Source organism: Schistocerca serialis, chromosome 1 (assembly GCF_023864345.2).
Source record: "Schistocerca serialis cubense isolate TAMUIC-IGC-003099 chromosome 1, iqSchSeri2.2, whole genome shotgun sequence".
Lineage (NCBI taxonomy): Eukaryota > Metazoa > Arthropoda > Insecta > Orthoptera > Acrididae > Schistocerca > Schistocerca serialis.
This window is the reverse complement of record NC_064638.1, coordinates 1122884373-1123028551: the sequence shown is the minus strand read 5'-3', so window position 1 is coordinate 1123028551 and position 144179 is coordinate 1122884373. Positions and strand designations below refer to the sequence as shown.

The following is a 144179-nucleotide window of genomic DNA, read 5'->3' as shown; positions in this document are numbered from 1 at the left end:
GGACTGTTTACCCATTTTTGTCCAGAATTTTGTATCCCTATTGCAATTCTGTTTAGGTTTCACCTTCAGCAATCAACAACCACAGGAAACAGGGCTCTCTCAGGGATCAGTTCTTAGCATAATCCTCTTTTCCATCACAATCAGTGGTATTGTGACTGCAGTGGGACCCATGATCTCACCATCACTATATGTGGATGATGTTTGTTTCTCTATTACTGCTCTCCATCACTGCAAACCACAGAGTGCCAACTTCAGATGGTCATACATAAAGTGGCCCTGAATCATGGATATTAATTTTCTCCCACCAAAATTCATGTTGTGCTCTTTTGTTCATTAAGACTGCGCTTTGATGCCTAGAACTCTACTTCAGTAACCTGTTGCTTGAAGATGTTGAAACTTTCATATTTTTTTACCTTTTATTTGACAGCAAGTTAATGTGGTTACCACATGGTTGGCATTTCAAGGCAATGCATAAGATAGCTTAATACCAACAGATTTCTCAGCAGCACTTCGTGTGGCGCAGACTGTACAGTTATTCTGTGATTTTATAATGCTTTGATATCATCCCAACCAGATTACAGATATGTTGCCTGCAGTTCATCAGCACCATCAGTGCTGAACTTGTTAGACCCAGTCCACCGCAGTGATGTGTGGTTGACAACTGGAAACTTCTGTACAAGTCCTGTAAACAGCCTCCTGGTTGAAGCTGATGTCTTACTACTGAGGGTCACATGCCAGCGATTTTTGGTGAACTATGCAGTCACAGTCTGTCAGATGTTACTCAGCCATTTTACTCTACTCTGTTTCGTAACTGATAGTTCAGACTGTTTATAAATTGGCCAAAAATGGATGGACCAGTTGGGCTATGACTGAAAGTTCTGCAAGGGCGTCCAACTTCCGCCTCTTGTCCCTGTGCTCATAAAGTCCTCTCTCAGCATATTTCCCCTCCCATGTCATAAGTACCCAGTCCTATTATATAGAGGGACCTCTTTTGTTCTCAGACATCTGTTCTCCATGACTACCCAAATTTGGCATTCATCTACGCAGATTGATTGAAAGTCAATGGAGGAATTGGTTTTGATTTTGCACATGCAAGGGGGCCAAGAAGTATTTTCTGCTGAGTGTATGCAGTGTATACAGTGCAAGTTGGTTGCCATATCATGGGCTCTGCAGTACATTAAAACTCTACCAGAAAGGACTTTCTGTTTTGTTTTTTTTACTCTATGAGCTGCTTACAAGTCATATCTCAGTGCTCCCCAGAAGCCTTCTTTTACTAACATCCAACACCTATTAGTTGACCTCCACAGCTCTAGAATGACAGCAACATTCATCTGGACACTGAGCCACATGGGTATTGTGGAAAATGAACTCTCTGACAAATTAGCTACAGAAGCAACCACAGGAGACAAGCTTGATGTCAGAGTACTGAGCACCCACTTGCGATTGCAACTGCTACATCAAGTTTTGATAACCTGGAATGGCTGGCTACCAAAACCCTCAAAATGTTGAGAAATCAAGGGGACCACCAAGGCATAGTGTACTTCTCTTGAACCCTCTCTAGAAGACACCATCAAACTGCATCAAGAGGACTTCCATCAATGCAGCTGTGGTACTCACCTTATGATCGCTGGCTGATCTGAGATGAGCAATCTACCTGTCTACCTCACTGCCACAGATAGTAGTGGACAATAAGTTAACACCTACCAGAGTCCTATGTTTCATGAGCGACAGCGTATTTTATTAGAAAATTTAATGCACCTCCATGTTTGATGTCACAGGTGGTTGTGTGAGGAGTACCTATTACTGTGGTGTGTGCCCCTGAGTGGCCTCAGACTATGTTCTCCCTCTGCACTGTCATGTATTTCTACACTTTTATATGCATATTTAGTACTGTAATACACACACTCTGCATTTTCTCACCCCATTTTAATTGTACTGAGTATGATGACTCTTGCTGGTGTGTCCTTTAGTGACCAGCTACAATGTTAGCTCTCTTGATTTTATCTCAGTTTTAACTATCTAGCTAAAAGCTGATGTCATGTACATTTTCAACCAGGATAATGTGGTCACAGACCCTGGAGCTGACAATTCCCCATTTCTCATTTCATGTCGTTTTTTGCATTTTTCCTGTGGACTGAGACACTGATAACCAATAGTAATAATCATCATCACCTGTATGAACACATAAATATTCAGATGAGGTGTGAGAAGTGCGACCTTACATAGTCCATACAAAAGTATTACAGAGATATTTAGAAAAAATCTTTGGAAGAATGGTGACACTGTTCTCACAAGACCCTGTTGGATAAATTTATACGAGCAGTATTTAAAGAAGACTGCATTTTTTTGCCCTGCCAACAGCCATCTAGTGACAGTGATAGCAGGAAGTATATTTCCACTCTGCTGTGAGTCCTATCTTTGTGTAGAATTGTTGCACAGGTAATATGTGTTTGCTATGCAAAGGAATACAGTGTCCTGAGAGAAAGTGTTTCAAGTGAAATGGCACAATACAACTGTTCTATTTACCAAAAAGTATTTGTGTATGATTTTTATGTGCATACACTATTGGTGCATGTTGTAAGGAGATTATTTCAAAAGGCATTTCCTGATGTTCAAGTTTCCAACTGGAGGACAATTCATCAGTTGATAAATAAATTTCATCAAATAGGTAGTGTTATTGTCAGGAAACATAGACAACCACATACAGTACTCACAGAAGAAACTCTAGGTGACGTTAGGCGTGTTCTGGAAAGATCTCCTAGAAGATCAGTTTGACATCTTTCTCAGAAAATGAGAATTTCCTAGGTCTCTGTTCAAATGGCTATAAAGTTACTGAAGTTACAACCCTATAAAATAACTGTGGAGCAAGAACTTAAACCCTGTAAAAAGGTTGCAGTTTTGTGAATGGATTTTGAATAGGGTGCATGTCAGAGAAAGTGAGCCCCATCTAACTTTGTTTTTGGATGATTCAATCATGGCTACACCTAAGTGGATACATTAATCAACAAAATAACTGCTACTGGAGTTCTGAAAAGCCTAACATAATACATGAGACAGCTCTGCATGATCAAAAAATGCTAGCATTTGGTGTCTTCTGTGATTTGTCTAAAGTGTTTGACTGTGCTGATCACCAGATTCTCTTGCAAAAAGCAAAATTAGTAGGAATAAGTGGTGTTGCAGGCAATTGGCTTCAATCGTATCTCCAAGACAGAAAACAAAAAGTTGTCTTGAATACCTCAGATGGAGTATGTAATGTATCCTCACATTCTGAATGGAGTTCCATTACATGTGGAGTGCCTCCAGGCTCAATTCTTGGTCCACTATTATTCCTGATGTTTAATAATGACCTACCATCATGTACAAGCCTGCCATGTAAATTTACATTATTTGCTAATGATACCACATTTTTATGAGCAGTAGAACAGACAGTAATCTTGAGGAATCCATTAATCACATACTCTCAGATGTGGTTAATTGGTTCAAGGTGAATGATCTCTCATTAAATTCCAGTAAGACCAGCTTTATTCAGTTCTGTACAAAAACAGAAAAAGAGAGAGAGAGATAAGTGTGACATGTGGTAATCAACCAATAGAAAGAATGGAAACAACAAAATTTCTTGGAGTACACATTGACAAGAAAATGAACTGGTCTTCACATATTATAGATCACTGTAAAAGGCTTAATTTGCTATGTATGCTTTACAGGTTGTTACTACATGTGCTGAACCTAACACTGCAAAAGTGGCATACGATGGCTACTTTAACACACTCATTGAATATGGCAGTATTTTTTGGGGCAACCAGCCATTAGCAAGGAAAGTGTTCACTGCTCAGAAGTGAGCTGTAAGAGTTATATGTGCATTGCACCCAAGAGTCTTGTGTAGAAATAGCTTTTGAAAACATAAAATATGCACAACTACATGCCAATATATTTTTTCTCTCATGTGTTTTGTCTGGAAAAATATAGAGATATTGCAACCAAACAGTAATTATCATGAGCATAAGACAAGGAGGAAGAATGACTTACACAGTGAGCATAGAAATTTGAGCTTGGCACAAAAGGGTGTCCACTTCACTGGAATACAACTTTTCAATGCTCTTCCTCATGAATTAAAGACAGAGATTCATAACAAGAGTAAGTTTAAGAAAGCACTAAAAATATTTCTGCTAGAAAAAGCTTTTTACAGTCTAGATGAATTTTTAAATAAATAATTTGTAAAATTTTAATATTATATAATACCAGTTGAAATAATGTCACTAAGAATGCTATTTAACTTGAGCTCTGTATCTGTGTTTGCTCTGTATCTGTTTTTCAGTAGTGCTTTAATGATTTTAAAAATATGTATCATCTTTTCTCTGTATCGCTGCTCGAAGGTACATTTTTATATAATTATATACTCAAATGTCTGTATATGCTATAAGATTATCACATTGTATTTGTAAAAAACTGACTCGTTCCATGTCCTTGTGAACCCAACACAGTTGGACCTCTGGAACACAAAATAAAATAAAATCAAAACAAATCAAATCAAAAAGTAGGAGTGTGGTGATAGAATAATAGGAACTACTTTCTTCCAGGAAACAGTTAAGAGTGAGAGGCATGTGGAAAAGTGCTTTCATGACCTTTCAGAAAAATCCTGTGGTGGCACATACACCCAATGTCTCATTACCAGAAATTCATGGCATATTTCAAGATAAAGTTATCAATACTAACATTTGGGCTCCCCATTCCCCCAATTTAACCCCTGTGATTTTTTATATCCTGGGGGGGGGGGGATTAAAAGAGTAAGTGTCAAATCAAACCCACACACTTTAGATGAACTTAAAACTAACATTCATCAAGAAACTGCTGCCATATTTCAGAGGAACCTGCAGAGTGTAATGAGCAGTTTCCTAAGCAGCTGTCAGAAATGCTTGAACAACAAAGGAAGGCAGTTCCAGCCCCTCGTTACTTAATAAACATTACAAATGTTTATGTCACACATATTAGAAATAACTTTTGCGACAAACCATACTAAACTTACTGTAGACCTCCAGTCACCCATGCCATGGGCACAGTGGCCGGTAGGCCACACACTGCAAAAATGGTTATATTAACAATTGATCAATCCATATATCTTGCACAAAAGGACTTGAGAATAAGATTAGAGTGATAATCTTGGGTACTGAGACACATAGTAATTTTTCCCTCGCTCCATATTCAAATGAATAGGAAAAGAAATAGCTAACATTAGTATGAAGTATCTTCCACACCCTGCACTGTACGGTAACTAGCATCTTATGTGCAGGGTGGACAAAATAAAACTGGCCAGGAAAATAGTTCATTATCACATTGTATTTGTAAAAAACTGACTCATTCCATGTCCTTGTGAACCCAACACAGTCTTACATCTGTCCTGGGTGCAGATTACGTAAGTGGGGTTGCATATCATAAGGGGCATGAAATATTTTAGTGGACAGTTTCATTTTGCTCACCCTGTATTTAGATATAGAGGCATGTTCAAAGATCTTTGAACTTTCATAAACACTTCCCATGACTTTCACTCCTTAACAATGTCTTCAAGAATAAATATCATTTTCAGTGGGATTGTGATTTCCATAACCACAATACAATACAGAAAAATCATTTCCTTGTAGATGTTCCCTCCTTGCCTATAGTTCGTAGTGGAGTTTTGTATTCTAGAGGAAAATTTCAGTAATCTTGAATCTGAGAAACCCAACGAAGCCATAAGAAAACTAAAAATCATACCAAGTAGTCATTCCTCTTACGAACTTGTGATGAAGCAAGCTGGAATCTCCTTACTTCCTCTCTTGTTTTGCCATCTGCCTCCTTAAATTCATTTTATTTTCATTTTTTCCTAATTACCATTAACATGCATTAGTATAATCTGCATTTCCATAAAAGAGAAAGGTTGGCCCTCAGTCTTAAGGAATACAACACCAGGTCTAATTCTGTGCTTAGTTTTGTGTATGTAATTAATTTCCTAGTTTATTTTGACCATTCCTAGTTAATATATTTTGCTACCAGTACAGATCATTGTAGGGTGAAATCAGTACTTGTTTCATGACTTAGATTCTATTGCTGCCCCTTAAACAAACATCAATTGTGTACTAACTATAAACATTTGGATGAAGAACTACTAGGATTCTTAAAGTATTTATTTGTCTCTACTCAAAAACATATTAGCAAAGCCAGTCCTTAATTAATTCCAAACTAATTACCAGGTTTGTCAAAAGTATTATTTGTATAACTATGTCTGTTAATTTCATTATTGAAACAAATAATTCACCCCAACCTTTGTGGTAGAAGGAACTGTTAAAAAAAAAGGAATTTTTCAATATATTCAGTTAATTGAATGAGTTATGTTTTAATTATAATTTCTGCAATTTAAACATCAAATAATGTATAGTTTCATTGCCTATTATTGTGAGGATATATAAAGGACTGATTTTTGGTCCCGAGACAGTCAGTCCATGGCCGATTTTTAGTTGTGAAACAAGCATTGGTTAGATTAAAACAATGCATCAACTTAACAGTGGAATAACTGTAAATAAATAGGCCATGCATTAGAACAATTAATGACAATGTCTGTTTAATTTATTTGAAAAATAGTGTCACACGTACCATATTATTCTGCAAGAACTGTGAACTGTGTGATTACGTTTATACTGCTCATAGATGTTCAACAGAAAACTATTGTAGCAGTATGCTTATGTTCGCTGCAACGTATTAATGAGGCTTATCAACATTTACCTATAGTGAACTGACCATATAATTTTGTAATATTGGCAGGTTGTGAACAGTGAAAGTAAAGAACTGTGAAACACAATTGGGCAACTGTTGGCTACATCATTTGTAGTACTCAGTGTTAAACTTCCACCCCCCATTTTTCAGCCAGTATAACAATGCAGTATGTCAACACCGAGGACTATCAAGGACGAAATAAAGCAGGCAAATGTCAAAAACTGTTTGATTATCTAGAGTCAATGATTGAAGATTCTTGTTAACTACATGGGAAGCTGTTGTACTCACCCTAAACAGGCCTCTCTTCACATGATATATAAATAACATTTCATATAAATATAAATGTTTTCATTTGGATATAAAACTAGGAACAGGAGATAAAGATCCACTTTTAAATGTTTTTGGTAGCTTTTTTTTGGGAGTAGCAGCTGTTTTGTTAACTTCACACTTCTTTACTAAGCACTGGCCACTTATACCAGAATGGGTTTAATCATTAAATGTGCATTTGATAAGAAGGGTGTTTTTACAAAAGACATAACAATTTAATTCTATTTCTTTATCAGAATTATTAAGAATTAATACTGACAGTATTTATTTCAGAAATTTCTGTTACCTTGTCAAACGAGTGTTTCAGTAACCAATCAGTAATCTTAACTTTAAAATGCCATAGGCCAAGGGCTGAGCAGATATTGGAAATTTATTGAAAGATTTTAAATTTGTTACCTTGTGCGAGTTTCTAGTCTTTGCTGGTCAGTATATCAAAGTTCAGATTGTGTCTAGTGTTGTAATAGTTTATGTACTCCCTAGTGTCAGACTCGCTGTTGCTTTTGACATGAAATAATGTGTAGATGTACATTTTTACAACAGTCAGAGTCTTCAGCTTGTTCCTTAGGGCGTCACTTTGCTCTTTATTGTGGTCACTTTTCTTTACTTTTAAGAATTTCACTCATTTAAGAGGAATGTCCCTCTATCAATATGCTTTATTTATTTATTTCATTACGAGTTCCATTGATCCTGATAGCAATGGAATTGCAAGGATATGCAATGAGTCAGTATTTTTACAATGTTAACAATACTGCAGCACACAATATGGTTAATTCATGACAAAACTCTTTGTAACAACATGGCACACTAGAAGAAATAAAAACATATTATATACATCAGAATTAACACTTATGTATACACATTCAGATTAACAGTATCAAAGTATTTGAGCAACAATATAACATTACAGCAACAAATAGTTTGATTTATGCTTACATTGCATGGCTAACTTGGTTGTATAATAAAAACTTGCTCCTATGTACTAAAAAATTCACTAATTGAATAGAATGACTTTTGTATTAGGTATTCCTTCAGTTTGCTCTTGAACTTTCAGGAGCAAGACTTTTGATGACACTGGGTAGAGCTTGTAAATTTTGATGCCTGTTTAATTGACTCCTTTCTGTACAAGGATATAGTTTGACTGTTTTCTATAAAAGTTCTCTTTTGACTTTGTGATATTCATTATTGGTTTTGAAGAGAGAGTGTTTTTTATTAATGAAACATACAAGGGAGTATATGGATTGAGATACCACTGTAAATACCTATAGTTTCCTAAACAGATTCCTGTATGAGTGCCGCTCATGATATGTATAGCTCTCTTCTGATCAATAGAAACTTTTTTTGCCAAGGGCTGATTGCCCCAAAAGATGACTCTATAAGTCAAAAGTGCATGGAAATATCTGAAATAAGGAGCTCTTATGGCCTCCATAAGTGTGGTTGATGCAATTATGTCTACCGTATCTTCCTTCGCCGTCGGCGTTGTCATTGTTACCGTGAGACACCGTTATACCAAGAGGAAAGGCGCGTCGATCTTAGAGCATGAGATATGATGACCTTAAGCCATTGACAACACACAACGGTCACGGTAGCACCAGATTCCAGAATAGCTGCAGTAGTTAAGATCTACGAACCATCCCCTGTTGACCAGGTCCCCAAAACTTAACTCGTAACGAGATCCCTTCAAAGCAAATTGTCATAACGATCGTCTATAAAGGCTTCGTACAACGAGAATAAATGTTACGGTTTATGGAATAATAACAGATACGACCAAACTGTCTTGTCTCTTCTGCTTTATTTAACATAACTTCGTTCACAGTTTCATTTCGCATTCACCACTCATTCACCGAAACCCTTTGATGAACAGTTTTTGTTGCTTAACACCAACAGTCAGTGATAATGATACAGCTTTTCTCCTTTTTATAAATTGAAGCCCGCTCTCCGCGATATAATAAAAAAAACCGGTCTCAATACCGCGTGCCTCGTGAGACGCGAATAGACTTATCCTGGAATTGACCGCCCTGTAGGTGTACTCAATTTAATGACCACACTTCACTGTCGGCTATTTCGCGTAACTGAATGTCCATTTGTTAATCTATTATACACTGTAGCTACTTGTTTTCTTTTTTTTTCTTCTTTTCTTCTAAGAATAAACGGAAAAAAAAGACGCCGTATCATCGGCTTAGTCGATATAAAGCAAAACACCTTAATATGCCCAATTTTACCTCTTCTTATAGGATCGGCTACCTTACTCATTAATTTATTACATATTATTTCCAATAACGCTAAACAGGTATCGCCGTTATATTTAATTGTATTCAAAAGCATGTTACTACTATTATGACCGACCAAATCATAACAAATCGCGCGGCGTGCGTTTTTAACGATAACTTTACGCTATTCAAGTTCCGTTACAGCTGTCTTGACTCGTAATGTTACACGGCCCCCCAGACTGTGATGTCTTGAAGAGGGTTCCAGACAGAACAGGCTTATTTTTTTTTTTTTTTTTTTTTTTTTTTTTGTGTACTGTGACAGGAGAGGGTATTTGTTTCGGCGAATACACTCACTCTCAGATTCACTCAACAAGTCAGTACATACATTCTATAATATTTAAGTTGAGTTAATGGGCCTAGACAAAATGCCCTTAACTAAATTTCACATTTGTTTATAGGTTGTCTTAGAAACACTTCGCACTAATCACTTCATATTCACACCACATTTTTTTTCTTGGATGAAGCCCTCAGTTCTTCAACCGACTGTGCAAGGCAGGGATCACAGCCGGGTTCGACGATTGCCATCCCAGGCCAAAACCCTTATCAGGCCACTTGTTTAACCAGAGAGGATTTGGTCCTTTTCTTTTCCTCTTAATTCCACTTTTAAATCATCCATCCTCGCTGTTCGGTGAGAGGATAAATCGTATTTCAGCGTCGTCATTGTTGCTGATACCAAGAAGGTATCTCATGGAAATCGTCGGTACATTCTTTAATTTTCTTCGTAAGTTAGTATAAGTACGTATTTATCCATTGGTGCTTTTATTTTGTCCACTGAGTGTAGTCTTGGTATCATTCAGTGTTTCTTGAATCTATATTTTGCTCATTATCGATAATACTTCTTCAGGTCTATGTGAGGGAACAAGCCTTTAATTACATCAGTATCACAATCTGCCAGGAGGTAGCTCCCTTCATGAGGTATTTTCATTATTTTATATGGACCTGTATATAAATATTGCCATTTCTTATTCAGTCTTTTCCTGGTTGATGCTTTTGGGTGATTTCTCAATAAAATTTCTTCCCCTACATCATATGTGACTACTTTCTTCACATTTTTATCAAAACGGGGTTTTCTCAATTGTGCTTGATGCTTCAGGTTTTCGTAGACCTTCTTCACCATATCTTCTTTCTTGGTAATCTTTTGTTCTATTGCAGGTAATTTCTTCATCCATTCTGGCACAATACTTTCACCAAATACTATTTGGTTAGGTGAATAACCTGTCGATAAGTGTGGTAAGTCATTATACACTTTCTCAAATTCATAAATCCAATCGATCCATTTATAATGTTGTTTGGGTATGTACGTCCGTAAAAATCGGTTCAACTCTCGGAAGATTCTTTCAACCGGATTTCCACAAGGGTAAAATCTTGAGCTGTAAATGTGCTGGATTCCTTGTTCTTTCATAGTGTCTCTCCATACTTTGCTTGTATAATAAGCAGCGTTGTCTGTCAAGATCATTATAGGTTTGCCAAGCTCAGTTATATAGTTGTTGATAAATTTGCGTAACATGGGTCGAACGTGGAGATTTTTCAAAGGATATAATTTCACATATTTTGAAAAGAGATCATAGAAAGCCAATACATATTTGAACCGTCCACGTGTCATGGGACATGGCCCACAGACGTCACATGACACCAACATTAAAGGTTGTTGTGGGATGATAGGATGTAATTCTATCTTCCGACAATAGTTTATGGGTTTCGCCTTCTGACATATTTTGCACTTCTTAATAATATTTGTAGCTATACATCCCAAATTTGGATGATAGCAGTATTGTGCTATTTTGGCTGTACATTTAGCGGCACCAAAATGACCCCAATTCAAGTGAGTGTACCATACTAGTGATTCTAAATATTTATTTGGAACACAAACTTTCAAAACATCTTCTTCATCCTTCCTCCGATACAATATTCCGGATTTTAATTGATACTGTTCTTGAGAGTGACTTAGCGTTTTGCTTTCAACAGCATGCCTAATGGCTTTCCACAACTTATCATCTTCTTGCAGTTGTGGAAGACTTCGAGATAGCTGTGAAATCTGCCTCTCACAATATTGCCTTGATAAATTCATGACTTTAAAGTCAATAGTCCGTTCTTCACACTCGTCAGCATTCTTTCTTTTCGGTAATCTTGAAAGAGCATTGGCTATGATGTTGTCTTTCCCTCTGATGTATTTGAGCATAATATCATATTCTTGCAGTAGCAAGGCCCACCGGGTTAAACGTGAATGGAACATCCTTCCTGTTAAAATAAAAGATAAAGCTTTGTGGTCGCAGAATACAATGATCTTCTTTCCATACACAAAATAGCGAAACTTTCTAAGTGACCAGACCACGGCCAGTACTTCCAATTCAGTAGTACAATATGCACGTTCACAGCTAGAGAGTGTTCTGCTGGCAAACCCAATTATCTTGATGGTACTGATATCTTCTGGATTGTCCATCTGGAAAAGAGTGGCACCCAATCCTGTTTCAGAAGCATCCGCAGCAATATAAAAATCTTGATCAAGTCTTGGATGAAGTAACAGTGGAGCATTAGTCAAAGCATTGTGGATGTTATCAAAAGCTTGCGTGCATTCGGAATTCCACTCCCACATGACATTTTTTCTTAACAGCCGTAACAAACAGTCTTGGCTTCCTAACTGATTGGGTAAAAATCGTCGAAAAAATGAAACTAAGCCGATAAATGACTTTAATTCCGTTCTATTCTTTGGATAAGCACATCTGTTAATCACATCCATCTTTTTAGGATTTGGTTTTATCCCTTCAGGAGTGATTATATGTCCAAGAAATTTCAATTGGTTATGAGCAAACTTGGATTTGCTCAAATTTACAGTAACTCTGTATTCCAAAAATTTCGCAAAAACTCTTCTTAATAAGTCCAAATGTTCCTCCCAAGTTTTAGAAGCAATTAGCAAATCATCCACATGTAAAGTAACTTCATTCAAAAGGTCTCTGCCCAGTATGGTATCTAATGCCGATATGAAAACACCACCGCTTATTTTCAACCCAAATGGCATGACAGTAAACTGGTAACTTCGGCCCAGAAAAACGAATGCAGTATATTTTCTAGATTCTTTCGATATTCTAGTTTGCCAATATGAACTACGCATATCCAAAGAAGTTAAGAAGCGGGCACCATAAAACTTTTGTACTAACTCTTCTAGGTTCTCCGGTCGCGTTTGTACAGGTATAATGATCTTATTGATCTCTCTGGCATCCAACACCAATCTGATGTCACCATTGGGTTTAATTACCGCCACAAGAGGGTTACAATATTCAGAATCTGAGGGCTCAATAATACCCCATTCTAACATTTTATTGATTTCCTTTCTGACTACTTCTTTCTTTGTCCATGGGATAGAATAGGAAGTACGACAAAAGGGTTTATGTGCATACGTCTTTATATGGTATTCAAAGTCTTTTATTATACCCGGACGTTTACTAAAAATTGACTGATATGCTTCCAACAAGTAGTACAGTTCATCCCTTTGGATAACAGATAAATATTCTGATTCTAACACCTTTTCCTGCAATGACATTTTATCCATCATTTCTTCAGAACATTCAATAAGGCATATATCATACATATTTTCATCATCAATACTGACATATTTTACCATTAGATTCATACACAATTGATTTGGAATTACTCGGCTCTTTCTCAGGGTGGCTGTCAAAACATTACCATTGGAATTAAATATACATTCACCTTTCTCTAAATTAATGATTGCACCGGTCTCATATAAAAAATCCAAACCCCAGATACATGGTACTGTCATTTTAGGAACAACCAGGAATGTACTTTCTATTTGAGCCCCCTGTATTGTAACGTCAACACGTACCTGTTTCACAACTTTTTGCATTTTTGCGCTGAACGCGCCAGACACGGTCCTGTGATAGGAAAAGTGGGCATTTTTACCCCTCGGCTTATCTGTTTTAAACAGTCCAACGTCATGACACTAATAGTTGCTCCAGTATCAATTAATATTTCAACATCAACATTATTTATACTTGTTGGAATTATTGCCTGTAAAATTTGTCCGCATTTATTAGAAACTTCAGGTTTTTCTTCAATTAACTCATTCCTTATATCCTGATCATTATTGTACCTTAATACTCTCACTTCAAATTGATGCCTGCCTTCCTTCTCCCTTCCAGTCATCCTAGGAAGGCATTTGGTGACTGGTATTAGTTTAATCTATCTCGTTGAGTCATCAGTGGGGGTTCATGAACTTCCACAATCCGTACAGTATGATCCGAGATATAGTATTCACCCCGTCGCACATTGGATTCACCCCGTCGCACATTGGAGGCTCCTTCGTCCATTGGTATAACTCCTTGTGCTGGATGAGGACTCGAGGCATTTGTTTCATCCTGCCGATGAACATTATGCTTCGAATTATCTTCCCAAGGTCGAATGCAATTGGGTTCATCACTTGGGTACCTGTTACTCTTATTAATATCACTACTATGCACATTCGCGTCACCACATCGAGGTTTACCTCTAGTACAGTAAGTATCTCTTCTATATTTATTATAATCATTGTTTTTATTGCAACCATAGGATGAAGATTGTCCACGCTCCTGTGATGCGGGTTTGACCTGGTTTTCGGTATTATTATTATCATACGTTAAATTATTATTATAATTATTCGTATTACTATGAGTGTGAGTCGACATTTGATTACTACTCATTTGTCTTGCGTCTTCCATAATCATATCTATAGAGTCAATCACCGACAAGAATTGTTCTACGTCGTGGTCAGGAACATTTATTAACTTTTCACGTATATTCATGGGCAACCTTCCCTTCAAAATTCTGATCACTTCCTTGTGAGAAATTGGATCACTCCAATAACGTGTCTTATTTATGTACTTTTCAAAATATTGCCTTAAAGTACTCCTTTTACTGTTAAAATACTCAGGTTGGTAAACCTCTTTTCTTAATTTCTCTTGTTTACTCGACGACCAGTATTTAGTCAAAAAAAGTTGTTCAAACTCAGCGCAAGTATGGCAACTTTCACTTACTTCGGCGGCCCATAATGCGGCTTCTCCGGTAATTTTGGATACTATAAATTGAAGTCGGTCGTGTTCTGACCAGCTACGCGGAAATATTCTTTTGAAATTATTGATAAAGATTTTCGGATGCAGGTTGTTCTTTTCAGTGGAGAATGTTGGGAATTGTCTACTTTTAAAAATGCTGTTCTCCACCTTTAAAGAAGACAAATATCCTCGCTGACCAAAAGAATCATCATCTTTACCAACCGAATCATCAACTTCCCAATGCAATTTTTCACCACAATTGTACTTCGTATTATCACATGTTCGGTTGTTTTTCGACCTATTCTCCGAACGTTCGTCCTCTGTCAACAAATTTTGTGATGACTTTCGTTCTAACTCCGCCAATTTATGATTGGTTTCCTTTTGCCATTTAGGTAACCCATCAACTATTTTGTCTTTTATTTTCTGAAATTCGCTAGTGAAGAGCTTAATTAATTCATCATTTCTACTTAGGTGCTCATTGATATTTTCATTTGGCTGGGATCCAATAGTAGTCTTAACCTTGTCTACAATTTCATTTCCTTTTATTTCTATCCATTCAGATAGATCTTCGTCAAGTCTTTTAGTTTGATCTACTAAATACTTGTCAATCCCCTTACGAGCATCAGACTCAAACTCGACTATTTGTTTCGAAAGCTCTTCTATCTGTGCATTGAAACAGCTGCTTTCACACTTAACCATCCTATTGGACAGGCCATCATAACTCTTCGAAACTACCTCATATTTCTTTTCTACGTCATGAAGTTTTCCCATTAAATTATTATATTGCCTTTCTAAGGTGTTAGAAAACTCTACATCTAGTTCTCCAAATTTCGCATTTAATTGAGTCTCCCAGTCCGCCTTTAATTCTTTCTTAGTATTTTCCAGTTTATAATCAAAGGTGTTCAGTTTGCTTTCCAAAGAATCCATTTTAACTTCTAATGAACCAAATTTGGCCTCAAATTTTTCATTTAACTTTTGATTGTCCTCTTTTAATTGCTTATTATCTTTTTCTAGTGAACCAAGTCTTCCATTCATTACACCCATTTGAGTATTTATTGATACCAGCATATCAAACATTTTTTGATTAATATTTCCATTTTGAGGATCAACTTGCTGATCTACTTCCGAAACCTCAAGATCTTTATGTTCTCCCACGCTGCTTACCTTACTTATCATTGTATTTGAATCTCCTAATGGCTCTAAATCAATAACTGTATTATTATCTGTACATGTCTCCTGTCCCACATTGAGCTCATGGGATGCATCATCCCTTTCCTCTTCACTTTCCTCTCTCTCTCTACTCATTACTCTACTCAACTGCACATTATCATGTATTCTTTTCGTTCGTTTTGACATGATTATTCACTACCAAGACATACACTTATTTTCACTATGTATTTATATATATTTATCTACCGAAATCACAAGTCTCAGCTTCCTTTTTTGTTTTATAATTATACAGTTATTTTAATCATACCTGGTAGTATCGCTCACTTTTAGCGATTATTGAAGAATACCTCTTTCATTGGACAGACTCACTGGCTGCTACAATATTTTCCAACTCTAGGGTTCGTGAATCCGGATGACACTCGACTCGATGCAGCAATCCTCCTCGATCGAGCCGCACGTTGTGGCGCCACTTCTACCCTATCTTCCTTCGTCGTTGGCGTTGTCGTTGTTACCGTGAGACACCGTTATACCAAGAGGAAAGGCGCGTCGATCTTAGAGCATGAGATATGATGACCTTAAGCCATTGACAACACACAACGGTCACGGTAGCACCAGATTCCAGAATAGCTGCAGTAGTTAAGATCTACGAACCATCCCCTGTTGACCAGGTCCCCAAAACTTAACTCGTAACGAGATCCCTTCAAAGCAAATTGTCATAACGATCGTCTATAAAGGCTTCGTACAACGAGAATAAATGTTACGGTTTATGGAATAATAACAGATACGACCAAACTGTCTTGTCTCTTCTGCTTTATTTAACATAACTTCGTTCACAGTTTCATTTCACATTCACCACTCATTCACCGAAACCCTTTGATGAACAGTTTTTGTTGCTTAACACCAACAGTCAGTGATAATGATACAGCTTTTCTCCTTTTTATAAATTGAAGCCCGCTCTCCGCAATATAATAAAAAAAACCGGTCTCAATACCGCGTGCCTCGTGAGACGCGAATAGACTTATCCTGGAATTGACCGCCCTGTAGGTGTACTCAATTTAATGACCACACTTCACTGTCGGCTATTTCGCGTAACTGAATGTCCATTTGTTAATCTATTATACACTGTAGCTATTTAAAATTCGCCCCTATATTTTTCACAACGCACAATTAGCACTTCGTTACTTGTTTTCTTTTTTTTTCTTCTTTTCTTCTAAGAGTAAACGGAAAAAAAAGACGCCGTATCATCGGCTTAGTCGATATAAAGCAAAACACCTTAATATGCCCAATTTTACCTCTTCTTATAGGATCGGCTACCTTACTCATTAATTTATTACATATTATTTCCAATAACGCTAAACAGGTATCGCCGTTATATTTTAATTGTATTCAAAAGCATGTTACTACTATTATGACCGACCAAATCATAACAAATCGCGCGGCATGCGTTTTTAACGATAACTTTACGCTATTCAAGTTCCGTTACAGCTGTCTTGACTCGTAATGTTACATATGTGTAAGGCAAATGTTGCAGAATGTAGCCTTTTTTTCTAGGTCTAGAATATGGTTGGACCAATTTAGCTTGCAGTCTATGTACACACCCAGGAACTTAGCTGAGTCGACTTGCTTTATTTGTTGTCCATTACATTCTATATTTATATCCCCCTGTTCTTTATGTTTTTATTATTTATTTATTTATTTTTATTTGGTATGCATATTCCATGGATCCGTACATGCGAGTGATTCGCCTGGATGTGGAACATGTCAAAAAATTGTACAAATACAATTAATGCTACAGAATAATAATATAATACAATGATATAGTAACACTTTTTCTCATTTACGAGCTGTCATTTAACTAGTATAGCAATTCACACTATAACATTATAACTATAACATTAACACTTAGAGATTAAATATATCTATTATTAAGGGAGTGCATTACTTCTGGAAAAGAATTCATCTAAGGTGTACAGTGGATGGCCAAGCAGGTATTTTTTTAACGTACCTTTGAACAGTGTTTCATTTCCTGTTGTACATTTAATATAATTAGGCAATGCATTAAAAGTCTTTATAGCAGCATACTTTACTCCCTTCTGTACAAGTGATAATTTTTTTAGTTCAACATGTAGATCATCTTTACCTCTAGTATTGTAGTTATGGTATGAACAATTTGTTTCATACTGAGCATAGTCTTTATTAACTACAGTCATCAGAGAGTATATGTACTGACATTTTGTGGTCAGTATACCTGACTGCGTGAAAAATTTTCTACATGAGGTTAGTGGAGGAACCCCACACACGATTCTCACTGCCCTCTTCTGAGCAGTTAAGTTTGTTTTTGAGGCTGGTGAATTACCCCAGAAGATTAATGAGTGAAAGTATCCAAAGTAAGCTGATTTTAAAATGTTGATGTCCCCAAAATGAGTAATGATTCTTAGAGCAAAAGTTGCTGATGAAAGCCTTTTTAGAGTAAGGGACACATGCTGTTCCCAGTTGAGCCTACTGTCAATGTGAACCTGCAGGAATTTAGTGGAGTGCACCTGTTCTAGTTCCTGGTTGTCATGAGCAATTACTTTATTTTCTAGAGTTTTATTTTTTGTGTGGAACTGTATAAAATTAGTCTTTTAATATTAACTGAAAGAGAATTAATTGAAAACCAAGCCATAACTTCTCTGAGTATATCATTAACATCAGTCTCCAGATCAGCAGTAGACTTGCCATCTACTACAATGCTTGTATCACCAGCAAACATTGTGAATTTACAATTTTTACTAATGGACAGGGGTAAATCATTAACATATATTAAAAACAGCAAGGGTCCAAGGACAGGTTCCTGGGGAAATCCATGCTGAATTTTGTCCCATTCAGAATCCACTAGATTAGAAGATCCTTTGTTGCAACCATTTACGACCACCTTTTGTTTCCTGTCTTCAAGATATGATTTTAGCCAGTTACCTATAGGCCCTTTGATTCTGTAATGATAGGCCTTCTCCAAGAGTATCTTGTGGTTTACATAATCAAAGACCTTGGAAAGATCACAGAAGACACCAACTGGTGACTTCTTACTATTAATAGACTCCAAGACATCATTTGTGCGTGAATATATGGCACGCTCTGTGGAAATCCCTTTTTGAAAACCAAACTGTCTGTGGTTAATAATATTAAGTTTATCAAGATGTGCCACAGTCCTGTTATACACTGCCTTTTCAAGAACCTTTGAAAATGTTGTTAAGAGAGAGACAGGACGATAATTTTTGACATCTGTAGCATCGCCAGACTTGAAAAGGGGTCTCACAATGGCATATTTCATTCTCTCAGGAACAACTCCCTCATAAAGAGATGTCTCACAATGGCATATTTTATTCTCTCAGGAACAACTCCCTCATAAAGAGACGTCTCACAATGGCATATTTCATTCTCTCAGGAACAACTCTCTCAGAGAGACGTGTTCGAAATGTGAGCAAGTACTGCACTTACATCATTACTGCAGGCTTTCAACAGTTTACTAGAGATGCCATCTATACCTGAAGATCCTTTACTTTTCGATTAGTGAATTATTTTTTTATTTCATTAACAATTATGGGTGTCACATTTATATCATTAAAACACTGTGGAAGATTAAGTTTCAGAATATCTGCAGCTTCCCTTAGGTCACCACTGCAACCTATTTGAGAAGTGACAGTTAGGAAGTGGTTGTTAAATGTGTCTGCTATATGTTTACTATCAGTTATTTCCAAATAGTTAGGACAGCAGTTTTTACATTGTCAGATGGTGCAGTACCTGTTTCCCTCTTTATTACATTCAAATCGTTCTGATTTTATTATTTGAACAATTAATTTCAGATTGTATGCACATACTTTTAGATTTTTTAATGACTTTAGTTAAGATTTTACAGTATGTCCTATAATAGTTCATCTGGAGGGGATATTGGATTGTCTGAATATTATATACAGTTCTCTTCTCTGTACCATGTGAAACTGTACATAACGGTTTTTTTTTATATTTAGAGAGAGTCGATTACAGTTAAACCATTTCAGAATGTCATCAAATGCATTGTTCACATGTTTCCCAGTTGTTCCCTGTTGCCTTGTCAACTAGAAGAGAAGTATCATCAGTGAATAGGGTGAACTTGCTCACTGATGTCGTGCAGTGTGGGAGGTCATTTACAAATATAAGAAACAATAAGGGTTGCAGTACTGAGCCTTGAGGCACTCCAGTGTTGACTATGCCCCACTTGGATAAAGCTGGGATTCCACTACCATCAGTAACTACTACCTTTTGTTTCCTACCTGCAAGGTAGGATTTAATCTATGTTCCCATTATTCCACTTAAGCCATAGTAGTCTTCTTTATTTAGCAGAATTTCATGGTTGACACTGTTAGAGAGGTGTGTTAGGAAAAGAACAAGGATGCCATATGCCCTCTTCAGATAGTGTATGCATCTTCCAGTTTCTGCTGGGATAGCACTCTTTTGCAGACATGACTAATATGTTCCTACCAGTTAAATTTTGAATCACTTTCAAAGTCTAACAGTTTTATTGATTTACTTTGTATGTCTTTAGTTAATCCCAGAATTATTTCTTGCCTTTTATCACAATTATAGAAGAATTCATTTCAAGAAAACCTATTTGTTACTTGTTACAGTTGTCACTAATTCTTAGATGTTGTGGTGTGTATTAAGCAGTGTCATGTTACTTGCTTAATATACTACTGAATTTGATCCTACATGGAAAGGTAAATCATCAATTGAAACAACAAAATGAAATGTACCAAGGACTGAGCCCTGTGATGCACTAGCTGGAACATTTGTTTACTGAATAGAGCCTATTTTTAAATGAGATGAACTGATTCCTGCTACGGTACTTAAATAGGTCTTGATTATAGGCAAGGATGGGTTGTATATGCCATAAAATTCCAGCTTTGCAAGTAGGTTGTCAAAGGAACACAGTCAAGGACTTTATTAAGATCAAAAAGTGACAGATATGAGATACTTATTTTGCAAACACAGCTAACAACTTCAGCTACGAGCAGTAGTAGTATTTTTACTGTGTTTGAGAGGAGATTATTATTTAACTTGTTTTTTAGCTGAATTTAGCACAAGCAAGCAGTAAAATCAAATTGCAATACAGCACTAGTTATTAATACAGCTTTTGACAGCTGCTTCAGTTCACTCATTCAATACCCCTGAAGATTGTCAATGTAAGGAGTTCTATGGGACATAATGAAACAAATGAAAGGTCTCTCAGTATTGCATTCCAGGGGTGGAAAGTTGCTGCACTGCTCTCAAATGAGACTACAGTGAAAAATAAGCACACTTTTGATTTAAAAATGTAATCTTTCACTCCCACATCAAGAAATTTTCTATTTGCCCTTATAATTTGAGTGCATCAGCTCAGGTATATCATGTTCAAAAGTCTATCATAACTTCTCTGGAAACTCAAACACGAAGAAAGGTGTCTGATAAATTTAGAGATGTTCAGAGAAGAATGTGCATCAGCCTACTGTCTCTGTTATATACATTATATAAGTATTCTCATCACAAAATAAGGAAGATCAGGGCACATACAGATAGCAGTTTACCTCTGCCCATGTGCTATTTGAATAGGACAGGGAGAGATTAATACAGTTATAAAGTATTCCCCATCATACAGTGTACAGTGGCTTGTAGTGTATAAATGGAGATGGTCAATACTTATAAATATTGACAATAATATCAATACAATTAAATGTAATATGCTAGAAATGAGAATGTGGAAAGATCGTATTCTGACAGATTGAAACTGTGCCATTCAGTGTCCGCAACTCGTGGTCTTGCGGTAGCGTTCTTGCTTCTCACGCACAGGGTCCCGGGTTCGATTCCCGGTGGGGTCAGAGATTTTCTCTGCCTCGTGATGACTAGGTGTTGTGTGTTCTTCATCATTTCATCATCATTGACTCGCAAGTCGCCGAAGTGGCATCAACTAAAAAGGACTTGTAATATGGTGGCCGAACTTCCCCTCATGAGGCGTCCTGGCCAACAATGCCATACGATCATTTCATTTCATTTCATTGTCAAGTGCCCTGCTGACTGAGATGCCCAAGCATGCTTCATGACCTGCTCTCACTTCTCTACTTCTGCCGGTAACTCTCTCCTTTCTTCCAGGAATGCTGGTCCCACAAGGTATACAGGAGATATTATATGAAGTTTAGGAGATATGGGAGAGGTACTGGTGAAAGTGAAGATGTGAGGGCAGGTCAGGAGCCATACTTAGGTAGCTCAACTGGTAGAGCATTTTTCCGTGGAAGGCCAAGGTGCCAGGTTCGAGTAATGGTCTGGCGCACAGTGTTGCTCTGCTAGGAAGTTTTGAATCAGCATATACTATGCTGCAGAGTGAAAATTCATTCTGGAAATAATCTCCTAGGCTGTATGTGAACCATTTCTCTGCAATATCCTTTTTTCTTCTAGTGATAGTTATGGAAGGTAGCAAAGGAGAATTTTTTGTGACATTTGTATGGTAGGAGAGATGTCTAGTGGAAACAGAGCTGTGAGTATGAGTTTTGAATCATGCTTGGATATCTCGGGCAATAGAAAGACAAAAGTCCCAGGTTCGAGTCCTGGTCTGGCACAAAGTTTTATTCCACCAGAAAGTTTCAAATCAGTGCATACTCCTCTGAAGAGTGGAAATTCATCCAGATCCTATACTATTTTATCACATCAGATGTAATATAATTTCATTCAGTCACAACAGTCGAATAATTAATAGTTAATGTTATTGGCCACTTAATGGAATGACCATATTAACCTATTTGTCAGGCAGTCATATTCCAACTTTGGAGGAGACAGGATACAGAATTCTCGTGCACTCCATTCTTTGGTAATGTTCGTGTACATCATATTCTCACTGAGCTACATTTACAGTTGAGAAAGATAGGTTGAATCTGCTCCGGATCACCTATGTAACATTAATCCCATATGCATCATAGATCTAAAAATGTAATAATTCATTACTGTACCAAGAACTCTTCTAGTTGTCCTGATACTATTATAGTATAAGGTGACTGTAGCATATTCAAAAAGCACCTGATAGGCATTTACTCATTTTGAATTTTGTAATTTCTGTGATTGGGTACAATTGGTATTTCCACACTGAAATTTACCTTAAGATGGAAGGGACGTAATGTAAACTATACATATGAATGAACCTTTGTTATGTGTTTCTTAATTTTAACAGTGGATGTGATGTGTTTGTAGTGGGGAGATAAGGGGCAAGCTTTGCATTTTCCTAGGAAAATGTGGGAAACTGCCTAAAAATGACACTTTCTGGCTGATGTATTAAGGTCAATGGTTGTTAATCTGATGCACAAATTTGATCCAAGACAGCTTCATGTCATTGTCTTGCAAATTACCACACTACTCATTCAGCTATATGAGAACGTCTGAAGCAACTTTAGGAAATTGAGAAATGTGGTCTTTACAAACATCTATCAAAAATCAAACAAATATTCTGATTTTGTTACGTATTTTAAATTCTAGAAAGCTGAATACAAGAATTTCGTATTGGCTACTAAAAAGTTGCCAAATTGTATCTTCAGCCTTCAACACAGAACTAGGACAAAGGCAGTGTGGGCTACTGTTCAGTCCAAATTAGGATACCTTAAAAAGTTGAAGCCTGGTTCAGTCAAAATGAACTAAATCTAAATGTAACTAGAAGCCAGATGATCCAAATCACTAGGATGGAAATACATAAAAATAACTCGGAATGATCAGATCACAGAGGCAAACCATGTAAAGATCTTAGGCCTAAATCTATGCAAAAATTAAACTGGAAGATACACATGGACTACTTATCAAATAAATTAAATAGTTTAGCACTTGCAATGTATATTTTGTCAAGTGCCACAAAGCACACCAGAAAAATAACTTATCATTGTTACTTTCTGTCAGTTATTTGTTACAGTTTGTTATTTTTTATTTATTAATTTGTGTTCCATTGATCCAGTATATAAGAGAATTGCATGGTTATGCAACAAGTCATAATTATACATAATCTTCTGTGGTAAATCAACAAATGTCATGAGGCACCTAGTACTCTAAAGAAAATTAAATAGGAAACACCCCCCTCACCTCCTCCTCCCCACCCCCACCCCACCCCCCTCCAATGCGCACACACTTAAAAACTCTGTGCCCAGACACCAAGTAAATGGAGTTAAAAATTTCTAGATAGCTAAGAAACAGTTTTGTAAAGGTGTGTTACAAACAAAACCATTAAAGGATGATTCCAGTTTATTAGATAGATTGAGATCTGTACAGAACACTGCAAGAAAAGTACAGTTTATCTTAGAATAAGCAACAAAATCCAAATCTAGCTCATGCAATATCAGAGTTCAGACAATGACAACCTGAGTCTGACTTGTACACACATCAACAAAATGAGTAATGTGAGTTTCGAAACAGGTTGCCTTTGCTAATCCAGGTAAGAAGATTTGAGTATATCTATCACAGAGAGTATTTAGGGCAGAACAGGATTTTTCAGATTACAAGGTGTCTTTCATCAACCATAAAGCCAAAAGCATGGAAAAAGTCCATCCCGAAAACATTATCCACTATGGGGTCACCTACCACAAGAAAATTTACTGGGCAAGTAACTTGGTTGTAAGTGAGTAAAACATTGCTGGACTGCATTCTGATAAATCTACATTTCTGTAAATTTGTCAGTCACTTGGTTCACTTCCACAGGTTGGGGTGTATTTGCATCAGAACTACTACAACATACCTCTTCCAGCCAACCCTTCTTGCCACATCTGTGGCAGGTTATGTGACAATGAGGGTACACATTGCATGGTGAAGGAAGCGATATTTAAGTCAAGGCGTGACACTGCCACTCAAGTGATTGTCTGGGCTGTAAGTCGGATTACAGACCTACCAGAGATGGTGAGATGTCCTGCGCTACCGATGTCAGAGAACTGACTGTTGCAACATCTTCTTCCATCTAAAACAAAATCTAAGCTGCACTGCCAGTCTCATAGGCTTGAGATATTCCTATTACTTCCATTAGAGAAAGATCCAATTCCTGCAGCATTTGGTTTCTCATTGTAGGTTCAGTGTAAGAGTCACATAACATACCTCATTAGACTGTCTGTGCAGTTCTGCCCACACAAGTATTGAAACTGCAGTTCCTATTTAATCCATGCATGTTGGTGACCCAGTCTGCACAAGATTGATTGTGGCCCTTTCGCCTTTGACAGAATGCTAACAAGGCTGCAATAATGTTTCTTCATTGAAAAATTTTCTTGCAGTGAAGAAAATATTGTAGGGAACTCAAGTGCCACTGGATTTCTAAATGGTTCTTGTTACTGCATTAGATGATATGGTTCAAGACATCTCGACAATAACATGGCCTTTTGCATATGCACCCGCAGTAAGTATCCCACTCTTCACTTTGTTTGTTAAACAATCAGAAAGCCATAAACACAGGTGGCACAGAAGACACACCTGTTATACACGCTAATGCTTGCCTGTAATATTGATACTGTTAGCTAATGACAACTCTACACAATTTGTATTAGTAGTTATTGCAGACCTTACATAGTTGAAAAATCAAGACACTCTCACCTAATTACAAAAATGTTCAAAGGTTGATTAGCAAGTGTCACAGATTTAATCCTTATCGTCCTGTAAGTCAAAGTGAATTACATGGTCCACCCCAGCAGGCAGCTGGGACAGAAAATCTGTGTTTGTGTGCCGTTCAGAGGTGTGGTAGACAATATCATAGTCGAACATCACCAGGAAGAGCTCCCATTGCTGGAGGCGGCATGCCATCTGAGTGAGCACTGCAGCACCTGGATGAAACAGAGAAACCAAACGTTTGTGATCGGTCTGCAGCGTGAAATGATGACCATACACGAAATCAGAGAATTTCATCAGGGTGAAAACCAGTGCCAAAGCTTCCTTTTCAATTTCACTATATTTGGTTTGAGCGTTGGTCAATCTTCTGGATGTGAAAACCACTAGCCTCTCAACACCGTCGACCACTTGTGAAAGGACCGTTCCCAGGCCATACTCCAAGGCACTGGCAGCGACGATGAGGAGCAGGGAAAGATCGTAAGTGACCAGACAAGGAGTGTGGGAGAGAGCTGACTTGAGATGTGTGAAAGCCTGCTCACATGCTGTGTCGCAAACCCAACGCGCACCCTTGCACAATAAACCAGTCAATGTGGCAAAACCTCGGTGGCGTGGGGTATAAGATGCCGATAATAGTTGATTTCACCAAGGATGGATTGCAATTGCTTCACATTGGTGGGAGGAGGCAGGTTTTGAATCACCTTGACATACTCTTTAGAGGTGTGTAGGCTGCGGGCATCAATCGGGAACCCGAGATAACTGACCTCTTGCACAAAAAAGTCACACTTTTCTTTATGGCAATGAAGGTTAGCCTCGGAAAAAGCCTGAAACAGCTGATCCAGCTTGTCCTCGGGGTCCACCACAGATGAGCCACCGACGATGACATCGTCCAGATAATTGATTTCACCAAGGATGGATTGCAATTGCTTCACATTGGTGGGAGGAGGCAGGTTTTGAATCACCTTGACATACTCTTTAGAGGTGTGTAGGCTGCGGGCATCAATCGGGAACCCGAGATAACTGACCTCTTGCACAAAAAAGTCACACTTTTCTTTATGGCAATGAAGGTTAGCCTCGGAAAAAGCCTGAAACAGCCGATCCAGCTTGTCCTCGGGGTCCACCGCAGACGAGCCACTGACGATGACATCGTCCAGATAATTGGACACCCTGGGCACGTGGCTTGTGAGGCATTCCAAATAATGTTGAAAAATGGTGGGGACACTGGCAATGCCAAACGGGAGGCGGAAACTGGAAAAGGCCACACCGGGTATTGATGACTAGGATCTGCTGTGCTTCTTCATCCAACGGCAGCTGCAAATAAGCATCACGCAAATCAATTTTGGCGAAAATGGTCGAGCCCGCAAGACGTGTGAGTATGTCATCCACTGGAACAGGATAGGTATCGATGAAGGATTGAGAATTGACCGTGACCTTAAAATAGCCACAGATGCATAAAGCACCATTTGGCTTCTCGACTATCACCATAGACGTCACCCAGCAACTGTGCGTGATGGGAGAAAGGTTGCCTTCCTCCTGGAAGCGGCGAAGTTCTACCTGTATCCTGTCCTGCAGAGCAAAGGGGATGAGGCAGGCCTTAAAAAATATGAGGAACAGCAGAGGGAAGAAGCTGAACATGCGTGGTGCAACCCTTCACCATTGGTGTGGAGGATGAGAACAACGGCGCAATGAAGGTATCCGATGGGGGAATCGACACCACCTGTATCGCGTACTGCACTGATAAACCCAGATGACCAAAAATGTCCACACCCAGAAGATCAGGAGCGCCAGGCGGTGAAGGAATGACCTTTTAAAGAGATTTGTGGGGAAAATACGCCATCGACAGATATAGAGTGATTTCTGAAATTGCACAAGGTGTGAGTGTATGGGGATAAAGCCGGTGAGCCCTAATGTTGGTATGTGGCACCATCCACAATAGAAATGGATGATGCTGTGTCAATTTGGAAGACGAATATGCACCACCTCCGAGGTAATGAGAAAACGGGCACCCGACTGGGGAATGATGGAGAATAATTGGCTGTCAATGGAAGTGAAGCTTCCAGGTCCTGGGGTGACAATTCATGATGAGCCTGTGCATCCATAGGAAGTGTGGCATTGATGCAATGTTTCTGCAAAGCCTGACACACCACGGTGATATGGCCCGCTTGGCTGCAAGCCGTGCATCTTGCTCGCTGGTGGGGGTGCTCTGACCATTGGTGAGTCCGGAAACAGACCAGACAGGATGGAAGCTGGGTGAAAGACTTCCTGTCACAGAGAGGGCCAATGGATCAACTAGGCAACTAGCGAACCACAAAAACAGCTGCGTCAAGACGTGGTGGTTGTAGTCAGTGAGACTGTTGAACATGCAAAAATGATTGGCAGACAGTTGTCGAGGGACGGGTCCTGCAGCTTCAAAATATCGACCTGAAGACCATCGTTGGGTGCGTGAAACACCACCATATTGTGAATCAACAAAGAGGCGTAAGACTGCTTGCTGGCAACGTTGGTGCACTGAATTTACAGTTGCAGGAGAGTCCCTGGAGCATCGTAATCCACTCCCGATAAGTCTGACCTGGAGACTTTCGACAAGAAAAGAAAGTCTGACAAGTGGAGGTGATGTGTACTGGTGCATCAAAGTACTCAAAAAGGCAGACCTTAATGTGAGTAAGTGAGAGATCTCGAGGGGACAGCTCAGGGTTCAACTGTTGAATTAAATGATGCACCTGTGGACCGACTGTTGCTAAAAAAAATAAAAGCCCAACTTCAATTTTCATCGCAGATTCCATGTGCCAGTAAATGTTGTTCCAACTGTTCAACATAATTTGACCATGGCTTGACAGACCTATCGAAAGCTGGAAACATTGGTGGAGATACGTGCAATGTGTTCAATTTACCTGCGATGGAATTGACCCTATGGGCTACTTCTTGCAACGCTGGCGAGTGAGAGCAAATTTCTGAATGTGTGAGCATTGCCTGAATCTGCTGTAGAGTTTCCACCAAGGACTGAAGAAGCTCCTCTGAGGAGGCCATTCCATTTGATAATGAAAGTTTTATCCTTGTCACAAATACCTGTAGTGTCATGCAGTCGGCAGGAAAGAACTTATAGTCAATTTGATCACACTTTATTACAATTAAAGAAAAGACACCTTCTTGGCATACACTAAATTTTAAATGCAGAACAAACAGAAAAAAAACCACAACTCTGTGGTAGCAAAACAGGTAAGGAAACAAGACAATGAAAGGAATGTAGGACGTGGATGGAAACTGTCAGGATGCGCTGTATTAAAACACGGCCATGATCTTCAAGTGTTTTTTTGTTTTCAGCTACAGTGCTGCATGCCGCTCTGTCTACGTCACAGGATCCTGCGATGCTGAGGATGCCACTTCACTGTCTGCAAAACAGCTTGGCGTGGAAAGGCTACCATGGCGATCTGTGCATACTGCAGCGTGCCGGCCCTGTACAGCCGCAAAGTTTTGATGATGTCAGGATGTGCCAGCAGCCGACTCAGCAGCCTTCATCCCCGTTGCCTCAGTGCCGCTTGCTGGGAGCTGCATGGTGGCCCGCTGCAAGTTTCTTCACCACCATGGTTAAGATCGTGGCAACAGCAATCTCCTGCGATCCGACAGCCAAATCTGCGGCCCTCGCCTCAGGATGCCTCTGACGTATGTTGGTAACCAAAAAGACTGCCCATGGTAGTGAGTGGTCGAGTGGCCCGCCACTGGCTCAGAGGGTCGAACAAGTGACCCGCTGTGGACTGGAATGTCGGCGCCCCATCTGCTGCTGCGTGTAGCTGGTGGTGTAACACACGCTGCCGTCCAGGAGAGCTGCCACACTTGAATTCCCCTCGTTAGAAAACTGGCACCTATTTACACGTGGCTGTGCACCTCTGTTTTGCTAACGCGCCACTCCGAGTCATGTACTCATAACACATAGGTTGTGCCAGTGGGCCCCTTCTGTCTGTAACTTCCGCCATGCAAACTGCTGTGTTTACTCTTTTCAGCAGTTCTACGGCCCTGTGGCCTACATTCTACTTCTTAACCACTGGCCAGCATATCTTACTGTCAACAGGCCTGCACCTAGCTGTAGCTTGTGCACTCAGAAATATTGCACCGAATTGAACTTTCCTATCTTAAATGGTGGTGCCACTACAGAAGAGAATACTGACCAAAACTACTTTACCAAATACAACATGCTACTGCAAGACTATGGCAAGTGAATACAAGGCTAGGGCTGGCGTAAGTACTGCGCAGAGCTGTTCCTAGAAGCTGGTAAACACTGCTGGTCTGACAGTCTAGGCATGGTTATAAAGTCAGGTCGGTGGAGTGCTACATTAGTCATATGAGTTTCAATTGGTGGAACACTGTCTCATGTTGTCTGGCGAAGTAGTTCCGTTTTTATTCGGAAAGTCTGTTATTATTTCTGTCTGCTGGCGATGTTTCACTCCACACTTCTGAAAAGGGTCGGCAACCCATCTTGCAAGTCAGTTCTGCGGGCCCTCTGACAACAAGGGGACACTATGACAATACCCAATAGCAGAGTCCATAATGGAGGGAACCTCTATAATATACAGTCTCTGTAAAGAAACTTCTAAGGAAACGAAGATTACTGCGTAATAGGTGTAAAACAAACTGTAAGGCTATTGACAGAAAGACACTGAGTGAAATGTATTTGGCGGTCAAGAGAGCAATGCGAGAAACTTTCAGTGACTAACATAGCAGAATGTTGTCAAATGATCTTTTACAGAACCCAAAGAAATTCTGGTCATATGTGAAGGCTGTTAGTGGCACAAAAGTTAGTGTCCAATCCCTAGTGAATGAGACTGGAATTGAAACTGAAGGTAGCAAAGCAAAAGCTGAAATCCGTAACTCCATTGTCAGATAGTCCTTTAAAAAGAAAAACCACAAAAATTTGCCCAAATTTAGTCCTCATACCACCGAAAAGATGAAGGAAATAAGTATTAGTTTCAGTGGTATTGAGAAAAAAACTGAAATCATTAAAATTGAACAAAGCTCCAGGACTCGATGGAATCTCTGTCATATTCTACACTGAATTTGTGGCTGAATTAGCCTCTCTTCTGACTATAATTTATTGTAGACCCCTTGAGCAGAAAACAATGCCCAGTTCTTGGAAGAAAGCACAGCTCGCACCCGTCTACAAGAAGGGGGGAAGAATTAATCTACACAACTATTGTCCAATATCCTTGACACTGATTTGTTGTAGAATCTTAGAACGTAGTCTGAACTCAATCATAATTAGGTATCTTGAACAAAGTGACCTCAATACCAACCAGCATGCATTAAGAAAACATCAATCACATGAAACCCAACTTACTCTTTTTTCACATGAAATACGAAAGCTTTTGATCAAGGCAAGCAGGTAGATGTAGTACTTCCTGATTTTCAAAAAGCATTTGACTCAGCACTACAGCTATGCTTATTGTCAAAAGTTCGATCGTATGAAACCCAACTTACTCTTTTTTCACATGAAACACGAAAGCTTTTGATCAAGGCAAGCAGGTAGATGTAGTACTTCTTGATTTTCAAAAAGCATTTGACTCAGCATTACAGCTATGCTTATTGTCAAAAGTTCGATCGTATGGGGGTATCAAATGAAATTTGTGACTGGATTGAGGACTTTTTTGGAGGGAGAGCACAGCATGTTATCTTTGATGGAAGTAAATGTCAGATGAAGAAGTAACTTCAGGTGTACCCAGGGAGGTGCGTTGGGACCCTTGCTGTTCATGTTGTATATTAACGACCATGGAGACAACATTAATAGTAAAATCAGGCTTTTTGCAATGATGCAGTTATCTAAAATGAAGTACTGTCTGAGAGAAGCTGCATAAATATTCAGTCAGATAAGATTTTGAAGATGTGCAAAGATCAGCAACTTGCTTTAAATGTCCAGAAATGTAAAATTTTGCACTTCACAAAACCAAAATGTAGTATCCTATGATATAATGTCAATGAGTCACTGCTGGAATTGGCCAGCTCACACAAATATCTGGGTGTAACACTTTGCATGGATTTGAAATGGAATGATCACATAGGCTCCATTGTGGGGTTAAGCGGTGGTAGACTTCAGTTTATTGGTAGGATACTGGGGAACTGCAATTAGCCTACCAAGGAGATTGCTTAAAAATCACTCTTACGACCTATCCTGGAATATTGCTCCACTGTGTGAGACCTGTACTAGATAGGACTAACAGGGGATATTGAACATATACCGAGAAGGGCAGCATGAATGGTCACAGGTTTGTTTAACCCACGGGAACTGAGCTGGAAGACTCTTGAAGATGGACCCAAACTTTCCCAAGTAAGTCTGTTAACAAAGTTTCAAGAACCAATTTTAATGATGATTCTAGGAATATACTACAATCCCCTACATATCACTCACATATGGATCATGAGGATAAGATCAGAATAATCACTGCATGCACAGAGGCATTCAAACAATCATTCTCCCTGTGTTCTATATGTGAATGGAATAGGAATAAATCCTAATAACTGGTACAATGGGGTGTATCCTCTGCCATGCAGCTCACGGTGGTTTGCAGATTATAGGTTTACATATAGATAATTTCTACTGCTGTATCTTCCCTGTACTTGCAAATTCTGCTTTCCCACCACCATTGCGCCATCTTTGCCATTTCGCCTATCCTTTGCCCACTGTCTATCAGCCACTCTGTTCCTTTCTTCCCTTACCCTAATTACTTTTTCACATTTTTATGTGTTCTATACATTATCATATTTATTGTGTAATGTTTTTTAAACTTTCAATTGCTTCAACATTTCAGACTGAGCTGCTATGCATACTGATTCCGGCTCATTCATTCATGATGTAATGAAGGACAGCCATGAAGAATGTGGAGCAAGTCAACTTATACATTAACAGGCAGAAGCAGCCTGTGTACTCCACTACATTTTACTGGCTAACAACCCTAACTAGTGTTAATCCACTCACATTGTTTATTGTGGGAATTACTGCTAGATTACTTTCCCTAAGTGTTGTAACTAATGATACTATGTAGCCACAGGTCTTCCACTTAAACTAGGCAACTGCTGTTTCTATCTACTATTTCACACAAAGCATTTATGTAATCTCAGTGACTTCAGAGGATTCTATTAGTTGTCTCATTTCTGTAATAGTTAAAACTTGTTTATTATGAGCAGTAATGTTAACCAAAATTTGCATCTCTATGTCCAAATATTCTGATAAAGTATAGAAGTATGTCAGATAACCTCACTTTATTTTTGAATATTTAGGTATTCCAATTTTGTGCCTAATTACTGCCAGCAAACTTTTTCTCCAGAATACAAAACACCCTTCTGAACTCTAGACAGGGATGAAATGTCTCTATGGAAATCAGTACTATGGCTGTGTATTTATAAATTTGTCATAACCTCATAGATATACTCTTACTGCTGTTGCTGCTCCGTCCATTACCAAACTGATGATTCCTAATGCCTGTGGATATTTTCTATCAATTGGTCCCTTCTTTTAGTCAAGTTGCACCACATTTTTTCCCAAGTTTGTTTCAGTACCTCCTTGTTAGCTATTCAGTCTATCCATCTAATCTTTAACGTTCTTCTTTAGCATCACATTTCAGAATCTTTTATTCTTTCAAGTATGAGCTGTTTACCACTCACATTTCACTTCCATATGAGGCTACACACCAGACAAATACCTACAGAAAAGACTTGATAACACTTATATTTATATTCAATGTTAGCAAATTTCTTTTATTTGGAAATGATTTTATTTATTTATTCTCAGCTGCCATTTATATCCTCTCTACTTTGACCTTCATTGGTTATTTTGCTGACCAAATAACAAAAGTTGTCTATTAGTTTTGGTGTTTCACTTCTTAATTTAATTCTTTCAGCACTACCTAATTTAATGTGAACAAATTTTGTTATCCTTATTTTACTTTTGTTGACGTTAATTTTATCCTCGTTTCAAGTCACTATCCATTTTGTTCTATTGCTCTTCCAAATTCTTTGTTGTCTCTAACAGAATTATGATGCTGACAGCCAAGTTTTAATTTCTTCCTGCTAAACTTTAATTCCATTTCCAATTTTCCCCTTGGTTTCCTTTAGTGTTTGTTCAAAGTACACACTGAATGGCATTGTGTGTAGGCTACAGCTCTGTCTCACTATTGCTTTCTTACCATGTCCTTTGAGTCATAGTTGCAGTCTGGTTTCTGTATAAATTGCAGATAATGTTCCATTCCCTATATTTTATTCCTCCTACCTTCAAAATTTAAAAGAGTGTATTTCAGTCAATGCAGTTATAAGAGCCAAGGGACATGAAAGAGGAGCAGAGGTTGAGAAGTGAGTGTGACAGGGTTGTAGCATATCTCAAGTGTTGTTCAACCTGTACATTGAGCAAGCAGTAAAGGAAATCAAAAAAAAATTCAGGGTAGAAATTAAAGTTCAGAGAGAAGAAATAAAAACTTTGAGGTTTGCCAATGACATTATAATTCTGTCAGAGACAGGAAGGGACCAGGAAGAGCAGCTGAACAGAATGGACAGTGTCTTGAAAGGAGGATATATGATGAACATCAACTAAAGCAAAACAATGATAATGGAATGTAGTCGAATTAAATCAGGTCATGCTGAGGGAATTAGATTAGGGAACAAGACATCAAAAGTAGTAGACGAGTTTTGCTATTCGGGTAGCAAAATAACTGATGATGGCTGAAATAGACTGCGACTGGCAACGGCAAGGAAAGTGTTTCTGAAAAAGAGAAATTTGTTAGCATCTAATATAAATTTAAGTGTTAGGAAGTCTTTTCTGAAGATATTTGTGTGGAGTGTAGCCAGGCATGGAAGTGGAACATGCATGACAAAAATTTTAGACAAGAAGAAAATAGGAGCTTCTGAATTGTGGTGCTACAGAAGAATGCTGAAGATCTGGAAATTAGATAATTAGATGGGTAGATTGCATAACTAGTTGGGGTGGGGGGAAGGGGAGGGGGAGATACTGAATGGAAATGAGGAGACAAGAAACTTGTGACTCAGCTTGACTAAAAGAAGGGATCAATTGATAGGACACATTCTGAGACATCAAAGGACCACCAGTTTAGTAGTGGTGGGTCAAAACCATAGAGAGAGACACCAAGAGGTGAGTACAGTAAGCAGATTCAGAAGGATGTAGGTTGCAATAGTTACTCAGAGATGAAGAAGCTTGTACAGAATAGAGCAGAATGGATCAAATCAGTCTATGAAAACCACAACACCACCACTCTAGTCAATATTGTTAAAAGCCTTCTTATACAATTAACCATATATACCATTAGGGAGTACAGTGATGAGCCAAAACTTTATGACCAATTGATTCCACAGATTTTCCCAGTATCTTATATATTTATGCTCTTCACGGGTATGCTGCCAGATATGATCGTCTTCACTGCATGATATTTTGGCGATCCATCTGGCTGCCATCTTCAGGTGTGATTGCTGAGTACATAACCATGCCAAACTGGATGAACATCAGAAATGGCAGCTCCTTTATACCCTGGGTCCAGGCCACTGTGCCTGTGCGAGAAGCTGAAGAGCTGCCCTCAGCAAAGCGAAGAATTGCAGTGCTGCCGGCAGTAGAAACTGGTGAAAGTGATAAGTCACAAATTAAGATGTAGTGGGTCAAAAACCAGACCATTGTTGAAACTTCCTGGCAGATTAAAACTGTGTGCCGGACCGAGACTTGAACTCGGGAACTTTGCCTTTCGCAGGCAAATGCTCTACCAACTGAGCTACCCAAGCATGACTCACTCCCTGTCCTCACGGCTTTACTTCTGCCAGTACCTCGTCTCCTACCTTCTGCAAGGTTTGCAGGAGAGCTTCTGTCAAGTTTGGAAGGTAGGAGATGAGGTACTGGCAGAAGTAAAGCTGTGAGGATGGGGCGTGAGTTGTGGTTGGGTAGCTCAGTTGGTAGAGCACTTGCCCGCGAAAGGCAAAGTTCCCGAGTTTGAGTCTCGGTCCAGCACACAGTTTTAATCTGCCAGGAAGTTTCATACCAGCGCACACTCCACTGCAGAGTGAAAATCTCATTCTGCAGACCATTGTTGTTTCATATCAGATAAAATAGGGTTCCATGTATTGCTTTATCTCTATTAATAATGTCATCAGATAATCGTATTTTGATGGATTCCTTGAGAACACAATCCCAGTGATGAGAAGCCAGAGCAATAATTTGTGTCTCTTTAAATGACAAAATGCCCTTCATTGAGACAATGTTCAGCAATGGCAGAGTTTCCAGGCTGAAGCAAATGTATGTGACGCTGATGTTCCACACATCGGTCATGAACAGTGCGAATAGTCTGTCCAATGCCTTTCCACAATGACAGGGAATTTTATAAACTCCAGGCTTTCTCAATCCCAAATCATCTTTAACAGATCCAAACTGGGTACTAGTCTTGGACAAAGGCAAAAGCACACTTTTAACAGAATATTTCCTGAGAATTCTAGAAATTTTTGACGAAATACTTCCAGCGAAGGGTAGAAAAGCAACTGATTTACTAGTATCCGGCATTGGTTCACTTGATGGTCCAAATTGAAAAGCATGAGTAATTTGATGATCAGTGTATCTGTTGAACTTGAAGACAGCCTCAAGATGATCCAGTTCCTGTGTCAAAGTTTTGGGATTAGAAATGGCATAAGCTCTCTTAACCAATGTACGTAGAACTCACATGCGCTGGTGTAGTGGATGACAGCTTGTAGAATGAATATAGTGGTCCGTTGGTGTGGGTTTATAGTATATGCTATGTCCCCAGAACAACCAAAAAAGGTAATTTGACATTTTTTTTCAATTTCCATTGAAAATTTGATGTGTGGGTGAAGACAGTTAAAATTATCTAAAAACCGGTTAAGAGCTTCCATTCCATGTGGCCAAATAATGAAAATATCATTCACATATCTCCAAAAATATGTAGGTTGAAGAGAAGAAGTCCTGAGTGTGATATCTTCAAAATCTTCCATAAAAAGATTGGTGACAATAGGAGAAAGTGGACTCCCCATAGCCACACCATCAATTTGTTCAAAAAATACGCCATTATATAAAAAATATGTCGATGTCAACATATGGCAACACAGCTCTGCAGATTTATCATCCAAAAGTTGACCAATTAACAACAAGGACTCTTCCAAAGGTACCTGGGTGAAAGAGAAACGGCATCAAAACTAACTATTAGCTAAATTATACGTAGGAGCGCCCACATTACTAACGATAGGACAAAGAGGAGTTCCAGGTTTACACACCCTCGGTAAACCATAAAACCTGGGTGGTACTGCCGCCCCTGGATGAAGTTTATTGATGGTGTGCTTTGGCAGGGAGCTCCTCTTAATAATCAAATGGGCTTCCACTTTATCCGGTCTGTAGGATCGCTCTGAAGTTTATGGTGAGCAGAATCATCCAATAAACAGGCCATTTTAGCCAAATAAACTTCACGAGACAAAAGAACAGTAGCCCTACCTATATCAGCAGGAAGAACTAAAAGATCCTTATCTTACTTCAATGACCGAATGGCCTTCCTTTCACTGGAAGAAATGTTACTCTGTGGTGGCAGTGCACGACGAAGATGATAAGAAATTTCCTGTCTAATTTCCTCTGCCAAATCTTCAGGAAAGCAAGCAATGGCCTGTTCAACAGCACTAATGGAACCAATGGTAGGCAGGTTCATTAGTGTAGGAATAAAGTTCATACCATTTTCCAAAACTGACCAAGTAGCAACATCCAATTTCTTGTCGGTTAAATTAATAATAGTCTGACGATGAGTAATGTCATTAGATGTGGATGGTTGTTGGCGAAATTGAAGAAATTTGAAAGATTGTTTCTTAAAAGTATTCTTCTAAGTGGAATCCGAATATGCCCAGGATGCAGAAGACAGACAAGAAGAAAGTTCTAAATGCAAGAAATACAATTCTTTAGATATCAAATCCAATTGTTGATGTGTGAAACAAATTCTCTCCCATACTAATGCCAAACTAACATGTTTCTTGATCCTTTTCGAATTTTAGTATCAATAAAGTGAGAAAATTTAGCAAATTTGAGAACATAACCTTCATCATGGCAGCTCAATAAAAATACAAGTGAACTCAGCAACTTCCCTTTCTTCTTCAGTGAAATTTATCAAACCTCTTAACAAGAATTAGTAGAGGTTTCTGATGTGATCCTGTAGATCTTCCCTGCATCTTATATATTTATGCTCTTCACGGGTATGCTGCCGGATATGATTGTCTTCACCTCACGATCTTTCGGCGATCCATCTGGCCGCCATCTTCAGGTGCAGCCACTGAGTACACAACCACGCCGAATTGGATGAACATCAGAAACGGCAGCTCCTTTATACCCCTGATCCAGGCCACTGGCCTGCGTGAGAAGCGGAAGAGCTGCCCCCTGTGAAGTGAAGAATTGCAGCGCCGCCGGCAGTAGAAACTGGCAAAAGTGATAAATTGCAAATTAAGATGTAGTGGGACAATTGTTGTTTTATATCAGATAGAATAGTGTTCCATGTTGGCGTGGTTGTGTACTCAGCGATTGCACCTGAAGATGTCAGCCAGATGGATCCAAAATATCATGCAGTGAAGACGTTGGGAAATGTGAGCGTCATTTGTCCAACTCGACTGATTTTATTCAATGGTTGAAGTCTTTATGCGTTGGAACATCTGATTTTTTAGTTAGTTTTGATGTGGTTTCTCTTTTCACCCAGGTACCTGTGGAAGAGCCCTTGTTGTTAATTGGTCAACTTTCGGATGATGAATCTATGGAGCTGTGTCGCCACATGTTGACATCGACATATTTTTTATTTAATGATGTATTTTTTGAACAAACTGATGGTGTGGCTATGGGGAGTCCACTTTCCCCTATTGTCAACAATCTTTTTATGGAAGATTTTTAAGATATCACACTCAGGACTTCTTCTCTTCAACCTACATGTTTTTGGAGATATGTGGATGATACTTTCATTATTTGGCCACATGGAATGGAAGCTCTTAACCGGTTTTTAGATCATTTTAACTGTCTTCATCCACACATCAAGTTTTCAATGGAAATTGAAAAAAATGTCAAATTACCTTTTTTGGTTGTTCTGGGGACATAGCATATACTATAAACCCACACCAATGGACCACTATATTCATTCTACAAGCTGTCATCCACTACACCAGCGCATGTGAGTTCTACGTACATTGGTCAAGAAAGCTTATGCCATTTCTAATCCCAAAACTTTGACACAGGAACTGGATCATCTTAAGGCTGTCTTCAAGTTCAACAGATACACTGATCATCAAATTACTCATGCTTTTCAATTTGGACCATCAAGTGAACCAGTACCGGATACTAGTAATTCAGTTGCTTTTCTACCCTTCGCTGGAAGTATTTCGTCAAAAATTTCTAGAATTCTCAGGAAATATTCTGTTAAAAGTGTGCTTTTGCCTTTGTCCAAGACTAGTACCCAGTTTGGATCTGTTAAAGATGATTTGGGATTGAGAAAGCCTGGAGTTTATAAAATTCCCTGTCATTGTGGATAGGCATTGGACAGACAATTCGCACTGTTCATGACCGATGTGTGGAACATCAGCGTCACATACATTTGCTTCAGCCTGGAAACTCTGCCATTGCTGAACATTGTCTCAATGAAGGGCATACCATGTCATTTAAAGAGACACAAATTATTGCTCTGGCTTCTCATCACTGGGATTGTGTTCTCAAGGAATCCATCAAAATACGATTATCTGATGACATTATTAATAGAGATAAAGCAATACATGGAACCCTATTTTATCTGACATGAAACAACAACAGTCTGGTTTTTGACCCGCTACATCTTAATTTGTGACTTATCACTGTCGACAGGTTCTACTGCCGGCGGCGCTGCAATTCTTCGCTTTGCTGGGGGCAGCTCTTCAGCTTCTCGTGCAGGCGCAGTGGCCTGGACCCAGGGTATAAAGGAGCCACCATTTCTGATGTTCATCAAGTTCAGCATGGTTGTGTACTCAGTGATCACACCTGAAGATGGTGGCCAGATGGATCGCCGAAATATCATGCAGTGTAAGACGATCATATCTGGCAGCATACGCGTTAAGAGCATAAAAAAAATTATTACCACCTGCTTCCCCCCCATGAACCATGGACCTTGCCGTTGGTGGGGAGGCTTGCGTGCCTCAGCGATACAGATGGCCGTACCGTAGGTGCAACCACAACGGAGGGATATCTGTTGAGAGGCCAGACAAACATGTGGTTCCTGAAGAGGGGCAGCAGCCTTTTCAGTAGTTGCAGGGGCAACAGTCTGGATGATTGACTGATATGGCCTTGTAACATTAACCAAAACGGCCTTGCTGTGCTGGTACTGCGAACGGCTGAAAGCAAGGGGAAATTACAGCCGTAATTTTTCCCGAGGACATGCAGCTTTACTGGCATGGAGAGCTGCATCAAACCAGTCTCAGGACTGAAGACCACAACAACAACAACCACCTGCTTAATAGGATGTTGTTCCACTTTCCAACAAAGTAAAGCAGAAGTATGTGGCACCAGATTTCTACACAAAGGTCAACCAATTCCCACAAATTACAGACGGCGGTTTACAGACATGCAGCTGGTGCCTGATAGGTGTTCCAATGGGTACAAATCAGGTACATTTGCTGGCCAAGACATCAATACTACTTCATTATAATGCCCCTGAAGCCACTGTAGCATGATTCTGATCTTGCAGCATGGACAGTTATCCTGCCGGAAGATGTCATCACTGTAGGGGGAGACTTGAAACATGAAATGATGCAGGTGGTCCGCAGTATTGTTCCCGAAGTTCACTCCTGCCACACTGCCGTCAATTACCAGCACGCAACCCATGGAAGCTCAACTCAATGTACCCCATAACATAATTCTGCCCTTACTGGCCTTCATCTGTGGTGCGATTCATGTTACATCAGCTATTCACATGGATGTGGGCGTGTAAGAACCCAACCATTGACCAGGTGTAACAAGAAATGTGGTTCATTCAACAGACGACACCTATCTATTGTTCCACAGTGAAAATTCAGTAACGCTGTGCCTAATGCAATAACTAACAATGTCATTGGGTCAATACAGAAACACGTAGGGATCACATGATATAGAGCTCCGTGGTGTGCTCCGAAAAACTTGTGCTTGCACCAGCATTGTGCTTCGTCATCATTTCTGCCACAGATCACTACTTGTTCTAGATTACACAGGGGCAACCCCCCCACCTCTAGATTTCGTGGTGAGACATGTTCATCAGTACCATACTGCCTACTCGTTATTTCACCATCCTTCAGCCACTTTCTATAGGTGCTCATGATAGTTGTACGTCCACAGGCGACCAGCTTCACTGTTTCAGAGATTCTTGTTTCCGGTCACTTCGCCACAAATGTGTGCCCTTTGTCAAAACTGCTTATGTCAGTGAATTTCCGCATTTGCACCTGTATCTTCGCTATAATGACTGGCCATTTGTCTCTCTTCCATTTACATTCTTCCCTTACTGTGTCACATGCCTGCAACACCATTCGTCTCTCTTCCATTTACATTCTTCCCTTACTGTGTCACATGCCTGCAACACCACCAGGAGATATTCAACATCATTATGAGCAGTGGTCATAATGTTTTGGCTCATCATTGTATATGTACTGGCATTTGAGTGTGAGAATTCCCAACTCCCTGAAAAAGACTTCTTTAAGAAGTTCAGTTATTTTCTTGTGGAATGCATCTGTAAAATAAATTGATATTAGCTGCATTGTCCCAGAAGATTATGCCATTACAATATTGAGTAAAAGTATGCTTCTAGTCCTGTTTGCAGTTCAGCACAATGAGAGAGATTTCTAAGGGTCAGAAGGTAGAACTAAGCATTTTGGTTGACTGATCCATATGCTGGTCCACCTCGGTTTATTGTCCATTTCCGATGTTCAGGAACTTAACACAATGAGCCTCATACAGTGTATGCCAATTGATCCCTCCTTGGGAAAAAAGTGGAAGAAGTGATTGAGTCATAACTATAAGGGGCAGTCAAACGAAAATGAGATGAATGGGAAAACATTAAGTAAACTGTTTATTATTTCAAAAGTAATCGCCATAACTATCAGTTTATTTATCCCACGATGAGACAAGACTGTCAACTACCTCCAGTGAAAAACACTTGTGTTTGCCTATGGAACCACAATTGTACCCAGGCTTTGTCTGAAGCAAACTGATGAGCACAAATGTCTTTCTTCAGGGCTCCAAAAATATGGAAATCGTATGGGGAAAGATTGGGTCTTTATGGAAGATGTGTAAGAGCTTTCAGTGAAACTTCTGCAGTGTAGTCAAAACAACATTTGCCCTTCATACAGTCCTGATTTCCCCACTTCTGATTTGCAAGTTTTTGCAACCTTGCAGAATGACATTCACGGCTGTTGATTTGTTTTTGGATGAAGGGGTGCACGCCTGGGTACAACCACGATTCCGTAGGCAACCGCAAACATTTTTCCATGAAGGCATTGACCTGTTTGTCTCACGGTGGGATAAATGTATTGATAATTACGGTGATTACTTTTGAAATTATGAAAAGTTTACTTAATTTTTCTCCGACTGCCTCATTTTCATTTCACTGCCCCTTATAAAAGTCTCCTGTTTATCTTCACTTAAAAAAGCGGTGGGAGGGGGTTATAGTACTGCATATTTCAGTCCTTCAGGAAATACATCTGACTTATTGTTGAATTCCAAGTGGGGGTATTGCCTGAGACTGACCAACATATGTTCATGCCAAGGGACTCAGGAGGTTGATCACCATGAGACGAGGGCTAGACTTGGTTTGATAGAATCTCTGCTCAGTTTACTGAGGGTTGGAAGATGACAAGGGGAATAATTGACTTAAGAGATACTATGATTTTCAGGTTTCAGTTACAGGAACTGGCTGTCCTGACCGAGGAGTCCCACAGAAGTCGTGAAGGCCTTACACAGAGATGGTTGACTGTCAGTCACCATTGTGTATGTTCACTGAAACCCCCATACAAAATGAAAAATTATAGTGATGCACACATAAAAATTGCATGAGTCGTGTGATGATCTAGTCAATTGCATCATTCTGCCACATCTGTACATAATAGACACTTCTCAGAGCTTGTAGAACAATTAGCATTAATTTTCTTTTTAGTTCAGGTAGGGTGCAGATACTTAGCCATTACAGTGTTTATTATGGATGGCTTAAAGCAAAAAAAGACTCTCCCCATCTGAACAGGCCTTGGAAGGCCCAATGGTACCAACTGATTGCTGTGTCATCCTCAGCTGGTAGGCATCATTGGCTGCACGTATAGAGGGGTATATGGTCAGCACACCACTCTTCTGGCCAAAGCCACTATTTCTCAATCAGGTAATTCCTCAATTGGCCTCACAAGGGCTGACAGCACCCTTCTTTCCAACAATGCTCGACAAATATTATGTTAAGAACTGACAGCAATAGTTTTCTGAACATTATACCTTTTGCTAGGGAAAGTCAAAAGCAAAACAGTGGCCCAGTATGGCGATTATCTCAACATTGCCAGTTACCATGGTAGGCAATGACTGAAGGGTGTGGCATGAGAGAAAGACAGACAGCACACAAATAATGTTGCAAAATATTTTTCATTTCTGTCTGCACAGATTACATAACAGAAACCCTTTACATATTGTATCAATATCAACTTAACTGATCATAGTTCCAGATCTCAATTCTGCTGGTTGATTAGACTGAAATGAGCTGAGTGGACTAAACTCATCTGACTCCTCAATCAGCTGACTGACCTCTGCTGGATGTCCTGTCCTCAAGTTTTGTGCTCCCTTCTGTGCTAGCAGATTAAACTCCTCTGACTGACTCCTCAACCAGCTGACTGACCTCTGCTGGATGTCCTGTCCTCAAGTTTTGTACTCCCTTCTGCACTAGCAATGCCATGAAGTTGAGATGTTCTCCCTTCATGATTGGCTTCCATTGATGTAATGTTACATCCTCCACTTTTGATGCATCCGGAGATCAGTACGTTGCTTGAAGCACCATCATGCTTTTCAGTGACCTATTGATGTTTGTATGCATAAAAGAAAATGGAAAGTTCAGGAGATAATAAAAACAATATGGAAAGAGTAGATTACTGTCACCACATAGGAGAGGCACTGGGTCACAGACAAGCACAATGCATGAAAAGGAATGTTAGAAATATTTTAGCTTTCAGACATCCTTATTCAGAAGTAGAAAACACATAAACATCCACACAACAACTCACATAGACATGGCCACTGTCTCTGGGTTCCAGACTGCATCTGACATGAGCAGTGGTCTAGTTGAGGTGAGTAGTGGGAATAAGGAGGAGGCACTGGATGAGGAAGGGGAGGGATAGCAGCGTAGGGTGGGGGTAAGATGCTAGCGCTGCCTGTGGGGGCCATGCGGGGCAGTGGTAGAGACCTGATAGGACTGCTAGGTGGAGAATCAGGAGGCTGAGGGTTGTGATGAGAGAGAGAGACAGAGAGAGAGAGAGAGAGAGAGAGAGAGAGAGAGAGAGAGAGAAAGAGAGTTAGAGAAGAGGAAAAGACTATGTAGGTGGACTGGCAGGATCAGAGGCCGGCGTAGTACTGCAGTGGGAGCAGACAGAAGGATAAGGACAAGCAAAGGCTGAGACCAGGTGGGTTATGAGAGTGAAGGATATGTTGTAAAGTGAGTTCCCATCTGTACAATTCAGGTAAGCTGGTGTTGATGGGTAGAATTCCAATGGCACAAGCTGTGAAGCAGTCATTAAAGTGAAGCGTGTTGTGTTGGGTGGTATGTTCAGCAACTGGGTGGTCCAGCTGTCTCTTGGCCACAGTTTGGCACTGGTCATCCATCTGACAGACAGCTTGTTAGTTGTCAAGCACAGTGGTTGCACCAAAGTTGGTAGGTCACATGGCTGCTTTCAAAGATGTGCTTGCCTTTGATGGGGTAGGAGATGCCTCTGACACACCTGAAGTATCTGGTAGTGGGAGGACATATGAGACAGGTCTTGCATTTGGATCTGCTGCAGGGATATTAGCCAAGAAGTAAAGGATTTGGGTGTAGGGACGGACAAGGATATTTCACAAGTTGAGTGAGTGGCAGAATACAACTGTGGGAGAGGAGGGATGGGGATGATATTTCTAATTTCAGAGCAGGATGAGATAGAGTCAAAACCATGGCGGGGAATGTGATTCGGTTTCTACAGTCCTGGGCATAATTGACTCATGAGAGGAGTGCTCCTTTGTGGCCGGACAGTGAGGACGTGAGCAGTGGCACGTGACTGGTGATACAAGGCAAGGGAGATCTATTTCTGGACATGGTTGGGAGGGAAATTTCGATCAGGGGTTGAGATTCTGGGTGGTTATGAAGGATTCATCTAGATGGTCAATGAATAGCTTAGCATAGGATGGCGCCATGCAGATGTCCATTGCTGTGCTGTGGATTTGTTTCTATGTGAAGCCTTCAAAGGAAAAGTAATTACAGGTGACAATTTAGTTGGTCATCGTGATCGGAAGGAGATTGTAGGTTTGAAGTCAGGCGGGCATTGGGAAAAGTAGTGTCCAATAGCAGCAAGGCCATGGGCATTGGTGATATTGGTGCAGAGGTGGCATCGACAATGATGAGCAGGCGCCTGGTGGTAAAGCAACACAAACTGTGGAAATCGTTGGGGTCTTTTTATAGGAGGGCAGGTTATTGATAATGGGCTGAAGGTGTTGGTCTACAAGGGCAGAGATTCTATGAGTGCACAATAATGAGCCACAATGGGGTGTCCAGGATGGCTGGGTATTACAAAACATTAGGCAGCCTGTAGAAGGCAGGAGTGCAGGGAGTGATGGCAGTAAGAAGAGAGATAGACTCAGAGGTGAGATTTTATGAAGTGAGCAGGGACTGGAGATCCTGGTGGATTTCAGGACCAGCATAACTGTGGCAAGGCTTGATGGTGGACGTATCTGACAGCTGAGGGAGTCCGTCTGCTAGATAATCCCTGCGGTTCATAATCATAGTGAGAGAACCTTTGTTGGCAAGTAGGATTGAAAGGTTAAGATCAGTTTTAGGTGAAGGACTGCGATTCTTTCTGCAGTTGTGATGTTCGTTTGCATGTTGAGGGATTTGGGGAAAGACAGAGAGGTAAGGTTTGAGGTTAGGAAATTCTAGAAAGTTAAGAGGAGGTGATCTGGGGGCAGTGGAATTGGAGCACAATTGGATGGAGGAATAAACTGAGTGGGTAGTGCTCAATATTGGTTTTGGATTGAGTCTTATTGGTAGGATTAATGGCAAAAATGTGTTTCCATTGTAGGGATTGTGAAAAGGAGAGGTCTTTAACAAGCCAAGCATGACTGAATTTGAGAGTAGAGCAAAAGGTAAGGTCTTTGGAAAGGGCTGATACTTCAACTGGACTGAGGTTTTTGGAGGACAGGTTCATGACTGTGTTGCAGGTCTGTTTAGGCCTTGGTTCTGTAGGGTGGTGTGAGAGAATTTCTGAGGGTGTCGTAAATGTAGTAGGTCAGCAAGGCAGAGTTTGGCAGCTATGATGGAATGCGGGGTAGCTTTGATGTGGGCTCTTGCGGTGGTGGTGGATAGTGGTGTTCCAAGGTGGTAGTATGAGGTACACAGGTTGCACAGTATTTTAGGTGGCATTGTGCATGATGCTTCAGTGCCTGGAGAGCAAGTGTTTCAGTCTGGAAGACGGAATGCATGAGTTCAGGATTACAGAGCAGGAGAATTTTATGAATGGAGTTTTGGGCCTGACTGATTTTGTTTTGCAAGACTACGTTGGTGTGGGCTATGAACTGACAGAATCTCAACAGATAGAGGTCGTTGTGGAAGGAGGTGTCGCAACGGGATAATTTGATGGTCTGGCCATTTGGGGGGCTTTCACAAATTACGCTAGAACACAGGAACAGTGCATGGGACTGGCTTTTGGCTAGGGATTAGGGAAATGTTTCTGTTTTCGCACAGACGGAAGGATTCATATTGGAGGACAACAATCACGTAAAATATGTAAAATTATATAAAAGTACATGGGAAAATCACAAAAAGGACAAAATGGATTAAATGTAGTGAAAAGGTGTAAAATCTGAGTAAGTGGGGCCTACAGAAAAAAATTAAAACTAAATAAAATCAACATGAAAATGGGATGAGGGCAACGTGAAAAAAATAAATAAAAATATTCTAACAGAGTAGGTTGCAAGTTAGTAGGTGTGTGTGTGTGAATGGGTGCAGCAGGTATAATTGGATTAGGTGACGTGAGTAAGCTGTGTACCTGAATAAGGGAAGAGAGGAGGAGGCAGCTCATAGGTATGTGGTTCAATGCAATATGTGTGGCACAGGAAAATATGCGAGTTACAAGGAAGGTAGGACAATATTATGAAAAGCATAGATTGCTACCCAGCATATAGTGCAAATGTTGAGTCGCAGACAGGCACAACAAAAAGACTGCTAAACAGTAAGCTTACTGCCAAAAAGCCTTATTCTGAATTATACAACACACACACACAAACACACACACACACTGCATTTGCATGAATGTGTGTGTGTGTGTGTGTGTGTGTGTGTTTTGTATAATTGAGATGAAGGCTTTTTGTCCGAAAGCTTACTGTTTAGCAGTCTTTTTGTTGTGCCTGTCTGCAATTCCACATTTCCACAATAAGGTGAGTACCAATCTGTCTTTTTCACAGTTTTGTCATTAATCCATCCTGGATTTTCCATTGTTAGAAGGGAGTTTCTGTGATCGGTTTGAAGGCCCAGGAATAATTATATTGATGAGAGGCATGTAGGACATGAGACACTGCACATAAAGTCTGCACAGGCAATAGGGAATGAAAAGGATGAATACTAAGTAATGTAATGTGACAGAGAATAATAGCAAAGGAAACAGCACTGGGTTGTGAGATGAAAGGAAAGCTGTTATACAAAATCAAACAATGGAAAGTCCAGGATAGAATAACAACATAATGGCGATATCTGGAGACTGTGAATTCATTTTTCAAGTGTTTCCCTTGAAGACTTGACAACAGCTGCAAATCTTTTAAGGAAACACTTGAAAAATGAATTCACAGTATCCAGATACCGATGTATCTGACTGTCTGTATAAGAAGTGTATAGGGGACTGAAGATGCCATTATTGAGATGCCGAAACTGGTTGTTTGAATAAAATAACTTCTCAAAATATACAGCTGTTCGGCAATTTTCCTTGGAAGAGCTAAAATATTTCTAGCATTCCTTTTAATTAAGCCTGTCAGTAACTCATTGCCTCCTCTATGTGGTGAGTGGCAATCTATCCTTTCCATATTCTACTGATGAATTTTGTGGTATCTTAAAAAGCTCTAATGACAAAACTCATGTCTTCTTGTGAAATATGCAATGACTGCCCAGAAAAAATCAAATAGATCTGCTTCCAGTGGTCCGTTTGTTTTATCCCTGTGTTTTCAGCTACTGTCACAAAGAATTCTTTGAATTTGGTGGCCAATTATTTGAATGTAATATCTGTCTTAAACCTACTGTCACCAAAGAGAAAAATATCATTTCCATTACATAGTTTATTAGTTTCATGCTTAATAATACAATAAACCACTGTTACCTTGTTCTTAACAATTTCTATTTTTTGTGCATAGTGCAGAGATTATCCCTTGAAAAGTCATTTTTAATGAGGCTCTATGTACACTTAACAAATCATCTGATTTAAGAGTCTAGCTCTTACTACATTCCAGCTTTGACATATTGCCAGTATTTCTTGAGCATATTGCCTAACGCTCTTTTGTGTATCTGTGATTGAAGTACACTCCATTTCTCTGGGATCAGATCCAACTTTACAAGCTAATATTTCTTGACAGCCTATCAAAATTAATACCAGTTACAGTGGTCTTTCCCTAGTGAGACACTCATCTGTGTCAGAAAGGTGGATTGTAGTGAAAATCTGTTCTGGTCATGACTACCTTTTTCTGAAATTAGTTTGGTAGGTACTTGATGAGCTACTTTTTAACCACTTGGGCCTCAATATCATATTTTTGTTCTATTCTGGGTGGAAAATTAAACTGAAGAAAATTAATACAAGGACAGATAAGCATTCAGCTTGAAAATCAAATATGAGTAAAAAAACAGCACAAATATGGTGATGATGGCTTATCTGTACAACTTTTCTTCTTTGGAACTGCCAAAAGTTGTTAAAAAATACACATATCAATCTTAATTATATATTCATATTTAGTCATACCGAGCAGAGCTAGTTCAGTGGAACTTATGATATGGATTACCCCCATGAACCTTAAGTATGGGTATTTTAGAGGGGGGGGGGGGGGGGGAGGGGAGGGTGAGAGAGGGGGGAGGGAGGGAGGGGGGGGGGAGAGAAAGAGAGATTGTATTTTTGTGTTTCATCTTCACAATCGAGTAGTACCGATAGTGCTCTATAGGTATTTATAGCAATGGTATCACTGCAAAATTCTGTTTTGGAACTGTTATAATCGAGTTGAGTCACTAATGTTCTCTAAGTATTTACAGTGATGATATCATTGTAATATCTTGTTTTACAAGTGTTACAGCAGCTACAGCAGAGGCACAAATATTTTCTGAATTGGAATTTCATCCTTAATTATTGTGTATATTAAGACCTTAATTTTGGCTGTGTGGAATTGAATAGTGTCATCTTACAATTGTGTAATGGATGCATCTCTCATCATTTACACATAATCTGTGTCTAGTGGTTGGAGGAAAGCACAGGTCAAACTGTCTGTAAGAAGGATAGCAGAACTGGTGCACAAAACTAATGCCCAGAGTTACTAAATCCATCCATAGTAGAATCTTCAAACATTTTCTGAGTTTAAACATAACCATATATCTTGAACAGAATGACTATCTCCATTTCAACTAGCAGTAATTCTTCTTACAAGACATTTGGAAAACCATGCATAAAAAATCAGGTGAATGCATTATTTCATGACTACCGAAAAGCATTTGACTCAGCACCACACCAACAGTTTTTAATGAAACTATGACCGTAAGGGGTGTCAAATGAAATATGTGACTGGATTGACAATTTCACGGTAGGAATGACATAGCATGCTATATCGGACAGAGTGTCATCGACAGACATAGATAAAGCTTGAGGTGTGCCCCGGGGAAGTGTGTTGGGATCCTTGATCTTCATGCTGTGTATTACTGAATTGGCAGACGATATCAACAATGACCTCCGACTTTTCACACCTGATGCGATTATCTATTATGAACTACTATCTGAAAATAGCTGCATAAAATCTCATCAGAAGTTGACACAAGACTGATAGTGTGCTTTAAATGTTCAGAAACGTAAAACTGTGCTCCTAAAAAATACAGAAAAGTAGAATTCTATGACTGTAAGATCAATGGAATCAGTCAAAACATATAAAGACCAGGACCTAACAGTTTGTGGGATATGAAATGGAATACAAGGTCAACAATGCGTAAAGCATCTGGCAGACTTCAGTTTGCTGGTAGGATGCTGGACAAATGCAATCAGTCTACAAAGGAGACAGGTTGCAAAAAAACTCTTGCAAAGCAACCTAGAATATTGCTCACGTGTGTGAAACTGGTACTAAATAGCACCACCAGGAGATGCTGAATGTGTACAAAGAAGGGTAGCACAGATGCCCACAGGTTTGTTTGATCCATGGGAAAGTGTCACAGAGATACTGAAGAAATTGAACAGGCAGATTCTTAAAGATAAGATGTCAACTATCCCAAGAAAGTCTGCTAGCAAAGTTTCAAGAACCAGATTTAAATGATGATTTTAGGAATATACTAACAAGCCCCTACGTATTGCTCACACAAGGATTGTGAGAATAAGATTAGAATAATTACAGCACACATAGAGATATTCAAACAATCACTCGTTCTGCACTCCATAAGTGAAGGGAACAGTAACAAACCCTAACAACTGGTACAATGGGACATACCCTCTGCCATGCACTTCATATTGGTTTGCAGAGTACAGATGTAGAATGTTATGGAAAAGCCTGTACTGGCAGATGTTCGATGATGGGTGCCAACTATTATGCAAAGGCTTTAGTATTAAGTGAGGAATCTATTACAGATAGAGCCTGCTATGTAACATTCCCTTAGGGACTGTGAAGTCAGAATTAGACTAATTACACTGCATACAGAAGAATTTAAACTCATTCTTTCTGTACTCCATATGTGAATGCAATGAGAAGACACACTAATATGTGGTGCATTGGGAAAACCCCCCTGCTATGCACTTTTCAACAGTTTGCAGAATATCCATGTAAATACATTTATAAATGTGTGCAATGTTTTTATACTCACTATTATTTGTGTAACATAAATGTAACCATGTATAAGTGTCTCAGATATGTACGTTACATTTACATTTTTAGATACACATTGTTGTAGCTATATATTACGACCAGCAACAAACAGCAATTAACTCTTGCAAATAACTGCTAAAACTGCCCCAAAGCAAAAAAGACATTATTATCAACAAGTTCCAGATGGATGAATTTCTTGATGAATATCATGAAATTTATTTTCTTTGTGGATGGAAAATGGTGTTATACAAAAGCAACATTTGTACAAATAAAGTATAAAGTATATAACATAAAAACATTATTCAGCTTCTGTCAAGGGCTTTGTGGAAATCAGCAAGGTCTAATGTTAACTACATACTTGAACATTAAAGTGACCACAAATGCAAGTACAGTTTTGTTTAATTTCATGGACTTCAAAACTGACTGCTGACAAAAGAGGCAAAATTGTGATTCTACATATGACTAACATATATAAATAATATACATGGCTAGCAATCATACAATTGCTCTGAGCACATTTTATCAGTCTTCACACTTTAAAAAAAATTATATTTGGCAAATTTTTTTCCAATGAAAATTTGGTTAACAGTATTTCTGCAATTTTTTTTTTTACACGTAAGTCAAATTCTGCTTTTAATTCAAGCAGAAAAATGTTTACCACACGAAAAGTGATTCATTATAAATGTACCTGTTGGTATCAAAGACTCATTTTATTTTAAGGAAAATATAATTCCATTCACTGCTACCTGGGCAAGTCTGCATAATTAAATCAAATGAACACTAGCAACAACCTTGTAATATAATCTTTTATCAAAATGTTGAATAACAGCAAATGAACATTAGTGACCATGTTGTAATACAACTGTTTATCAAAATATTGCAGGTAAATAAACAGACGATTCACTCTTCTATGTAATGAAAGACACTCTTCTTCTTCCTCAAAAATTTCCTTTAAAAAAGTGCATGTAATCACCCTGTTCTAAGCAGTCCACTTCACACTCTTGATACAAACTGAATATCAATCCACAAGTGCCCTTTTCCTTCTCACAGAATTCATACTCTACTACCAGGCACATGACTAGAAGACAGTAATGCCTGTTCATCATAATTCAATGTCTGCTGGTTTGAAAAACGGTCGACATCGTTCATAGTACACTTTTGTGCTTCTCTCTTTCACCACTTCTTCCACATTCAGTTCTGACTGAAGCAATCTCAGCTGTAAAAGAAAAATTACACATTCTAACATAAAAACAAAGTATCACATTCAGATGAAACATAATCTTTTTTTGATTTTGTGTATAACATGCTCTATACTGTCATTAAAATGTGGGTGATTTTTTATGTTTATGCTTACTGTAAAGTCATTGTACAAACTGCCTAAAGTTTGTCAATAACTCTTATTTCGAGAGGAATCTGTAGATGTCATATATTTTCACTGATTCATGTTCAGGAGTAGGTATGTAAAGTATCAGAGCAAATGCTATCAGAGACTAGAGAACATTAATTGGGAGAAGTACAATGGATCATGAGAGCTAGCAGAGCATGACAAATACAGAGTGTGTGCCAATAAAGATTTACCAATCTGAATCAATGTAATCACAAAGTATTTAATGGGTGAAAGACTTCCTTATCCTGATTCACATAATCTGCAATAAAATGCTATGCCTCATACAATAGTGTTCTGAGTGTCATATTGAAGACAGGTTACTAAAATATAATTATCTAATCTTATTCTACTTTATTTGTTTTGGCCATTTAAGGAATGTGTTTAAACTTGGTAGTTGGCTTGATGTTTTCCATCTTCTTATATTGTCAAAATCTCTTCATAAACTCACTGCTTTTTACTTCAGTTCTTCTGACTATTTCTAGCTAGACTACTATTTATACGTCTCCATGAATCTTTGCTTATTATGTTCCAAAGGCTAGAGAATTTATTGTGTTTGCATCTGTGATGCTCATGTCTTGTAAATCTTCTCTAGTGTTTCCAAACCAACCAATTTTTCACCTCCTTTGAATTAATAATTTTCAGTAACCTTTTAGTGAGTCTATAGTTGGACGACAAATAGTTTGGACAAGAAGAGAATAGAAGCTTTCAAAATGTGGTGCTACAGAAGAATGCTGAAGATTAGATGGGTAGATCACATAACTAATGAGGAGGTACTGAATAGAATTGGGGAGAAGAGGAGTTTGTGGCACAACTTGACTAGAAGAAGGGATCGGTTGGTAGGACATGTTCTGAAGCATCAAGGGATCACCAATTTAGTACTGGAGAGCAGCGTGGAGGGTAAAAATCGTATAGGGAGACCAAGAGATGAGTACACTAAGCAGATTCAGAAGGATGTAAGCTGCAGTAGGTACTGGGAGATGAAGAAGCTTGCACAGGATAGAGTAGCATGGAGAGCTGCATCAAACCAGTCTCAGGACTGAAGACAACAACAACAACAACAAAAACAACAACAACAGTAGTCCATTCTACTAGTATGTCCATAAAATTTCAAGTGTTGTTTGTGCATGGTGTTAATAAACTTATATATTTGTATATAAAGGTCAGATGTTATCCTCTTCATCCAAATTCAACTTTTTTGTGTGGCCCATATTGTTTTCAATTTCTGCAACTTTAATGTGTCCGCCAACATTTATCTACAAAGGACATTTCTGGAGAAAGTGACAGTTTTGCAATACACAGATGATATATGTATTTACATGGAAAGTACATCCCCAGAAAACAGCAAGATACAACTGACAACTGCTAAGTTCAAGCTTTGGCAGTGGTTCATAAGAAATGGACTGGATAAATAAAATGTACTATTGTTTTCGGGGCACAGAGTGAACCTGCCTCAGGTAAAAGCCCTAGGCCCACACCACTTCCCTTCAAAGATGGTAGTCAAATATCTGGGATTCTTCATTGACCATAAGCCAACCTGGAATGTGCACTGAAAATATGTGGCTAAGAAATGTGAGATATCTGTCAACATAATCAGAGCAATGACAGGATTTGGGTGGGGCTAGGATGTCAGTACAGCACTAACACTTTACTGTACAATGATATGTCGAATCATTGATTGTGCAAGTGGATGTTATGGATCTGCACCTGACAGTTACCACAATAGATTTAATAAATGCCAATACAAAGTGCCGAGAGAATGTTTGGAAGCAATGCAGTCCACCTCTAGACATGTACCTCCAATCTACTTATGCTGGCAGTATCTTTGCACCAAAGTTCTTCTTAAAAGGTATCAATACGAATATGAAATTGATTGCCTCGGACCTTACCATAGAGTGCTTAACTGGACACTTCTGGATCACTAGAACTCTTACTGCCCCTTTGTGCATGAGACAGTATGCACATACACTGGCAGTTCCAAAACCATTGAATCTGTCAGAGGTGCACATTGCATACCACATTTGCAGAAGCCTGAGCTATTCAATTTACTAACAGTGGGATCACTGGCAATGAAGCTGGGGACCACTTATGCTGTGTCAAGGCATACCATCTAGACTGCTATACGAAGTATGGATTACCAGTAAGTCCTATACACATATAACATGGCACAAATGCAAGAAGTACAAAACAATTCACCTGTCAGTCCCCTATTCCATGAAACCTCATACGAACTGAATGCCTAGGCACCTCACCTCTCTCATAGCCCACTCAAATTTAATCACAGATTTTCCTAAACATCTTCATACCCACTGTAGAGACACCTTTCTGCCATTGTGGAGAAGAAGAAGATGCAAATCACCTTTCCTTAGGGCACCCCAGGCTACATGGAAATACTCCAATCTTTTTAGAAGGACTTATGAAGCTTGGGGTTGTCTGTTGTCAGCCTGCATGATTACTTTGTTAGTACCACAGGATCACAAACTTTTCAATGTGATGTACAGATTCACTGTTGCCAAAGGTGACCACATATAGTGATGTTGCGTCAAACTGTACACAATATAGGTGGTGTATACTGGGACATAAGCATAACACGTTGTATGTTTTAATTGTGTTGTATTTTGTTTGTGAAATGCCACTTTTTATTACAATTTGATGCATCATCACTATGTGACTTTCAGAGCTATAAAAAGCACATACAGCTAGTAACATTAGAAGATCCAATAATGATAGTGTAGATCTGTTGAAACCAGTAATAGTAATAAAGAGTTATTAGCAATCTTGGCAAACTTGATTCTTCAAGACTAATATAACCTTCAGATCACCTCCAATGAATGATGTAATGTCAAACATATATAAAGTTTTATAACATTATATTATTTGTTTACATTACATTTACATAACATTATATTAAATGTTTTAACATTATAAAACATTTGATTTTATAATTTTTTCAACACTATCTGCATATTATATGTAAGTATGAGCTGGCTGTATGTTATAAGCTAAATGCCAATAAATTCAATTTAAAAAAGTAAAGAACATGTTTAAAAGTTTAAAAACAACAGGTTTTCAATGTTGACTCAAAAGGAAATGCAGTTGTACCATCATTACTTAGAAGCTAACAACAGAAATCCAGTGCCACTCCCCTATTAATTCAAATTCAAAATACAGAATTTTGTTTTCATATGTTGTGCATTATCCTAAGTATTTATGAGTGTAAAGCTACAAAACAACAAAATGCCCTGATAACAGAACAAAACCTATGGTGTAAGGAATATATGTTATTAATACTAAATTCCTGCTGTCATAATGGAGTGAAAAACAGACTATAAGTGGAAGAAAAGAGAGGAAGACTACAACAGAACATGAAAATGAGGGCCAACATTTAAGTTTTTAGAAATGGCCACTGCATTGCGCTCTTGGCATGAGATCTGACACCACCATTGTTGTAAAATTTGTCATTTGTTATAATATAGTGCTGTAAATGAGAAAGGCAAGTGGAGACAACTACAGAAAATGGTGTCGAAAATAAATTGTAGCAATTAGTACTCTATATAATACACCTTCTGTCACAACATGGTTTTTTTTATATCTAATATATAACAATGAATATTTCTTTGTTTGTTTACCGTATGTGCTTCCTGTATAAGTAACCCAGTTATGACGAAACTTTGGTGAGTTGTATGTAGTGTGTTTGCCTGTGAAGTTTTCCACCTACCATCCAAAGGGGTGGAGGTGAAAAAGGTGGTGACATAGAAACCTCAATCAAACAATGGAAAATCCGAGATGGAATAATGAAATATTATGAAGAGAATAGATTGCTACTCTCCATATAGTGAATATGTTGAGTCACAGACAGGCACAGAAAGAAGACCGCTAAACAAGTGAGACTTTGGCCAAAAAGCCTTCTTCTGTAGGAGATAAAACATGCACATTCACCCAAGCACAATTCACACACACATGACCACTATCTCTGGCCACCAATGCCGGATTGCGAGCAACAGTGCATAATGGGAGAAGCAATCTGGCTGATGGGGGAAAGGAGGAGGCTGCAGCAGGGAGGGGGAGGGATAGCAGCATAGGTGTGAGGAGACAATAAAGTGCTGTTTGTGGGAGCATACAGGGACATGGTGAGGATAGTGTAGGGCATATAGGTGCTGTCAGGAGGTTAGACGGGGGCGGAAGGGAGCAGGAAAGGAGAGAAGTAAAGAGACTGTGGGTGCATTGATGGAACAGAAGACCGTGAAGTGCTGGAGGGGATAGGTGAATGAAGGACAGTGACTAATAGAGATTGAAGCCAGGGGGTTACGGGAATGTAGGATATATCACAGCGAGAGTTCCCACCTGCACCATTCAGAAAAGCTGGTGTTGGTAGGAATTTCACTCAGAAACATCTGGAGCAATTTCCATCAAATTTTGTGTATATGTGACTTATTACTGATATAAAAATACTGTAAGGGTACTGTGCCCCAACCACTTCTGCAGATGTGGGTGGGGGTGAGAAGATGTGACATGTAAAAACATTCAACAACAACTGATGTTATTATCAAATCCATAGTTTTTGGAGTTGCTAGGCATATTGGTGACAGTCTGATCGTGTTTCACACCTACAATTTGGGGTAGGGCCAGGGTGCAAAGACAGTGACAAGTCACCAAATCTCTGCAGTGCCTGAAGGAATTTCTACCAAAATCAGCACATGTGTCATATGCTGTCTAAAAATATTTACTGTGACTGTAAGACATCCCTACCGCCTCTATGGTCGACTTGTATAAAAAAATGCTATGGAGTAAGGTACCCCCACTATTACTACACGGCACGTTGGGGTGAAAGATCATGTCACATGTCCCAAAACCACAGATACACTTAATGCCCTCTCTAGAGTCACATGATATAATATAGTGGAGAGTCAGACAGTTCCCAGTAACAGTCCTTCCTCTTTAAACAGTTGTGATTTCGTAGGCTTTCCCAATGTAATAAGTGTTGAAAGTTTGGTTTAGTTATGTCATGTTCCATAGATCATTTTCACAATTATTTTATCGATATGATGTGGAACAAATTCTAGACATGCAATCACATTTTTTTAAATTTTTATTTATTTATTTATGTTTTATTCGGGTTTGCTGCTGGATCCTAAAATCAACTTGACTCGATATTTCAGCTATCCAACTGGTTGCCATTTTCAGGAGAATGCTGTTTCTGCTGATGAATCCCACTGAGAATTGACACCAGGCTGCAAATCAACATCCTATATAGGCCACCATTCAGTACATGGCACATGCGCTGCCCATCACGGTTGCTGCCCTCCAAGACTGAGAGGTGGCACTGCCCTTAGTAGAACTTTGGCGGCAATGATACATCGCACTCAGGGTCGCACTGAAGAACATTCAATTTTGATGCATTATAGTACAGGATTCCACATCCTGCTAAGAGGAAACTCACTGCCTCTGTTAATTAAATTATCCACCAACATAATTTCAATTGCCTCTTTATACATACTGTTACAAAAACCAGAAATGTTGGCAACTACCACAGTTTCATCAAATTTCATACCGTGCGCCTCATTTAAGTAGTGTTCTACTACTGCTGACTTTTCCAGCTGTTGTAGCCTCGTATGACGGCAATGTTCCACACACCTGTCATGAACTGTACAATGTAAGCCTTCCCACACTGACACAGAATTTTGTATACACCGGGTTTCCTAAGCCCCAAATCATCTTTCAAAGAGCCGAGTAGTGCCCTAATCTTAGAAGGTGGATGGAACACACTCTTAATGTTAAAATTCCTTAAAATTCATCCAATCTTAAACGATATGCCTCCAGCATAAGGAAGAAAGGCCACCAATCTATGTTCCTCTTCATGCACCTCCAGTGATTGTCCAAACTCCATAGAATGAAGAATCTGCTTCTCGGAGTATCCATTTTCCTTAAAAACAGCCATCAGATGCACAAGTTCTTGGGTTAAGCTGTCCGCGTAGGAAATGACATATGCTCAGTGTACCAAAGTCCTAAGGACACCACTGCATTGGTATGGTGGATGACAACTCTTAGAATGCAGATACCCATCTGTGTGAGTTGGCTTTCGGTGAATACTGTGTCCCAAAGTAACATCTGGCTTTTTATAAACCATAACTTCTATAAATGGAAGCATCCCATCACTTTCAACCTCCATGGTAAATTTAATGTGGGGATGAAGACAGTTAAAGTGGTCCAAAAATCCATTAAGAGCATCAGGTCCATATGGCCAGACAGAAAAGGTATCATTTACATATCTCCAGAAGCACATTGGCTGCAAAGCCGAAGTCCTCTGGTGCCATATCCTTAAAGTCCTCCATAAATAAATTGGTAACTATGGGTGATAAAGGACTACCCGTAGCCACTCCATCATTCTGTTCAAAAATGTTGCCATTAAATAAAAAACACATGGATGTCTGTACATGACGACAAACCTTCAACAACTCTTCCTCCAGTTTTTCACTAATCAAACTAAGGGACTCTTCCCTAGGGATTCCTGTAAACAAAGATACCACATCAAAACTCACTAATAGATCTGAAGGACTCACCTCAAAGATTTCAGTCGTCGAATAAATTCCACCGAATTGGAGATATGGTGTTCACACTTGCCAACATATGGACTGAGAACAGATGATTTGCCAGGTTATAAGTTGGTGCAACCAAATTACTAAAAATAGGGCATAGAGGATCCCTTCCTTACGCAAATTAGGCAAACCACACAACCTAGGTGGAACAGCAGCACCAGGATGAAGTTTCTTATGTAAATCTTTGGACAACAAACTCTTTTCCAACAGTGAAAGTGTCTTGTGCTTAATCCTTTATGTGGGGTCACTACATAGTCTTCTGTACGCCGAGGCATTGAGTAGTAAATCCATTTTTAGGACACAATCATCCCACATCATTACTACTGCGGCATTCCCCTTGTCAGCTGATAAAACTACTACTTCATCATCATTCCTAAAGGAACAAATGGCTGCTCTCTCTGAGGAAGAGATGTTATCCTGCAGTGGCCGAGGCAATGTTCTACTAAGGGTGGTGCTACCTCCCAGTCTTGGAGGGCAGCAACCGTGATGGGCAGCGCATGCGCCGTGTACTGAATGGTGGCCTATATAGAATGTTTATTTGCAACCTGGTGTCAGTTCTCAGCAGGGCTCATCAGCAGAAGCACCATTCTCCTGAAGATGGTGACCAGTTGGATCACCAAAATATTGAGTCAAGTTGATTTTAGGATCTGGCAGCAAATCCGAAGAGACTTTCTCATCTCAGTTACTGGCAGAATTACAAGTTTCCTCGCAACCCATATGTAGCTGCAGGACAAAATTTGCTAGACATACAGATAAAATGTGTGTACAAATATTTGTGATATGTGTGTGTGTGTGTGTGTGTCTGCCTGCTCACCTCTAATAGCCTCATTTAATAACCATATTTATCTTATGTTAACAACTTTCATTAAATTTATGATTCAATACAAACTCACAATGTACAGAGCTGTTGTCGTTTGTATGCTCCTGTACAGCTGTGAAACCTGGACAATCTATTGCTTCGATATCAAGAAACTTGAGCACTTCCACCAACAAAAAATTAGATACATCTTGAACATTAAGTGAGAGGACCATGTGACCTACATTGCAGTTCTCAAGAAAGCACATCTTAGCAAATTGAGATGGTTATATCTTTTTCATCACAAGGGTGGTACGAGGCTTCCCCACTCAACTGAGATGGTTAGGCCATTTTCATCACAATGTGGTATTAGGCTTCCCCACCAAATCCTTTATTGTGAACTCTGCTCTGGCAGTAGACCTCACAGAGTCCCTCTCAAGAGCTTTAAGGACTAACTAAAACACATCATAAAGATGACTGGCATAAACAAACAACCAGGGGAATATTGTGCTGTGGACCACTTAACTGTGGAGGGATGCTGCAGGTCCATCACTGTCAATTGATTGAAGGAGAATGTCACAGGCACAAAGAGGCCAAGCAACAAGCAAGAAAGCTCCGTCAGTTACAACCCTGCCCTCCTCCAAATGTTCAGTGCAATTTGTGTGGACACATGTTTTATGCCAGGATTGGTCTGTTCAGCCACTGGAAACACAGTGCATACTCACAACTAAGTTGCAGCTGACAATGATGGTGCAATACTGATGAAAATAATAGGGTTGCACTGGGAGTAAAGAATAATAATTTATGAACTGTACTACAATAAGAAAGCAAAAATTAATATGAAGAGGTCAGAAAGGAAGGCTAAAATCAAGGAAGAGGCAACTTAATGCTGTCTTTTGTCTTCATGTTGCTGTGGTTTTCAGTCTGAAGACTTCTTTGATAAAGCTTTCCATGCTACTACTGTATTTGTCTCTTGGTCTCCTTCTACAATTTTTACACACCACACTTCCCTCCAACCCTCCAATGCTAAATTGGTGATTCCCTGATGTCTCAGAATGTGTTCTATCAACCGGTCACTTCTTTTACTCATGTTATGCCATAAATTTATTTTCTTGCCAACTCTAATATGTAAGACAGAGTAGCTATACAAAATCTGAAAACATTAAAACCCACTGAAAAAAGAAACACTGCATCAGACTGCTGTTGACATAGTTGGTTTCACATTCAGATATGGAAGTGAATCACATGTAGCAGGTAAACAGGGAAAAATCTTAAGTAACGACAACTAGGGGAAAAATATTAAAGGGATTAACAATGTGAGGAAAACTAATGTCACTAAAGTCAATCAAGTAAAGTTGTTCTGCTACCTCAGCAACATAATTACATAAGACAACACTTGTTTAACAGAAGTAAAGAATATCATTAGAAAAACAAGAATTTGTGGGAAAGAAAAACATTTTTACTAGGAAAACACATCAATGCAGAAATCCACAAAATCATTTGTGCGGAGTACACTTGTCTGTGGATTTGAAAGCTGGACATATCGAAAACAAGAAAGGACCCAATTAGAGGAAACAGAAATGTGATTTGGAAGAAAATGGCAAGAACAATACGGATGGAATAACAAGGTAGCTTTAGGAAATGAATAAATGAATGCACGTGAGAGTCTTTATTTTGTTCAGTTATACAGCAAAATCATTCAGTACTGTAAAAAAAAAAGTAAATGAACATTCAATTTTTGGTTTTTTACCTTTGTTTGTTCTTTGCGTAGATTCTTCAGGAGGCTTATATCATCGACTCTACTTTCCCTTTGAACCTTCAGCTCTTTGACTCGCTCTGCAGTTAAAGTAATACATTTTTTAATGGCTGCTTCTCTTGTATCATAACTGGATTTCAGCTGGAATGAAAAATATGCATGCTATTCACAAGCAAGAACTTTATGCAACAGCAGTAACTAAAAAGTACAAATAAATCATACCTCTTCATAAAGCTGTTTGCATGTCGCTGTTGGATCAACTTGCCCTTTAAATGATTCTGTTGGTATAGATGTATTCAGCATATACACAATTTTGTCATCAACAGTCCTCATTTTCTTCAATGCATCCTGAAATTAAAAAGAAATACACTCATTCTGCACCTATGATTATGATCAATTTGGTTATTTTTTTCTGTAAGCAATAAGAGACGTTTCTCCTCTAAGGAACTATGTTAAAGTGCAGTCATAAAATTATCTATAGAGCAACCAACCAGTGCAATGATTTTTTTTATCTGTGGTCAGAAGTGCAGCAGTTTCATCCTCTTGTAGTTTTAGATCAGATTTCCAAGTATTGTCTTGACAGAATTCCTATGCCTTTATTGTAGGACCCATTTAACTTTATTAAGTAACATAAAAACTAAAGTAAACTGTGTCCGAACAGATCTTGGAAGGCCCAGTGTTACTGATTGACTGCCATGTCACTCTCAGCTGACAGGCATCATAGATGAGGCTATGGAGGGGCATGTGGTCAGCACACCACTCTCCTAGCTGGTGTCAGTTTTTGTGACTGGAGCTGCTACTTCTCTGTCAAGTAGCTCCTCAATTGGTTTCATGTGGGCTGAGTGCACCCCACTTGCCAACAGCACTCAGCAGATCCAGATGGTCATCCACTGCAGTACTAACCACTTAATTTCAGTGATCTGACAGGAACCAGAGTTACCATCACTGCAAGGCTGTTTGCTGATTAAGTGACACACTATAACCCTGTTGGTATTCCTCCAGGCCCACTATATTAAGTCACAGTCTCTTCTTACTTTTCCAACAAACTTTCTGTACAGCTTACCTCATGAAATAATTCCTCCAGGGATATTATGATAATTGTTTCAAGTGAGAACATCGATTGTTAAGGCGTTATGAATTATAGTATATTCAAATACTCACTAAACATTAATATTTTGATAACAATCAGCAATCAGCATTTCAGTTTACATGCCACAATTTGCTACCGGTCGCTTCCGCACTGAAACTTAAGCAATGACCAAGTGTGGCACAGACAAGCTATAAAAGCATTGAGATGGCTACTGAGCACTGTTGACAAATGCATTATCCAAACTTGACTCACTCCATCCTGGCCGGGAGTCCAACTGCAACTAAGTTGCACCACAACAATAACTGGTCTCCAGAGTATTGTCAATATAAAAATGACTGCATCTCAAAGGTAGATATTTCTTTGCACTATGATGCCCAGCTTCTAGAACAAATGGTAATGGTCAATACATCACATAATAGGGTCACATCTTATCATTGCAAAACAATCAATGAATTGGTGGAACTCACTTGAGTTCATGACAGAAGATTTTGACTAGATATTTGATGGTGAAATAGGTCACAGCAAAATTTTATTCAGGTGTTCTTCCTGAACAAATAATCCAAAATTGTATTAAAATGGAAAACACTTTCTAATGTTCTGTAATGATTTTCAGAACATTATGAAGTGTTTTCCTTTTTAATATTATTATTGTGTTCTGCCAAGCATCAATGAAAAATTTAGTTAATTTCAATCAAAAGTTGGTTAACACAAATTCTTCTCGGTTTTAGATTGTGTCATATTCTTCAAAGAAAACACTTCCTCCAGTTCAGATACTGATGTCACAGCTATCGGTTCACACCAGCACATGGCTTACTGTCTCACATAAAAGAAACATCAGCTCCACCACACTCTCAATACACCAGAGCAACAAGTTTGTGTGATCACCACATATGGTGTGTAAAGTTACTGTACAGAACAAAGTGCCAGTTCTCACGACTTTCTATTTGACATCACTTGTAAACTGTATTTTTTCCAGTATTCATCTTTGTGTGCATCACAAGATGATACAAATTTATCAATAATAAAATAATTTAGTCTACAACACAGAAGAATTTTATTTTAATTGTCTCTGTCCACAAAAGTCTACAAATGTAAAAAAGAAATTAACTTGACATTTTTACCAAGAGTCACTAAGAGTGGCAATTGATGGCCTTGTTAGCAGGTTTGTTGAGAGCTACGAAATTTTAGCAGGGAAAAAACAACAGCAGATTTCAAAAATCTTATTTATTTAAAATAAATCAGGAACAAGTATTTTCAGATCCTCAAGAGGAGATCAAACAAAAACTGCTGGGATCAATGAACGGCGTAACTCAATGTTGATAATGAGTAACATCATAGCAGATGTGCATTAAACCCTATGGAAATTTTTGTCCTAACAAAAAGACTTTGATGCAAAAATACTCTCTATACCTCTGAGCCCATCCTTGCATCAGGATGTTGCCATTCATGAGCATCAGGCCTACGGTCCAAGCTATTCATCCAGGGAACTGGCAAGTTACCTTAGCTCTTTGGGCCAGTTAGTGCTGCTATTGCCGGTTCTTGCAACTCAACCACATGTGGCAAATGTCGGTGGCACAAGTTAAGCAGACTGAGGAAGATATGCAGTTCTTTAAAGGTTCTTGGTGGTGGAATTTATAAGATGGCTTCAACTTTCTCAGATATAGGCAGTGAACATCATGATGAGATCTTACAGCCCAGGAAGTTAATCTGTGTCCGGCCAAAAATGCATTTAATGGTGTTTAAAACTATGTCGTACTGTTCTAAACATTTAAATACCAGTTAGAAGCAGCCAATGCTGTTCTGGCAAGGCAGGAAAAAAACAGGATACCATCAAAATACACAAAGGAAAAGGGGAGACCATGTCGAATCTATAAACCTTTGCCAAGTTTGTGCAGAGTTTCGGAGGCAAAATATCACAAAATGACTCTCGAATAAACCAAACGGAGTGATTATGGCCATCTTCAGTATGTCTGCCACCGAAACTAGAATCTGAGTGTACACCTTGGTGCAGTCTAGAACACCAAATAAAGTCATACCACTTGGCATGTAGTTAAAATCTCATACTAAGGGTACGGGGTATCGTTTCAGCACAGTTCTGGTACTGAGGGTTCGATAACTGCGCACGAGTGCCAAGCACCACACTTCTTAAGCACTAAGCAAAATGGGGACAATCAAGGACTGCTGCTCGACTGGCACATAACACAGTCCTGAAACATGCTGTTGAACTCAGCTTTTGCTATGGCCAGACAGTCTGCGGATAAACATTAGAGTCAACAGGACACCAGAGTATGCTACTGCATTTCATATGAAAACTGAGATTGTTAAGCCGGTAATGCCATCAACTAGCTGAGTGTTTGCCATGTCTAACAGTTGACACTACGCTGAAAACTTCTCCCCCTATAATGGGTTCTAACACAGCTACAACTGTCAAGTCCCATGCCAGTTCACGCCAAAATCCAAGATCCCCTTGATCCGCAGTGTACCATACATTGGTTTGGTAGAATTATTAGCTGTTGTCAGGCAGAAGGTGGTCGCTGGTTGCCTGTTGCGTAACAGCATGTGTGGAAATATGCATAGGTTTGATCCAATGTCTACTATATATTTTCAATCGGACTTGCAGTCCTTTGTGAGAAGGCACTGCAATGCAGCCTGGCAATCAGCTGATGTGGCTACGTCCGATTTCTGCTGGCCTTTGGATGGATGCAAGGCCTAGTACATTTATGCACCTAGTCTCCAAATCTTTTATAGTACCAACAGACAGAGGTTTCACTTGTACCAGATGCTGAAGAGGCAGTTGTAGAGTGACTTCAAGATTTCTTGTAGTATGTCCACTGTCCTTGCTGCGATCCTGCTTAGTCAACAGTTCACCAATCTGTTTAGTCAACAAATCAACCTTGGCTGCATCATGAATGGTGTGTGAAACCAGGGGCATTGACAAGCTTTTGCATGGCACTGTGACTGAATTTACCGACATGTGCGTGATTGTGCTGAATATTTTACGAGCCTATTCAGCCACTGTGCCTAAGCATGTCGGTTTGTGTCACTATAATAGCCTTCACTTGAAGTGGCTGACGACTACTCCGCAATTTATACAGAAGACTATCAGGGTTGATACTAATGTCATCTTTACTCCGTAAATGTCTAGAATATTGTGACAGTTTCCTGCCACCAACTTCTTCTTGTGTTAAAACTTATCTGATTAATTCCTCTCGCGATGCAGACATCCTAAGACACAGTTCTGTCTCCATTTTTTCATAAGCAGAGCAATGATTACATCTTCAATCTCCACGGCATATTTATGTTCCACCCAGCTTACCACGATCATGAATTTGGCGAAATCTGCTGTAATGCCCATGTAGAGGAAACTGGCTTCCACTTGGTCGAACCACAATGCCAGATTACGTGGCTAGAAGGATGGTAAGTGCACAGAGAGCCAAGAGACTGAAGGTGCATGTTCAGTCAATGACAATGTTATGTTACAATCTTATCCTTTCAGTGCTACTGTGTGTTCAAATCATGCCAGGGTCACCAGTGTCAGATAAGCCATGAAACTTAAGCTATCTGATCAATTACCGTGCATGTCATAGTCAAGGTGTCTGGCGTATATGAGAAATTTTCAAATTTTATTCAGTTTTCAGGAAGGAAGAGCTTGTCAATGGAGAACACAACTTTGAGAAATTCCACCTTATGGTAGTATTATTCCTACCTCTAACTAATAAGTATTTGTGAGCATAATATTGCTGTGAAACACAGTGCCTCTCACAGGTGGCATCAAAATATCTGACAGCGCAATAAAAATATTCGCTCGTGGTACCACAGTACAGTGAAAAGCAGTGGTCCTGGCTGCTACAGACTCCTATCGTTCCACAAAATGCTACTTATAAATTTTCAAGAACCATATCACGTTAAATGTACTTCAGCCCCATATATACATTATGTGATCAAAAGTATCTGGACACCTAGCTGAAAATGACTAACAAGTTCGTAGCGTTCTCCATCGGTAACGCTGGAATTCAATATGGTGTTGGTCCACCCTTAGCCTTGATGACAGCTTCTACTCTTGCAGGCATACATTCAATCAGGTGCTGGAGGGTTTCTTGGGGAATGACAGCCCATTCTTCATGGAGTGTTGCACTGAGGAGAGGTACTGGTGTTGGTCAGGGAGGCCTGGCATGAAGTTGGCGTTCCAAAACATCCCAAAGGTGTTCTATGGGATTCAGGTAAGGACTCTGTGCAAGCCAGTCCATTACAGGGATGTTATTGTCGTGTAACTACTCTGCCACAGGCCACGCATTGTGAACAGGTGCTCGATTGTGTTGAAAGATGCAATCGCCATCCCCAAATTGCTCTTCAACAGTGGAAAGCATGAAGGTGCTTAAAACATCAGTGTAGCCTGTGATGTGAAAGTGCCACACTAAACAACAATGGGTGCAAGGTCCCTCCATGATAAACATGACCACACCATAACACCACCGCCTCCGAATTTTACTGTTGGCACTACACGCGCTGGCAGATAACGTTCACTGAGCATTCCCCATACCCACGCCCTGCCATCGCATTGCCACACTGTGTACCATGATTCATCATTCCACACAACGTTTTTCCACTGTTCAGTCATCCAGTGCTCATACTCCTTACACCAAGTGAGGCATCGTTTGGCATTTACTGGTGTGATGTGTGGCTTCTGAGTAGCCGCTTGACCATGAAATCCAAATTTTCTCACCTCCCGCCTAGCTGTCATAGTGCTTGCAGTGGATGCTGATGCAGTTTGGAATTCCTATGTGATGGCCTGGACAGATGTCTGCCTATTGCACATTACGGCCCTCTTCAACAGTCGGTGGTCTCTGTGAGGCAACACACAAGGTCAGCCTGTATGCTTTTGTGCTGTATGTGTCCCTTCACATTTCCATTTCACTAGCACATCGGAAACAGTGGACCTAGGGATGTTTAGCAGTGTGGAAATCTCACATACAGATGTATGACACAAGTTACACCCAATCACCTGACGACATTCGAAGTCTGTGAGTTCTGCGGAGCACCCTATTCTGCTCTCTCACGATATCTAATGACTACTGATACTGCTGATATGGAGTACCTGGCAGTAAGTAACAGCACAATGCACCTAACACGAAAAATGTATGTTTTTTGGGGTGTCTGGATATTTTTGATCACATAGTGTATCATTTCTGCAGAGACCTCAAAGACAAGATTACATTAATTACAGGAGGCAAAGAGGGTTTTAAGCAGTTATCCTCCCCTTGCTCTATACATCATTGGAACAAGAAGAAACCTTAACATATGATACAATGTAAGTACACACTGCCTTGCCCTTCACAGAGGTTTGCAGAGTCTGTATACTTTGACCAAAAGCTTTCTGCTTTCAGTCTTTTTTATGTGTGTATCAAGCACTCAATTTACTCCTTGCAATACTTTGAAATGGTTTTATCAACTCATTGTTTCAATTATTATTATGATCGCAGTATGCATTTACAACCTGCAATACATACGGAGACTACAGATTCATTTTGCAAAAGCAATAAACAAATCAGTTTTGGTGTGTTTGACTCCTCCAAATATCTTAAAAATTCTGAGACATGGTCATCTACACCAAGTGTCTTCCCTTTCCACACTAATGTCTTAAATTTTCTTTTGTGTATATGAACATTCTACATATTACTTTCACCTTCCAGTTTTCTATTTTTCCTTAATATTGGATTGCTATCTGCACTCTTGATGCCATACAGTTGCTTCTTTGTTTCCCAGAGTTTTCTTTGATTTTTCTGTAATCAAAATCCTATAGCCAAACATACTTCTGCAGTTATGCATTTGCCTTCTAGACTTTCCTGCTTTCATTTTCCTCAAAAAAATTAATTACATTAAAAAAAAGAAAACTATGATTTGCCAATGACACTGTCATTCTATACAGAAACCGGAAAAGCCTTGGAAGATCAGCTGATTGGAATGGTTAGTCTCTAGATGAGATGCAAAAGAAACACCAATAAAAGCAAAACAGGGGAATAGAGTGTAGTCATATTAAGTCAGGTAGTGATGAAGGAATTCGATTCATAAATGAGAAAGTAAAGGTAGTAGACGAGTTTTGCTATTTGAGTAGCAAAATAATTGAGGGCAGAAGTAAAGAGAACACAAAATGAACACTGACAATGGCAAGAAAAGCTTTTCAGAGTAATCAAAATATGTAACATCTAATTTAAGTTTTAGTGCTGAGAACTCTTTTCTGGAAGTATATGGGTGCAGCATAGCCTTATGTGGAAGTGAAATGTGGCGATAAATAGTACAGATGAGAAGAGAGCTTTTGACAAGTGGTTGCAGAAAAGTACTTTATATTAGATGCACAAATCAGATAACTAATGAGGAGGAAATAAATCAAATTGACGTGAAAAGAGCTTCAGCATACAATTGGCTACAAGAAGTGATTTGTTGATAGCACATATCCTAAGCCATCAAGGGATAATTAATCTGATAGTGTAGGAACATGCAGGAGTTAAAAATTATAGTGGGAGAACAAGGCTACAATGCAGTAAGCAAGCTCAAATGACTTGGTGCTGTACCTCAGGAGAATGTTCCCCTTTGAGAGCCCTGATAGTTTTCTTTGTTTCAGAGGGAGTTTATGTGCCTATTGCCCTCTCAGCTATACAGTGATTTGTTGTCTTAAAGCTCAGCCATATTTACTAGTGCAAAAAATTCCCTCAGTAGCAGTACCTCCATTGAATCTGGCTGAAAACTGGTGGTAGAGACAGTGTACTACGAATATTGTGGTCCACACAGGATTTGGAAATCAAATATTTTACTTGCTCTTTGATTGCTGAATTAAATACTGTTCATGGTCAGATCAAGTCTCATCTAACATAATTTATGCACAGATAAATGATTAGCTACATACTACACTCAGTCAATGTCCTATAAAGGGATTGTTCATGAGAGCAGTAATCTAACATTGAAGAGACACAAAAGTTTACACGTGACAAACAGATAGTTAACACAGTTGCTGATTAAACTTCTTAACTCACTGTCCTTGAAGTATAACCGTTATTTCAATACGAAAATGAAGTGCACTTTAAGTATAATTTGGAAGTAACACAGTTCACAGTCTGATTCTATTATCACAGAAGCATTGTTGACGTTTGGCACAGTCCGTGATACTATTACGCATTCAACGTCCAACTAACCATTTAAAACAGTCACTAACTAAATTCTCAAATACAGAATTTATATAAAATAAAATACATTTCCTGACTTATAACTGATGCCAAAGCATCTTTGGTACACTTCCCTTATCAGTGGAGACAGACCTTGCACATTTCATAATCTTCCACAGGCTGACTAAAATGGCTTCCAGCAGCTTCTCTTTTAAAAAATTACAATAATTAGAGCTACATTTATCTATTGTCATTCACTGGCTTTTACAAATTACAATTAAACATTTACGCATCTGATTAACTGAACAGTGGAGGGAGACTCTTCTGAATTTGAACTTTTAGATACAGCAATAATGACTATAGAATTATGCTGTCTATTTTTCTGAAATATCTTATTCTGTTTCAATAACAATGTTTTAACTGTGAATGCTAATTACTCCAGAATTAAATGAGTGCAAAAGTTGCTAACGTATTTCCAAAGATGTATAAATGCTACCATTCTTTGCATGGCTTTTTCATCTACATTGTCAGGAAGTTAGCAAACAGGCATTTGTTGGCATATGAACAAATAATAACTAAGTTTGAAATTACTGGTATTTCTAGTGTTCAGTTTTCAGGTAAACTAATCACACTTACGAGTTCTAATTAATCAAAAGAATATAATGGACAATAAAGTTACATTAGCTAAGCTCTGATTAATATTCACAGTTTTTAGTATTGTGCATGTGCTATATAAATTATCATATCAATGATATTTGCAAAAAAAATGGGGGGGGGGGGGGGGGGTGGATAATTACCAGCTACATGGAATCCACCTGCTTTGTCACAACCTTTACTCCCTGCAAACACTTGGTAATTGTTTTATGAAGTAATAGTTACAATTATTGTTATGACTGCAATTTGTAGTATATGTAGTCACAACTTCTATCAACGTATGAGGGTTGAATGAAAAGTAATGCCTTCACTTTCGTTAAATGGGTTTGGATGGGAATATTTTAATAAATCAAATGCACAAATAATCCTTCGAATGTGATTTTTAATTACCAATATTCACTTTTCCGCATAATCACCAGCCAATTGGATACATTTCTGCCAACAATGAACAAGTTTACTGAAGCGGTCACAGAAGAAGTCGACAATCCGTTTCCGCAACCAAAGTCTCACAGTTCTCTCAACGTCTTCATCAGAAGCATGATGATGTCCCCAAAGATTGCCTTTCATTATCAGGAACAGATGGAAATCAGTCGGGGCTAAATCTGGACTGTGTGGAGGATGCCGTATGATGATGAGAGTCGGTCTCTGAAGTTCTGCTGTGGTGGCACATGAAGTGTGTGGTTTGGCGTTGTCGTGCCGCAGGAAAACAATTCCCTTTTCCTTTTGGACCCTCATTAGCCATCGTTTCAGAGTTCACAGCGTTGTGATGTAATGCTCTGAATTTATTGTTGTTCCACGATCAAGGAAATCAACTTGGATAACACCATCTGCATCCCAGAAAATTGTGGCCATAATTTTTCCAACTGAGGGCTGCATCTTGAATTTCTTTTTCTGGGGCAAGTCTTTGTGTTGATAATCCATAGACTGACTTTTCATCTCCAGGTCATAATGGTGTACCCTCATTTTGTCTCCTGTCACAGTTGAATGGAGAAAGGCATCATCTTCATTCTCATAATGCGAGAGGAGTTCCTGGCAAACTTCAAGTCTGTGTGTTTTCATTTCAGGAGTCAGCATCCGGGGTACGCACCGTGCACAGATCTTCCGATAATGTGTCCCAATAATATGACACGTTCTTGTGAAATGCCGATTGTGCTTGCAATTTCTCTCTGAGTGATACGACAATTGTCCTGAATCAATCTGTCAACATTTTGTTTGTGAAACTCGGTGGTGGCTGTCACAGGACGTCCATCATTTGTTTGTCACACAGGTTAGACGTTCCTGCCTCAATATCTTTAAACTTACTCGCCCAATGATGCACAGTACTCACATCAACACAGTCACCATAAACTGCTCTCATTCTCTGATGAATCTCCTTTGGGGTGACACCTTCTGCCGTCAATAATTCAATGACTGCATGTAACTTAAATCGCACTGACCGACCGCCTGTGCATGGTTCCATACTTTACACTGCAACAATACAACCATTCAATGCTAAGGCTTCCCACCAACTGGAGCTGCAGAGAAGAGGCTACAGAACAACCAGTACCTGCCGCAAACCAACGTTGCCAACTATTGAAGAGTTACGAATGTGGAGGCATTACCTTTCAGTCAACCCTTGTATTTGTTACAAATGGACTGTACTTATAACTTTCTCATTCCTCTTAACAGAAATAATTTCATCCTTCATGTCTACTTTTCATAAATCTCATTATAGCAATATTTCACATTTATTTTCAGAGTTATCAGTTTCAGGTAGAATATGAGAACATCTTCTCAACTTAAGAAGAAGAAAAAAAAAAAAAACAATGTATTATAGTATGTATGGAAGTATTTTTGTGTCATTACTAAATTGGAATATTTTACAGAATTAATATGCTTTTCTGAAGAGACAATGATACCAGTAACAATGTAATCTTTCATTTACTTTCCCCAGTACTGTATTTAATTTTTTATTTTAATCTAAAGTTTATTCATAAATACGTTGAATGTTAATATCAATGATTACCTTACTGTGAACTTCAAAATTGCCAACATTTTGGCAGCTAGAGACAGTGGACATGAGTGTGTGAGCTGTATTTGCGTGAATGTTTGTGTTTATACTGTACATTTCAGAAGAAGGCCTTCTGGCCGAAAGCTGTGAGGACGGCTCATGAGTCGTGCTTGGGTAGCTCAGATAGTAGAGCACTTGCCCACAAAAGGCAAAGGTCCTGAGTTTGAGTCTCGGTCCAGCACACAGTTTTAATCTACCAGAAAGTTTCATATCAGTGCACACTCCTCTGCAGAGTGAAAATTTCATTCTGGAAACATCCCCCAGGCTGTAACTAAGCCATGTCTCCGCAATATCCTTCCTACCAGGAGTGCTAGTTCTGCAAGGTTCGCAGAAGAGCATCTGTGAAATTTGGGAGATAGGAGATGAGGTACTGGTAGAATTGAAGCTGTGAGGATGGGTCATGAGTCACGCTCTCAGATGGTAGAGCACTTGCCTGCGGAAGGCAAAGGTCCTGAGTTCGAGTCTCGGTCTGGCACACGGTTTTAACCTGCCAGGAAGTTTCATATCAGCACACACTCTGCTGCCGAGTGAAAATTTTATTCTGAAATCAGACACACTGTTTACAACAGGTTAGGTATATGTTTATTTAGCTTTATGTTACATTATGTATCAGTAACGTCTTTAGACCATTTCAGTCTAACATCTGTTAGATACTTGAATTAAAATCATCACGAATCAATAACCTAAACACAAAGCACAACAATAAAATGTAAAAATTCTGATTAGGGCCTGCATATGAGCAACTGGAAAGTTCTCAAAATACAGTAACTGACTTCTTTGGGTTATGGTAGGTGAGTATAGACGTGGGAAAGTCATATAATCAAAACTCACTCTAAAATTTTCAAATAAAAATACTCCTCAAATTCACAGCACTATAAAGTTAATGTATACTACAGTAATTAAGAGTCAACTGAAAAGTGGGATAACACCCATCGGCTTTGACTTATCAGTTAACTGTGTTGTTTTGTGTGACGATGTTGAGACATGGTGTGTTGGAAATGGATTGTGTTTGCAGAGTGTGTGGGATGTTTATGTTTTTCAATTGTTTGTGAATGAAGTTAGTGTGGCATTGGACTTTGTGATGTGTGTTACTTAGTGTTTTGGGAGTTTGTTTCTGTTGGCTTGTCAGTGAGTTATCTTAATGCTGATAGTTACTGGCTACTGATTCATTTTCAGTTTTGAAATTGTTTGTTCACCATGTTATTAATTGTTTGAAAGTTTTTTTTTTTTTTTTCTTTTTGGTGTTTCATTTGGTACTGTGTATCGACCTTACAATGGTATTTAATAGTCTTTTGTTAGTTGCTGCTACTTTTAATTTCTCCAGTCATGTGTCTATGCACTGGAATGTGTGAAGTGTCGGCAGTGTGTGGAATTTATGAAACGAGGAATATCTCTGCATCTCAAACCAGGTGTGTGTGTATATCTCTCTCTCTCTCTCTGTGTGTGTGTGTGTTTTTTTTTTTTTTTTTTTTTGTGTGCATCCCCCTCCCCTCCCCCAACAGTACTGGCCACTGACTGGCCGCCATGTCATCCTCAGCCCACAGGTGTCACTGGATTCTGATATGGAGAGGCATGTGGTCAGCACACTGCTCTCCAGGCCTTATGTCAGTTTACAAAACCGAAGCCGCTTCTGCTCAATCAAGTAGCTCCTCAGTTTGCCTCACATGGGCTGAGTGCACTCCGCTTGCCAAGCACTCGGCAGACTAGATGGTCACCCATCCAAGTGCTAGCCCAGCCCAGCAGTGTTTAACTTCAGTGATCTGACAGGAACTGGTGTTACCACTGCGGCAAGGAGATTTTGATAATACTTAGTTCTCCTAATTGGGGGATCTTAGAATTGTGGGTTCCATTTGAGCAATATAGGGCAAGTGAAATTTGCGGTACCGGGCTTTTGAACTGTGCCTGGGATGCTGGTATTGCTGTCTTCGTTTGAGTTGCATAGGTAAAGCAAAATTTACGGTATCGGGTTTTCGAGTTGTATGTGGGTTCCTGGTATGTTGCCTTCTTTGCAACTATATAGATCAATCAAAATGTACAGTACCAATGTTATGCTTTTTCCAATTTTGGGTTGGGTGTTGATGATTTTGTGTACTTTACTCTTGGGTGAATATTTGTTTGGAGTGGTGTTTTGATTGTTATGGTAATGGATTTAATTTGGCCTCACCTGTGATTGTCCTGATGGTTACTTTTTATAGTGTATGTTAAACATTTAGCTTATTACTGAGATCTATCAGCAGGTGAAATGTATGAGGTAGTGGTCACCATATTTAGTATGTTTGAAGTTCAGATGTCTGCCATCTTGACTAGGTCACATGCCAAAACTGACAGACAGATCCTAACTTTGGTAATTCCACCATTTTTTACGAAATGTATCGGTATAGACACAGCAGCAGGTGTGCGTATATGCAGAAATTTATAATTGGAGACTTTAACAATTAAGTGCATAGGAAATTGACTAGCTACATAGCCAGTAAAAACCAGTAAGAATTACAGATATTATATATGCCAGTACTATTCGTATGATAACAGTTGTACAAACATCTTCAGCAAACTACACTAGTACTTAGAGTTTTCTCCACATCTAACTATCCGCATGGAAGAAAACACAAGCTTATTTTTACTGATCCAAACATATTTTATCGCTGCTCTGTCATTGTAAGTTTTTTATAATATGATGTGCTATTTACTGACTTAAGACAATGATGATGCCATAGTATCAGAAAAACATGGTATGGCTTAGCATGGAACCCCCTCCCCTACATCCTGCCAGATAAAGTGGACTCCAATAGCTAAAAGATTATGTTTTAACTGCAAACGATCTCAAACATCATGGTCACTATCACCATGTTGACAGTGCTGATAATTATCTTAAATTGCAAAAAAATCTTAGAAAACATTGGTGTATATTAGGTACCTGGCTCACCCTCAGTATAAAACATAAAAATTATATCAACTTGCAAGATAAGTTAAGATCATGTGCAATCTCAACTGACTTTTGTGGTAGTAGAGAATACTTATGAAAAAGCCAGTGAAGTAGATAACAAGAATGTTTAAAGAATATGGCAAGGTAAAATAATATTTCTTTTTCTTTTTTTTTTAAGTTTCTGCAAATCTTTCCTTCTACTGATGACATGAAGTGTGTAAATACAACTGGGAGATGTGAGTCAGTGGAAATGAAGAGCACGGGAAACTGTAGTTGTTTACATAGATTTCAGATGCATGTACATACAACCAATTCCTTTTGTGGAAAATGAAGAATGAGTCTTGTATACAACTGTTGGTTGTACATAATCTTTCAACCCTTACAATGTTTAAATAGAAATAGCTCTTGGCTACTGCTTTTTTTTATCAATTTTTATTCATGTCTGTACTAATTTTTCCTATACTGTTATCAAAAGGTGGACAAATGACACACACAAGTATATAAATTATGTATGACATATGTGGCCAAGAGCATTATAAACTGCTCAAAAAAAGTTCTGCACCAACCTCATAATTTTCTGTTTTTTGCTGTCCTAATCCTCTTTTGCCCACATGAAATCACTACCTGTATAATGGACATAAAAGCCACATTCGTGGTGCTATACTGTGTCTGTAGTCATGAAAGAGAGAATGTGGTTTGTGAAAAGTTTTCAGTTTGTCAACTTGCCTTGAATTGACATTTCAAGCTCAGACAGTGTGTACATTGTCACTTTATGGCATGATGGTTTGTGAGTGAGAGAAGTAGCCCACCAAATTGGTGAACACAACACAGACATCATTCAAACATTCAGCTGCTATCATGAGACGTGAAAAAAATTGAAGATCTGTTCAAAGACATCAACCGTAGTCAACAACACCGATGATTGGCGCCTACGTCTGATTCATAGGTGCACCAGTGGTGTAGGGGTATGTCTTTGATTAGTAATCAAAACGTCCTTGGTCCTGGTTTGAAGCCTGCCATCCCTTAAATTGTGAATAAAAAGCATCAGCAATGGCGGCCGAACACTTCTGGCATAAGAAGTCATCTTCATTCAGCCAATAGCCTTGTCAAAGAGGGCTGAGGACCGAACAGAGGTTAAGGGCACGGTCTTGCCCTTGGGGTGGGAGACTGTTCCTGAAGGCGGAAGAATCAGCAATGATAAACAGAATGAGGATGCAGAATGCAATGGAAACCACTGCATTAGAAACAGATATTGTGTATCCAGAGGACATGGGGCATGTAGTTGAAAAAAAGTCATGATGATCTCTCCATTGGCAAAAGATTCTGAACTAGCCCCCATTTGTAGCTCTCGTAAGGGATTGCCAAGAGGAAGGTAACTAACCATCAAAAGGATAATGTTCTCTGAGTCAAGGTGTGGAATGTCATAAGTTTGAACATGGTAAGGAAGCCAGAAAATCTGATACAGAAAATGCTACGACTCAATATAGATATAATAGGGGTTAATAAAGGGAAATGGAAAGAAGACAATGCTTTCTGATCAATGATTACAGGATACTATCAACAGCAGCAGAAAATGGTATAATGGGAGTACGATTCATTATGAATGGGAAGGTAGGGCAGACAGTGACTTACTGTGAACAATTCAGTGATACTGTTATTCTAATCAGAGTTGATAGCAAAGCAACACTGACAACATCGCAGACTGAAGATGAAGAGATAGAGAAAGTATATGAGGATACTGAATGGGTAATTCAGTAGTTAAAGGGAGATGGAAATCTAATTGTCATGGGAGATTGGAATACAGTTGTAGTGGAAGGAGTAGAAGAAAGTATTACGAGAGACTATGGGCTTGGTACTGAGAATGAGAGAGGAGAAAGACTAATTGAGTTCTGCAATAAATTTCAGCTAGTAGTGGTGAATACTCAGTTCAAGAATTACAAGAGGAGGAGTTATACTTGGAAAAGGCTGGGAGATAGGGAGAGATTTCAGTTAGTTTAGATCATAGACAGGTAGAGATCCTGAAAACAGATACTGGATTGTAAGGCATACCCATGAACAGATATAGACTCAGATCACCATTTAGTAGTAATGAAGAGCAGACTAAAGTTTAAGATACTATGCTGCACTAAGGAATAACTCAGTAGGCAATTCATTTGAAGAGGAATGGATATAACGAAACTTCCTGGCAGAGAACTGTGTTTCATACCGAGACTCAAACTCAGTATGTTTGCCTTCCGCAGACAAGTGCTCTACCAAGTGAGTTAAGATGGTAGGAGATGAGATATTGGCAGAAGTAAAGCTATGGGAACATGTTGTGAGTTGTGCTTGGATAGCTCTGTTGGTAGAGCACTTGTCCATGAAAGGTAGAGGTCTGGCACACAGATTTGGTCTTCCAGAAAGTTTCAGGAATGGACATAAAGAAAAAGGACAATCACAGAAGTTGGGAAAAAAAACATAGGTATGAAGAAGGTAACTGCAAAGAGACCATGGGTAAAAGAAGATATACTTCAGTTGATTGATGAAAGAAGGAAGTACAAAAATGTTCAGGGAAATTCAGAAATACAAGTTACTTAGGAATGAAATAAATTGGAAGTGCAGGGAAACTAAGGTGAAATGGCTGCATGAAAAATATCAAAAAAGAAATTATTCTCAGAAGGACTGACTCAGCATATAGAAAAATCAAAACAACCTTCAGTGAAACTAAAAGCAAGATTAAGAGTGCAATGGGAATTCCACTGTTAAAGGCAGAGGAGAGAGCAGATAGGCGGAAAGAGTACATTGAAGACCTCTATGAGGTTGAAGATGTGTGTTGACATGATAGAAGAAGAAACAGGAACTTATATAGAAGAGATATGGGATCCAGTATCAGAGTCAGAATTTAAAAGAGCTTTGGAAGACTTAAGATTGAATAAGGCAGAAGGGATAGATAAAATTCCGCCAGAATTTCTAAAATCATTGGGGGAAGTGGCAACGAAACAACTATCCAAGCCAGTTTGTAGAATGTGTGAGTCTGATGATATACCACCCGACTTCTGGAAAAACATCATCTACACAATTCTGAAGACTGCAAGAGCTGATAAAAAGCCGACAAGTGCAAGAATTATTGTACAGTCAGTTTAACAGCTCATTAAGCCAAGTTGCTGACAAGAATAATGTACAGAAGAATGGAAAAGAAAACTGAGGATCTATTATGTGATGACAAGTTTGATTTTAGTGAAGGTCAAGGACACGAGAGAGTTGTGTTGGGACCGTTGCTGTTCATGTTGTATATTAATGACAATATTAATAGTAATCCCAGACTTTTTGCAAATGATGCAGTTATCTACAATGAAGTAGTCTCTGAAAAAATTGCATAATTATTCAGTCATGTCTTGATAAGATTTCCAAGTGGTGTAAAGATTGGTAACCTGCTTAAATATTCAGAAATGTAAAGCTGTGCACTCGATAAAACACAGTAGCCTATGACTATACTATCAATGGGTCACTGCTGGAATCGGCCAATTGATACAAATACCTGAGTGTAAAACTTAGTAGGGATATGAAATTAATGATCACATAGGCTCAGTTGTGAGTAAAGCAGGTGGCAGACTTTGTTTTATTGGTAGAACACTAGGCAAGTGCAAACAATCTACAAAGGACATTGCTTACAAATCACTCGTGTGACTCATCCTACAATACTGCTCAAGTATCTGGCATACATTCCAAATAGGACTAACGGGGGATATTGAACATATACAGGGTATTTCAAAATGAACATACCGGTTTTAAGGCATTGCAAATAATACACCAAATGAAAGAGCAACTCAAACAGTTTTGTTTGCATACCTGTGTGCAATGGGAAGAGTATAGAATGAAAAAGAGTGACTGAAAACCATGCTCAACGGGTGCGGGTCTTTCACACATAGCCTCAAGAAATATCCCCACGGAAAGTTTATGGGCCTATCTTTTTCAGTGAATCAACTGTAACTGTTGTTTCTTATCTTGATGTGCTACAGCTACAACCCTTGCCTCAATGGGAAGAAGGTGAAAAACACATCTTTATTTGGGAGCAAGATGGAACTCAGTAGACGACCAGTTAAACGACATTGTATCTGACCAGTTGATTGGGTGCAAGGGGCCGGATGACACAGCATTTTATGCACGACCTCCAAGTTCACACACAACCTGACACAATCATGTGTATGTGCCTCTGATACCAGCTGACCTACCCGACTTTAGAAACAGTGTTACTGCAACAGTTACTCCCGACACACTGATCACAGTTCCAGAACAACTCACCCATCAACTTGATGTGTGGTCGGTGTTCACACCAAATAACTGTAAGAAAAACTGTTTGTGTTTCTCTTTCATTTGGTGTACAGTAGAGTGTCATTAATCCAAACTAATGGGACTGGAGCTTGTTTGGATTACCAATTTGTTCAGATTAGCCGGAATTACGGTGACGAGTTTCTAGGATGAAGTATACCAAGCAAATAAGTAGGTACACCACGGTAACAAATGGAAACAAGTGTGGCAACAATGGCTCACCCTCACTACCTGCCCTTGTTGTTGTGCACTGTTGAGACCTTCGTAGTGTCTGTGGTCAGTGCACTGCCACTTGGCTAGCAAAGTGCTTGGTAGGTTAGTTACCAATCGCTGGCATGTGTAACAGTTGTAATGTATTCGTTCAGGTGTAGTGGTGTACGTATTTTCATTATGAGTAAATGGAAACATGCAACGTTAACTCTCAAAGAAAAGCTGAATGCTTTGAAGCGGATAGACAATGGTGAGAATGTATCTAAACGGGCAACGGAACTGGGTGTTGGTAAACCATTTGTGATTGGAAGAAGAACTGAGTGAAACTTCAACAGTTCTGTGCAATGCCTTCATGAAAAACACTAGAAAGTTGGCAGACTTTGAAACAGTCCCAGTACAATAAAGTGGATGAAGCTCTTTTCCTTTGGTTTATGCAAGAAAGAGAAAGGGGAACTTCTTTGAGTGGAACACTGGTTCAGGAGAAGGCTATTTACCTGAAAAAGTTAATGAATGGTGATGAGTCTTTTAGTGCAAGTATGGGTTGGTCGGACAGATTCGAAAAACGTCATGGAATCCGTCAGCTAACAATTACTGGAGAGAAGCTTTCTTCTGACCGTGATGCAGCAAAGGAATACTTGGGTGAGTTTGAAAAAATGATAAAAGAGGGAAAGTATTTTCCCCAACAAATTTATAACGCTGACATGATTGGCCTTAATTTTAAGGCATTGCCAACAAAAAGCCTGGCATCAAAAGCAGAAGACCATTCTCCTGGTTTTAAAATGTGCAAAGATCATGTGACTTTATTAGCGTGCAGCAACGCTGCTGGTAATCACAAGCTGCCTTTAATGCTGATCAGCAAATCTGCTAGGCCCAGAGCTTTTAAGAACTGCAACGTGAAGTCCCTGCCCATATATTATTGCAACCAGAAAAAATCATGGATGGATGGTAAGCTGTTCAAAGAATGGTTTCATGGCCAGTTTGTTCCCCCTGTTCAATGGTTTTCTATGGAAAATCATTTGTCTCCCTGTGGAATACTTTTGATTGATAATGCGCCGTCTCACCCCAGCAGTGAGCAATTACGCGATGGAGAAATTGTGGTAAAGTTACACCACTTCTACAGCCGATGGACCAGGGCGTACTGCAAAATTAAAACTGATTTACAGAAAACAATTCTTAAGAATGCTGATCCAAGATGATAGCATTCCTTTAGAGGGCAAAATAAAAAAGACCCATGTGAAGGATGTTGTTTATTGGGCTGCTGAGGCATGGCAGAATATTTCAGAAAAAACTCTGAGAAAATCGTGGAGAAAACTGTGGACATCTCTTGAATTTCAGGACAACCTAGGTGAAAATGAAGAGGAAAATCTACTACAAATGATACAGATAAGCCCTGGATGTGAAGAAGCTAGTGCAGGAGACGTAGATGAGTGGATTGCAGTGGATGGGTCATGTGTGCAGAGCCTTACTGACGCTGATTTAGTTGCTGCTGTGACTCAAGACCAGGAAGAAGTGGACTGCTGTGACAGAAGTGACAATGAGCCAGAAAGCGACAAAGGAGAGCTGGTGCCACACAGTGACGCAGCTGAAGCCCTTAACCTCACACTATGTTATTTGGAGCAACAGCCCACTGCTTCACCTGCTGATTTGATGTTTATGAGACAATGGTGCAACTATGCGTCATAAATAGACTGTCTTCATTAAGCCAAAAAACAATGACAGTTTTTGTCATCTAAAAAGTAGGGAGAAAATGTCCGATGTATTTTAGTAAGTTTGACAGCATTTCTTTCATTGTTATGCATTGTTTAAACCAAATGTTTTCTTGACAACTTTTGTAATACATGTTTACTGTACAGTGTAAATTAAAATACTGTGTACGTACAGCAATTTACTGCACAGTTTTCAATACTTAGACTAACATTTTTCATGTTCAGATTAACTGAAAGTTCGGATTACTGGGGTTCGGATTAGTGGGACTCTGCTGTATTATTTATAATTGTAAGGTGAATGTAATATGTGATACAAAGCCATAAAACCCATATATTCATTTTGAAATACCCTGTACAGAGAAGGGCAGCACAAATAGTCACAGGTTCCTTTTTATGTGTGGGAGAGTCACAGAGATATTGAACGAACTGAACTGGAAGACTCTTGAAGATAGATGTAAACTATCCCGAGAATGTCTTTTAACAAAGTTTCAAGAACAAGCTTCACATGCTGACTCTATGAATATACTACAACCCCCTATACAGTCCTAACACAGGAATCATGAGGATAAGGTTAGAATAATCACGGTATGCACAGAGGCATTTGAAAAATCATTCTTCCCATGCTCCATATGTGAACAGAATGGGAAGAAACCCTAATAACTGATTCAATGGGACATACCCTCTGCCATGCATTTCACGACAGTTTGCAGGGTAGAGGTGTAGATTGGTTGACCTGGAAAAAGCTTTTAACAATGTCAAATGATGGCAGATTTTTGAAATTTTGAGAAAAATAAGGATAACCTACAATGAAACATGGGAAATACACAATACCTACAAGAGCCAAGAGGGGCAATAAGAGTAGAAGAACAATAACGAAATGCTCAGTTTAAATGCTGTAAGACAGGGAAGTAGTCAACCGATACATCAAAGAAGAAATAACGAAGATAAAAGAAAGGTTCGAGAGTGGAATTGAAATTGATGGTGACAGGATATCAATGACAAGACTTTCTGATGACACTACTATCCTCAGTGAAAGTGAAGAAGAATTACATGATTTGCTGAATGGAATGAACTGTCTAATGAGTACAGCTTACATATTGAGAGTACATTGAAGAAAGACAAAGGTAATGTGAAGTAGCATGAGTGAGAACAATAAGAACCTTAAAATCATAATTAGTGATCACAAAGTAGATGAAGTTAAGGAACTCTGCTACCAAGGGAACAAAATAACCCACAACAGGTGGCACAAGGAGGTCGTAAATAGCAGACTAGTAATGGCCATAAATGCATACCTGGCCAAAGGAAGCCTCCTAGTATCAAAAATAGGCCTTAATTTTAGGAAAAAATTTCTGAGACTGGAGCACAGCATTGTCTGGTAGTGAAACAGAAGAATATTGAAAATTAAGTGGACTGAAAAAGTACAGAATGTGGAGGTTCTCTGAAGAATCGACACGGAAAGAAATATGTGGAAAACCCTTCCAAGGGAACAAGGGGCAGAATGATAGGACACCTGTTAATGACATCATGAAATAACTTTTATGGTGCTAGAGGCAGCTGTACCGGGTAAAAGCTGTGTAGGAAGACAGAGATTGGAATACATCCAGCAAATAATTGAAGATGTAGGTTGCAAGTGCTACTCTAGAGATGAATATGTTGGCATAAGAAAGGAATTTGTGGAGGATCGCATTAAACCAGTCAGAAGAGAGAGAAAGCAGAACTACACGTTGCCTTTTTGGAGTCAACTGGAAGGGCTTTGTTGACCCAACCAGTAGACAACCACCTCCACTATCAATTTGTTCTCCAGGCATACATTATGAACAACAGAACAATTTGGCAGCATAATTACATGTGTAGATTGTGGGCAAGGGAATATCTGGATTGGAATCTGAATCAATGGTGCCAGGTTGTTAAGAAAAACCAAAATGGAATGGCTTGTGGTATTTACTGACACAAAGATGATTGAGCACAACTGAGATCAGTTGATGCTTGCAAGCATTGTCACAGGTAACCTCTTCACACATTGGATGAACTCAGGAGGGCCATCATCAGAGAATGAGACAGGCTCGAATGCCTTGTCCCAACTACCTTGTGGGCAGCAGGTCGAGGAGGATCCATAAATGTTACAAGTGGAGCAACTTGGGACTGAATGTTACATAGCAGCAAACTTTAATTTCACAGTTGGCACATTCAAACAAACTGGCTTTATTTTAGTTAGTTTCTTTGTCTTAACAGTAAATTTAATCCCACACGTTTGCAGATATGCACATGGTGCAATTTTTTTTTTTTAAATGCAGTTCATACAATTTAAGAGTTCTCAATATGCTTCTTAAATATACAAGCTTAGTTTTTCTTCCAAACTACAAGAGCCAATCATTACAGAAGTAATTAGCCCATTGTCCTATATATGTGCTTGATGAATGACACTAATTACTTGTTTTTTGTTTCAGGCTTCAAATGTTTAAATGTGCACCAGCTGAGGCTCACACAACTGCACTGACACACATTTCTACATTTATACCTACACTCTGTAAACCACTGTAATTGCACAACAGAGTGTACTTTCCACTAGACCACTTATTAGGGCTTCTTTGTGTTCCATTCACATACTGGACGTGGGATAGATGATTGCTGAAATGCCTTGATGTGGTCTTCACCTGTATACAGGAGAGATATATGTATAGGGTTATAGCGTATTCCTAGATTCTTCACTTAAAGCTGGTTCTTTGACTTTGTACACAAGCTTTTGCAGTGTAGTTTGCATCTCTCCTCAAGTGTCTGTCATTTCAGGTTTTTCTGCATCTCTGCGACATCCTCCCATGTGTCAAACAAACCTTTTGTGTTGCCCTTCTTTGTGTACATTCAATGTCCTGTTAGTATTATCTGATGTGGGTCCCATAGATTTGAGCATTATTCAAGACTGAATCACACAAGATTTTGTAAGTGACCTCCTTTCCAAACTGATCACATTCTCCCACTATCCTACTAATGAACGGAAGTCTGACAACTGGTTCATCTAGAACTGAGCCTATCTTATCATTTATTCCCGCAAGTTGTTTCATATACGCAGGTATTTGAATAATAATACTGATTCTAAATGTGACTTACTGATATTATTATCATATATACTATGTATTTTCATTTTTTATTACAGACATAACTTCAGTGTAGATAACTTCATCAACTGCAAAACGTTCCGAGGTTACTATTAATATTGTCTGTGATGTCATTAATACACAATATGAACAGTGCGATCAATTCTACATCTGTTAGTGATTCTTCATCCAAGATAACATGCTGTGTCCTCCTTACCACAAAATTCTCAATCTAGTCACAAATTTCATTTGATAGCCCTTTTACTGTAATTTTTCAGGCTTTTGTGGCGATCTCAACAGATTGTTGTTTGATTGTACTTTCATTATTAATTGTTGTGAAACTGAATCAAATGCTTTTTACTTTATCCAAAAAATATTGAATCTACCTAACTGCCTTGATCCTTGGCTTTCCATATGTTATGTGAGAAAATGCGATCTGGGTTTTGCATCACCAATGTTTTTGGAGCCAAGCTGGTTGGCATGGAGGTCATTCTGTTTGAGATACCTTCTTTGGAGCATCTAGCAAAAATACATGTAATGTAGTTTTGCAAAGCTGGAATATCACCAAAATATAGGTGAAATAAGTTTCTTATACATCCACCTATCTTCCAGAACTAATAGTCCTTTTTCAGAGAGGAGAGAGGGGGACATTTACGGAAAAGTTAAAAAAGATCAGGTCATCGAAGCCTCAGGGTGTGAGGGACCCACATTTAGTGAGAACAAGGGTAGAGCTTCCTGACGAAATAACTATTAGTTCCAAAAGTTATGCAGTGTGTCTCTTTTACTCTTTGTGTGTCTATCTGCAACACATTTCTCATCCTGAGAGTAAGTACTTTCTCTTTAGATTATTTCTGTTTCAAGGGCAATTTGAACTGCAAACAATCTCCATAGCGAATGCTGTCTTCAAACTTAAATTATGCAATGGCAGTGGGCACATGACACCGTAAAACAAAACTGGAACATGCTGTAATAAAAATACCAAAGTTTTTGCTCTCCACCAACCTAAACAAGGAGCAGTCATCTCGTCACATACTGCAGGGGATAAATTTCGTAAACATCTAACATCTTTCCCAAACTGAACGTGAAGCTCTACATTTAAGGGTGGAAACATATCGTATATGGAGCAGTACCTTAAATATCTATTATATAAATCTGCGTGTAAATGCTTTGAGACAACGAAGACAATGTACATTGGGAAACCATATTTATGTTACCCGGAAAAAAACATTTTTTATGGATAATGCTACGACGAACAGATGGTGCATTTTTGCTTTTTCAAGACATTTTAACTTGGCCGGAATTTGGACCTGGGTACCATACAGTGGACTTTAGACACGAGTACCACTACAGTGGCTGAGTAAACAAAACACTTATTTGTTTACCGTTTTTGTCATTTATTTTAAAATTCTTATGTGATTCACTTATTGTTTTTCAATTCTATATACTTATCAAGGCCTTTAGTCAAGCACAACATAGTACAAACACCGGAGTACTTCCACATCATATTCACGCGCCGCCTACACAGGCTACAAAGTGCAAAGTGATAAGCTCTTTGGTAGCTTGTCTTTGTAGGTTATGTATTCCGGTCCGTGTAACTAAGAAACTGTAACAATATAAAGTGCTTGTCTCAAAGAAAAGCGCCTATTTTACCTTCAACTACCGCGTTACCTACAGTCACTGCAAACATATCTATATTTTACCTGGAATTCTAGAAAATCGCCACATTCTACGGTAGAGGAGGCTGCCATTTTTACTTAAATCTCGTACACCGAAAGAGAATACCCATGAGCCCCTGGAAGCGAAGGGCCTTGAAGTTGAAAGCTACGGAAGAAATTTTCTATGATATATTCTTCTTATAAATCTCGCTTAGTAACACGATAAAAGGTAAATATTGGAGTCTAACAAGATTCTCTTAACGTTGTGCAAGTATTAAGGAGACTGCTGAACTTAGGGAAAAAATAGGAAATTGTGTGAAATTGCGTGTAATTTTAAGCCTGTGGACAGTGTGAATGTCAGCTGTACGCGAGTGACAAAACCATTTTGCAGAAACTGCTGCAGCACGTTAATCAGTGTCGTAGTAGCAGTAGTACTGTTTACCTGATGAATATTGAATTATCGTGGTTCAGGCAACTGTGAATATTTCTGTCGATAAAAATCAATAAGTGACTGTTGACCTCGTGAGTCATCAAGCCTTTTAACAACTTGACAGTCACATTTTGTTGAGAGGTTAAAGTATTAATAGATGAGTCGGATGCTGTGGGATAAAAAGCATTCTCATTGAAACTTTTTCCGAAGTTGGTTCTAACCATAACATCGGTCTTTTTATAGATGTCGGGGCCTACTCACAAATATCGCTACAAAAATGTGGGATTGGATTCCCAAGAATTACGGCGTCGAAGAGAAGAGGAAGGTGTTCAGTTGCGGAAACAAAAACGTGAACAACAATTATTCAAAAGGCGCAATGTGCTTATGCCAGCACTTGCTGATGAAGAAGGCGGTATGCAGGTGAGTTTCTTGCTTTGATGGTCATTTATAATCTGTACATGGTTTGTTATAGTTTATTTAGGCCTATATATTTTTTGACGTCGTTGTTCAATATTTTTGAGACGATAGTTTCCCTTTATGAAACTTCCCAGAACCTCTGGTTGCAAGAAGACTAGCATGTGCAAAACATTGTAAGACTTAAAACCTCAGTCATCACCCACATATATTTTCTAGGTGGTGAACCACAAGCCTCGTTTCAGTTTCAATAACTTAGTTGTTCAAGGGTCATTTTGCAATGATATAGCATCTCTTGGTTAAATTCAAGTAAAACAAGAGTAATTTATGGTGACATACAAATTTACAATCACAGGGCTTGGCTGTAGTGAAAACCTAAACTGGCCTTGTTAGACAGAGCATGAACCTCCACCTAAACCAGGCTTGCCAGACAGAGCATGAACCTCCATCCTCCCAAATCCGACCCCTGTATCTTAGTAAGTGCACTGTAGTCAAAATGGCGTAAGAAGAACAGGATGGCTTGCAGTGTTGTTGACAACTTTTAACTGCAAAGTGCAAGCTGCTACAGGTGAAAATGGCAGCCATTTGTGGAGCTGTGACAACACCGAGGTATCACCACAGAGTTGTTTACAGAATCACGATACACTGTTGGATGAGGTAGATGCCTGAAGCTGCTGCGTCCAGCCCACTGTGACTGCCAGTGATAATATATGCAGACTCATCTATAGGGGCCTGCCTCAGCCAGTTATACCTAATCTACAGTTCTTAATGTTTTTACATGTTTGGAATAAGTTTGCTTGGTTAGATTGGAATAAGTTTGCTTAGTACAAGGTGTAAAACTTTGCTTCCGCTGTTTTTTCCCCAACATTTGAGGCTTTAATATTAGTTACACATGTATCATTCAAAGTATTTTCCATCGCTAGCCTTTACTTTCTCCCATCTTTCAGGCAGTGTATGAATCGTGTGTCGAAAAAATTGTTCATCTTTTGAAACAATCCACGAATCTATCCAATTTGTGACTTCATGAGATTGGAAGTGTTGGTCAGCCAGGCCATGTGTCATTGATCTAAACAGGTGATAGTCAGAGGGAGCAATGTCTGGAGAATACGGTAGGTGGGGTAGGACTTCCCATTTTAACGTTTCCAAGTATGTTTTGACCCCTTTTGCAACATAGGGTCGAGCGTTGTCGTGCTACAAAATCACTTTATCGTGCCTCCCGCTGTATTGCGGCCATTTGTCTTTTAATTCTCTCCTCTAACGCATTAATTGTGTTCAATAATGAGCACCTCTGATTGTTTCACTTGATTTTAACAGCTCATAGTACATGACGCCGAGCTGGTCCCACCAAATGCGGAGCATGATCTTGGAGCTGTGAATATTTGGTTTGGCCGTTGACATGGAAGCATGGCCAGGATATCCCCATGAATTTTTGCATTTAGGGCTATCATAATGAACCCGTTTTTTGTCCACGGTCTCAATGCGATGCAGAAATCTCTTCCGTTTTTGCCTCTGAAGCAACTGTTCACAAACGCTGTTTAACGTCGCTTGGTTTCAGCTCAAACAGGACCCAAGTTCCTTCTTTCTGAATCATGCCCATAGCCTTGAGATGTTTTGAAATGGCTTGCTGTGTCTCTCCCACTAATTGTGCCATTTCTTCTTGAGTTTGACGCGAGTCTTCACTCAGCAATGTCTCCAATTCTGCATCTTCGAAAACATTCTCTCTTCCACCACTATGCCGGTTTGCAGCGGTAAAATCACTGTTCGTGAAGCATTGAAACCACTCGTGACACGTTCTTTCACTAATAGCTTCCTTACCATACATACGTGAGAGCATTCGCTGGGACTCAGCCGCTGTTTTCTTTATATTTAAACGAAATAGTAACACCTCCCTTAAATGATGAGAATTAGGCTCGTAAACTTACATTTTCAATCAAGAACAACTTTATGATGCAGACACAAATCAACTAATGTTTGAATGGGGTTATGTTGACCGAGTCCAAGCTAACTGCCTGACGTCTGCGATCTGTTTCTTATGTCCGCAACTTACCGTTGTCGCCACCTATCGGCAAACGGCGGAAGCAAAGTTGTACACCTTTTAACATGGAAAAATAACACATTATTCATTGAATCTCTTTACTCTGTTCACTGCACACATCCCCTCAGACTTGCAGGTGCCTTTAAGATGATGGGGAATCTGCTACACCGCTATTAGAAACAGTGGAAAATTCGGGATGGAATAATGACAGTATTATGACAAGGATAGATTGCTGCTCACCATATAGAGGAGACATTGAGTCAGAGACAGGCAGAACAAGATGACTGCTAGACATTTAAGTATGCAGCCAAAAGACCTTCTTTTAACACACACACACTTGTATCTGAGGCTCAGTGTGCAGACAGTGGTCATTTGTGTGTGTTTTGCGTGTCAAACATTAGAAACTTCAGGTAGGAATTGCACACACATTCCGAATCTTAGCAGTGGAGATTTGTGTGGTTATGCAAAGTGGAAGATCCTCTGAACAAGCTGTTGTCAGTAACAAAATTCAGATCACTGTTGTTTTGATTTAGGTCAGGGATGCTCAACTCATCGATTGCAATCATCCAGTCAGTTACCATGGTTTTACAAGTCAATCTTTCAAATCCTTTGTCAGAAATGTGTTTAAATAAGCTGTTTTTGTAAAATACCAGTTTGTTGACAATTGGCATTTCACACGGATTTGCAGGGAGTAACTCTGACAACACTTGTCTCACCTCTTTCATCTTCATATGCTTTTCACCACCCTTAATACTCATGCCAAGCAACCATCTTCCCTCCTTGCCTGGTGAAGTTACTGCTTGCGAACTGGAAGTTGGTGCATTGTGAGTGGAGGCTGCAGTGAGCAGGGAGAGTGCTCAGGGTTTGCTGCAAGACTTGACCTTTGGATAGCACAGTTGTTGTTGTTGTTGTTGTTGTGGTCTTCAGTCCTGAGACTGGTTTGATACAGCTCTCCATGCTACTCTATCCTGTGCAAGCTTTTTCATCTCCCAGTACCTACTGCAACGTACATCCTTCTGAATCTGCTTAGTGTATTCATCTCTTGGTCTCCCTCTACGATTTTTACCCTCCACGCTGCCCTCCAATACTAAATTGGTGATCCCTTGATGCCTCAGAACATGTCCTACCAATCGATCCCTTCTTCTGGTCAAGTTGTGCCACAAACTTCTCTTCTCCCCAATCCTATTCAATACTTCCTCATTAGTTATGTGATCTACCCATCTAATCATCAGCATTCTTCTGTAGCACCACATTTCAAAAGCTTCTATTCTCTTCTTGTCCAAACTATTTATCGTCCATGTTTCACTTCCATACATGGCTACACTCCATACGAATACTTTCAGAAATGACTTCCTGACACTTAAATCAATACTGGATGTTAACAAATTTCTCTTCTTCAGAAACGCTTTCCTTGCCATTGCCAGCCTACATTTTATATCCTCTCTACTTCGACCATCATCAGTTATTTTGCTCCTTAAATAGCAAAACTCCTTTACTACTTTAAGTGCCTCATTTCCTAATCTAATTCCCTCAGCATCACCCGACTTAATTAGACTACATTCCATTATCCTTGTTTTGCTTTTGTTGATGTTCATCTTATATCCTCCTTTCAAGACACTGTCCATTCCATTCAACTGCTCTTCCAAGTCCTTTGCTGTCTCTGACAGAATTACAATGTCATCGGCGAACCTCAAAGTTTTTATTTCTTCTCCATGAATTTTAATACCTACTCCGAATTTTTCTTTTGTTTCCTTTACTGCTTGCTCAATATACAGATTGAACAACATCGGGGAGAGGCTACAACCCTGTGTCACTCCCTTCCCAACCACTGCTTCCCTTTCATGTCCCTCGACTCTTATAACTGCCATCTGGTTTCTGTACAAATTGTAAATAGTCTTTCGCTCCCTGTATTTTACCCCTGCCACCTTTAGAATTTGAAAGAGAGTATTCCAGTCAACATTGTCAAAAGCTTTCTCTAAGTCTACAAATGCTAGAAACGTAGGTTTGCCTTTGCTTAATCTTTCTTCTAAGATAAGTCGTAAGGTCAGTATTGCCTCACGTGTTCCAGTGTTTCTACGGAATCCAAACTGATCTTCCCCGAGGTTGACTTCTACTAGTTTTTCCATTCGTCTGTAAAGAATTCGTGTTAGTATTTTGCAGCTATGACTTATTAAACTGATTGTTCGGTAATTTTCACATCTGTCAACAGCTGCTTTCTTTGGGATTGGAATTATTATATTCTTCTTGAAATCTGAGGGTATTTCGCCTGTTTCGTACATCTTGCTCACCAGATGGTAGAGTTTTGTCAGGACTGGCTCTCCCACGGCCGTCAGTAGTTCCAATGGAATATTGTCTACTCCGGGGGCCTTGTTTCGACTCAGGTCTTTTAGTGCTCTGTCAAATTCTTCACGCAGTATCGTATCTCCCATTTCATCTTCATCTACATCCTCTTCCATTTCCATAATATTGTCCTCAAGTACATCGCCCTTGTATAGACCCTCTATATACTCCTTCCACCTTTCTGCTTTCCCTTCTTTGCTTAGAACTGGGTTTCCATCTGAGCTCTTGATATTCATACAAGTCGTTCTCTTATCTCCAAAGGTCTCTCTAATTTTCCTGTAGGCGGTATCTATCTTACCCCTAGTGAGATAGGCCTCTACATCCTTACATTTGTCCTCTAGCCATCCCTGCTTAGCCATTTTGCACTTCCTGTCGATCTCATTTTTGAGACGTTTGTATTCCTTTTTGCCTGTTTCACTTACTGCATTTTTATATTTTCTCCTTTCATCAATTAAATTCAATATTTCTTCTGTTACCCAAGGATTTCTACTAGCCCTCGTCTTTTTACCTACTTGATCCTCTGCTGCCTTCACTACTTCATCCCTCAAAGCTACCCATTCTTCTTCTACTGTATTTATTTCCCCCATTCCTGTCAATTGCTCCCTTATGCTCTCCCTGAATCTCTGTACAACCTCTGGTTCTTTTAGTTTATCCAGGTCCCATCTCCTTAAATTCCCACCTTTTTGCAGTTTCTTCAGTTTTAATCTACAGGTCATAACCAATAGATTGTGGTCAGAGTCCACATCTGCCCCTGGAAATGTCTTACAATTTAAAACCTGGTTCCTAAATCTCTGTCTTACCATTATATAATCTATCTGATACCTTTTAGTATCTCCAGGGTTCTTCCATGTATACAACCTTCTTTCATGATTCTTAAACCAAGTGTTAGTTATGATTATGTTGTGCTCTGTGCAAAATTCTACCAGGCGGCTTCCTCTTTCATTTCTGTCCCCCAATCCATATTCACCTACTATGTTTCCTTCTCTCCCTTTTCCTACACTCGAATTCCAGTCACCCATGACTATTAAATTTTCGTCTCCCTTCACAATTTGAATAATTTCTTTTATTTCATCATACATTTCTTCAATTTCTTCATCATCTGCAGAGCTAGTTGGCATATAAACTTGTACTACTGTAGTAGGTGTGGGCTTCGTATCTATCTTGGCCACAATAATGCGTTCACTATGCTGTTTGTAGTAGCTTACCCGCATTCCTATTTTCCTATTCATTATTAAACCTACTCCTGCATTACCCCTATTTGATTTTGTGTTTATAACCCTGTAGTCACCTGACCAGAAGTCTTGTTCCTCCTGCCACCGAACTTCACTAATTCCCACTATATCTAACTTCAACCTATCCATTTCCCTTTTTAAATTTTCTAACCTACCTGCCCGATTAAGGGATCTGACATTCCACGCTCTGATCCGTAGAACGCCAGTTTTCTTTCTCCTGATAACGACATCCTGTTGAGTAGTCCCCGCCCGGAGATCCGAATGGGGGACTATTTTACCTCCGGAATATTTTACCCAAGAGGACGCCATCATCATGTAATCATACAGGAAAGCTGCATGCCCTCGGGAAAAATTACGGCTGTAGTTTCCCCTTGCTTTCAGCCGTTCGCAGTACCAGCACAGCAAGGCCGTTTTGGTTATTGTTACAAGGCCAGATCAGTCAATCATCCAGACTGTTGCCCTTGCAACTGCTGAAAAGGTTGCTGCCCCTCTTCAGGAACCACACGTTTGTCTGGCCTCTCAACAGATACCCCTCCGTTGTGGTTGCACCTACGGTACGGCTATCTGTATCGCTGAGGCACGCAAGCCTCCCCACCAACGGCAAGGTCCATGGTTCATGGGGGGGATAGCACAGTTACAGATATTAAATGTGAAACACTGTCCTCAAATAGTCAGAAATGTCAACAAACATCACTGGATCAAGAAGCTGCAAAGGAGAGAGAGTTTCAAAACTGATTTTCAGTTTTGAAGGCAGTTCTGTTCTAGCATTCATAGCTCAACTTTTCCAAAAGCTGGATGTTGAATATATTTAAAGTAAAATGAGTGCTAGTGAGTACTAGGACTGAACTTGAACAGAAAATCATTGGATTTCAAAATGACATTTCCACAAAGTGAAATACAATGAAGATAACTTTTGGAAATTAGTGAGTGTGAAGACCTACCCTAACATTGTGAAAGTGTCATCATATGTTTAATCATTTTTGGTTTAATAATGAACATTGTGAAATCGAAGTGCAGAAATAAACTAACTGATCCTCATCTTTCAGACTACGTAAGGTTGGTTCTGACAAATTATCTACCAGATTATAATAAACTTGGCAATGATATGCAAAGCCTAGAGTCTCACGAAACTTTTTTAACCATTTATGATGCTGTATATTGTAATTTTTTCACATGGGTAATGTCTTGAAAATTGAGTATTAAGTTTACAACTGTTGATGGAGAGAGAATTGCCTTAATGTTTTTATATAATTAAAATGATTAATTTTGGCTACAATGTTGTTTCATGCTTAAACAATTCCAAATTTTTAAATCAGTAGACCTCTAAATGGACTAAACTGCATGTAGTAGATCTTAAGCCTAAGAAGGTTGAGTACCCCTGATCTGGATGAAGTGATGCAATCAAGAACAAGCCATGTATGCTAAAGCTGCCTTGATTTTGACTATATGTTGGAACAACTAGATGTTGCGTGTATCAAATTTAAATGAACAGCTATGGATTGTGACGCTAGAACCAAGAAGCTGTATAGTGCGAAAAACAGCATCCACATTTAATGTCCCAGTAAATATGGTGAAGATTGACAGAAAGTTAGGAGAAAGAAAGAAAGAGAAATTTTTACACTGCCCAGAAGAAAATAAGGAAAAAAGATTTCAGACCAAATAAAATGATGAATATAGCAGGATGTGTCTTGGGATCAAAGTTCGTGTTCATGTTTGTGTTAGAATTGAAGGACAGAAGATGAAGAAGCAGGAACAACTCTTACTTAGCAGCCTTAAGAATCATTTATCACGCACCGAGACCACAATGAATCAGAAATTAGATTCTGTAAATTCTATGAATTATATCCAAAGTGCTGTGTGCCTGTCAGTTCTTCTGAAACAATCAGTTCGTGTCTGTGCAGTACATTGGAATGTTAAGCAGTGATAAGACAGAAGTCCAGTTCAAGAAGATTACTACAGTAAGTTACTGTAGGTTGAGGCCAGGGTAATTACAGGCATGGAAAATGTGTCGTAAGGGTAACTCCCATCTGTGCATTTCAGAAAAGTTGGTAGTGGAGGTGAAGATCCAAATGGCTTGGAGTGAAGCAGCCATTCAAATAAGGCATTTTATTTTCAGCTCATGTTGTGCCGCAGGGTGGTTTATTTTGCTAATGGCCACAGTTTGGCAGTGGCTGTTCATCCAGGTGGACAGCTGGTTTGTGGTCATACCAGTATAAAAAGCTGTGCAGTGATTGCAGCAGAGTTGATATATGACATGGCTTCTTTCATATGTCGCGTAGCTTCTGATGGGGTATGATAGTCCTGTGACAGGACTGGAATAGGAAGAACTGGGTGGATGGACAGGTTAGGTCTTGTACTTGATTCTTCCACAGGGATATGACCCTTGTGGCAAGTGGTTTGGATTGGGAGTGGCATAAGAATGGACTAGGATGTTGTAGGCGATGGAACACCACGTTAGGAGGGGTGGGAAAGATCTTCTGTAGGATTTCAGGGCATGATGATAAGGTGATCAAAGCCCGAGCCACACTCCATCAACAATAGTTCGCGCACAATACACGACTTCATGGACGTACGGATTGTTGATGCTGCATCTGAAGATCCCAGTTTCTTCCCCCCGATAATTACATTTATTCCTATTGATCCCACTTCATCCCTCATTCTCAAGTAGTTCACAGCTGCCCATGCCATACGAACTTGTGATCCTCAACCAAACCCACTCCCTTCCCCCTCTTTTCTCTTATTACAACACACACAGTTCCATACCTCATCTGTTCCTTTGCACCCACATTTCTGTATATTTTTAAGGTATTTTTATGTGGTTTCACATGGTTTCATACATTTTACGTGTTTTTACATTATTTGTATGTATTTTTACGTATCTGGGTGTGTTTTGGCGTATCTGTGCATGTTTTTGTGTGTCTTTAGGTATTTTTAAGCATCTTTTCTCTTATCCAGCTCCTCTGACAACCATCAACATCTTATTTTGCCCATTTGTACATCATTCCCATTTCCGTTACGCCAACCTTGCTGCAGTGGACCCCTGCTCCTTCTTTCTACACCAGTTCAGAAAGTATCCCTTTCCCTGGTTAAAACCCAATCCCACATCCTATTTTTTAAATTCTGCCTAAAGCTTGGAATTCCCACCCCCAATGCCTTAACCATAAAAATTCCTTTCACTGGGTCCCACCCCTCATTTCATAGTGACCTTCATCTTTTCAGATTCTGCCAGTCACTGGCCCTCACAAACCTTGTACTGCAAAAACACATCTCCATGGCATAGGTATCCCAGAACCACCTCTCCTCCCTCTGCAAGATACTGCTACTGTGCAATCTCTGCTACATACATTACATCTCTGAAATTTAATCCCTTGCTTTCCAGCATATGGAGTAGCATTCCAGGCACCACCTCCATAAGTTATCCAACCTGCTGGCATCCTGTTGCCGCCTCAGGGCACCACTATCCAACCCTTATCGTACCTACAGTGTTCCTCCATGTGCACCCCATGTAGCAGCTAAGTCCTGCCTAGCTGACTTTTAAACTTGCTACATCCCCCAAAACTCTCTACCAGTACTCTACCAAATTCAAAGCCGAAACAGTCCTTTCCACCAAAACCCAGCCTCCACGGAAGTTTGTCCTATGCAAAGGCATCACCTTTAGGCCTACATCCAAATTTAACCAAGCTGGACTTGTCAGAGACCTACTCTCCTTCTTCTGATGCCTGCAAAGTAAACACTTCTTTGCTGCAAATCCCTCCAACCAGAGCCACCCTAAATCAAACACCGGAGCCTGCCTCTCCCAGTTTATACCACCATCCAACCATGATCCTCCCTCTGTCCCTCCCTCTGTCCCTCCCTCCTAACCACCCGCTGTTCAACTTCCAGGAATTCCTCACCTCCAACTTGGCCTCACTAGTCTTTCCACAGAAGAAAGAATAACTATACACAAACTGAAAACAAATTCTGACACTGAGAGATTTATATTCAAAATTCTGACGAAGTCATCCTGTCATGCTGTAGTCATCCTGTCATGCTGACAACGGTGCCACCACTATTGTTATGAATCACAGTGACTACCTGGCAGAAGGCCTATGCCGATTATCTGATTCCTCCTGCTATGAGCTCTGCCAGAATGATCCCACCCCAGAAGTCCAACACAACCTCCAGTCCCCGCTAAAAGTCTTAGGCGTTTCCCAGAACCTCTTCCCTGAATCCGTTTCCCTCCTCACCTGTATGATACCCGGCAGATCCACCTTCTACAGGCTCTCCAAAATCCACAAACCCCAACAACCCTGGCCCCCATTGTGGCTGGTTATTGTGCCCCCACTGAAAGAATTTCGGTCCCCATTGACTAATACATCTAACCTATTGCCTGTAATCTAGCCTCCACATCAAAGATACCAAGCACTTCCTTCACAGATTCTCCACCATCCCCACCCCTTTATCTCCTGGATTCCTACCTACCACTGTTGACACCACCTCCCCATACTCCATCCCTTATGCCCATATTCTTACTACAATTGAATATTACCTTTACCAACATTCTTCAGAATCCAAACTCACTATCTCATTCCTCATACACCTAACTAACTTTATCCTAACCCACAACTACTTTTCCTTTGATGGAAAACACACAAACAAATATTCGGCACAGCCATGGGCATCCACATGGCACCCTCCAATGCCGAACTGTTTATGGACCATCTACAGGAGACTTCCCTAGACTCCCAAAATGCCATACACCCAGTCTTGTTCATGTTCATTGTGATGTCTTCATGATTTGAACTCATGGCCAAGACACCCATCTTCATTCCTTCACAACCATAACACTATTTCTCCCATCTGCTTCACATGGTCCTTGTCAACCCAGCATGCCACCTTCCCAGATGTTGACCTCTTCCTCTGATGGTTCCATCCACACCTCTGTCCACATTAAAACCATCAGTAGCATCGGTATTTTGATAGCTGCCATCCCTTTCACACCAAAAAAATCACTCCCATACAACCTGCCCACATGGGGATGGAGTACCTGCAGTGCCAAGAACTCCCTTGCCCAGTCATGGTGAGGGTCTCACCAAGGCATACACAGACAGGCACTATTCCCCAGACCTAGTCCACAGACAAACAGCAAGCAAGGTGGCACAGTTGTTAGCACACTGGGCTCGCATTCGGGATGACAACGGTTCAAACCTGCAACCGACCATCCTGGTTTAGGTTTCCTGTGATTTCCCTAAATTGCTTCAGGCAAATGTCGGGATGGTTCCTTTGAAAGGGCAGGGCTGGTTTTCCTCCCAATCCTTTCCTAATCTGAGCTTGTGCTTTGCCTCTAATGACCTAATTGTTAACAGAACATTAAACACTAATCTCCTCCTCCTCCTCCTCCTCCTCCTCCTCCAGTCCACAAACAGATCTCCTGTACCATTTCCCACACCTCAAATCCTCCCACCATCACCATGAACCAGTCACAAAGGAGCACCCCCTATTTCATCCAATACTCCCCTGGACTGAAACAACTGAATCACATCCTTCTCCATGGCTTTGATTATCTATCATCATGCCCTGAAATGAGAGACATCCTACCAGAAATCATTCCCAACTGTTCTAAAGTGGTTGTCCATTGCCTACCCAACCTCCACAACATCCTAGTCCATCACTATGCCACTCCCAGTCCCAACCACGTGCCACAAGGATCAGATCCCTGTGGAAAACCCAGGTACAAGACCTACCCAATCCGTCCACCCAGCACTTCCTATTCCAGTCTTGTCTCGGATTGGGCTACCTGTGAAAGCTGCTTTTTCTGACAAAGGCTGTGGTCAAAAGCTTACTTGTAAGAGTCTTCTAAATGTACCTGTCTGTAACTTAACGTGCCATCTTTATGGTAAGTAGCAATCTGTCTTGTCCTACATTGTTGATATTCCAACCTGGAGTTTCCATTGTTTGATATGAAAACATGAAACATTCACATACCGTAATTCAGGGTAATAGTGAAATAAACTCACCAGTTGATGTGTTCCTCATAGAACAAAGAATGCCTTCAGTTCAAGCAAACATATTTTTCCAGTTCTCGAACATTTCTTAGTACTGCTAAAGTACTTCGAACATAGTTTTGAAGATATGCTTATTAATTTCAATTTAAATATGATATTTCTGCCATAGCAGAAGTAAGTGGTGCAGTCAAATACAGCTGAAGAGCTTTGCATACATAAGGGAGACTACTTTCAAGAAAAGTATTTTCAACAAACAAAAATTTCTGAGATCTTTGACATGTTCCTTTTATAACATTCTGAGGGGTTGTTTTACTCATCGTATCAGGCAATATGTCGCAGCATAAGTCCTGGAGACAGTTACCGTAAAATTCCAACTTCAGAAAAGTTTAAATTAAAAATCATCTTGCATTATGTTATTTTAAATACATTTATTATACTTTCAAAACATAGTTAAAGCATTACTACAAAGGCAAACAATACTGACAATACAAAAAGAGCAGCTACATGCTCGCTGCTCAAAAACTAAAACCAGGCTGACTCACTCTGCCAACATGGCAGCCACCCTTTATACTTTCTTAACAACCCCACACAATCCTCGGCATTGTTTAAGATGAACATTTGATTAATTAACAATTAAAATTCATACAAAAATGAAAATACGTATATATGAATATAATAGAGGGAAACATTCCACGTGGGAAAAATAAAAAACCAAAGATGCTTTTACTTACCAAACGAGAAAGCGCTGGTATGTTGATAGACACAATAACACACACACACACACACACACACACACACACACACACACACACATTCAAGCTTTTGCAACCTCTGGTTGCTTCATCAGGAAAGAGGGAAGGAGTGGGAAAGAGGAAAAGATGTTGGTTTTAAGGGAGAGGGTAAGGAGTCGTTCCAATCCTGGGAGCGGAAAGACTTACCTTAGGGGGAAAAAAGGACAGGTATACACTGGCACACACACATCCATCTGCACATATACAGACACAGGTAGACATATATGTCTGCCTGTGTCTGTGTGTGTGTGGGCGTGTGTGTGGGTGTGGGCGGGCGAGCGAGCGATTGTATACCTGTCCTTTTTTCCCCCCTAAGGTAAGTCTTTCCGCTCCCGGGATTGGAATGACTCCTTACCCTCTCACATAAAACCCACATCCTTTCATCTTTCCCTCTCCTTCCCTCTTTCCTGATGAAGCAACCAGGGGTTGCGAAAGCTTGAATATTTGTGTGTGTGTTTGTGTTTTTTATTGTGTCTATCAACATACCAGTGCTTTCTCGTTTGGTAAAATAATATATATACGAGGGCCGTTCAGAAAGTAACCTCCGATTGATTTAAAAAAATACACCAAGTTAAATAAAAATATTTTAATATATACATCTTACAACTACATCTTTGCACTATTTTTCTACATAGTCTCCATAGCGATTGAGGCACTTATCTTATCTCTTCACAAGCTTTGAAATTCCTTCTGCATAAAAATCACCCGCTTGTGCCTGGAGCCAGCCTGTGACCGCATCTTTGAGCTCTTCGTCATCATCAAACCGCTGTGACCCGAGCCATTTCTTCAAATGCATGAAGAGATGATAATCACTTGGCGCCAGGTCTGGGCTGTAAGGTGGATGGTTGATAACGTCCCACTTGAAGGACTCAAGAAGTGCCGTTGTTCTGCGAGCAGAGTGAGGACGGGCGTTATCGTGCAAAAAAACGATACCGGAAGTCAGCATACCACGGCGTTTGTTCTGTATAGCCCGTCGTAACTTTTTTATTGTTTCACAGTACACGTCTTGATTAATGGTCATACCACGTTCCATGAATTCAACCAACAACACCCCTTTGGCATCCCAAAACACCGTTGCCATCAGTTTTCTGGCAGAAAAATCTTGCGAGGCTTTTCTTGGTTTGGTAGGCGAATTTGAATGTGCCCACATCTTTGATTGTTCTTTTGTCTCAGGGTTCACGTACTTAATCCAGGTTTTGTCACCGGTCACGATTCTGTTTAACAATGGTTCTCCTTCGTCCTCATAACGTGACAGAAAGTGTAATGCAGAGGCCATTCTTTGAGTTTTTTGGTGGTCGGTAAGAATTTTGAGCACCCATCGTGCACAGAACTTATGGTAACCCAATCTTGCTGTCACTATCTCGTACAAGAGAGTCTTAGAAATCTGTGGAAAACCAGTAGACAACTCCGACATTGAGAAACGTCGATTTTCACGAACTTTTGCATCAACTGTCTGAACGAGTTCGTCAGTCACCAATGATGGTCTACCATTCCTCTCTTCATCATGAACGTTTTCTCGTCCACTTTTAAATAAACGTACCCATTCACGGACAACTCCTTCACTCATAACTCTTGGTCCGTACACGGCACAAAGCTCACGATGAATAGCTGCTGCAGAATATCCTTTGGCTGTAAAAAACCTTATGACAGCACGCACTTCACATTTGGCGGGGTTTTCTATTGCAGCACACATTTCAAACTGCCACAAAAACTAAACTAGCGCAGGTACGACGTTCACTCGACCACGGCTTGATGCCGACTGACCTGTTGAGTGCGTGAACGCACAGATGGCGTCGCTACTCCCCCCACAACCCGCACTGTGACCAATCGGAGGTTACTTTCTGAACCGCCCTCGTATATAAAAACAAAGATGATGTAACTTGTCGATAGACACACAAACAAACACAAAATGTGTGTGTTTGTGTTCGTTTGTGTGTCTATCGACATACCAATGCTTTCGTTTGGTAAGTTGCATCATCTTTGTTTTTAGATATATTTTTCCCACGTGGAATGTTTCCCTCTATTATATTCATATCAAAATATATATATAAATGTATGTCTGCTCAGAACAGTAAGAACACTACGGTATTATTACATGTCTGTTATTTCTTTTGAGAATAAACTCTCAAATAAGAAATTACAATAATACATGTATATATTTTATTAATTACTGGAGACTCCAGTCATGGGAATTATTCCCTTCATTTACAGAGCTTCTACACTTTGAACTGAAATAAATTAAACAGTTATTTTCTCAGTTATAAGTTTTTCTAGATGAGTTACATATTTTGTTTACATTTGCGATCCTGAATTAGACTGGGAAATGTTCATTTTAAATAGGCCTCAATGGGCTGTTACGTTTCAACACCCCCAAAAGGATTTGTGAAACTGAAAGTTGGACAAAACCTTTTCTGACAGATGTATGTAACAGTCCTCATTTTATAAAAATTGGAAGAACAAGCATTTTACTTACGGTATGAGATAAATCCTGTGTATGATTAAAAATGTAAATTAATTAGGAAGTATTATACAATAATTATTACTCAACAGTACAAGTGAAGAACACATTATTTCTTAACTGTAAGGGGCAGAAGATAAGACTAACACAAAGGAAGAAGCAGCTAGGAATGGTGAGAATAAGTCTTGAGGGTAAGAGATAAGGAGATGAAGAGGAGACAGAAAGCGTACATGTTGGACACAATGAAAAGGAAGTAAATTTGAGTTACACAAATTATTTTAAATTGAAGTAGGCTAAATGAGCACATGTTACAGAGCAAGTTTTCATATGTGTAGTACTGCAGTGCTTTGGGAGGGGAGGGGGGGGGGGGGGGGGTCAGAATTGCCTTCGCAGTGAAGTAACTTTTAAAGCTGTCAGCTGTTGTGCTGGAGAGTGTACTTTGGTTAGGTACTGTGCATTACCAATCTTTGCCAGTGTGTTTTCATTGTCGTTGACAGCTTAACATGCAGAATACTGGACAGCACTTACTTATTTTGTGGTAATTAACAATGGTCATCTCATGATTAACTGCTCCTCTTATGAAGTACATAATTGAGCCGTTGAATTACACATACGTTCTCTGTTGAAGAGAAAGTATTGTTATTGCCATGCGAAATGTAGTGGTGAGTCATATCACATAGCTGGGATGTTATCAGACCTTATAGACGTACGTGTCGACAGTGTACATTGAGTGTCTCAGTTTGAGTAAAGAAGTAGCTGGAGTGGCTGATGTTGTGTTTTTTAAAGGGACATTGTCAACTATCACAGGTTGCAGTAAAAGCAGACAATTCACATAGCAGCTAATTGAATACCCATAGCGTCCACAATATTCTCCATGATATGGACTACAGAAGTCATTGTCCTACATGAAACTCTGCCTGTGGCACTTCACAGCAGGACAAGGCACAGAAATTATTGTGGTTATTTGAAAACCACCATTTAACACTCGAAGTATGGAAAATATTTGTAATAAAGTGGTCATCTGTCTTCATCTTGGGGGTAGATGACCACTTGCATGCTAGTTAACAATGTGTAGTGTGCACCACACAGATCTGCACACAGAGCAGTTGCAGAGGTGAGCATTTTGCTCCCTGTTTGAATGTGCAATGGTGTTTGTTCAGTGGACATAATAAAGCTGAAAATCAGTGCAGCTATGCATTTGTTAGATGTTGAAGTTTGCGGGAGTGCCACACATTGCAGGTGAATTATTGTCTGTCCTCGTTTTGTGTATATTGTTTCCACATTGGATTTGTCTTTAAGCCTTCCAGATTTATTTCCCTTCTGTCTTCCACATTTTGTATAAACTCTGTAAATAACCTACAGCTATTTGCATACTTTTGATCTTCATTGTATTTTAATGTCTTACTATTGCTGTATCACTTCCCACTATGGCAGTAAAAAATTTGAATTAATGATGTCCTACTTGAGAACATTACAAGCATATATTTGCTCCCACACATAAAACAGTTTCCAGAACAATCGGTATTTCCTTCTTTCATGAGAAGACATTACTGGTGCTCAGAAGGAATTGCAATCTTTGGAATCACAGTTTTGTTCTATCAAGCGGTTATGATACATGATTTTTCCATATTATAATGGAATATAAAATTTAAAAAAATGAAGGATATAGGGAGAGGGGGAGATGAAGATGAGTGTGTGTCAGAAACAAAAAAATTCACAAATGGTAAAATTGAGCAAATATGGAGTTGCAATACATTCAGGAATAATGGAGGATTGGTAGTGAATGGTAGATCTCCAAGTTAGGTGAATGTGGTATTTATACACAGACCATGAGGATCCATCACTTCTATTTTATAGATCGCATCAAGAGGAATCTTCTTGGATGTGAAACCAATGTATACACTAACAAAAGAAGAAATTCATAGAAACTTAACCTGTGTGCTCGATTAATAACAAAGTATCATGATGCTTATTATTTTAGAAAGAGGCATGTTGCAGAAGAGCTGGAGATACACAGCAATTGATTGAAAATGTGGTTTCTGCAGTGGTGGGATTGAACAATAATATGTGTTTTATGATCTGAGGATGACAAATACCAGCCGAGACCTGTCAATTCATTTTAAATTGATGTGGTTGTGCTGGAAAATAAATTATTATGCTTAATATTATTTGTGCTACACCAACTAATTGTAACGTAGTAATTTAGAGGAAAGCCACTATTTGAAACAAATTGCTGTGTATTCAGTTTACTAAATGGCCTCTGTCTGTCTTATATTAGTAGCTTAATATTCACATTGAGTACATTGTTATTTTTCAAAGAAAATAGTTATTTACATCTGTAACAACACACCACTGGTTATCATGCAGCATTCGAATGAATTTTTCTACATACCATAGAGCTAACAGGAATTTTCAGTCCTTGAATGTAGATAATCAGATAATTTGTAGGAGTGGGTGATGTCTGTTTTTAATTTTTTTTCAACAGATTAGATAGTCATTCTGTCCCAGAACTTGACAGACAGATTAATAAATGCCAGTTAAGGTCCTTGATGTAGTGTGTTGCACAGACACCCAGTTAGATCTCGACAAATTATCACAGGTAAGGTGCATTTATAGGTATAGCAGACAACCAATTGATTTAATGTCTTTGTTACAGGATGACATACATTCTCTTATGAGTGCACCTGGAATAACACAGGCAATGGTGCAGGCACTATATAGTACAAATGTTGATGACCAGCTGATGGCAACACAGAGATTTCGGAAGTTACTGTCGCGTGAGCCAAATCCCCCCATTGACGAGGTTATACAGACTGGAATAGTACCAAGATTTGTTGAATTTCTGCAGAACAACACAAACTGCACACTTCAGGTAAGCAGAAAATTGCTTGATAAGTTTCTAAGGACTTAAATGATAACATTAATAATTATATGAGGTCATGTACACTGCAGATGCAGACATTTATGTAATCATTCCTGCTAAATTTTTACAGTAGGTACTGCAAAGGATTTGAGTGCCAGGGCACATTTATATATACCATAAGTTGATGCTATACATGATTCTTCAAGTCTTATATATTAAATTATTTGTGTACAATCTTTCCTTCATTGTCTCAGCTTATTTCCCATCAAATATAAAATACATGTTGCAATACTAATAGTCTTCTGTATACATCTTTAGTGTGAAAATTGGGATAAGACATCAGAGGCTGCTGCTACATTCAGCTGTTGCTATTAAATAATTATAGTTGTGCTATGAAAGAGCTTACTTGACAGTGGAACTGATCTGCGAAGTGGGAATAGTTGCTGAAATTGCTCTGGGTTGAGTTAAATTAATAGTAAAAGATTTCAAGACATTTGATAAAATTGTAACTGAAAGTCACACAATATTAAATTTCATCACAGTCTGTCTGCATGAAGTTGGTTTTAGAAATGGGAAGACAGTTATCCAGCTGTTGTCAGACTCTTGCAATCACTGGAGGGGGAGAAATAAAATGCAATAGAATAACAAATACCTGTTGATGAGACATAACATGTAATACAGTGTTAATAAATCATTGTGATTTGTTACTTATTAAAAATGGTTCAAATGGCTCTAAGCACTAAGGGGCTGAACATCTTAGGTCATCAGTCCCCTAGACTTAGAACTACTTAAACCTAATTAACCTAAGGACATCACACACATCCGTGCCCAAGACAGGATTTGAACCTACGACCGTAGCAGCTGCGTGGTTCTGGACTGAAGCGCCTAGAGCCGCTCGGCCACCACGGCTGGCTTACTTTTTTAACACAGTGATAGTAGGTGTAACCTAAAAGTGACTGCATCTGCTGTTGTGTTTTATATGGGTTAGCTGTGAATTATCTGATGCAGATTTAATATGATTTTTCTTGATCTCTTACTTTCTTGAGCATTGATTGCCTTGAATACAGCAATGAAGAACCCCATTCCCTCCTTGCTCTCTGCTTGCTAAAAGAAAATTCAATTTGCAACTTCTTCCTTTCTTGAATAAATACACAGACACCTCTTGTGTTCCTGTATTGTCCACAAAGTGTACAATAACCTTTAGGTAACATTACACATCAGTTCAGAATGCCCAGCATGAAGCCTCTATTTGCAAGTTTGTGCAAGGGGCAATGAAATCAGAAATGACATTTCATTAACAGTTCCCTCATAACCATTGTTAGCATTATATTGTCATCAACACAGGTACTTCCTCTCACGAAGTCCTGTCTTGAAGACTTCGGCTGACATTCAGCATGGTTCTCCATATGCAAATAACATAACAAATCCACACAACGTATTTCCTCTCCTGTATAAGAATTTGTTTTATGGCTTTCATTACCTAGTATTATTCATCAGTAAGAACATGTAGGGATAAGATTCACTCTTATGGAATGGTATATAACACCACGCTACACTTACTAACATACTTTGCATAGTTTTCAATGATGAACAATTGATAGTTACACCTAATTGGCAGACACTCCTTAGTTATTCTGCAGTTTATGATTATCCAGAGAAATAGGAGCCAGTACACTTTCCTGGACAGAGAGTGTTTGTTGAAATCCAAGGTACGTCAGGAGTGCCCCAGGGTAGTGTGATGACACTTGCACTCTACACACCTAAGCCATCTGACTCATATGATGAGACTGTTTGCTGATGATGCTGTAGTTCACTGGAAAATATCATATTTGAGTGACTGTAAGAATGTACAGGATGACTTGAGTAGAATTTCTATTGGTTTGATGAATGGCAGCTTGCCCTAAACACTGAAAAATGTAAGTTAATGCAGATGAGTAGGAAAAGAATTGTGTAATGTTTGAATATATTATTAGTGGTACGTTGCTTGATGCAGTCATGTTGATTAAATATGTAAATGCAACGTTGCAAAATGAGATGAAGTGGAATGAGCTTGTAAGGTCGGTTGTAGGGAAGGTGAATGGTCAACTTTGGTTCACTGGGAGGATTGTAACAAAGTGTAGGTCATCTATGAAAGAGACCACCTACAGAACATTAGTATGATCTATTCTTGAGTGCCGCTCTAGTGTTTGGGACCCTGCCAGATCGGATTAAAGGAAGAGATTGAAGCCATTCAGAGAGATACTGCTAGATTTGTTATTGATAAGTTCTATTAACACGCAAGCATTAGTGAAATGCTCCATGAACCTGAGTGAGAATTTCTGGAGTGAAGTTTTTTTGCAAACAACAGTTGAAAAAGTTTAGAGAATAGGGCTTTGTAACAGGCTGCAGAACTTCCATCTCACTTAAGGATAAGAGAAATCAGGACTTGTATGAAAGCATATTGACTGTTGTTTTTCCCTACACCATACACCACATAGTAGCGTGCAGAGTATTTATGTAGATTTAGACAAGAGGAATGAAGAATGCCATATTAATCCTTTTCGTGTAAATAACTTCACAGACACTCTAGTGAGTTTCAGTATGTACACACATATTTAGAGTGTCAGTGTATGATATCGTGGAGCTATGTAAGTTGTGTATGAATATTGGTGTTATTTGTTTGCTTGTTTCAGAGGGGAAAAAAGTAAAATAGTTTGGTTTTGCAGTCATAGAAATGCCATCTTGCCATAGTTTTGTAGCCACTAGACACTGCTGAAACAACTCTCCCTATTGTGAAAATGTCATTCTCTCTTTGAAGTTGTTGTTGTTGTTGTTGTTGTTGTTGTGGTCTTCAGCCCTGAGACTGGTCTGATGCAGCTCTCCATGCTACTCTATCCTGTGCAAGCTTCTTCATGTCCCAGTACCTACTGCAATCTACATCCTTCTGAATCTGTTTAGTGTATTCATCTCTTGGTCTCCCTCTATGATTTTTACCCTCCACGCTGCCCTCTAATACTAAATTGGTGGTCCCTTGATGCCTCAGAATACAAAAAGGGAGATAAAGACTCTCCATCTAGTTGCAGGCCTATTTCAATAGTACCTGCATTCTCCAAGGTAATAGAATGCATCATGTACCAACAATTATCTCTCACTGTGAGAATCTAGGAATAATTAATGCTACACAATACAGGTTTAGAAAGAATCTGTCGACCATTGATGCAATCAACACGGTAGTCAGTTACATCCTCAAAGTTTTCGAGAACAAAGGCTATGCTCAGATCTCATTCTGTGACCTAAGCAAGGCCTTCGACTGTTGAGCACACGCCACTACTAGAGAAACTAGAATTCTACGGTATCAAAGGAAACAGTCTCTGACTATTAAAAGCTTATCTCAACAATCGTAAACAGGTAGTTTGTGTTGGTAAGGATATGTCAAACATAGAAAATGTGCCTCAGGGATCTGTACTGGGCCCCTTCCTGTTTCTGATAATGATCAATGACCTCCCCTTGTTTATTAGATCCACCACTGTATTGTATGCAGATGACATGACTTTTCTTCACAGCAGTAACAATCTTAATTATCTTAAAACCTGTGCTGAAAATACACTCACACAGCATATTGGTTCAGAGCAAATGGTTTCCTGCTAAATGAAAATAAAACTCAGCAGATAATCTTCACTCTAAGAGACAAGCCACTATCTGATGACTCTAGTTCTGTTAAATTCCTGGGAGTGTATTTAGATGAAAAGTTATCCTGGGGCCAACATTGTAAACTATATTAGTAGTAAGCTATCTAGAGTAATTTATTTATTAAGACAACTCAGAAATTGTGTACGTGAAACATACATCAGATCATCTTATTTTGCATTTTTCCAAAGTATAATATCCTATGGCATTATCTTGTGGGGTAACTGTAGTCATATACATGACATCCTATTATTGCAGAAGAAAGCAATTAGGATAATTACAAATTCTTCACATAAGGCTCACTGCAAACCCTTATTTACTAAACAAAAAATTATGACTGTAATAAACCTCTATATATACAATGTCTTAATCTTTACGGAGAAGAACCTACAAGATGTGAAACGTAGAGAAAATGTACATTGTTACAACACAAGAAGCATCAAACACATATACACGCCTTACCACAGATTATCAAAATCAATAAATAGCTATGAAGTCACAGGGCACAAACTATTTAATAAGTTGCCACATGCTATACAGGATCTTCCTGAACATACATTCAAAGAAAGACTGCATGAATGGTTTGTTGCCCACCCGTTCTATGATATCAATGAATTCTTCAACGGTAAAATGCAGTAATCCAACAGATGACCCACTGTACATTTATTGTAATTTAAGCTAAAATATTTCAGTAGTCAATACCTTATCACACTGTATTATAAATTGTATCTTCATTTGATGTTGTCAATTGATGTAATGGCCTAAAGACAATAAAATCTTTATTATTATTATTAATTATTATTATTATTATGCCCTACCACCCGATCCCTTCTTCTAGTCAAATTGTGCCACAAATTTCTCTTCTCTCCAATTCTATTCAATACCTCCACATTAGTTATGTGATCTACCCATCTAATCTTCAGCATTCTTCTGTAGCACCACATTTCGAAAGCTTCTATTCTCTTCTTGTCTAAACTATTTATTGTCCATATTTCACTTCCATACATGGCTACACTCCATACAGATACTTTCAGAAACGACTTCCTGACACTTAAATCTATACTCGATGTTAACAAATTTCTCTTCTTCAGAAACGCTTTCTTTGCCAGTCGGCATTTTATATCCTCTCTACTTTGACCATCATCAGTTATTTTGCTCCCCAAATAGCAAAACTCATTTACTACTTTAAGCATCTCCTTACCTAATCTAATTCCCTCAGCATCACCTGATTTAATTCGACTAAATTCCATTATCCTCATTTTGCTTTTGTTGATGTTCATCTTATATCTTGCTTTCAAGACTGTTCATTCCGTTCAGCTGCTCTTTCAGGTCCTTTGCTGTCTCTGACAGAATTACAATGTCGTCAGCGAACCTCAAAGTTTTTATTTCTTCTCCATGGATTTTAATTCCAACTCCGAATTTTTTTTTTTTGTTTCCTTTACTGCTTGCTCAAGTTAAAAAGTAAAAAACACCTAGATCCTTATCTAAGAATTTCATTTGGATTCCACAGTATGTTTGCACAAATGTTGACAAGTGAAAGAGTAAATCATCTCATTGAAACTTGAATTAATTGTCATTTTGAAAATGTTCTAAAAGCCATAGCCTTATTTTTTTGATTTATCTTCCCTACCCCATCTACCCCCTCTGCTCCTACCCTGCTGAAGCACATCTCTGCATACACTTGCAAGGATGGAGGAGGCCACATTGCCCACTGCTGAGAATATTGTAATATCTTCTGTTGCAGTTTGAGGCAGCATGGGCACTGACGAATATTGCTTCAGGAACTTCCGCACAGACACAGATGGTCATTGAAGCTGGTGCAGTTCCCATATTCATTCAACTGCTCGGTTCTGAATACGAGGATGTCCAAGAGCAGGCAGTTTGGGCCCTGGGTAACATTGCTGGCGATTCTCCTGAGTGCCGTGACCATGTGCTGGACTCTGGCATTCTAGTTCCACTGTTGCAGTAAGTACTACAAATGCAGGGAGAATTAGCAGGTTTATATGACTGTGAGTACTGGAATTAAGTTTTGGAAACTTTGTTGCTTTTACTAATTTTACATTTACTGGAATGAGCATTTGTCATTAGGGTTGAGCATCAGAGATACCTTTGCATTTTAGAGCCTAGAGGGACAAGTGTTCAAAATATTTAAATTGTCTTAAATCCTTATAGCTTGCTTCTCCTTTTATGTGTTAGTATGCCAAAGGCAGCCGTTACTGTTTTTATTGAGAGCAAACTGAAGGAATTGTAACAACTATTACATCAGCATGTGAGAGAAAGTTAGAAGCAGATACTATGTATCCGCACGTGTGTGTGTGTGTATGTGTGTGTGTATGTGTGTGTGTGTGTGTGGTGCTCGCACGGTTATCTGCTTCAGAGCCTGTCTCCATTTCAGTTTTTACTTGTGGGATTAGTATGTGTAGATGCAAATAAAAAGTTACGCCATCTTCTTTTTCAGGCTTTTGAGTAAATCCTGTCGACTATCTATGACAAGAAATGCTGTGTGGGCCCTGTCTAATCTTTGCCGTGGCAAGAATCCACCACCAGACTTTGCTAAAGTTAGCCCATGCCTGCCCATCCTGGCACGTTTACTGTTTCATTCTGATGGTGATGTTCTGGCTGATGCCTGCTGGGCACTTTCCTACCTGTCAGATGGACCTAATGATAAGATTCAGGCTGTAATCGATGCTGGTGTCTGCCGCAGACTGGTGGAATTGTTGATGTGAGTACCAATTTTAACATTTCTTCTTCTTCTTCTTCTTGCAGTGGCACAGTGCATTGCACAGTGTATAAAGTTCCACTCACCTCAAGGTAAATCTCCTCTAACATGCACGCCTACTTTGTTACTGACATGCAGTTATCAGGCGTAAAAAGCTATAGAAAAGACAGCTCTTTACAATCCTGACTACAAGCTTTACTAAAATTGTTTTGTCGGAGGAAGGAATAGTTACATAAAAGTATTTATGTGTGTAATATTTCACTCTGTTACAATAAACTCGTACGCACCAGTCACTACCAAGCCTTACTCTAAACTGTACAAAGTCTGAAAAGTCTGTATGTACAAATCTTGCTTCCTCTTTCCACACACATTACTCCAGGCAACTACGTCTAAAGTTGTAATTCCTTACTCTTAGAAAAGGCTGTACCCTATGGGTAGATAGTTATATACACATACTGACTGCACTGAACTCAAAAACTTCTATTATACCATAATTAATATTAAGATCTAGTATGTAAGATTTGTTTTTACTGCATATTGCCTCTGCTGCTACACCAATGAGCTGATTAGGTCAGATGGTAATGTTTTCAGATAAGCTGCACTTTCTCCTCAACATATGCAGACAGCTTTTATTTCTGTTTACCTTACCTTCCTGTTTGACAGAAATTCTTTAACCATTGTACCAGTTTACTTTCTTCCGCCTCTTACGATTTCATTTCTTATAACTAACACTATGAGAAACTTTTTCTAAAACATTTCTATACTAACGAACTCTACTGTACAAAATCACATGACAGTCAAAGAAAGAATTTTTCTGATTCACTTATGAACTACAGATAGTATAGGAGAAGAGTTTGACTGCCTCAGGAAACATGAAATATGAGACAGACAGCTAGGGTAAGCATTATCGGCACGTAATAAATCCAACACAGAATATTGAACCCCCTACTTGCTAATTGCACAAGAAATTAGTCCCAAATATTACATCAATTCCAAGATTTTGAATGACCAAGAAATTGCACTCCAACAGCTGTCCTTCCAATTCCACAGTTAATGGCACCTCTTGTTTCACACTCTATGGTAGCTTACCAGTAGCACCGATAATTTTTATTCCAGAAACATGCATCACTACTATACCCTCTGTGTTATTAATAGATTCAAAAAATGCCTGTGAAATACCATTCAAATCACTACCACTGTCCAGTAAACATTTAATATGTATCTCCTATACACTTGCTGTTATTATAGGGTACCATACCTTCTTTTTACGTACCAAGTGATCTTCTTCATACAACAAAACCTTATTAATCATAAAAAGCAAACCTTTTCCAAAACTCTTTGACTGTATTGACATGAATTGCGCGCGCACACACACACATAATTTGCACTATAACAACAATAAAACAAGGAGATACCTACCCTACACACTATACTGTAATTACAACTTTTTTAGTAGCACTAATACAGTAGTCAAAGATCGTAGTTTCCCAGGACACTACAAAATGAAAACATCCACAAAATACTTACACAATTACAGTAATATAATAAATCGAGTTACTTTTCCTATGTACAACACATATTTACAATGCCTCGTTTTTTGAAATACCTGTAATAAAAAATGGTAGTCTGCTTTTTAGCACTGTTGGATTTTAGGTTCAAAAGTCTATCTCCAATTGATTTACTCTTGTCTATAACAGGGTTGTCCACTTTAAATGCTGTGACAAATCTCTGGATAATGTCTATGCTGGCAATAGCTTCACTGAATGACGGTGTTTGCATTTCTTCATCCCTAACATCATCGTCTTCTTCGATATCATCATTCTGCTTTACTTCATCTTCGCAGATTTCCTCAACATCTCGGATGCATGTAGTGATGGCATCATCATCACAAGCCACAAATTCATCAAAAGTGATTGGTAAATTGTTAGATACCTGCATCCAATCATGCATGTCCACTACTGATTCATCACCGTCTGTGTTGTGAGTGCTCATTTCATTAAATCCAGCCTTATGAAAGCAATTTTAGATGGTTTCCTTAGTTTCCATTTGCAGGATGTTCAGTTTAAACAGTTCATTCCTATCAATAAAGGCAAGTGCCTTAAAGATAAGAGCTTTCCAATACTTGCTTTTGAGGCTATGAATAATCCCGAGATCCATGGGCTGGAGTCAGCTAGTGCAATTTGCAGGAAAGAAATGCACTTTCACATTCTGCAGAAATCCTAAGTCTGTTGGATGAGCAGGACATTTGTCCATAAAGAAAACAACCTTCCTGCTTCTAGCACCCATTCATGCATGAAAAGCTTGCAAGAACTTTTTTAACAATTCCGCAGGCATCCAAGCACTTTTGTCGGTATAATACTTGCATGACAGCGTAGCACTGTTGTTGAAGCAACGTGGTTTGTGGGACTTTCCAATTACTATGGGATCCAGCTTGTCGCTGCCATCTGCATTGTTGCATAAGAGAACAGTAATTCTCTGCTTGCTCATTCTTCCTCCATGGCATGCTTCTCCTTTAACACTTAAGGTTTTAGAGGGCATGAGTTGGCAAAACAGACCTTTTTCATCCACATTGTACACATCTCGAGATCGAAACCTTCAAAGAGGGGTGGCAGCACCTCTTCTTTCCAGTGTTCAACACTTTCATCACTAACTGCAGCACTCTCTCCACATACTGCCCTGCAAATTATTCCATAGTGTTTTTTGAACCTATCCAGCCAACCATTCGAAGCTTTGAATTCTGTTAGCCCAAGTTTCTCTGATCCTAGATTCTTTCATTTTTATCAATGCCCCATTTTCAGCATGTGCTCCATTGAAGCACTCCGTTAGCTTCGATTCCATTTCTTCGTACGGCGACTTTTTAACATTTTTTCTCTGCTTTTGAACTGCACTGTGTTTCTTGATCCAGAATCTTCTCTTTATTGATATATTGAATATTGAAGATACTCTTGACAATAAAGACTGTGCAAGTCCCAGGCGTTGAGCCATTTCACTTACCGGGCACATTTGTATTATTCTCCAGTTCCCGAATCAAGTTCATTTTCTCCGTGACAGATAGAGTTTTTCTTTTTGCTGCAATAGTCAACTGCACTACAGCAACGAATGTGAGTGAGCAAACTGATATACAGCTGGATTCTCCATGCAATACACGAACTGATGCAAACTTGCGTAAACTGACACTATACTGTAATGCTGCTATGAACGTACAAACTTGGACAAAGTGGCATCAATGTTAGCACGCTGTACATTGTTAGTCTTTGGCTGCGGCCAGCTAAGTTTGAGCTTGCTCGTACATGTAGCGAGGAATCGATATGGAAGATGAGCAATCGTATCCAATATAAATGCCGGAGTGTACTATAGTTACTGTATTTACCTGGTTGCGAGCTGACCTCGAATGCAAGCCGCACCCCAGTAAAGAGATTCGGGGGGGGGGGGAATTAAGTAAATAAATTTTACCCCGATTTCAAGCCACACTTAAAAGTGAAAGATATGGCTCATCATATGATGGATAAAGTATTAAGTCAGGGATATGGGACACTTAAAATTACGATTACATCGCAAAACACTGACAACAGTGAAAATTTACAATATCTATCGAAATACAGTTATTCCATATCTACACGCACGTGAGCTGTGAGCAGTGACGTCACAGGCAAGCTTGCTGCACTGCATACCGGAACACAGTCATGATTTTTCATGTTTTATTATTAACACTACCAACCCCTTGTCGCTACTTTCATACAAAGCATCATTCTCTGTGCCATCAAGTGCATTAGAAATACAGTATCTTTTAAATGTGTGATGAACAATTTCACTTGATACACATTTCCAAGATTGACTAATGCACACGCACACTTGAAACAAGCTTGCACACTTTATATGTCCTATAGGCGTTAATTGTCTATCTTCTTTCATTAAGCACTGTGTATACATATTTTTCTGCTTGTCCATAAAAGATTTGTTTAAACAAACATTTAATGGATGCAGGCTGGACACCATCCATTCTGGAATTACAACTAAGTCCGTTTTACCCTCTGCTAATTTATTTTTCACAGCTAGTGTACAGTGACCTGCATACAAATCTAATACAAGCATGCATGGCAAACCTAGCAAGGTACCAGGACAACATTGCGAGACAAGTCTGATCCACTCTAAAATGTGTCCTCCGTGAACCAGCCAATTTTGTTTGCATGTACAATAACATCTTTAGGAGACACTTCAGACATCAGTAAAGTCTTCTGTGTGAAATGAATGGTGGCAGTTTATGGCAATCAGCTGTACAAGCCAGCATGAATTTCTGGTGTGCAGTTTGATGATGTAGCGCTGAAATGCGACGAGTTTTTCCCCGTATTTTTCAGGCCCAATTGTGGCTCCCTATAAAATCCTGGATTTTCTGATGTGCTTTTACTTGAATTATTTCTGCAGTTACAGGTAAGCACAGTTACTACTTTCTCACAAAATCGTTCACTATGACTTCCAACTCATAGTGGCAGCCATGTTTTGGTCCAGAAAATGCTTTTCTGTTGCTGGAACAAGCTGAAAGTTGTTACTTTTGCTGTCTCCATGTCTTACTGAAGTTCAAAAGCAGACTGAAACAAACGTTTTTGCGAGCACTGCTCTCATTAGCTGGAGTTGTCGAAATGTAAAGCCACGCTTGTGAAGTTTCTTCAAAACATCCATTTTGATGGTGTATATGTAAAGAGTTTTTTTAATTGCTATGAATATTTGAAAAATTGCTGAATTCGCCCATGATAAAAAATACCTTAACATTCATTACTCAAAACTAGCACAACAGCTTCTGTGGCAGCTTCTAGCAACAACAAGCAGCAATAAAGGCCGCAATTGCACCCAGATGTAAACTGCAAGTGGTTTTATAGATTTCGAAAACCAGAAAAAAGTGTGGCTTGCATGCGGGACGCAAAAGCCACTATTGTATTGTTTTCAATATTTAATATTCCTGACACTAAATGTGGGTTTTGCCGTAATGTGAATTACATTAAATCAAATATAAAATGGCATTGCACTTGTGGAATAATTTTCGGGCCTTAAATTTCTTCTGTTAAATGTGGGTTTACGCTAAATCGAGGTCACACAAAATCGGGGCTATATTGTACATCATTCTCATCACTACTGGATTTGTCATTGCTATCATCATTACAACTGCTTTTAAAATCACACACTTTCACTTTCTCTGTGCTTTAGATTTTGTACCTCTTCCACTGTTTTCTCTATTTCAGTCACTTTTGAACTTACATTTTTATTTACTTTTACCAGTTTTTCCTCTGCCACTACTACACCCTCGGTTTCTACCTCAGTTTCAAAATCATTTTTAATCTGATCTATTTGGTTCTCAGGTTTAACTCTGTTTTCAGCACAAAATTTCGTGGCAGCTTTGACTTCAATTTTACATACCCTCCTACTACAGTCATCACAAAGCTTCTTTCTCTCTTCTACACATTTACTACTCATCAATGTTAATTTCTCATTAGTGTTATATCAGGGTGTATACGACCTGGGAGATCCAGGAAAAACCCGGGAATTTTTTCATCCGGGAGAAAACCGGGAAAAACTTCCGGGAAGTTTTCATTGTTTTTATTCTCAGTTAAATTTTTGTAATGTTGACTGGCAAGAACCAATACTCTAACAAAGGATATTACTGTATACCGATATTTCAGAATAATACTGCAACAATAAAACGTGAACAAGAGAAAAAACGAAAATAAAAACTTAAACTGCAAAGGAAATGCACCGTATACAGCAACAAAACACAGTGCTTATACAAGCGTCTGCCAACAGCAAAATGTGTCAAAGGCTTTAGGAAGTCTATGCAATGTTCCGTAACAACAAATTGCCTTCGATGAGCGTGACGTCACAACTGTTTACATTATATTCGTTTTAGCAGCTACTTGCGGGATCATGCGCATGCACAGTTGAGTAGTACCTTCTCCCGCTTATAGCTACAGAAATGTGGCTGTTGGCTGTGTAAGCAATCGCAGCAAGCAGCTAGATGCTACCGGGAAAAATTTTACTGGAGCGCCCAAGCTGACAGATTATTGCATGTGCAGCAGGCCCAGTTCTAGGAGGGGGGTGGGGGGCAAATTCATGCTATTGAGGGAAAAAGCCTTGTTTCACAAAGCGACTAGCATCCAGGGCACGTTAGTCTATCGATTATTCATATGACTTTGAAACGCACCCCTGTCGGTTTTTGAACATTTTTGAACACATTCTAAGTTGATTTCTGAATGAATCGTAAGTTGATTTGTGAATGCGTGCATAGTGTACATGATGTCTCTGTCAGGGGAATCCTCATTGCATGTAGAAACAAACTTTCCTACAGACAAAAGGGGCTATACGAGCTGAGCGGAGTAAGGCCGAACAGATGAATGCCAACTGCTGTCTGATTGTGTGGTTGATTGGGTTTGCGAATGATGAGCATTGTTATAATTACTATCTAAATCCATAGATTCAGACTACAGGAGTGGAAATAAACAAATAACAGGTAAGAAAGATTACGTATTACCTTCTCGGTGTATCTAAGAAAATGAAATTTTGACAGAAAATTTTTGGCCAGATCGCTATACTAGTAAGGGCCAGTTGTACAGTCCCCGGCTAGAAGCCGCTTTAAATTCTATTCTGGAAGAAGCGCGGAAAACACGTTGTACGAACATGTAGCAAAGCATAACTGGAGAATAATCGCGGGATAACTAAACCGGTGATTCTGGCAGAGTTAGTGGAGTTAACCTGCGAATAAGCTTTGACATTGGCAGGAATAGTTACAGAATTAGTGATAATAAGACTGTTTGTTAGAACGAGGAAGGAGAAGAAATGGGGACATCGCATAAATTATGGAACAATATGACGATTCCAAATTTGTATAAAAATTTCGTACTACTACTTTTCGATCTCATTCTTGAGAAACTGGAGCGTATGAATGAAGTGTGAAACTATTTCCTAACGTAAGGCAAAAAGCCTTGTAGTAGGCCTGATAGGTATTTTATACTGGTACTTCGTGAATTACATTCTGTCGTTACAAAAAGATCGTCAGTCTACTTAACTGGGAATATGGACATCCAAATGTGCACTTTAAATGTGCACATTTTAGTATGGGTCTCGAAATTCCGATGCTCTTGGAGTATCCTCTGATGTCTTGTTTCTTCTATGACATAATGTACAATCTTTTACATGTACGAACATACGGGATCCCTAAGACATCGTAACTGCGCAAGCGCGGTGACGCCTGTCATCTGGCACTCTCTGGCAACTGCGGAAATGAACCTATTTCTAACAGGTCCCGGGAGAATATTCCGAATGGTGGTTTGGAAAGCGTTACCATCAAAGTACCATTCTGGCAGTTACAACGGAGCTATGGGTGATAATGTACGATGAATTTCTTAAATCACAGAGCATTTGACTCTCATTTAAAAATCAACTCTTTGATGACGAGCGATTTAGATGAATTTCAAGACCAGAAGATCAGACATTTAAGTCATTATTAAAAATTTTACGATCTCATTTGTGTGATATATCTTAAATTGTAATACACACGTAAAGGACCAACATTGTATGTGAAAGCTTAGCTTCTCTTGCAGCATATTAATCTTACAGACCAATATTATACATGAAAACTTTGCGTTTCGTGTAGAAACACTATGTATATTAATTTAAACCATTAACTTTCTCTGTTTGTGCATTCGCGCTACTGAACAGTGATGTTGCTATTGGCTGACGTGTCCTAAGCTCTGAATACCCGCTGTCATCGGCTGGCTAGATCACATGACAAGAGCTATGACTGGCTTACAAAAGCGCATTTCAATCTCGATTTCAATGCTTCGGAAAGTAACATGCGGTGTTTGGTGGAATTCGAATTTATACTTTCGTAATAAAAAAAAAAAAAAAAAAAAAAAAAAAATATGCAGCGTACATGTTGCTGCACATCAAAGATCTTTCCAGAACACGTTTTTTCCCCTGTGTTTAGTTTTATAAAGCGCCGGGAAATTCTACTCCCATGTATAAAACCATAATCATTCAAAAGACTTACAAAGTTCTGAGAGAAAATTTACTGTCAGTTAACGGGAAAAAAGTATGTTTTCACCCGGGAGAAAGTGTATTTTTAACCGGGAAATCCGGGAATTTTTTTCTTTGTCCACGTATACACTCTGTTTATACTACTGTATTTACCTTTCCATCACAATCTTTAGCTTTTGCTTCAACCTTCTTATTTAATTCTGAAAGGTTAGAGCTGACTACCTTAATCTCCTTTTTAATTTCTTTCTTCAGGTTCATCCTTTAAGTTAACCATGTCAGTTCTAATGCTATCAATTTTCTTATCCATACTACTAATGTCTTTTTCCATACTACTAATGTCTTTTTTTTTCCATACTACAAATTTTTTTTTTTACTAATGTCTTCTTTCCTACTCATACTACTCAAAATTTGCCTTAATGTCGCTTCCAAATTTCCGTCCGCCATGAACTTTTGCCCTTGCCTACTTTCACTACTAGGTTCCTCCTCCTTAACTTTTTAACTTTAATGACCTCATCCACTTTAGTACTGTTTTCGTCCATTTTGCTCTTTACAATAGCACTTTCGTCTCCATCCTTCAAGGTTACATTCATCTTCAGAACCCGTCGCACTTACGTCCTTCTGTTCATTTAATAACTTAACCTCTACAGCTTTGTCCTCAGTCACACTGTCTTGTTCGTTAAGGCCACTCATTATGTAAAACTTAATATGAAACAGCCTTTGCTATGAAATTACCTTATTCTCATTCACTCTTCTTCTGCTGCCCTGCTGCTGCTGCTGCTGTTCCTGTTGTCATCTGGATCTGCACGGCTGCAGCAAATAGTAATTCTCTCAGCAATGCATCTTGTTTATCTCTGCTCAGCTGTGTTCACCTGTGTGCTGATCGGCTGCTCCTGTACTGAACGGCTGCTTCCATAGACCCCGCTCACTGATTGGCAGCTGTCATACTGTGACAATGAAACCCATGCATTGATTGGCTGTTGCACCACTGCACTGTGAACCGCTGTTATGTTCACTGCTCAAAATTCGTGAGTCCTTGTTTATTGCGGCTGCGTACAATATTCCTCATGTCAGGGCACCACATGTGATGGTTCACCTTCTTTATTTCTTTGTTTTTTGTTCTCTGTGTCAACATACTGGCTGAAAAATATGGGGTGAAAGTGCAGTACTGTGTGCTGTAAATGATGTAGGTGACAAGTGCACATTTGTGTTCCACAATTGTTTACTTTCACTTTTCACAACCCCCCCCCCCCCATATACACATTTAATATGGCCGGTGCACTATTATTTAATTCTTGATAAGCCTCATTAATAGTTTTCAGGTGAACATCCACATACTGCTACAATAGTTTACTGTTGAATATCTGTGAGTAGTAAAAACATAACCATATAATTCACAGTTCTTTTGGAATAATCAGGCGCGTATGGAACACACACTGTCATTGTTTCAACACGCAGCCTAATTGTGTAACACTTATTTCACAGGTAAGTTGAAGCATTGTTGTTGTTCTAACCAACACAGGTTTTTTGTCTGAAACTCGGCCATGGACTGACTTGTCTCGTCACCAAAAATCGGGCCCTTATATATCCTCACAATAATAGGGGTCGAAACTACATGTTGTTTGAAGTTAAATTTACAGAAATTACAATTAAAACTTAACTCATTAAATTAACTGACTACATCGAAAAAATTTTCTGTCTTTTTAACAGTTTCGTTTACTACAAGAGTTAGGCCGAATTATTTGTTTAAATTGTGAACTTAGCAAATATAGTCATGCAAACAATACTTTTAACAAAGCTGTTAATTCCTTTGGAATTAATGAAGGGCTGGCTTAGCTAACATGTTTTTAAATAGAGCTAAATATACACTGTAAGATTACTAGCATTTTGTCTTCCAAGTGTTTACAATTATTACAGAATTTATATTTGTTTATAAGTCAACAATAGAATTTAACTTGCAAAAGAATTACTGATTTCACCCTATAACAAAAGATACTAACTAGGAATAGTTGAAGTAAATTAGAAAATCAATTACACACACTAAACTAAGCACAAAATTAGACCTGGTGTAGTATTCTTTAAAACTTGTATGGAAAGGCAGATTATATTCACGTGCATTAATGGTTATGAGTTAAAAGTGAAAAAATGAATTTTAAGGAGACAGATGCAAAACAAAAGGGGAAGTAAAATTATCCCACCTTGCTTTTTCACAAGTCCACATGCAAACATAATTCATAACTGTAGCCAGTGTAGCCAGTTTGTGGCAATTATGAATGACACTTCCCAAATTGTTTCTGTTAGAATAGCTCGCTCAAATGTTGTTATAAACAATCTCTCATAACACAATGTTCACGTTTGCAAGTAAGCAACATGCCATTTGGAATTTATGTATTTTAAATATCACCAAAAATTCAGAATTTCACCCTGTGCATTAAATCAAAGTCTCTTCCACACTTTACGACACTTTCCAACATTCTGGTACCAAAATATCTCAATATTAATTATTTTCAGTGGAGCACATATCAATTGGTCTGATCCCTATGAGATCCAAGCCCCGACTCTATTTATCTCTCTACTCCAAAAAAATGCACAAATATGCTAATTTTTTATTGGCAGAGAAACATCACAGCCAATCAGAAAGCAGCATCAAGCCTGCTCAATATCACGCATTTAAACAGAACCAGAGCAGTAAATTAACATAAATAAATTTTGAAAACCCACAAATATAAAATTAATTCCCTTTTAATAAAACTACTTTTCTGAAACCATAATCTCATTTATCCAGTACTATAAACTGACTAAATAGTTTATAACAAATTTCCCGGTACAAATGAGTAACACGCGTCATTCTCGAACATTCTTTATGTGAGCAATTACTTCACTGTGTAGTATTTTGCATTCAAACCTTCATTCACTCTCACAACTAAACACAATTATAGTTGTAATTAATAAACTATTAGAAAATTAAACAAACAGAACCTGAAATAAAACTGACAGTATTTTGACCTCTGCGCAAACAGTGTCCGTCAGCTAGTGACCTCTATCAGATCGCGTAGAAACAGCATACACTCGTGCAATCTGATGTCACCTGTCCTGCGCATGACTCGTACTACACGTCTGATCACTGCTGTAATGTCCCATCTAAATAGGTGCAATTTAGAGGTGCTAAGCCACATTATTCTTCTTCTTTTTCTTCACTTTCCATGTTAAGCCATTTATTGCCTATTACAGTTCCAAGCTTCCAGAATCTTGATTTCTTTTTGGTTTGTCTTTCCTTATTTTTGTAGTTAATCTTTCAGGATCCATTCCTTTCTAATGTTCAGTTAACCTTCTTTTCTTTATCATGCGTCAACCATTCTGATTCTATCTGTCCTTTCACATCTCTTGACAATACTTGGAAACCTTATCTCGAACACTGGATATGCATTTCCTACTTCTTGTTTACTACCCACTATTCTTTTCCATTTAATAGTTTTCCTAGTGCAACCATCTCGTAAAACTTTAATCTGTGTATTCAAGAGTTTTATTTTTCAGCTATCTGCTGTCTATAAATATTTCTAAACGTATTTACATTATTTTGCATGGTTTTGTATGTTAATATAATAGCACAGAAATTTGAAGAGTTTGTCTTATTCCATTATTTTATTGTTAATAACAATTTTAGTCTGAGTTGGTTTTTGCTTGTAAAAGCCGTGCTGTTAGTTGTCTGCACTTAAGTTTTGAGGTAATATTTGTAACACAATTTATGCCATTTGTGAACAGCTGTGTGCATATCATTTACCTTAGAAATCAGTGCAAGATTATTGGCATAAAGCATTGTTTTTCTGCCGTACCCCCTGTTTACTTTAAAACTTCATTTTTAATACATATTGTGATGTAGTGACATGCATTGATGATTAGGAATCTGTAAGATTCTTCTTGCTATCACAGTAGCCCGGTGCCCTACAGAATGCGTTCCCATGCCGAGAAGTTACCAGCTCTCATCCCAGTCCTTGAACGCTCCAGGCCTACTCATGCGTGTTTAACTTCCCAGACTGTATAAATGACACAACAAACTGTGGATTAATAAAGTCATTATGTAGCCTTTCAGATTGACAGTAGTTTATTGCTATACGAGTTTCAGGTCTACACCAGAAATAATTTGAGATACTGAAATTTACCCAAAACCTACATTTTATAACTTTTCTTTACAAGCAACTCCCTGACTTGCACTTTGACAGCTACCACAACCTTCCACACCAAAATATTCCTCCCATACAGCCTGGCCACCTGTGGCAAATGCATCTGCAGTGATGAGAACTCCCTCGCCCAGTATACAGAAGGCCTTACAACAGCCTTCGTAGACAGGCAATACCCCCCTCCCAGACCTAATGCACAGACAGATCTCCTGTGCCATATCCCCACACACACCTGATCCTCACATCCATCCCAAGAATACCAATATCACTTGGGACTGGAACGACTGAACCGTGTCCTTCACCTTGCCCTGAAATGAGGGACATCCTACCCAAGATACTTCCACCTCTTCCCAAAGTGGTGTTCTGCCACCCACCATCCTAGTCCATCCCTGTGCCACTCCCACCCTGAATCCCCTGCCACAGGGATCATACCCTTGTGGAAGACCCAGTTACAAAACCTGGCATGCCTAGCCTCCCAACCAGCACCACCTACTCCAATCCCATCACAGGCTTATCCTACCCCATCAAAGGCTGGGCTACCTGTGAAAGCAGCCATGTTATATACCAGCTCTGCTGCAGCCACTGCAGTGTTTTACATTGATATGACAACCGACCAGTAGTCAACCAGAATGAATGGCCACTAACTTAGTAGCGGTAAGAGTATTGCTGAAGTTAGAATGCAGCACAGATTTCTTAGCCAAGAGTATAGTTTAATTAGTAATTTCAGTCAGACCCGATTCAATGAACCCCCATTCCAGTAGAAAACACTTTGTTGACATGCTTAGGACAGCATTTGGTTTAAACAGCTTCACCAAGTTGAACCACATTATGTTTCACTTCAGGGGCTCTCATGGTTTGAAGAGCTAAGTGAGCAAATTCCAGAAAAAGAATGATCCCCACACTGCCCCTAGATGATTAATAGGTTTGGATATAAATTACAGCCATTTTTTGATGGGCCTGGATCTATCACTTTTACACCTGTATTGGACACACATAATGAGTTCTTGTGCATGTTCTGAATTGGTGATAAAAGAAATAAAGAATATGCTCTGTACAGTACTTCATAATATTCCAACAGTTGGTAATTGATGGTTGGAGACACATCATCATTGTAACAGTCTATGGAAACCAGTTCGTAGGCGTTGGCCACTGATAGAATCATGTATATGATTGGAGTTAACCCCTCAGCATCAGTTAAGGCCTGAAGATGGTGTATTGAATCACTGAAACTGATAGCCGTATAATAAATAACATAGAAAGGACAGCTGTAGGTGTTCTGTTTTATTGCATAAGTGAACGGCTGTAGGTGTTCCGTTTTACGTAAGTGAACAGCCAAAGTCTCTCAAACCTTCAATCAGAAGGATGGACATACGAAAACAAATAGTAAGTTTGTTTCTTGATTAAACAGAAGTCTTTCCACGATTTATAAAGTAAAAATAGTGTCAGTAGTTGTTGTCACCATTGTCTAAAAACAATTGGTTCTTCTGCAAGCAAATATCCAGCTATTGACTCGAATCTGCTGTTGATAATTCTGGCACACTGTTTGTAAGTTGTATTAAGTAGGGCAAGTACTTGGAAGTTATTACAAGCTCTTTCCTCATCTTTCTTGTACAAATGATTTCTTGTTGCTTCTGGCACATACTAAAAAGATGTATCAGTCTACAGTGAAGCTAATTCAGATAATTAAGAGCAAACTTGGTTTAGTGCTGTTTCTGGAGTGCACGTAATGTGATATTTGCAACGTTTGCATCACCAAAGATAGAAGCATCCTCATTTAGTCGGTCACAACAGACTGATATCCTTTTTGAGCTCACTGCAAATTTTTTTTCTGATTTACTGGGATGAATACCATTGCACCAGTATTCTAGAACAGCTGGGATGTGTACAAATTTTCTTATCTCTAGTTTTCTAATGTACTTTCTGGCTATTATTGAAACAAATTTTTTGAAGAGGTTTATAAAAGTGGGAGAAGTGATGCAACAGTGAAAAGGGAAGTTTTAAATTCTGTGGCAATCATTCACATTGGGATTCAGGGTGCAGCAGCTTGTTCAGGTAAGAGACAAGTCGTAGAGACTGCGTAGCTTGACATTAGTCAAACTTTCTTGATCTTTACTCAGGGGTGCAGCATGAGGAGAATCTACGTTATTTTACATTAAAATTCTGGTTGACCTGTGGGTAAAGCTTGTTGCTCTGTAGGATAACATGGTCACAATTGAAACTGGAAACCTGCGGTGTATATATCTATGAGGTTTTGTGAGCAAATGTTTCATTTTCAAAATTTGAGGAAAATGGGAAAAAAGCTTGCAAAGTTGGGGGATTACTCGTAGATTCAGACTTTGATCTGGACCATGGAGCATGAAAGGGTAGCTCAATCATTAAGAACAACCACAAAGGGCAAATTTGTATGTTCAAGTCTTTGTATGGCACAAAGCTGTAGTCTGTCTGGAAGCTTCAAGAAAAAGGAAAATTAAATCTGTTGTATGGTTAAGCATTAAATTATTGTTCGTCTATGTTGGCTCTTCAGTAAGATTTTGCATTTACTCTTTTCCTTTTGAGACAAAAACAAATAATAGTTAATAAATTGCTCTGGACTAGCAATTTGAAACTAGTTTCATTTTTAATATAAAGGTAAAACTGTGTTTATCCATTGAGATGTTGAACATATGTTACTATATGTGTAATGCACTTACTTCTGTGGAAAACTTGCAGGCACAATCAGCACAATGTTGTGTCTGCCGCACTGCGTGCCGTGGGCAACATTGTCACGGGTGACGATGTTCAGACGCAGGTGATCCTTAACTGCTCGGCCCTCCCTTGCCTTCTGCATCTGCTTGCATCACAAAAGGAATCTATCAGGAAAGAGGCATGCTGGACCATTTCCAACATAACTGCAGGAAATCGGCAACAAATACAGGTTACTGATTCAAATTTTTGTCAAATACAGCTTATATAAGTGAAGTCTGTAAGGCAATTTTTCTTTTCAATTTTGTGCATGTTACTTCATGACGCACTGAATAAATTAGTAAATTAGATGCTTACATTCAAAGGAAAATAACCCCTTTCATAATTTACTAAATACTACTAACATGACCGTTCCACTGTGTTCTGAAATTTTCCTAAAGTATTTCATCTCTGTGTGCTACTGAAGTGACATTTTATGTCACAATAAAAAGATGTGATACAGAGAGTGGCTGTAAATGTAAGTTTCGTGTGAATAGTATCTATGAAACTATTCTACTTTTTTTGCCATTTTGCAGACGTGGAGTACTTTATTTAAGGATAGTTTCTGTTATCTATGTGAAGAAATCACTGTTGCTTCAGTGAGCATATTAAGATAAACATTATTCTTACTTAATTTGTCTGGGATATGCAAAGTGATTTTGTAAAGCAGTAGAAAATAAAATGAGGAATGCCATATAGAATGGTTTGAGGTTGGGGACAGTGTGTGAGCATCTATGCTGGAATTGCATCTTGTTTATTATATTATTGGTAAAAATATTTGTTGGCAATGTTAAAATTATAATGAACTTCACTGCTCTAGAGTCAGTGGCAGCCCCAATGTACTTCCCAAATTTTCCGTATTATGTACAGATTTAAAAATCTGTGAATAAGCAGCCTTATTCTATGGCTCTTAAATATCCATGTTTGTTAGTTTTGTATCCTATAGACAAATGGGATTTCAGTTGTATCTCTTAACAGTTGTAAGTGTTACCTCAAATGCAGAAATGACATAATGTAACATCTTAAGCCACTGTTTCAATTAATCTTTATTGTGTGACTGGTTTCTGTAAAAGAGCATTGTGTAGTACCTGTTGTACACACTTCATGGATACAGGAATATTTCAGGTGATGAGGATGTTTGGAAATTGTAGTAAAAATACAAGCAAGACTTAAATATTTTAGTCAACATTTAGAATACATAAATACATAAAAAAGTCAAAATATAATATTTACAAATAGTTTAGTATTTTTAGTGTTTATGTGTAACTCTTGCTGTTAACAAATATATGTAAGTACTGCCTTTATTTTTACTAAAATTTTCATACAACCTTTTCACCTGAAAGTTTCATGTCTCCATGATCATGTGTACAACAGGTGCTGGATGAAGGACTTTGACTGAAACTGGTTGCACAACAAAGATTAAATAAAATATCAGTTTAAGGTGCTACATGATGTCATTTCTACAGTTTATTAAAACTACGGAACACGACTAATAAAAAAATATTTTGTACCTTTAAAGTCTAACAGCAAGTGTACTATTTGGGTTGTGGAAGTGTTGCTTTGTGTGCTACATGTGAAAGTGTTGTGAAATTCTGAATGATTTGGTTTAAATGGTGATTTTAATAAGTAATAAGCATATGTTGCAGAATTTCCTTGAACTATAGGATTACAGAAAGCTGGAGTGTTAATATTTTGTTCCAAGTGCTCAAGTGACATTAATATCAAGGCAGAGGGTACGTCCCATTGTACCAGTTATTAGAGTTTCTTCCAGTTCCATTTGCATATGGAGCATATGAAGAATGGTTGTTTGAATGCCACTGTGCGTGCAGTAATTATTCTAATCTTATCCTCACTATCACTGTGTGAGCAATACATAAGGGGTTGTAGTTTATTTGTAGATTCATTATTCAAAGCTTGTTTGTAAAACCTTGTTAGTAGACTTTCTTGGGATAGTATGTCAGTCTTCAAGATCTTGTCAGTTGAGTTCCTCCAATGTGACGCTCTCCCACGGATTAAACAAACCTGTGACCATTCGTGCTGCCCTTCTCTGTATACATTCAATATTCCCTGTTAGTCCTATACGGTGTGGGCCCCACGTACTTTAACAGTATTCTAGGATGGATCACATGACTGATTTGTAAACAGTCTCTTTTTGTAGACTGATTTCACTTCACCAGTATTCTGCTCATAAACTGAAGTCTACACTTGCTTTACCCACAACTGAACCTGGGTGATCATTCCATTTCATATCGCTACAAGTGTTACACAGGTATTTGTATGAGTTGGACAATTCCAACAGTGACTCATTGATATTATAATCATAGTATACTATGTGTTGTTTTTTTAAGTGCACAGTTTTAGTTTTCTGGACATTTGGAGCAATTTGCCAGCTCTGTATCACATCACAATTGTATCAAAATCTGACTTAATATTTATACAGTTTCTCTCAAATAGTACTTTATTGTAGATAGCTGCATCATCTTTAAAAGGCCTGACTTTACTGTTAATATTGTTTGCAAGGTCGTTAATATACAACATGAACAGCAAGTGTCCCAACACACTTCCCTGAGGCAAACCTGAAATTACTTTTAACTGACAGTTCTACATCCAAGATAAAATGCTGTGTTGCGCCTACCAAAAAGTCCTCAGTCCACTCACAAATTTCACTTGATAGACCGTATGATCATACTTTCGACAATAAGTGTAGGTGCAGTACTTAGCCAAATGCTTTTCAGAAACCAAGAAACACTGCATCTGCCAGGTTGCCTTGATCCAAAGCTTTCAGCATGTCATGTGAGAAAAGTGAGAGTTGGGTTTCACATGATTGATGTTTTCGAAATCCATGCTGGTTGGCACTGAGGTGGTCATTTGGTGGAGTTGCCTAATCTCAGTGTGTTTGAGCTCATAATATGTTCTAAGATTGTCCAACAAATCGATGTCAAGAATATTGGATGTTAGTTTTGTGGATAACTTCTACTACTGTTCTTGTAGCCGGGTGTGACCTGTGCTTTTTTCCAAGAACTGGGCACAGTTTTTGTTCAAAGGATCCACAGTGGATTATAGTTACAAGAGAGGCTTACTCAGCCAGAAATACGGCATAGAATCTGACAGGAATTTCATTGGGACCTAGTGCTTTGTTCAGTTTTAACAATTTCAGCCATTTCTCAACACCACTGACACTAATATTTATTTCATTCATCTTTTCAGTGATATGTGGATTAAATTGGGGCAGTTGTCATGACTTTTGCTTTGTAAAGGAACATTTGAAAATGGAGTTAAGCATTTCAGCTTTTGATTTGCTATGCTCAATTTCAGTTCGTCCATTCGCTAGATACTGGACACTAACTTTGGTGCCTCCAGCAGATTTTAAATACGATCAGAATTTCTTTGGGCTTTCTGAAATGTCATTTGACAGTATTCTGATATGGTAGTCATTGAAGGTGCATTGCTCTCTTGACAACCAAAGGCATTTGATTCAGCATCTATCTATAGCCCTACGCTTTGTTTTAAACCTATTTCGCAGTAATCTCTGTTTCTTTAGAAGTTTCTTTACTGTGACTGTATGCCAAGGAGAATCCCTCCCATTATGAACTGTTCTACTCGGTATATATCTATCCATTGTGTGGTCAACTATTCTTCTAAACTTGAGCTAGAGTTCCTATACATGCTCCTGACCTGTGCTGAAAGTTTAAAGTTAAGTAAACTGTGGTTTCCTCTTAAGTTTTCAATTACATCAGGAGATGAGTTTTCTGGCCAATAGAAGGACCAATTATCATTTTATGTCCACTCCTGTTACAGAGTTGTGCCCAGACAATCTCAAATGCAACTTCAATTTCTATCTTGGTGGATTTGAGTTTCTTGTCTACTGCGACAAATAGACCACTTCCATTTCCCATTTGTCTATCCTTTCAATGTACACTTATATTTTCCTCCAAAATCTCACAGCTATCAATTTCAGGTTTCAAACAGCATTCTGTATCTAGTATTATGTAAGTTTAATTGCTTTTCATGAGCAGTGCAAACTTTGAGACTCTTTGTTGCAAATGCTTTGGCAGGATTTTAATACTCTCACTTGTGGCAGGCATTTCTTTTGATCTTGCACAGATACTTCTTTGTTTCCTACAGCTATTGTTATCTGGATTGGATGGAGAGTTGCCTAATCTAAAAAAAACTTTTTGTGCACCACACACACAGTCATCTACCTGAGTAGCAGCCTCTGATGTGTAGTGCGCATCTATTTAGGGGGACCCTACAGTTCTCATCCCTTTGGCACAAATCCAGGACGTCGCAGCCTAGCTTGTCACAGAACCTTCGAAGTCTCTAACTCAGTCCTCCTACTTGACTGAGAATCAAATGGCCACAATCAGTTCTGGGGACAATGCTACAAATTGTTAGCTTTGTTGAAACTCCATGCACAAGGCTGGTCTTCTCAACTTTCTCACTGGAATGGCCCAAGAATGATGTTGGAGCCCAGATGACAGGCATCATTTGTTCCAAAGTGCGCCACAATCTGCAGTTCATTGCACCTTATTCCCTCATTGGCTCTTGGAATAGCCTCTTCAACATGTTTGATGCGGCGCCAGGTGTACACACTTGAGTGGACCTGGTGTCCTTTCGTCTCTTGCTGCCATTTCCTTAATGGAATATATCCATAGTGGAAAGTTTCAGTAAGTTATGCTAAAAATCACTAAACATGCATCCAATATGTGATCATTGGAAAACATTTTGAAAATATAAATCATTTGGCATTCCACCATCATCCAAGGCACGTACTACTAGTCGAACATTTTCTTCGTACTGGTCTCTCTAGTTGTGATTGTGTAACAGTCTGAAGACTTTGTATTGTTGATGTTTAGTGTCCAGCTGCTACCAGTATTACATATCTAACACTAACGGTATTGTTTTTAGCCTTAAAGCAGTCATTAAAATATGTAGTGAACATTCTGTAGTTCTGTAGGGTCTTTTCATTTCATCATTTGTGATACAGCTGTTCTGCTGCCATTGCAGGAGCTCTCTCTCCCCTGAGTGAAGATTGGTTAAAATGTACAGTGTAGCAAGAAAAATAATTAAGTTTTGCTGAAAGCCGCTTTTGAGAACTGATACATAATTGCAGCAATAAGTTAGTATCGTAATTGAAACTGTACTTCCATGTGCCACTTCTACTTTCGTACAGGGGACAATGACTGTGTAGCTCCAGTGCTATGAGACATAAGCAGAATTTCATTCATACAAGTTGAGTCTCTGCTTCCCTCAGAAAGCGTGCTCTGCACTACATCCTACTTACAGTTGTCAACATCGGAGCTGAACAATTACACTTTAGGGATAACAGTAATTCTTCATAAAAGTAAATTGCTGACGTGTGTGGTTGAATAAAAATATGTGCTTTTCATATACATATTTATGTTACAGTGCACTTTAATTTATTATTTAATCTTGTAACTCAGGTGTAACAACATATTATTTTGTAACTCAATAGTTGCTTTAGATAATGTCCACTCTAGACACACAACATTTGGAGAAAAGCTAAAGCTCATATTGAGCTGTGTGTTTTGGATACCCTCAAGTTTGTTACCATTTTGTAGTTGCGCCCACCATGTTCTTATGAATAAGTTTCTTCAGATGTTCCCATCAGAAATAGAGATGTGGGTGACTTGAAGATTATGGAATAGGGCTTCATCTTCCAGTCCAACTTCAGCACTGAGATGACTGTGAATATTCACATTTAAATGATCTGTTGATCTTTTGAAGATCTGTCAGTATTTATTAACACATCTTGTGTGACATGATTACCTTAAAGACAGTAGGCAGAGGCAAAAACCAAGTGAATTGTTCAATACAGCAGAAGATACTACTTATAGGCATGTTTAAACTGCTATTCCTTAGCTAGCTTCACAGTGCCCTTTGTCCCCTATCTCAGTATATTTGGTGGAGCTTTCCATGTGTTAATATACACACAAACTAAATTGACACTCAGCATGCTGGCTGATGGGAGCAACCCTAAATGCATATATTACTTATGGTCGCTCCCATCAGCCACTGAGCAGAGTGTCAACTTAATTTGTGTATATAGTAGTTGCTCTAATTTACAAAATTGCCACGTGTACACGTATGTACATACATTAAGTCTATGTCATTGTGTTATGCTAATTGTAACATACTTAAGTCACTTTAAAAACATGACAAACCATTTGCATAATGAGTGTAGGGGCTTGTTTAACTAATCCACCCATCTTGATTTGTATTAATCTATTTTTTTTTTAATTAAGTTCTGCATATGTTGTATAATCTCATATGACCTTGCACCATTGACACTTTTTTCTAATGGATTAAAAATGAAATAAATAAATACAGTGCAAAGACTGTCACAATTAAATCTTTTGGCCAGTAAGGTCTTCGTCAAAAGTAGACTACAGACACATACATACATACACACACACTCAAACGCAACTCTCGCACACAACTGCAGTCTCAGGCAACTGAAGCTACACCGCGAGCAGCAGCACCTGTCCTCTCCCATCCAGCCCTGTCTCTGTTCCCATTCCACCACTACACAGCCTACATTCCACAGCCGCATGCAGTTTTTTTTACATCTCTCAATTTCCACTACACCCCCCCACCACCACCACCACCACCACCACCACCGCCACTTCCCTGCCCTCCGTCTAACCTCCCGACTCCACTTAGTGGCCCTACCCGTCTCCACATCATTCTCGCGTGCTTCCCAGCAGCAAGTCGCTGTCCGCCACCCATACCATACTGTCCCTCCCCTCCCCAGCCTCCTCCTTACCCCCACCTAATCGCCACTCCCATCATGCGCTGGTCCAGCTGCTTGCAGTTTCCTGAGACTGCATTTGCGTGTGCGAGTTGCATTTGCGTGTGCGAGTTGCATTTGCGTGTGCGAGTTGCATTTGCGTGTGCGAGTTGCATTTGCGTGTGCGAGTTGCATTTGCGTGTGCGAGTTGCATTTGCGTGTTTGTGTTGTGTTGTGTTCTGTCTATTTTTCACGAAGGTGTTACTGGCCAAAAGCTTTTTATGACAGTCTTTTTGTTGTGCCTATCTGCCACTCATCTCTGCTATATGGTGAGTAACAACTTTCCTTTTCATAATATTGCTACATTCCATGATGGATTTTCCATTGTTTGAAATAAATAAGCATATAGGTGTATTTGATTTTTCTGATTCTTGCACAGTATTATTACTTGCTGTAGCTTAAGGCATGTGTCATGGAATTTTGATGTAATTGTTTTTGATCAATTGTGGGAATTTATCATTGTCTGATCACTGTCCTAACTGCATCACACTTTCTCCATATGTTTACAGGCTGTCATTGATGCCAACATTTTTCCTGTTCTCATTGATATCCTGGGAAAAGCCGAATTCAAAACTCGAAAAGAAGCAGCTTGGGCCATCACTAATGCTACGTCTGGGGGTACTCCAGATCAGATACGTTATCTTGTAGATCAGGTAAGGCTAATCAGTTGTTCATTTAGTACTTCAGTGATTTAATGTGACATGTTACTATGGGTTTAAATTATATTGCTACCTGTGACTTTTTCATACTGTTTGTGGCTTGTTCATCACAGTAATTATTGCTGAGGCTCTTTGACTTTATGCCAGACAGGATCACTTAGACAAGGTTTGAGTTCCAGTGCTGGTAATGGTGAAATCACTTCAACATTACTGCCGCAATAGAAGCAATAATTTATTACTTTTTACCATCTGATTCAGCAGCATGTATGGTAATTTATTTATGTCACTGTAGAAGACCGTGCTGTTTCACCTAAGTAGTGTGTAAATGCCAAATACGTTGCTTTCCTTTTTGATGTACTGCAGTTAGCACCTGCACACTTTTTGCTTAATGACATTCTAAGCAGAGCCCTTGTTATATCCACCATCATTGATTAATCCACTAAATTACAGGCCCATATCGTTAACATCGATATGCAGCAGGATTTTAGAACATGTATTGTGTTCGAACATTATGAATTACCTCGAAGGAAACGGTCTATTGACACACAGTCAACATGGGCTTAGAAAACATCGTTCCTGTGAAACACAACTAGCTCTTCATTCACATGAAATGCTGAGTGCTGTTGACAAGGGATTTCAGATTGATTCCGTATTCCTGGATTTCCGGAAGGCTTTTGGCACTGTACCACACAAGCGGATCATAGTAAAATTGCGTGCTTATGGAATATCGTCTCAGTTATGTGACTGGATTTGCGATTTCCTGTCAAAGAGGTCACAGTTCGTAATAATTGACAGAAAGTCATCGAGTAAATCAGAAGTGATTTCAGGCGTTCCCCAAGGTAGTGTTATAGGCCCTTTGCTGTTCCTTATCTTTATGAACGATTTGGGAGACAATCTGAGCAGCCGTCTTTGGTTGTTTGCAGATTACACTGTTGTTTATCGACTAATAAAGTAATCAGAAGATTACAAAAAAAAATGCAAAACAATTTAGAAAAAATATCTGAATGGTGCGAAAAGTGGCAGTTGACCCTAAATAACGAAAAGTGTGAGGTCATCCACATGAGTACTAAAAGGAACTCATTAAACTTCGGTTACACAATAAATCAGTCTAATCTAAAAGCCGTGAATTCCACTAAATACCTAGGTATTATAATTACGAGCAACTTAAATTGGAAAGAACACACAGAAAATGTTGTGGGGAAGGCTAACCAAAGGCTGCGTTTTATTGGCAGGACACTTGGAAAATGTAACAGGCCTACTAAGGAGACTGCATACACTAAGCTTGTCCATCCACTTTTAGAATACTGCTGCGTGGTGTGGGATCCTTACCAGGTAGGACTGACGGAACACATCGCAAAAGTTCAAAGAAAGGCAGCGCGTTTTGTATTATCGCGAAATATGGGAGAGAGTGTCACAGAAATGATACGGGATTTGGGCTGGAAATCATTAAAAGAAAGGCGTTTTTTGTTGCGACTGAATCTTCTCACGAAATTCCAATCACCAAATTTCTCCTCCGAATGCAAAAATATTTTGTTGACACCGACCTACATAGGGCGGAACGATCACCATGATAAAATAAGGGAAATCAGAGCTCGTACGGAAAGATATAGGTGTTTATTCTTTCTGCGTGCTATATGAGATTTGAATAATAGAGAATTGTGAAGGTAGCAGCTGCTGCTTTTGTTGATTCCCCCACCCCCACCCCCTGATCTCCTTGTTTGATTTCTTCTTGTGTCTTAACCATAATATTCTTACCTTCTCATATCTTCCTCTTAACACATCTTTACTCCTCTCTGTCTGTCATTTCTGTACTGAAGCTAACACAGCACCTACTAATGTACTACCTTTGATCTTCTCTCACCAATACCTTCCCAGCAATTATACTCTAGTTGTATGTTGTCTTGTAGATATTTTCTTTATCTCATCTTAAAGCAGGATGCAGTATAGATCGGGAAATTGACTTTCACTGTGTCACATGAGGTTTCTGATGGATGATAACCATTTCATTGTTGCTCATTGCCTTCTCCTCTGTAATTAAACTTCACAGAATACTATATGCCACTGCATTTAACTGAATGTCTGATTAACAGTTAAATTAAATCTTGGACCTCGTGCTGTCAACTACTATTTCAGGAAACACTCTTATCATCCACAGATGGATCATTTCAAGACTGTGCTGATAGACAACTACTGCCTGCAGCACAACAACCCATTTAAGCAGATGTGGTTTCATTTATTCTCGTTACTCACCAACACTTTCGTCTCTTAGGCTCTTATGCACACTTTGATGTTCAGACAACTTGTAAGAACAACCTTACATTGTTCACGTCTCCGTTCACCTTCACAATGAGCGGGTCTCTCAGCATGGGCATTGATCGAGCTGCCTATTTTTCCCAGCCTTCCAAATCCTATCCTATCCTCCTCGAGAGTTTTGCATCACCTTGGTTCCTAGAGTTCTGGAACCTGTACAGAAAATTGGAATAGAGAGCAACATAAACATCATTTCTGCCCTTTTTATTAATCATGAAAACCACACATTGTATGTTGTACCACCATACAGCGAGACCTTCAGAGGTGGTGGTCCAGATTTCTGTACACACTAGTACCTCATACCCAGTAGCACATCCTCTTGCATTGATGCATGCCTGTATTCGTCGTGTTATACTATGCACAAGTTCATCAAGGCACTGTTGGTCCAGATTGTCCCACTCCTCAACGGCAATTCGGCGTAGATCCGTCAGTGGTCAGTGGATCACGTCATCCATAAACAGCCCTTTTCAATCTATCCCAGGCATGTTCAACAGGGTTCATGTCTGGAGAACATGCTGGCCACTCTTGTCGAGCGATGTTGTTATCCTGAACGTAGTCATTCACAATGGGGGTGCGAATTGTCGTCCATGAAGACAAATGCCTCGCCAATATGCTGCCGATTTGGTTGCACTATTGGTTGGAGGATGGCATTCACCTATCGTACAGCCGTTACGGCACGTTCCATGACCACCAGCAGCGTACGTCGGCCCCACATAATGCCACCCCAAAACAGCAGGGAACCTCCACCTTGCTGCTCTCGCAGGACAGTGTGTCTAAGGTGTTCAGCTTGAATGGGTTGCCTCCAAACACGTCTCCGACGTTTGTCCAGTTGAAGGCATATGCAACACTGATCGGTGAAGCGAACGTGATGCCAATCCTGAGCGATCCATTCGGCATGTTGTTGGGCCCATCTGTACTGTGCTGCATGGTGTCGCGGTTGCAAAGATGAAACTCGCCATGGACGTCGGGAGTGAAGTTACGCATCATGCAGCCTATTACTAACACATCGTCCTGTGGCTGCATGAACAGCATTATTCAACCTGGTGGCATTGCTGTCAGGGTACCTCTGAGCCATAATATGTAGGTAGCGTCATCCACTGCAGTAGCAGCCCTTGAGCGGCCTGAGTGAGGCATGTCATCGATAGTTCCTGTGTCTCTGTAGTTCCTCCATGTTCAAACATCACTTTAGTTCTCTCAGAGACACCTGGACAGTTCCCTTGTTGAGAGCCCTTCCTGGAACAAAGTAACAATGCGGATGCAATCGAACCGCGGTATTGACTGTCTAGGCATAGTTGAACCACAGAGAAGACGAGCAGTGTACCTCCTTCCTAGTGGAGTGACTGGAACTGATCAGTTGTCGGACCCCCTCCGTCTAATACGCGCTGCTCATGCTTGGTTGTTTACATCTTTGGGCGGGTTTCGTGGAAATCTCTGAACAGCCAAAGGGTTTGTGTCTGTGATACAATATACACAGTCAACATCTATCTCCAGGAATTCTGGGAATTGTGGTGATGCAAAACTTTTTTTTGTTGTGTGTAGTTTCCTCTGTTTTTACATGTGTGTATTGGCAGTACTCTCTCTGTCTCCTTGTATTGGCCAGCTGCTCTGTGTCCTTGTAAATTTGTGTTTATCTAATGATTTCAACAGGGGTAGACCCATTAAAATGATTCTTGTTTCAGGGGTGCATACATCCGTTGTGTGACCTATTGACAGTGATGGATGCCAAGATTGTCCAGGTGGCACTGAATGGTCTGGAAAACATACTCAGGCTAGGGGACCAAGATGCCAAGACACATGGAGGCATCAATCCCTATGCAGTGCTTATTGAAGAATGCTATGGTAAATATTTTTTGTGCAAATTTACAAAAATTCCTCCCAAATGTATTGTGTGATGACACTTCAGTAAAATTAAATGCTCTACAGTGCATTTAGAATTACTTTTCTTGCGAATGAAAAATGCTTTGTTGCCTAACCATACATAATTTGTATAATTCCGTGTGAATTAGTATGGCTGAGAATTTTTGTGTATCATTGTACTAAAAATACCTGGAGTTTGCTGGCAGTTATGGGCAAACTTCTATATGTCACTGTTTTCTGTAGCTGTAAGTGTGTTCTATAGACACTGCAGAAAATGTTACATTCACTCGTATGAAAAGATAGCAGTAGTCATATATAACAAGTAAAAGTATCAAACTTAACTTTCACATGAATACGAAACAGTTATCCCAAAGAAAGCAAAAAATTGTGTGGTAACATTATAATCATTCATATGTAAATAACTTAACAAAAGAAACAATTGTATAAGAAGGAAAGAATAGTGCACCGATTAATTGGCCAGAAAGAATCTTGATTAATCTGCAGATAAGTCAGTTGCAAAAACATAAGCGTTTCCTGTGACTCTTCAGGTATTCTCAGCAGATATATTCAGTATATGGCTCTCAGATCTGCTGCTGGATAATGTTTTCAGTATCCCACAGTATTCCCACAAGGCAACTGCTGCTTTCTGCTGACAAGTAGCAACAGCTTCTGATTGCCAGCAATAATGAACATTCACTATGTGAAAGCAAGGATTTATTGTAGGATTAACAAAATACCTGATCTAGTGGCAGATCCTAGAGCCATAATTGATGATAAGCATTTGTGCCAATGAAAGTCACATTTAATTCGAGGAGAAGGGTAATAATCTCCTATATTAATAGTATTTATTTAGTTGATTTTATGATGGGAACTTCCAGTGATCAGTTTGCTTCACATTCAAGTGAACCGTTAAATGTTAACTATGGTCTGCTAAGTGATATTGGTCCATGGTGATGTTGCCCATACTTTTGTTTTTGATACACCAGTCTTGTTTTAAAATAATGTTCCACATTTTTCCTGAGAGTGCTTTCTGAATGAGAATTGCTGTACGCAACAGGATAGCATCTTTATTATGGGATACTTCGGATCAGTTCTATGCTACGTGTATGTTGCAGCTGTTACAATTGCAGTGATACTGTTTCTTTCAAGAATGTTTTCCAGCTACCCTGAATACACAGTTTGGATTTGATACTTGTTTGTGTTTCTTTAATTGGTAATAAGGCTCCCAGTGCTACTTCACTTCTGTATTCTTCACTGGCTTCATATCAACATGTATTTCACCAATGTTTTTGTCATTTGACATTAGTCTTCTTTATTGTCATCTGAAGTATTTTTGTTTGCTATTAGTTTTCTTCTGTCCATATACTACTTCTTTATACAGTTTTAAACAGCAAGTTGATTGTATATTAGCAATTAATAGAACAATACTTGTGCAATGTATACGAGGAAGGCACCTGAACACTCTAGGATATGGATTAGTGCTGCAAGGGAATGTAAATTTTAGTGACAAGATTGTAATTTGAATTTGACACTTCTTCTGTGCAGTGTGGGGAAAATCTGAAACACCGGCAGTTGTGTCAGCCAGTCAGTGAACATATACTATGTGATCAAAAGTATCCGGACCCCCCAAAAATATACGTTTTTCATATTGGGTGCATTGTGCTGCCACCTACTGCCAGGTACTCAATATCAGCAACCTCAGTATTCATTAGACATCATGAGAGAGCAGAATGGGGTGCTCCGTGGAACTCATGGATTTCGAATGTGGTCAGGTGATTGGGTGTCACTTGTGTCATATGTCTGCACGCGAGATTTCCGCACTCCTAAACATCCCTAGCCGACTGTTTCCAATGTGATGGTGAAGTGTAAACGTGAAAGGACATGTACGGGCCAACCTTGTCTGTTGACTGACAGAGACCGCCGGCAGTTGAAGAGGGTCGTTATGTGTAATAGGCAGAATCTATCCAGACCATCACACAGGAATTCTGAACTGCATCGGGATCCACTGCAAATACTAAGACAGTTAGGCGGGAGGTGAGAAAACTTCGATTTCATGGTTGAGCGGCTGCTCATAAGCCACCCATCAACCCAGTAAATGCCAAATGACGCCTCACTTGGTGTAAGGAGCATAAACATTGGATGATTGAACAGTGGAAAAACATCATGTGGAGTGACAAATCGTGGTACACAATGTGGCAGTCCGATGGCAGGGTGTGGGTATGCAAATGCCTGGTGATCAGAAGCAGCGGTTTTATGGTGTGGTCATGTTTTTCATGGAGGGGGCTTCCACCCCTTGTTGTTTTGTGTGGCACTATCACATTGTAGGCCTACATTGATGTTTTAAGCACCTTCATGCTTTCCACTGTTGAAGAGCAATTCGGGGAAGGTGATTGCATCTTTCAACACAATCGAGCCCCTGTTCATAATGCACGGCCTGTGGCAGAGTGGTTACATGACAAAAACATCCCTGAATCCTGTAGAACACCTTTGGGATGTTCTGGAACACCGACTTGTGACAGCCATCACCGGCTGACAACGATACCTCTCCTCAGTGCAGCACTCCATGAGAGTGCACACATCAACCACAGCGTGTGCCCAGGGCTGATTTCCTCAGGCCTCAGGAAGCGATCTGGCCAAAAATAATTTTTAGCTTTGGGGCACCAGACAGTGAATACACTTTGTCGTGTTGTTGAAATGACATTCCAGTGATGAGACCTGAAGCCCATTATCATCACTCAATATTTGACAAAAGTAAAGTGGCTAATGCTAGTATCAGTAGCTAGTCATAATTTTGCTCCTGGTTATAGCCTCTGACATCATGACAGTCAGTAGTTCCAGCTCTGTTACCTACATGAGTTCAGTTACTGTTATGAAATTTTCACCTGCTCCAAACATCCACCTTTTTGTAGTGAAATGGATGTTAACAGTTTATTTTGTAAGAGCAATGACCTTGAAATACAAAGAGGATGGCTTGAGGCAGTTTTCCTCACAGTTTAAATTTTTTAATAAGTCTGAATTATTTGGTACGTTGGTGCACAGTGATTTATTTGGAGACAGTTTCATCTTCTCTTCATTTGCATCCTTTCATTTCCATTAATATGATCTGTCACGATTACAGGGCTCTGAAAAGTGTGCTAAAGTATAATAACAAAGTGTTTTCATAATTTGAAATGGTTTTGTATGTTAAAATTTATTACCCTTTTTTCCCACACAATTTTAGATACTGAACATTTTGTTCAGTTGTTAACACAAGTGCACACTCAGCAGTAGAGTGCGCTGTTTTTAAATGTCCTGGTCCTAGTCCTGCTTTATCACATTAATTTAATCTGCCAAGAAGTTTGTTATTTTAGTTATTAAATTTGTTTCTTACCTCTTCTCCCTCTCCCATCTCTCTCTCTCTCTCTCTCTCTCTCTCTCTCTCTCTCTCTCTCTCTCTCTCACACACACACACACACACACACACACACACACACACACACACATAACTTATGGCTGGTTCTCAAATATAGTCGTACAAAGATAATTTGTAATGTTTGTGTCTCTGGTGTTTACATCATAAATTCTTGCTTATTAGTAACAGCATGTTCTGGAATGCTGCTCCTTGTGCAGGATGCAAGAACTGGAAATCTTTTTGACCAGTGAAAAAATGTCCAACCCAATTATACATACTTCTGAAAATATTTTACTTCATTATTGTTTCAGGTCTGGATAAGATAGAATTCTTGCAGTCACATGAAAATATGGACATCTATCAAAAAGCATTTGACATAATTGAGCACTACTTTGGAAGTGAGGAGGAGGATGCGAGAGTTGCTCCAGCAGTCGATGCAGAGGCACAACAGTATCAGTTCAATGCTGACCAGAGCGTTCCAATGGGTGGCTTCAATTTCTGAAACTCTGGATGATGGGCCACAAGAGTCGCCTCGTGAGTAGTTCGGAGTTTATTTTCGTTCTTATTGAAGTGAACTGAACTGGCAAAAATTGTAAATTTTAAAGAAATGGAGCAATTTTGTGATCATTTAAAAGGAACATGGAAAATAAGAACACTAACTAATGATACGCAGAGAAGAAAAGAAATACAAAATTAATATTCTTTCTGCAACAATGTCTCAGTTCATGCCTTGTGTGCTGCTGTTTATTATTCTGCAGAACTGAAAACTCCTGTTCTCCGGTTGTGAAACATCATAGAATTAATACAACAAAAATGAATATTTGTGGGTCCAAGTTCATAACAGGGTCACTGAATCCTGGGTGTAAGAATCTGTGATGTTCAGGAGCAGAGTAATAGTTGCCACTTGCAAGACACACTTTTGTGTTACTTGAAGTAATTGTGTCTAGCTTTCACAGTTGACGGTAGATTTCTGTTCCATTCCTCTGCCTGGATAATGCAGTTTCTTTTGCCTGGACCCTAAAAGATGAATGCTATGTGGAAGTACTTTCTTAATTAAATAATGTTTGTAATATATCTTGCATGTGTAGAGCATTGTGCAGATGTAACTAAATACAGCAGTTTATGATATTGTAATGTGAAAATTTGCTGTGACATTTCTGGCCTCTTGAATGTGTGTGTATTCAATTGGTTTGTAGCTTGAAAGAGTATCTCTCTAATGAAAAGGAGAGGAACTGATATCAGGCATATTTTGTTGTTATGCAGAGGTAATTCATAAATATTTGGGGTGTTTAAATGCTGATACAGTGTTTCATATTGTCCCGACATGCTATAGAAATTACTGTAAAGAACACTGTAAAAGCTTTGACAACCCACAACAAAGTCTGTCAGTGCAAATGATAGTTTTTTCCTCGCTTCATTCATGCCTTTCAAAACGCACACTACTACTTTCTGTTCCATTCCCAGTCCTGTTACTTTGCATCTGTAGATCTACCTTTATTAACAGAATCCCTCAGAGTACATCTGTGTTGTTCCAGTATTTTTCCTCTGAATGCTACGTTATGTATAATAAATGATGTACACTGTTTACTTTTTCATTTTCTTTTGACGTGCCATGAAAAATACAGGAAACATAAACATTGTGGAAACTGATAACTTTTCACTTTTTGAATTGTATAGTTTCTTTAATTTCTCATACAGAAGCTGTAATGAAGAACATTCTCAGTTTCTTTACTGATAACCTTGTAGTTCATGCCCCCACTTTGTTACCTGCTCGCCAAGAATTGTTAACATTTTGCGCAAAGTAAATTTGGTTCTAAAAGGCATTCAATGTTGTGCCTGTCTTTAATGATGAAACTTGGTGAAGCTATGAAAAATGCGTAAAATTAATAATTCTTTGCATTACAAATGACGACGTGATGACTGACCATAGTTAGGTGACAGTGAAATAAATTTGACTGGACTTACAGAAAAAGTTAAGTGAAAAGTGATGACTTAAAGGACAACATCATTAGATCCTTAAATGTTTACAATTACAATATTGTAATACTTTGTTAAGTGATCAAAATAAGAACTGTGCATTGAGCAACTGAATTAGATTGTTCAATCAGCAACAGAAATTACTTCGTGTAAATTACATTGATAATGCTTGGTGCTCTCAGTGGATTTTTAAAAATGTAAATAGGATAAATAATCTGATATAAGATGTCCACTGTTATAGAAAAGCTGGAAGATATGTTATAGTGCTGTTTGAATTTGGTGGCACCACCCAGTCATTTCAGTGTTTTGTATTCTGACATTGTGCCCTCTGACACATTCAGTAGGGAATGTCATGTTATTTATGGAATATTTATTGTGTTAAGACTTGAGACATGTTTCTCTTTACTTTGGCTGGTAGCATGTATTTTTAGCCAATTGTAGAGAATGTGTTGGAAGTAGGAGGTAGAAACAATTGTGTTTCTAATTCATTTGTAATACATTGTTGAAATGTGTTGCAGCTGATACGTTATGGCTACCACATAAGAATGCATGTCATATTTGTTGAAATGAAATGAAGTTTTCAGAGAACTCGTGCTGTATATTTTATTTGTAGTCAAGAGTGTCTCTGTAAAACCCACAGATTTTTCTTTGTTGAAGAAGAGAGCCTTTGCACACTATGTATGCAATACTTTTGTTGAATATTTTGTAAAGGTAACAGAAATCCATTCAAATAAAGGCAGTATTTTCCATAAAAAGCAATCAGTATAAAACAAATGCCAACTCTTTGTAAATTTTTGCAGATCAAAAATGTGGAAGAAAAACGAGATGACAAGAAATTCATTAATTTGGTCTTCTAGAATGTTTGCTGAGAAGTACAGACTGATATTGGTATGGAATGTGATAAGACTGCGTAGGGGTCTCCCCCAAATACTCTTGACTAAAAACGACTGCCAAAACATGAACTGTCGAAAGCAAAAAGTGGGTGTGTGAATCATGTTTTATGTTCCATAACTGCCTTGAAAACAGAGCTAGTCAACTTTCCACCTCATACTGAATTATAAATTTAATAAAAACCCTTTGTAAGAAAAATGTATTATATTTAATATTCTCCTTTGTTTGACTGGTACTGATATTAATACTGATGATGTTACAATATATAGTTGGCGAAGAAGGAAAAGTGTATAAAAATGAGAACTGTGTTGCTTGAAATAAATTTGAAACTGTATTGATATAGTTTTAATAATTTAACTGCTTGTATTCTGTTAAACCATGAGGATGATGTAAGGTAAGGAGAAGGTTACAAGTTTTTTTTATCAAATATTATGTTTGTTCCATGGAGAAGCTAACGAGATTTCAGTAGTTAGAATATTTGGGAAGTATGTTAAGCAAGTAAACTGATAGTTCCTTTCCCATTGTGCAAAAGCTATAAATCTATTCTGCTTCTTTTTATTAGCACCTAATTAATTTCTTGAAATGAATCATTTGCCCAAACAATATTGTACCCAGCATTTTTACCAA

General features: G+C 39.1%; 2 protein-coding genes across 8 annotated transcripts; one reads left to right on the top strand and one right to left on the bottom strand.

Annotated features, from left to right (window-relative positions):
- Positions 1-50624: 50624 nt before the first annotated feature.
- On the bottom strand, positions 50625-85970 carry LOC126416796 (protein MIX23). 5 transcript variants are annotated; one of them, XM_050084695.1, is made up of 5 exons: positions 85852-85887; positions 62307-62435; positions 61187-61312; positions 60959-61105; positions 50625-51648 (listed from the first exon to the last, which is right to left on the bottom strand). In XM_050084695.1, the coding sequence occupies exons 3-5, from the start codon at positions 61295-61297 to the stop codon at positions 51535-51537; spliced, it is 372 nt and encodes a 123-aa protein (XP_049940652.1). In that variant the 5' UTR covers positions 61298-61312; positions 62307-62435; positions 85852-85887; the 3' UTR covers positions 50625-51534. The 5 variants fall into 5 exon arrangements, with proteins under 5 accessions (XP_049940652.1, XP_049940643.1, XP_049940659.1 ...); XM_050084686.1 differs by lacking the exon at positions 85852-85887 and adding an exon at positions 85534-85643; XM_050084702.1 differs by lacking the exon at positions 85852-85887 and adding an exon at positions 85534-85551 and having other exon boundaries at positions 62307-62432.
- Positions 85877-143886, top strand: LOC126416780 (importin subunit alpha-7). 3 transcript variants are annotated; one of them, XM_050084642.1, is made up of 9 exons: positions 85877-86035; positions 86480-86656; positions 104147-104362; positions 109764-109984; positions 110478-110741; positions 125645-125849; positions 132977-133120; positions 137116-137275; positions 140996-143886. In XM_050084642.1, exons 2-9 carry the CDS (start codon positions 86480-86482, stop codon positions 141184-141186), a joined length of 1578 nt encoding a protein of 525 aa, XP_049940599.1. In that variant the 5' UTR covers positions 85877-86035; the 3' UTR covers positions 141187-143886. The 3 variants fall into 3 exon arrangements, with proteins under 3 accessions (XP_049940599.1, XP_049940615.1, XP_049940607.1); XM_050084658.1 differs by lacking the exon at positions 85877-86035 and adding an exon at positions 86194-86328; XM_050084650.1 differs by lacking the exon at positions 85877-86035 and adding an exon at positions 86248-86377.
- The last annotated feature ends 293 nt before the right edge of the window (positions 143887-144179 follow it).

Bases quoted from the DNA above. Each gene is read 5' to 3' on its own strand.
- LOC126416796 (XM_050084669.1), bottom strand. From the start codon at position 85,899: ATGGCAGCCTCCTCTACCGTAGAATGTGGCGATTTTCTAGAATTCCAG. The intron at 61,313-85,851 runs GTAAAATATAGA...TTTTAATTTCAG, and splicing joins GCGATTTTCTAGAATTCCAG to GATGCATTGAAGAAAATGAG. The intron at 51,649-60,958 runs GTAAAAAACCAA...TTTCTTTTACAG, and splicing joins TACGCAAAGAACAAACAAAG to CTGAGATTGCTTCAGTCAGA.
- LOC126416780 (XM_050084642.1), top strand. From the start codon at position 86,480: ATGTCGGGGCCTACTCACAAATATCGCTACAAAAATGTGGGATTGGAT. The intron at 86,657-104,146 runs GTGAGTTTCTTG...TCTTTGTTACAG, and splicing joins ATGAAGAAGGCGGTATGCAG to GATGACATACATTCTCTTAT. The intron at 109,985-110,477 runs GTAAGTACTACA...CTTCTTTTTCAG, and splicing joins ATTCTAGTTCCACTGTTGCA to GCTTTTGAGTAAATCCTGTC.